Source organism: Cinclus cinclus, chromosome 7, assembly GCF_963662255.1.
Source record: "Cinclus cinclus chromosome 7, bCinCin1.1, whole genome shotgun sequence".
Classification (NCBI taxonomy): domain Eukaryota; kingdom Metazoa; phylum Chordata; class Aves; order Passeriformes; family Cinclidae; genus Cinclus; species Cinclus cinclus.
The window spans coordinates 10,030,015-10,154,016 of record NC_085052.1 but is presented as its reverse complement, the minus strand read 5'-3'; the positions used below and the strand labels follow the sequence as shown (position 1 = coordinate 10,154,016).

At 43.4% G+C, this 124,002-nt stretch overlaps 2 protein-coding genes across 11 annotated transcripts; both read right to left on the bottom strand.

The window, feature by feature from the left end:
• Positions 1-2,750: 2,750 nt before the first annotated feature.
• On the bottom strand, positions 2,751-59,276 carry MXI1 (MAX interactor 1, dimerization protein). 7 transcript variants are annotated; one of them, XR_009933361.1, is made up of 7 exons: positions 59,066-59,276; positions 48,360-48,492; positions 32,303-32,332; positions 7,978-8,092; positions 6,628-6,799; positions 6,317-6,494; positions 5,374-5,486 (listed from the first exon to the last, which is right to left on the bottom strand). XR_009933361.1 is itself a non-coding variant. In XM_062496798.1 (6 exons), the coding sequence occupies exons 1-6, from the start codon at positions 59,247-59,249 to the stop codon at positions 5,323-5,325; spliced, it is 798 nt and encodes a 265-aa protein (XP_062352782.1). In that variant the 5' UTR covers positions 59,250-59,276; the 3' UTR covers positions 2,751-5,322. The 7 variants fall into 7 exon arrangements, 5 of the variants coding, with proteins under 5 accessions (XP_062352782.1, XP_062352783.1, XP_062352786.1 ...); XR_009933362.1 differs by lacking the exon at positions 5,374-5,486 and adding an exon at positions 5,496-6,157; XM_062496798.1 differs by lacking the exon at positions 6,317-6,494 and having other exon boundaries at positions 2,751-5,486.
• Positions 59,277-77,475: 18,199 nt separating this feature from the next.
• Positions 77,476-102,032, bottom strand: ADD3 (adducin 3). Of its 4 annotated transcripts, none has more exons than XM_062496317.1 (14): positions 101,838-102,032; positions 90,789-90,927; positions 89,258-89,409; positions 89,061-89,141; positions 87,849-87,998; positions 86,830-86,973; positions 86,643-86,741; positions 85,426-85,608; positions 84,930-85,187; positions 83,753-83,872; positions 82,381-82,474; positions 81,538-81,654; positions 80,533-80,628; positions 77,476-79,848 (listed from the first exon to the last, which is right to left on the bottom strand). In XM_062496317.1, exons 1-14 carry the CDS (start codon positions 102,030-102,032, stop codon positions 79,550-79,552), a joined length of 2,127 nt encoding a protein of 708 aa, XP_062352301.1. In that variant the 3' UTR covers positions 77,476-79,549. The 4 variants fall into 4 exon arrangements, with proteins under 4 accessions (XP_062352301.1, XP_062352300.1, XP_062352304.1 ...); XM_062496316.1 differs by having other exon boundaries at positions 81,538-81,658; positions 82,385-82,474; XM_062496320.1 differs by lacking the exon at positions 80,533-80,628.
• Positions 102,033-124,002: the final 21,970 nt, after the last annotated feature.

The following is a 124,002-nucleotide window of genomic DNA, read 5'->3' as shown; positions in this document are numbered from 1 at the left end:
CCTGCATTGTTTCCTTCTGTGAAGCAATTCCCTTTCTAGCTGAACTCACCTCACAATGACTCCTTGGACTGTACAGAAGTGTATAGCCTTCCCACAGTGTGTGCTGACTGGAAAAGTACTGCTCTCACCTAGACCAAAAGGTACTCTGAGACATTATTAATGAGGAATAGGAGTAATGCTGCATTTTATACCTTACCTGTCTGAGTGACCTGCTGGAACTAGTCTTTCCTGGGGTGATGGATACTATTTTGTACAGTTATCCACCACTCTGGGATAGGAAAGAGTTTTTGTATTTCCCCATCAAGCCTCCTGGGAGGAGATCCAAAACAATTAATTGTTTTGAGAAATATTTTTGAAAGGGGATTAAATGGAAAGAATTTCCTAACCTTAGCTGAATGGAGCATTAGCAAGAGCAGTGGTAACCCAAGTCATGGCCTAGGCCTGTGTACATTTTGACTAGCAACCACAATATTGTAGCCACCATAAAATATTTTAAATTCCTTCATGGCTTATTCTGCTTTGCTGCAACATCCCTAAAGATCAAAATTAATCCTTGCTGAAGCAGTATCCTTGCTATATTAAAATAAAGCTTCATCACATGTCTGCAGTACAGGAGCCTGCAAGCCGAGATGTTGGATGACTTGCTAAAGGCCAAACTACCCAGCTCAGCCCACCACTTGCTCCAGACCTCCTTGGGCTACTACAAACCAAGGAGCTGTTTTTTTCCAGTGTGATAAAAACAAGTTGCTACCCACAGCTTTTACAGCATGGTTAATGCTGAAGATGTTTCCCAAAAGAAATTATATTTTACACCTTTGACCTGCATCATCCAGGCCAGCAGCACTGTGTGACTCAAGTGTTCAGCTGTATGAGCCCACACCTCAAAGGACACATCCACTCTTCTCAGCAGCTGCTCAGCAATCCCTGATCCTTGACAGTTTTGAAGGGATCTCAACAGATCCATGTTGTGATACAACTTTAGTTTTAGCAGCACTCCAAACAGAACCCCTCCATAAAAGGTATTTAATACCACAGCCACAGTACCAATACCCACAGACTCCCTGTTCCTGCCTCTGCCTAAGAACGAAATGGGTCAGTCCTCTTTGCAGGAGGAAATGAGCAGAGAAGCAGAGGCCAGTGCTGGTGTATCATTCCCAGTTAAACAACCTGCCTTTCAGTAAAAGGCACACCACTCTCCTGTATTCATCCTCCCAAAGGTCACTCAGACTTGTTGGCACATTTGAAGAAGATGACAGCACATCAATGTTTTCTAGATATTTTGTGTGGACTGGGAAACAGAGGGGCAGAAGGACACACTCCTCTGCCCCGAGGGTCCCACAGGACAATTCAGAGATCGCACTGCTGATGCAGAGGATTTTCAGTCACTATCAAGTCACGGAATTTCTCACTCCCTGGACAATCTGGCCATGGTAGAAAGCTCCAGAAAAAAACATGGGACTTCATTCTGCTTTTATATAGCTTTTCACTATTACCACCTCCCTGACCTCAGAATGAAGTCCTGTTTTTTACCATTCTCTTCCAGGAAGTGACCCTTATTTCTCTCTCCAATGCTGCATGTTTGATGTCAGAGAAAATGCCACAGGAAAAGCTTTTGATCCTGGGTGGGGAGGAAACTGAACGACTATCTCCAGTTAGAGCACTCAATAGATTCCACTTCCACTGAAGCATAATGTTTCATGCATGCCAAGAGGGCAATATAACAAACAGGGAACAGCAAGTAGAAGAGAACAAAGCAGAAAAGCAGGAGACTGGAGCTCACAAGCAGATGGTAGCAAACAAGCAAACAAACAGACAAAAGGAAATCACAAACCCCAGAAAATGATAAGGCTGTCTAGTTAACCCCCTTTCTGTTGACCTAGAGATTTCTTGATACAGACAGATGTGAGACCACCTTCGTCACTGACACGCTGCTAATGGAACGGACATTAAAATGACCTTCAAGTGACAACTCGGCACAGGATAACCGTGACAAATGCAGCCAGATAGACATCTCCACCTTGTCTGCAGACACGAGATGACATTCCATAGTACACTTGTGTCAAAAGAAGGAAAATGCTGGATGGTCTTTTTAATGGGTTTGTCTGTAGCAAAGAGACCCACCGGGGATCTAATTTACAGAGGGAGGATTTGACAGAATGAGCTTATGAGGGAGCTGTGCGTGCATGTGTACCTACTGCATGGGAAGGCTGCCTCAGGAAAGCACATCCAATTCTGCTTTTACAGGAAAATTCACCATATTCTTGCAAAATTATAGCAACTTCTCTAAAAATTGGACATCTTGAACACTGCAGCATGAGAGACCAGATGAGAGAAGGGAGATTTGAGGAGGATGGCAGCTGTGTGAGGTGAGAAAAAGCAGAGTCCACAAAGCAGAAATAAAGCAGGGCAGGACAACTTTGAAAGACCAGATAAATGCTTCCATCACATAAGAAATGATCAAAACTCTAGCTGAAATCTGCTAGGATCTGCTACAAAGAACCCACCAGCAGCATAGCAACCAACTCTAAGTCTTTGCAGATATTAGAAAGGCTCTCAGTTTTGTTTTCTTCCTGGACCTCCCCCTGGCTGGACCACTGCTGCTGGCTGAGCAGTCAGGCAGGTGGCTGGGGATGGCAGTTCATCCCCTGTGACATTTTCCCCATTTACCTGTACTTCAGATCAGGACCCGTTTGAGACCACAACACTAGAAAAGGTAGGACATACCGAAGTGCCCCAAAGCACCACAAACAAACATTTCAAATGCATTTATTCCAACCACAGACATGTCACTGTTTTATACCAACCAGGAGAACATGGCCATTCTCCATCCCCTGAACTTCAGTGCTTCTCACCTGGGGTATTGCTTTCCCAAGTGGGCATTTAACACAAACAAGAATAACAGGAAAGACGAGGTGCTGGGACAGCTACAGAAAAGGGCTCATAAATAAATAAATCCCACTGGTATCCAACTGGTCAGCACCAGAACTGCCAGTAGTCAACACTTCCAAGGAGAAAAATAATGAATAAATAAATAAGGCCATGCTAGAGATGAAGTTTCCTACTTTTCACCACTCTATAGACTGTCCCAAGCCTTCCGTCATCCAGAGATCATATGAACACCCAACACAAACCCAAGCAGAATTTCTTCTTTCAAAGCCCTTGGGCTCCATTTGTAACCTAGAGCTTAATTCATTCTGTGGCAGACTCTTGCTCCTGCCAGGTAACTTTCCAGCAAGAAGAACAGATGGACTGAGACACTGGATTACATGCGCACAAGTGAAAAAATATTTAACAATTGCAACCAGGTGCAAACCTAGTAAGCAAATTAATTAAAATAAAACAAAAACCCAGACTGAAGAGAAATCATTCATTACAGCCACGGAAAGATTATTTCTCAACTCAAGCACATGTGTTGTGTCTCTTACAGGGAATGACACATTTTGGAGAGTGGGGGAAATATCAGTATTTAAACACAGGCAACTTATCACAATGCAAAAGTCTACATGAGACTCACTCAGGATGTCACCCAAAGGGCACAAGAAGAACAGCAGTTGGCTGAAGTGACAGGAATGACCAAGATGGAAGAACACAACTAATTTCAGATACAGAAATGTTTAATGGCGTTAAAGTGCTACTTTAATGGGGACCATATGCTAACATTTAAACACAATTCCACTGCACTGCTAAATATGGTTGTTTTTAATTTTTCATTTTATTTTACTTCTTTTTACCCAACCCTATCTAAAACAATAAAATAAATCTAAAGGACTGAAATTAACAACCCATTCAAATCAGCAATAAGTTATGAATTTTATAAAGCATTTTTTCCTCTTTTTTTTTTCTTAGTAATGAAGGGTAATTAAATTACTTAAGGATATACAAGGTTTCAAACAATGCCATAGGTGAAGACTCTATTAAGGTTTTTAAAACTCGGAAAACAAAATAATCCTGGCCATTAAAAAGACAAAAATAAAAAAGCAAAGCCCTCAAAGTGCAGGTTAGAATGCTTGTCTTGGAGAAAATTAGAAAACATTCGCTACAACAGCTCTTAACAGCACCTGCACAGATAAGATGGCAAGGCCCTTGGGAACAGGACGTGCAGTCAAAATGTTACATTAACATGAAAGACGTGCTGAGCTTAACTAGGTTAACTACTGGACTGGAACTTCAAAAGTCCGCAAAGGGAATGATTCTAAAAAGAAAACTGAAGAAACCCCCCAACAAACCTGGCCTCTTCCAGCTTAGCACAGCCTTCATCCGTTGTGTGCATGGCAAAAAAAAGGATCTTTGCGTTTCATTGGGTCAAGTGCTTCATCAAAACAGAGATCTTTTCATGGCATAAATTCATATAAAAGACATCTAAGGTTTCGTACAGACAAGCTCTAAAAAGATGCATCAGACTTAGCATGTTTTCCCTCCCAACACATTTACAAATGTTTATCAAAAAATCGCTTCAAATAAAAAGGTCATAGTGGCTCAGTATCTGGGCATGACTGTCTGGTGTGTCACCTCTCGAGTGCTGGTTTCATTCTGCCCTCAGCTGGCCGTGTGCCTGTGAGGGGCACACACCTACTGGGGACCTGCTGGCACTGGCACCGCCCCGGGCACGACAGCCCACCCTGTGCTGGTAGATTACAGGTGTGTACCTCTCGCTTCAGCCACGCTTCAGAGGTACTCACTGTTTAAAGGATGTCCAACAGAAAGCTGAGTTGAATGGTGGTCTCCCCTGAACATCGCTGCCCCTCTTCCTCTGGGCACAGAATAAGACCTTAATCATTATTGTCACTGTTATTCCTAGGCTACGTAAGCCTTCTTAGATTTCCTAGTACAATATGACAGCATTAGATTGTGATAAACTGTAGAATACAGTCCTTTTAGGACCACAAAAGCTCTTCAGAAGGGCCTAAATTAGGTTGTTCAATCTGAATGCAGTGTAAGAAATTTTGACATTTCTCAGATTTCATGACAGAAAGAAAGGGATGAGTCTCTAGTATCCTCTTTCAAACAATTCCAAATAAATTCAAAACAAAGTGTTTCATCACTAAGGTCTAGATTCAGGTCCCACAGAAACAAACAGATTCCATTGACTGCAAAGGGACTAGTGTTTGGCTTAACTTTTTGCCAGCAGAAATTTGGATTGGTAACATGACCAAATGAACAAATATGGGTTTCTGGGGAGGCTTCCTTTACCCAAAAAGCTTTATATACAGGTCTCTCCAGGACTAGTTGTCAACGTGTCAATTCTGAAAGAGGATACTGGCATCTAGGACCCAGTTTGATCACCCCAGTGAAATCATTCACCCTGCACTGTCTCACTTGGTTCTAGGAAGCAAACGAAAGCTTGACACTGGCGCTGGAGTAACCCTCATCACTCCCAATACTCTGCAAGCTGCTGTGATCATCAATGTCACTGATGCTGGTTGTGCTGATATTGTCCACTTCTCCATGGGAGAACTCTGTGCTTTCAACATCCACTTCAATCTCTTCTAGAAAGGGAAATGAGAGAAAAGCACACAGGTTAGCACTACACACCCAACTGCCCCCTTCATGCCAGCAAGCTCCTGGGACTGCCCCAACACAGGGAATGGAGCGGTCATCTGGCAGGAACTTTCAGTGTTCGCTCTGGAATGGGGTGGGCTGTGGTCATGATTTATAAAAAGACTAATACTAACTTGGAGTTCTTTGTAGGGATTGGCAAAGGGGTTTCACTCCTCCACATGCCAGTAACACCATCAGCATAGCTGAGCTACCCCACACACTGAGCTTGTGCTACTACCTCTTTCTTTGGATCTTTAATACCCCAGTGTTAGAAAAAAAGAAGAAACAGATAAAACTGAGTGCAAGAGAGAAAATGGAGCATGAAGTTAACCTGAAACATGTTAGTTGTTTGACACTATATTGCCAAAGCCAGGACCACGCACAATTACAATGCATTACCATGGGAATCTGGGTTACCCTCACACATACTCAGTGGATTTTGGAACAGACATCTTGTTTTTAAGAAAGACTTAAAAAACAAGGCATCTTGGTACCCATATTGTTCAGGAATTTTCCAAATAATTTTTGTTTTAAACTACACACTCACACGCAAACTGTACAACACCTTTTTGGTCTGTCAGTAAACACCAAACCATCTGTTCTCTCCACAGGTGCAGGACTGTTTTTAAAAAGGAAGCTGTCTTAATTCAGTTAGCCATTCAGCTATCTCTAGCCAGTTTTGACTGGAGAGATGAACTCTATGGGAAGTTTGGTAGCAGGGGCAGGGGGGTAAGCGTGTGGAACATTGGTTCCAGTCTCATTAGTAATATCTTCTTACATTTTCCTCTGTGTTGCCAAGAGATTCTGCAGTCCAAAAATCACAATAAGCATCTCAACTTCACCATCGCTTTCAATGCCGCAGAAATCAGATCAAGTTGACATCAACAACAATTCTTCTAGACTTAGAACTCATGCAAAATACTAAACTCTTCAAATGTATATCTGTGTGTATGTACCTGTGTGTGAGGAGAATCAGCAACCTAAACATCAAAGGCCATGAGAAGGGGAAGCTGAGAGTTAAGAAATGGATGAATCTCATTCTCTCACTACAGAGTCCAGGCAATTCCATGCTGGTTCAGAAACACCCACCTCGCTCCGAGTCCGAGTGATCCGAGGAAATGGTAGATCCAATGCTGTCCATTCGTATTCGCTCTATCTCCTGAGGACCCTGTAGTTGTTCCAGTCTTCTCTTTAGGAATCTTTGTTCTCGTTCCAGGTTCTCAAGCTGGTGTTGGCTTCTCCTCTCAGCCTCTTCAAGTTTCTGACATGATCAAATACAACTCAGTAATTAGTTTTATCCTTTTCTCCTTCCCTCCCACCTATACTGCCCTGCCACCTGCCTTGCTTACACCTTCCCAGTCCCAGAAGGATTCAACCTGCAAGTGCCCTGAACCAAGCTGCCTCGCAGTCTTCAAGCACAATGCCTTCTTCCCACGTCTTTCCACCTCTCAGGTCCTGATAAATCATAGCCATTAGTACAAAGAGTCTCTGAGGACTGAGCCTCTCCAGGGAAAATGCTGTGAATTGCAGCAGTTTGTGGGTCATTCCACCCGGGCTCTGATACCTGCATTACCGCCTCTGCCCACGCAGGGGCCTCAAACCCCCGAGCCAAGACACTCCAGGGCTTGTTACAAGCAGTGCCAACATCAAAACGTGCCCTGGGAGCTCTGTGCTCCTTACTGCATGGTTTAGAAGGATTTCTCAGATTTTTCTATTCAGCGAGTAATTTACATAACCTACTACAGATTTCTTTGATCACAGCTGGGAAATCTACCAGGGCACTGTTCTTTGTTTCCTACAACAAGTACATTGCATAAGGAGGAGTCATTTCAGGCTAACTCTGTCCCTTTGGCAGCAGTTTTCCTACCTCATCGCTGATCTTCCCTCTCTATATCCTGACCTGCAACGAAGTAATTCAGCTCTCCCAGATACTGACAATGCTGCATTTTCTTTTCATGTCTCACTTTGCCAAAAGTGGAGCTAGAAGAGCACTGGGTTAGCTGGAAGGTTCATACACGAAGCTCCAGCAAGCCAAACCTGTCTCACACTCTTGTGGTTTGTGCTAACGCTTTGGCAGTGGAAACTCAGTAGCACACCAGAAAAAAGCTCCATTTCCATCAAAATGCAGTCACTCATCAGTAGGTTTGTTTTTCTTTAAAGAGATGCACCTGCCAACAAATGATCGCAATACAGAACAAGATCCTTGCTCTTCAAATCCATCATTTTTTTGTAGTTAAGAAGTTCATGATGGACTCATCCAAAAATGTGGCTTCTGACAATGATAAACAGCTAACCAAAGGGGCAAGGCTTGCTTGCTCTTTTTATTTATTTATTTATTAACAGTGTCACGTTTCCTTCAACAGAGGCATCAAGGATGAGCAATTGCATTGCACTTTCCAAGAGCCCAGGCTGAAAGCAGCAGGGAAAGGCAGCTCTTACCTTGATATGTGCTTTGGCTTTGTTGAGCAGCCCAAGCGTGGTGTGCCGGGTGCAGTCTGGTCCGAGTGGTATCAGAACTTTTAAGCGTTCTAGACACAGGCGGAGGTGAGCTCGGCTGCATGGGGAGAACAGGAGGATCAGAGCAATGCTTTCTGCAAGGGAATGTGATTTCTTTCACTTCTGCCCCCCACAAAGCAGTTTTCAGGTTTCCCTGTTTCCACGCATCACAAGATTCCCCTAGGTACCAGCACAGACTGCCACTAAACTATTTACACTTCAAACATCAGCTGCTCCCCAATACTTGCATTATTGCTAACCTTTGACAGACACTGTTTATTTTCTTGTTGTCTGAACAGATAATCTGACTCATCTGGATGAACTTTGTGCAGGGGCAAAGGCACACAGGATATGGTACAAATAACTTAGGGATTTCCACTCTCTCTGAGCTGTTTGCTGTCTGTTTTGCTGAGAACTTTCACGAAAGCAGTTTTGAATGACTGCTACCCCCTGCATGCTTGTTCATTGCTAGCTCAGGGACATTTGCTATGAACTGACCTGAACACCCTCTTTTTACATGAAGTTAAGATCATCAATGAAAAAAATTGCCCATTCAAAACACTGAAACAATCCCTGGTGGCAATTAAAGGAGTGAGAGGGATAATAGCTCCCAAGAACTGCACTCTTACTCCTTCCTGGGCCCAGGTCTGAAACGCTGCTAGGGGCGCAAGGTCTGTGGGAATGAGAGAACCCAAGACCTTCCCCCAGGCAGACTTCTGACCTTGGCTCACATCTACAAAGACAGGCTCCAGCACAACAGCACTGCTGGTGATATGATCCATTTTCTGCGGAATATGGCAACATGTTCTGGGATAAATGGTTCAGGCAGCAGTGGCAACACACATCGTCCTCAGGCTGCAGAGGAAGACTGTTCCCACTGTTCTCTCCTCTGGATCACGTATGCAGGGATGAACAGCAGATTTATGCAAAACTATCGAGTGTGGGTTGCCTTTTTCCCCTCCCTCTCTCTTTCCCAGACATTAATGATTTATGTCCAAAGTTGTCATCCCAATCAATAACACAATGACATCAGCTTTACCATTCACATGCAAGAAACACCAGTGCAAAAGACTCTTGAAAGCCTATACCAGCTTCTGCTCATGCACAAAGAAACTGAATCTTAGCCTGATCCATCTCAATGAAGGGGAAGAAAAAAAAAAAAGAAAGAAAAGAGCACGGACAGTTCATTTCCATTTGTTTTCCAAATGCACTATTGCACCCAGTTTGAAAGGGGTGGGGGAGAGGAGTCTGTAATCAGGCAATTATGTCAGTGACAAGCAAGGATGATTAAGGGTGGAAGGGTCAGGGGTTTTGCTGATGAACTGTCAGCACAGGGGAGTGTTCACTGGCCGTGTTGTAGCTGTGAGATCCTCACAGTTTCTACCATAAATCTCTTTATGAAGGGTTCATCATTCTGTCTCAATAGCAGTCACAGGGCTGCATATGACCAGCAAGAGCCTTGAAGAAAACGTGTTTTCCATTAAACATTAACAAATACAGGGGTGGGGAAAGGGAAATCATAGTCTAAAAATCAAACTAAAAGAACAGTAATCACAGAAATCTCATCTCTTACTTCTTAACTTGCTCTAGGGCAAACCCCACTGTCATTAAACCCATATGGTGGACATGGGGATTTTTTTCCTACCTGGAAGACAGTTTTCAACACAGAGCTTGGTCAGGAGTGTACACCCACTACAGGTGTTTGCCCTGTGTCCCATGATCACTGAAAGAGTAAGCAATAAAAAAAGTATTGCTGGTTCACACTGGCACTACAGTTCATGTCATCCCTCGGGAGACTGGACACTGACTTCTTGCACAGAAATGAAGAGGAGAAGGATCTTGTGGGGTTTGAACCCTATTTTTGGATATACCACAGACTTCCTGAATGACCACACAGTCAAGTCACTGAGTCAGCTGTCAGAGCACAGGCATCAAGCTGCAGCACAGAGCAGCATGTGTCTCCTCACAGCACAAGTACCAGCTCCAGCCACACAATTCACCTATGGATCAGCACAAGTTAAAAACACAGCTTGAGCAGAGCTCAGATCTGGGGGCTCTACCTAACAGAAGACTGCTACATAGCATCTGCTACAGGCAGGTACCACAGACCTGGAGGCAGCTCCCAGCCCATGGTGAAAATTTGTGAATTATTTGTGTAACAGGAAAAAAAAGTTTGGGGAATCAACATTTAACCAGTGGCAAAGATAACACAGTCCACTCCCAAATGCAGAGAGAAATGGACAACACATCTACTGCCTGAACTTTGGGCTTATTCTCAGCACTGTGTTTTACCAGGAACTGGGAAGGTGCTGCACCAGGAACTGCAATTCCTGGAAGCAGCAATCAGCTTTGGACAGGAGCAAGCACTGGCTGGATTGCTGAGACAGCAATCAAAAGGGTGGCACTGATCTGCCACGTCAGAAGCTGGGTTACGTGCAGACTGAACAAGATGAACCCTGTTAAGCACCAGAAAGCTACAGGCAAAGGGCAAACCATGTAATAAAACCCCAGACACCTGAAAACCTTCCTGTTGTGCACCAGGACCACAGTGGACTGAAGGAGGTTACTGCTTGTCCCAGGCTCGTGCAGATCATTTTCAGAGAAGCCTCTCCTGCCCGTGGCTCTGCTGGCTGCTGGCCAAAGGCTGTGGCCTGCAGCAGGGGTGGTGGCCTCTGCCAGCACACCAGGCATCAGGAGGGGCCACCTGCCTGCGACATGAGTGTGGTGTGAGCTGATAAGCTCACAATGGCACATAGCATGGCTCAGGCTGCAAGCACACTGCAGGGGCTGGTGGTATTGGCTGAGCTAAGGCAGGTTTGGAAGAGGTTTGACCAAAGCCATTACTTCTGTGCTGCTGCTGGATTTTCTCCGTATTTTGCACTCCAAGCTGAGCCACACTGGGATAGGAAGGAGCAATCAACTGTCCTGGCATGTGAGCACATTGCTTTCCTTCAGACAGATCAAACTGAACAACTTCCCCAGCTGTTACCCCTCTGCAGCATTCAATACCTTCCTTACCTTTTTATTTTTCAAATCTAACTTAGTCACAGTCCTTGACATCTCTTAACTTGCAACAGCCCCAGTGGACCATGATGGGTTCTTAAACCATACTACAGGTCTGGCACACTGATGGGTGCATCAGAAATAAAACTCCAGAGCCCTGGGAGGAGATGGAGTCACTGCTCACTGGACTGGATGTGGCACAGAGGGCTATGGTCTAGCTGACAAAGTGGTGATCAGTCAGAAGTTAAACTCCGTGGTCTTGAAAGTCTTTTCCAACATAAATGATTTTGTGATTCTTTGAAAACCATCACAGAAGACTTAGCTAAAAGACCATTTCAGAGAGAAAGCAATCACAGAGGCATTAATCTTTCTTAACAAGTCCTGGAGCTGCCCCTGGGCAGCTGTAATTCCACAGGCCAGGCCATGATGTGTCTTTTCCCCTTGTTTACCTGGACTCTGCTGCAACATGGCTTTGACAATGCTGCAGGCTCTTGTTTTCAAAGAAAATACCAACATTGTACAGCCTCCAGACAAAGCCAGACGGCTTTCCATGTAAACCGCTGGATTATGCCAATATTTGACGCATCTGCCAATATCTAGAAAAACAAGTCTAAAAGCCCATATTGTTATATAACAGAGAAACAAGGCAGGCTTGGTGCGAAGGGCTGCTGCCTCTCGCTCTCTTGATCCTAAGGAAGACAGAGGATGACAGAAGGAGAATTCCAGTTTCAGCATGCTAGCTGCTGGGGAGATGGGAGAAGCTGGAGCCCTTCCTCCTGCCAAAATGGGAAAAAAATCAGACTCTCGCAGCAGCATCCCAAGCACACTGTAGGTACTTGATATGTTGAGAGAGAAATCCGTGAAGGATTTGAAATAAGGGGGCTCTCTACTTTCCCAAAGGATCAGCCTCTATATAAGGCCTAGTCCCCTCTTCCTGCTCAGCCTGATGAGAGGGAAAACTCCTGTTTAAGATTCCCATGTTGGGGGACATCGGGATGGCCAAAAAAGGACCAAATCACCTTAGAAGTTTCAGAAACCCAGAGCCAAACACAAGCCCTGTCCTGAAGAGCTGAGGATCACCCTTTTTCTTGTTTCACCTCGCCACCCTGGCTAGGACAGAACCCTTCTGATGCTTGTGTTTCCTCCCCTGTGTGGGGCCAGAAGGAGACTAGAACTAAGTTCCTCTGGGATGCGGAGGGCAAGCAGGGCAAGGATGCCTTCTCTTCTCTGACAGGAGCTGCAGTGGGTCAGAAGACTAAAGCAGAGGAAGGATGAGAAAGCCCAGCAGCCCCATAGCCCTGCCAGCAGAGCCACAAGCTGTAGACAGCTGCATGTGGAGGAAGGGAGTACTGGCCCTTAAAATGGCACCCCAGTGCTGCTCACTGGGTACCTGCCCTTCTCCCTGCTTTCCCTTTGTGCCTGTGCAAGAGCTTCTGACTGTATTTGGATTATCTGACTGTATCTGGATTATCTATTTCTACTCCCAGCTCCCCTCCAAGGTCCTCTGTCCTGAGCCTGTATCAGAGGGGAGCCTGCCTCTTGCTCTGTGCAGCCCCCCCCCACCTTGCACTTGGCTCTGCCTGGCTGCAGAGGGCTGTAATTTCACAGCCTGCTCTCCTCTCCAGCTCCCAATGACATCACCCACTCTGATTATATAAAGCACAGGGAGGAAGCCTTTATTTATGTGTGCTTTTTGCTCACAGCTTCAGCTGTCTCAGTGTACAACACACATGCAAATCCCATTGCAGGAACTGGGCTCTCTATCGCCTGAATCAAAACTGCACTGCAGAAAAAGGTGTGGGTGCAAAAGAAAGTCTCTGTTTCATTTCCCCAAACCTCTGAATATATTCTTGTGGAGTTTAGGTAGGAATACACCTAGCACAACACTCTGCACCTTAGCAAGCTGGGCACAAAGCCACCAGCTTCCTCCCTGCCTGGAAGTCCCTGGAGAGCTGAGGGATCTGTGCTGGCAGCTCCAAGCCTGGTCACAAAGTGGCTACACAGGGGCTGGAAACCTACCCCCCTAACAATGCCAGATGAGGTCCCTGCAAGGGCCAGCCCAGGGCTGTAAGGCCACTGACAGTTTCCCTCCCTGGGCCCTGGTGGGCTCAGCCAAGCCCCTGTGCACCCCTTGACAAGCAGGTGACCCTCATCGCTTGCTCCATCCTCCTCTGGTCAATGCTGCAGACAAGAGCCATCCCTGAATGCTAACATTGCCAGAGAGACAGCAGCTTCTTTGCCAGAAGTGGTTTGGGATTTGTGCAAAGTTCTTGCCGACTTCCACCATGGGCAGAAGCCATGGAAACTGAGGAAAGAAACTTCCTCTGCTGAGAAATCAGGCAAATGTGCACACACTCAGCTCTGGAGCAGCAGCAGGTTTACCAGACTCAGCATTACCCCCCCATCAGACACTGCTGAGAGACTTTGCTGAATCAAGACCCGAACATCTGCAAAACACACACACACACAGACACACACACATAAACTCACTCCTCATCTTTAAAAGATCAAGCATCCCTCCCAGCAGGAAATGACCAACTTGCCTCCAGTGGCAGTTCAAAATGCTGAATTCTTAATTTTGTATGTTGAAAGAAGGGAGCATCTGAGGGAAAAGAAAAGAATTTCCCATATATTTTTGTACTTGTGCCTCCAGGTCTATAGGGCATGAATTCAACAGTGGATTTAAGCATGTGCTCCACATTAGGAATATGCTCAAGTTCCACTGAGGCTAAATCAGACACTTGATCTCTAAGATACGTTAAAAAAAAAAAAAAATAGAACCAAACCAAAAGAACCAGAAGAAGGAGGATCCTAACATGGAAAAGGACATTACGATATGTCTCCTCTTCCCTCTAAGCCTTTGCAAAGTCGAATCTAATTTAACCCTGAAATTAGAAACCACCAACTTTGTTTGGATTTCAGAGTCTAACAGATTGCCTAAAAAATTCAGGAGGGATCACTGGTTAAAGAAAGCAATTCCTGGAGAAACACATGTGACCCCACATCAGTAACTCACAGTACAAGAACGATTTTAAGATAAAAGTAACGAGAAGCACATGCAAAAACCGCAGGGCAGGGAAAATACTGTTTCCTTCTAAAAGCAATTCACAGGTCAAAGACTGCTAATCTCCAAGAGCCATCATATGACTTGATGTTTTTCCCTTACTCTTGTCCCTGACCCCCCCAGCCCAGCCCCTCAGTGAGGTATCTGCTCCCTGCTTTACTGGCACTTGTTTCCAGTGAGGAAAGAAGCTTTTCCAAGTACCTGGAGGAGGCAGGAGCCCCTGCTGTCGCTGCTGCAGTGTGTTATGCAACTGCTGTGAGCCCTCTGGCCAGGCAAGAACGCTGCAGTGGCACCCGGCCAGCCTGCAATAAACACTCTCACACCCGCTCACCCTGGTTCCACAGGGCACACACATGTTTCAGAAGGAAATCTACCTCAGAAATACACAGCTAAAAGTTAATATTCTCCACCTGAGCTGTGAAATCACTCACAACGAGCCTTGCTTTTGGATTTTAAATCAGGTCTCTCTCCTCTTGATTGTTGTCCTGTGTTTGCTCCCAGCTGGAAGAGGATGCTTGCTCACCTGAACCTGTTTCCAGTCAATTTCTATCAGTGGCTCCCCTGCATGTAGGAGTATTTGTATTCCAAATGCTAATAAAATGTGCTGTGAAAATTAATTGAAAAAAAAGCCTTCATATATTTAAATTTTTAGATGTAAAGATTTACCATTCAAAATAAACAAACGAAAATTTAAGACCGACAATAAAAAGACGTGACAACATACTATAAAGAGGAATTTAAAGGAACAAAAAAGTTCTACAAGCAACATTTTCAGCTTCATCTTAACCATGTCAGGTCTGTCTGCAAAAGATAGAGACGAACATGCACCAAACTGTATTCTCAAATCAAGGGCAAAGGAAAAACAAACTGCAAATGATGAGATCTATGACCTAACACTGGTAAGAACAATAATAGAAATAATAAAAAAAAAACAAGCCCAAGGCAGTGCAGTTTTTCAAAGTCACACAAATCAATGCACCTCTGCCTGGTGACAGGCCACATACCAGGCAGGTAAGGGCTGGCACAGTGCATAAGAAAGCAGAGTCGTGAGTCAAGCCCCTAAGTGGCTACAAAATACAAACAGCAATGTACTGATGTACTCCACAACTGCAGCATTTTGTCCAAAGGCCACCTCAGTGACAAAACCCAAAGTGGGAAAGGGAGCATCTTACCAACCAACTGAAACACTCAGGAAAAAATGGCCAGTTTTGGGGCACACAAACCCTCCTCCCATCTGCAACAGAAGCTACAAGCCTTAAGGTAAGCATAAAGCAAGGGTTTTACCTGAAAATGTACTGCCCACACTCTCCACTGTACAGTTTGAAAGCCTCCATGCTACAAACCCTGACTGCCCCTGAGCACTGTGTGGCCTTGCACTGCAGCATGAGCACATGGCCATGTGCACCTTACACAGAAATTACCCCCAATTCTTCTTGATGGGAAGACTCATCACTGATGTCAACTTTAGAAGAGCTTCAGGTTCTTGGAAAACAGAAGCTGCAAGACCAAAAAACCTTTTGCCAAGTGATGCGTTGCCACCACTGGTCCCTTCCAACATTCCAACTACTGCAGTCTGGAGAAAGACATGATCTCTCCACCTCTTGCTGCATCACACATCTGTCAAAATCTCTGTGTTTCCTGGGATCCTTCTGGGTATGAAACTGAATATTGTTGAGAGAGGTCTCCTAATTATATTATGATTTTGAAGTCAAATTAATTACTTCAAAGTTTTCAAAGAGGGATAGAGTGAGGGGAAATCAGGCAACCTCCAATCCTTTGGTGAAATATGGGGGATCTGGCTGAAAGATTTGGATTCCCTGCAGTACAGGTGTCTCCTGGGCTGCAGTATGCAGCCATAAGTGACAGTTTTAGTTGTATCTCCCAGTATCTCCAGCCTGATCAGTCTGTTCACATTCTGCAGATGTTAAGTGCAAATCAGTCTGTTCAGTGGGTGCAGGGGTTGGCCTATATATACTCTGAGTTACATGGACACGTGACAGAGTATCCACCTCCCAGGATTCAAAGCCACAGCACTGCAGACACAGCTGTGAACAGGACACTTCTGAAAACTTGGGAATCTCACCCTCATCTCAGAGAGCCCTTCAGGCAGTAGAATTGCTCCCATCTCAAACTGAGTCTCTATTACCTTCCTTTTCACTCTCTTCTCTTCTTTGTTTGCTCTGCTCTACCACTCTATCGCCAGCTGCTGTCCTTCAGCCTGTCCAGGCTTGGTTTCTGTCCTCTTCTCTGACTGCCTCCTGGATTGGAAACTCTTTGGAACAAGTATACAGTTGCCAAATGCACAGACATTGAAACAGGTTCCTGTGACTGCACTCAAAATTACTAAATTAGGTTGATCCCAAATAATTACACTAAAGCAACACTATGATTCTGAAGCTGAAGTGATATATCCAGGACTAATTTTATTAATGGCATAACTTCTCAGCCTTTGGGTCCTATTTGTTGCACATCTTGAGGTTTTCTTCTTTGAACTATTGGGGTAGAAAACAGAAGCTTTGTTTAAACGAATAAAACAATGTCTAAAAAAAGATACTACCTGGAACCTCATAACTTCCAAAACTAGAAAAGGTAATGTCAAAATCTTTTGAATACTGATGCTCACAGTAATAAAAATTATGCCATTTTGGAAGATGCCTCCTCCAGAATGAACTCTACTGAGTTGCTTGGTAACATGACTGCTCATCCTTCCATAACCCCTTTGATCTTCAGATGCACTGATGGGACAGGGCTGCTTCAACTCAGTGGAAAAAGATCAAATGCAATAACCTGGGCTTCACAATGAGAAGGTGATGAGAGCAGCATAGGTGGCCCTCTGCCCAGTAGAGGACTGGAATCAATCAATGCCTGGCATTTTCTCTCACCCCTTCATTTTCATACAGATTTAACACCAACCTCAGCACCCATCCACCACTTTCTCTTCCCTACTCCCAGCTCCTCTGCGCCATTCCTTGCAAGAAATTTGGACAGTTATTAAGAGATGTCAAATAGCAACAGATGCTCTGGAGCAGATTTCCCCCTGAATTTATATATTGAGGAACTCCTATTATCGATCTTGGACATTAGCCAGAAAGTATTTTAATCCCTGGTAAATATAATTAAACATATTTTACTGTAGCACAAAAGACAATGTCACCACCTAAACCCCTTTTAGGCTGAGCTGTGCTCATAATAACATGCTAAACCAAACAGCCACTACAGGTCACAAATGTTCTACATCACGTTCTCCTTCCAACTTAAAAACACAGCCCAGGTGCCACTGGTATGGCCACATGTAGGTACCTCCTGCACAGGATCACTTGCCAACAACTTTTCAATGTGCTGCCAAGCATGCAGGTATTGCAATTTCCTGCCCTGGCCATAAGATATGGTTACGATCCTGCATTTGACTATCAGGGAACGTGCAAAGTAAGCCATAAACATCAACATGCAAGCCAGGCTGGTTAATTATAAAGCCAAGTCTAAAAAAACTCCATCTTTGTTAAAAGGCGGATAAAAAAACCCCTGCTCTTTAAATAGTCAGCAGTGTCCTGTGCCCTGGTTTTCACTAATACCATTGTAATTATCCTTCTAGGGATGCACAGTGTGCCCACAGCCACCAAGTCAGTGTAGTGTCCTCCTGCATGCTGCCAACATGCCTGCAAAGCAGCTGTGCCATTCATCAGAAACCTGCCTCCTTGCAGAGGAGGCACTAACCTGCTTTACTGCAACCTACGGATTTTCAGCTTTACTGCTAGAATTAGGTCACCAGCAAAGATAGCGAAGATTTTCCAAACTCTCCAGCTATTCCTGATTATTCTGTTTGGAGGTTTCCTGGCTATGCACCGTGCCTTTGAAATAAAGAGGTATTTTGAGATCCTGCAAGGTTTCTGCAGTCAGACACTGAGAAGCAGGGATGCTCTCACTCTATAATTCTCAATGGCCTCTAAAACTGCCAGGCAATGGGAAAGTTGTCCAGCTCAGATCTACTGCCACCATGTCCTTCCAGCCTCTCCAGAAGAAATAAGAAGATGGTGCACACCAGAAAACATGAATTAGCAAGGTTCTGCAGAGATCCTTGAAGACCCGTGCCTGCACTTGAGCCTGGCAGAACCCGAGGTAGCAGCCAGCTCCCCAGCAGGCCGTTGGACAGTAGCCACAGACTGGTCTCCTGCCTACAGCAGAAAAGCCACCCCTGGTCCACAGGGTGTCACAGCAGTAAAAGCACACACAGTAGCTCAAAGCCTCTGCTTCTTTGCAATACTAATGAAAGACACCTTAGACTTTGGTGCCTTTCAAATACAGTCAGGTTTCAAACTTGTACTTTCATTAACCAGCTGAAAGAAGCATTTGCTTTGTAAGACAGACACTTGCACATAACTAAAAAAGTAAAGGATGCTATCTATTAACTTGTTATTTGGGAAAACATATTTCCTGTTCTTAAAATCATGAGTGGAAAATTTGTCAATATCAATAATAGATTCTGATCTGGTACTAGAAGTTATTTTTGTCATTAACATAACTTTTTTTAATTACATGAGTAAGTTATTGCTACTAAGAATTTTTCCACTACATACTCTATTTTCTGAAGCTTACCTCATGGAAGAAAATTCCTAATGAAAACATATCTAAGAATGTGACCATTTGACATACTTGTATACACAAAATCTTTTAAGCCAGAAGGAAAGCATGTGCTCTTCATCTAATATCTCTTCACACTGTCAGAAATATTTAAGGAGTCATCAAATATCTACTGTACCTTTCAGGTATAGAGGGCATACATCTGGAACAAGGGAAGCAGTGCATGTAATTTCACCTCATAAAATTATTTTAAATTTAAACTCAAACTTCTCAGGGAAAATGAATTACTAGCCAAGGTCATTCTTAGATGTATGTTGGGAAAAAAAAAGCAGTAGGGAGGAGAACTTAAGAGATCTTAGCAGTATTTTTCCTACTGGATATGGATTTTTGCACAGAAAAATCAGCAATACTGTATTTCAAGAGGCTAGGAGCTAGCTAACATTAAGTGACAAATGGTTTTAACTCAAGTTACTTATCCATGTTACTCAGGAGATGAGCCTGAACAGAGCATAGCTCCCAGCAGACTGACAGCAGGTGAGCCATGTCCTGAACTCACACATACAGAGGTACCAGGAAAAAAAAAGAGATTTTAAAAGGAGGCACCAGTGAGTGTGAAAATACACCTTGCCTCTGTTTAGCTGGTGTGATGTGCTAATACAAACTGTTTCTTAATAAAGTTCTTCCAAAGAGGAGCCGAGTTTATTGCCTAGAGAATTAAAACAACATAAACTTCAGGGGAAAGAACAACACAAACCACCTGCCTTGTCCTTTGCCTTTGACTTATGCCTTCCTTATATTTTATTTTTCTCCTGCAGGAGTGTGTGAAGGCCAAGAGGGGTAAGATGGCTCAAACCTCAAACCAAGAAAAAGCACAGAGCTGGCTACTTGGAAACAACTTCCCTGAGCTGGAAGCAAGACAAAATTTATCTCTAACACATGCAAATTGTTCCATTTGCTTCAGCTCAACTATAGAACTTCTAGTGCTTTCAATAGTGTTCAAAAATCATTGTATAAAGTACAGGATGCTCTACCTAGTGAATTTTTGATTGGCTGGAGAAGACCACTAGAACCACCCCTCCTTGGGTCTTCAATACCACAAATGGATACAAATTTGATTCCCCCAAACCAAGAACAGCTGTAGTTGAGTAAACTAACAATTGCAGGAGAATTAGCTGCCTTATGATTTCTGACCCTGTATTTTCCCAGCAGGAAAAGGGTTAGGACACCACTTGGAACAAACCAGACACTGAAAGGTTCATGGCTTGTTTTGGAAAGAAATATTATTTAAAAAGATAAAGAGAGAGGATCTGGAACACCTACTCCTCTGGTTTGGTGAAATTAATTTCCATTTGCTCTTGCTATTTGCTTTGCTAAAATAACCACATGACCTTACAGAAATACCTGCAGCAGCATCACTTTATAATCACAGTCATATCCACCTTCCTTTCTCTTTTGTAGTACTTATGTCACATTCAGAGCTTCATGAACGTAGGCAAGATTCACTACTGCTTCACTATCAGATATTTTATTTTCTATTACATCCCATCCTGGGACAACTCCTTATTGCTTTCAAAAAACACTACTGTTAAAAATCATAGCTAAACAACAACAAAAAAGATCATTTTCTCCAAACGCAATTCACCTAGAGAGAGCCTCTGACGGTTTCCCTCAGCATGAGAGGCAAACTGCAAACCAGAAGGATGAATTTTGACTTTCCTAGTGCTGTGCTAGCCAGGAATGGCAGAGCTTGCAGGCACTTTCAGGAAGGGCAAAGTAGCAAACTGGAGATGACATTTCCACAAGCAGGAAAGGGTTATGCAGCAGGCAAATTCTCATCATTCTTTAAATGAGAATCAGACCTGTCCACAGACAGCTTGCATGACCCCAGGTAAATCCTTCAGGAACTGAAGTATGCACCACTCATCCACAAAATGGAGTTAATCCTAATTCCCACATGGAATACTGCACAGCTATAGCTACTCTTGGTTTTCAGGTGCTCATGTAGCTCAGAAATGACAATGGTGTGGGAAGAGCCAAGAGACTAGGATTCTCTGGGAAGCCAAATCAACCAGCTTTCTCTGGTAGTTAATAAGGCTAAGAGTACAACATGGCAACATTTCCCAAAATGGATCAGTAACTCCTCACTACTCCATATACTTCACTCCATATATGCAGCAAAAATCTATCTGAGATCTTTTCTTACCTCTGTCCCAAGAAATTCTCAAGATGGAATTTCAAAGTTTAGTCATAATCAGGAAGACAAGATGAAGGGTGTATTGTTGACCCTGCAGCCAAGCAGTCCTAAAACTTAACTTCTTTAAAACCTTTAGTTTCTGATGTCCTACTGTTAATCCCATTATGGTTTACGCCCCATAAAAAAGATACACCACAGTAGGTCAGACATCACACTATTTTAAAAAACAAACACCTACATAGGATGCTTCCTCTTCTTTCTGTTTTTTAAATGCAAAGGTTATACTGGCTCAGTGGTTTTATGTGGGGGAAAGGAAACACAACTCTGGGTGCTGGGATGCCCCAAGTACCACCAGAATTGCAGGGAAGATTACAAGAGTTGGCAAGATTAATCACACTTTTCACACTAAATAACAGAACAATAATAATTTTAAAAATCTCCTTTGAAATAATAACATCCTTCAAGAACCTCATGCTATTTGCTTTCCCTGAAGGGCTGAGGGAAAGCACAAGCCAGTGCTGTCTGCACAGACCTGGGAGCCAGCCAGGAGGGCTTATGGGAGTCCCCTGCTTGTGTACCACAGCTTTTCACTCTGACTGCTGCTGAACACTTCCAGTGTGCCCAACACACAGTACAAACCCCTTCCCATTCTGCTCTTTCCCCACCACATATATTCTTTGCAGAGACCACCGCAACATACAAGTCAAAGAAATTCCAAAAAGATACTCATGACTCCAGAGAGTCTTCACATGTTTTCCTGAAGTATATGACACTAGATATAACATTTCGCTTCTCCTCTCCTTTTGTAATCCCTTCACTGAGATGTATCCCCATAGTGCTTTTTTCAGTGAACACCAAGCCTGTAAGATGTTTTTTCAAGCCAAGAAAAGTTTAAAAGAGGTCACACTATGGAGAACAGGTTCTGCACATTTCCTAAGAGGGTCATACTACATAGAACATCCATGGGAGATGAAGTGTTCCCATTCAGTTTCCCACTTTTTTTGGCATTGAAGTTGCTCTTTGGGTTAGGTGAAGTAGGAAATGCACGCATTGGTAAAAGAAAAGGTCAATTATTTTGTTACCCACATTTGTCTATCTCAGCCAGAACTCCTCAGCATACTTTGAAGGTATCACTCTAACAGAGTGATTCTTGCTATGGAAGTTGACTGCTATATTCAGCATTTGTGACTCTTCACACTCACAGAGGCACTCAGCTTTGGACAGCTTTTTCTCTTCCTTTGAACAATGCAGAAATAATTTTCTTCTTAGTTGGATGTTAGACAAAATTTGCTGGCAGTAACCACAGTTAATCAGGGCAATAGGCTGCACTGCTTTCCTATGTAATCCTGCTGTCAAATGCTTTTAAGGCCATGCTAGATTGGCACCTGCCAGAAAAGCTTTAGATGGAGCTTATCTTGCCATGAGATGAGGGGACCAAATAAGCACTGCAGGCTCCTCTCAGCCCCATCCCTGACAGAAAACTTCAGAAACCACAGAAATCTGAAGAACACAGCTTCTAGCTCTCCTTTAGGTACAGGGCCTGAGCCAGCTGCAGGGGCAGCATGCTAAGTCTCCAGAAACCTCTCTGAGGTTTGACTCGGGTGACAGAGCAGAAGATCTGCTCCAGAGTGGCAGCTGCAGCTGGCAAAGGGCATTAATGCCATGTGTGTGGGAGCAGGTGGGCAAAGTAAAAGGGAGGATCCTGAGGCATCTGCAAGGCACTGTTTCCATTAGCAGAGTGAGACAGCTCCCTGCCGTGCACATTGGCAAGGAAAGACCAGGAGCAAAGCAAATAGCAGGAGGGATTGAAGGGAAGAGGAACCCCCCACCCCAAGTGCTGAATCCAGCTGCACCCCAGCAAGCCTCGCAGTTACACAGGTGCAAACTTGGAAAAGGGCAGACAGCTCTGAGGAGCACCAGGATCCACTCTATGAGAAACGCTGGAAACAAACACAGATCAAAGGGAAACACCAAGCTGTATACACAGCTGGGGCTGTTTTCCCCTGTTAAAAAGAGAAGGGTTGAGTAGGTTTTAACTGCAAGCTCTTTGTGTGTGCTTGCACGTAACTGTGCATCTGGGTAAACGCGCGTACTCGCCCCACGCTTGGCCTCCTGACATTACCAGAGTGCAGCCAATGAATGGTATTTTCCAAGCTGTGTGGAAGATTCCCACATAGCTGGGCAAAACCTGACTGGGCAACCCACAACTCAACCCACCCCAGGGAACAAGACAAAATAGGTGGAAATAAATTACATGGGAGATACAAAGCAACCTCTGTTTTAGCCTCTGATTTCCACAATAAACCTGCTGCACTGCTCCTCCTTTTAGAATGACTCATTTGAACAATTTCATTGCGTTTCCAGAAGGAGCAGAACAATTCCCATCTAAGGGCTGGGCTTTTACCATGTAGAATTAGGACGAATTATCCAACTGTTCAGCAGGTTGTGTCTTTAAGTAGTACTGTAATTCTCTCCTGAGAGGAAAATGTGGATAGCACATTGCCCAGAACTTTCTGGGAGAGCCAAAGCAATCCTTCCTGGACAATCCAGCTCTGAGAGAAAGATGAGAGGAACACACTGCAGTAGCACATGGAAATGCTGGCAGCTTCTTGTTGTCAGATCTTGGAACACTCTTGGCTGACCAGACTCTTTTTCAAGGCTAGTGACAGCCACAGTGGGCTCCTCAGGGCTGATCTCACCTCTGGATCTTCCTGTTCTCCTCCTTTTCTTTTCTGGGATGTACACAAGGAGATCTTCCCATAGAGAAATAAGCAGCAAAATCAAGTCTGGCATGAACTACCTTTCCACATATCCCTCCTGATGGTTGTATGGCTTTGCCAGCCTTCACCCACATGGAAGGGTCTTTGCTCTTCTCTTGATTAAGTGGGTGTATTTGTAGTAAAGGGGCAGTGTCTATTAAATGCCCTGCTTTTCTTTTTGCATTATTCACTGTCCTGGACAGTAAGGAACCTTGGCACTGCTCCCCAAATGACTCTGCATAACTACGGCACTAGAGACAACTAGAGAAGAGCAACAACTGCCCAAGTGAAGGAGCAAGTATTCACCCAAGAGCCATTAAGAGCTGTGCTTCTAAATGATTCAGATGCTTTTAGATATTCCACCTTGGCTCAGCAACCAGACAACTCAGAGATAGCAGCCTGCACTTGACTCTGTAAGCATGACTAAATTTTGTGCAGCTGTTTACTATCTACCATGATAAAAACCACACCCTTAGCATAGGAACTATCAGTCTGGACCATGTGTGAATCCACTGATACCTTGCACAGAGTCTGCTTCTATAAAAGTAATGCTGCATTTCAAACTCATGTCCTGTTTTCACTGCTGGCTTCATGAATAAGCTTTTCTGTAACCAATCCCTCCTTCCCTCAGACCCTCCTGTGCAGAAACCCTTGTACAGACAGTTACAAGATCACTCCGTAACTGCTACATCCCCTTTCCTGCCTCACCTTTTGTGAGCTGAACATGCTCATTTGCAAAATCTCCCATTCACAGCAATCTGTTCTTCATCCTGAGCCTTATAAGTACTCAACTCCCAGGCAGAAAAAAAAAAAAAAGAGAAAAAAGCATCCATGCTTTCCAAAAGCTTTACATTTTTTCCTTAAATAACTTATGTTGCTTTATGAATGTACTTTCAAAGGTAAATAATTAACAGGCAAGAGGGACAGAAAATCTTATTACACAGCTAATGGGAAGTGATGCTCAGGCAGCAGTGTACCCATCAAGTATAGCTTCAGAAGACAGACCCTAGGCTTTCTTAATGGAACACTGGGCTGAAAACCTGACTGATGCAGGGCTTTCTCTGCATTCCTCCAGACTCAGACAAATCCAAAGTCTTTATCTGAGATTCAGCCTGCATCTAACAGACTCAAGTCTGCTTCACTTCTGAAAAACAGGATACTCCAATTTGGCACAGGCACTGTAAAGAACAACCACAAAGAGCACTATGATCTGAGATGATGATCAGTATTTCCACACAAATTCAAACTCCCAAATACAGAAGGGACACTGGTAGATTACACCATCTACTGCTATGTTCTGCCATGGCCCTGATGTAATCCTCTCCCTGATAAAGCCCTGTCCACGTTATCCACTTGTTTCATGTGAGAATTCCTGACCCTTGGTTGCACACTGCCTATTTTAATTGTTTTATGTTTTTCTCATGCACTGTTTGGGAGGAAGCCTGTGAGATCTGTTTGCCCACAGCTATGCAAACTACTCAGGGTGACCAGCACCATTTGCAGCCACAGAACCACAGCAACTGCAAGGTGGAGCCCTTCTCCCCTTCACCAGACAAGGTTGTGAACACCTGTCACACACTTGCATTTACCATTACAGCACTCAAAACGAGGAGTTAGACATTACTGCTGCCTCCCAAAGCAGCAAATGTGCCTACACTTTGTGTCCCTCTTTTCTTTCCTTATGGGAGAAGGTGTCATGCAGGACCTCCTGGCCCTGGCCAACACTGAGGGGACAGAAGGACACAGAGGGATACAAGAAGTGAGTATGAAGTTTTGAAAGAAGGTGGGATAAGGGAAACTTGTGTGAAGAAGAGAAAAGGCAAGCAACCAGCTGGAGATGTGGGTCAATGAAGCAAAGGACAGGGTCAATGCAAACTTGTCCCTGCTACTTTTCTTCATCTAGGCACTAGCTCTATGCATGCTTCTGCTTCTCACCTGGCAGAGGTCCCACCACAAGACACCTGAGGGCATCTCACACTTCCCATCTTCCTTTGGAATACAAGGTTAGAGATTATCAAAGCTGTCATACTTTGGTAAAAATGGGCCACATACAGAAAAGAGAACAAGAGCATGTTTCCTTCATTTCCTATCCTACTTCCTTTGGTTATTAGAAATCTGCACGGGCTACATTATTACATGTACCAGATGTAGATCCATACATACAATTCTAACTTCTGCCCCAAAAGTACAAGGTCCTGAAATTTGTCGTTAACAGGTGATTTGTCTCAAAATTATATTCCTATTACCTCATCTTCCCTACAGCAGAAATTCCCAGCTGGCTTTTAACTACCAATGCTCTCAGGCCCACAAGCAATATTAGTCACTTGAACATGAAAAGTTGTTGCAGGACTGCTGGCTCTCAGCACCTCAAAGCGCACCCTGGAAAAAAAAAAAAAAAAAAAAAACCAACAAAAAAAAAACAAGCATGCAAAGTCTCCATTTAGGAGAGAGCTGGTAAGTACAGGGCAATGACATGACTGAAAACTGAGCCAGAAAAGCTGAATGCCTGACTTCCTACCTGGGGCCAGAGGTCCAAGCTCACCAATTACAGAGGGCATTTGTCCTCTGTAAAACTTTTTGAGGTCAGCCATAAATATACAGAACTGGAGAGGGTTCAGAAAGAAACCTATGAAAGATTGAAAGAAAACTATGGCAGTGCACCCAAGCAGAAATCTGAGGATGCAAGCTTGGGAAGAGGCTCAGGAACCACAGCAGGCAATGATGCACTCCACTGGTGACCTCTGATTTGCTGCAGAGACCTGACTGCAGAGAACGTTTCTTTCGAAGATGGGGGTTTCCTCTCAAGTCTCTCTTCTGAGAGGCAGGATGATGAAAGGATTCTCAGCATCAGAGCTTTATGACAAGGCCAAGCAGATTGTGCTGACAGTTCTTTCTACACCATGGGAGAAAAACACAGCAGAAAGTGCCCCAAACATGTCTTAGTTAAAAAGGGCTTTGTGATAAGTATCTGTTTCTGAAAAATGGCTTATAACAGTGATTTTATTGTGCAACACTGTTGAAACAAAAACATTTTTCTTTGTGACAGTTTATCCAAAATAGTAGTATTGTTCTTTTCCTTCTTCTTTCTTCAACAGCTATCAGATTCCTAAGGGAGGTGCAGAGATCTGGGAGCAGAAACATGATAGGCATGCATACATTCTTCACCGCATCACTTTGAATAAAAAAAAATAAATCATACTGAAACTTGAAATTCCTATATGAGCAGTACTAAAGGACTTTCAATAAAATGTGGATCATTTTGTTTCCTTCAAATCTTGGCATGGAGACTAACTGTCCCTTTGCAGCAGCAGTACTCAGAGTCCAGAATGTTCAGCAACCTAGCCAATGTGAAACAAAGCCTTTGCAGACTTTCAGTTGTAACTGAATCAAAATGCTGCTTCTGCCCAAGGAGGCACTTTGCATGAGCAAAGGTGGTCAGCCTTCTCCTGTGTTCCATCAGTGACTGGCGAGTTCTCAGAGCAATGGAAAGAAACAGCAAAAGGCAGACTGACACTAAATAACACTGGCTGAGCCTGAACATATCCAGAAAGAACAGCTCTCTGACAGCCTTACTCCAAAAACCACCAGCTTCACCCTATCCAGGTTAGGCAAAAACAACAACAGCACTGTAATACGTAATCCTGATCTCCTAAAACAGAAACATGCTGCAGCTCTGTTGAAAATTGTTAGTCCCAGCTGAAAACAGCATCTGTCATCTGAGCAACAGTTGAAGACAGCTTACTACCTCCAGCTCTTGTTCCACACTGGCCTTGGAGACAGGAGAGTCTAGCTACAGTTCCCACAAGGAGCAAGTTGGATCAGTGCATGCTCTGACCTTTGGATGTGTCAAAGAAAGATGCATGCTCAGCTGTGTTGGACACAGTTTGACTGCTGCAAGGAACATCACAGATTCCAAGTTTTATTAATGAGGAAAACAATATGTACTGTCAACATTTGGTACATGAAGTTAGCATGAAAACAAAGGCCACTCCAGAGAACAAATGAAATTTACTGGATTAGTTTCTTGTTCCAGCTCTCTTGATAAATAGCATAGAACTCAACACCACATTGATTAGTTGTTTCAAGACAAACACTGATCAGATTGCCTTGGCAAGTATATATAGCACTACAAAAGCACAATCATCCTTGTCTATTCAGAGTAGCAAGGAATCACCATACTTTCATTTCCCTTCCCTCTATCTTTCCCAGCCTAGACAGCTTGTCTGCACTACTTAAAAGCTCTACCTTAAATGCTGTTCCTAAGACACACTCAAAGCCCTTGCTCTAAAGAAACAGAGCCAAACAGTGCAAATGCTGCAGAGCCTCAGAAGGCCCTCACGTTTCAGTGCAAGCTGACCCAGGTCATGGTTCTCTCCTCGACATTCAGTAGGGTTTTTTCTTTATGTTATCCACTGCCTCAGATAGGCACCCGAGCACAACAGTCAGCTCTGGGTGAGAAACCACCCTGGAGAACCACTTTGCAATAAACAGTCTCTCACGTCAAAGAAAGAATGGCTGAGGAACCACTGAAGATGGGGAATTCTGGTAAGAGTCAGGCTAAAAACCACAGTACTGGATCCTTGCTATGTGTTCGTCTTCTTTGCTTCTGATCCTCAAAAGATATCAGACAGAAAGGATGTTACACCACTTCACTATGTGCTTTTACACAAAACAAACTTGGTATAGAAGTTTGTCACCTTTAGACTTTTTTCTTTTTCTTTCTAAATGATGTACTTTTGCACTGAAAATTCTATTTTCAGTGATCCCTAGGTCTCTACTTCCTTGGATCTATCTTTTGTTTGAATTATTGTTACCATAAGAAAAATAATGCTCTCATAACTCATTCTCTACCCAATTACTCAGCTTTGTTTTCCTTCCTTCTGCTGTATTACAAAGCAATCATCATCAAAACCTAATAGAGCAACATATGATATACAGAAAAATGCTGGGGGTTTTTTTATTTGTTTGTTTGTTTTTAATTTTTATTTTTTAAAATCAGATCAATAGCATTACAAAACTCTTTATTGTTCTGCCAGGAGATGTAACTTTTCTGACAGACACCACCACTCTGTTGGTCTACCAGAACTGCCACTTCACAGAGCAGCAGAAAGTCACCTCAGAGCTGTGTGTCTTCCCTTAATACCACACTGACCACATCCTCCTAACAGTGGCATGTGTCTAAAATGTTCATAGACAACAGCTAACACCACTATCTGTGTAACACACAACATTCACCCTCAGCCTGAATTTCATTTGTTATCCTTTTTTCGAAAATGTTACACTTGCAAAGTTCATCTTTCAGTCACATGCTTTTTCCTGTTTTCTTTCAGCAAAGGATGAAGTGGTGCTTACACACCAGGTTCTTTGGTAGGCCTTTTAGAGGACTAAAAAGTATCATTTTAGTTACATATTGCAGCAAATGAAAAGAATGCTGGTTTCTTGTTTAAATGCAAGCTATGACTCATCCTGAGCAGAGATAAACTGAAACACATACCCATTAAATAAAACTTTTCAGTGTGAGAATTAATGACAGATAATAAGTATAAATTAACTTTAATATTTTGCAACAAACAAAGTCCCTTATATAAATGTCACTGCAATCTTTTCAAATTAAAGAAAAGAAATCAAAGCTAGAAGAGGAGTCATTTAAATATTACAGCAAACGTTTGGTACCAAATCAAACAGCTCAACCAGTGGAGTGCTCTGGAGTGCAATATTTTCAAGCAGTAGACCTTAAAAAACCGCTTCAATTTATAGGGCATTTTCTACATTAAAGGGGTACACATTAAAACATCATCAGCTCTGCAATACTGAGTCCAAGTTAAATCACATACTCAAAAAGGAGAAGAGCATTTTGTTTTACTAATATTCTCTTTCTACTGCTTGAAAGAAACTCTGTGTAATTGTTGAATGGGTTAAACCAATATGAAACTGAGCATAAAAAGACTGCTGTTCACAGACAAGAAGGGAAAAAAACAGAGTCAGAGACCTAATAGTGGACAATTTTGAAAATTATAGTGTATGTCAATAACAGAGATAACAGTGAGATTCAGAAGGAAAAATCTCAAATAATAGGGAAAATGAGCACCTGTCAGCCACAAAGCCATTAGTATCAGGGCTTTTATATTTGCAACAGTTAAGTCTGGAGACACTGACAAACTTGACAACACAGCAAATAAAACATGGAGCAGGGGAACACAGGAAGCAATCCCCCTCACTCAGAAAACACTGCTGTGGAGTCTGAAAAGAAATGTTTCCAGTATGAAACTAGCTGCCCAAATAACCAGTAATGAACACTGCAAACACAGCAAAGGCACCACAGTGTCTAGCTGGGTTTGCAGATGTGAGTAGCTGCTCAAGCCATAGCATCTGCATTAAGGGATAGACAGTCCCAAACCAGGAACATCAGACTGCTGACCAAAGTTCCCAGATATAGGAGTCTGCCTGTACAGAGCACCCAATGTGACCAAACGTGTGCCCTTCCCAGAAGGAGAAAAACCAAAGGCTTGTAAAACCATGTCTGAGACAGACCTGGAATACAGTGCCCCGGAATGGGAAGCCCTGGAGGAAAGACCTTGGTGAGAAAGCTGATGGTTAGGAATCTTCAGCCTGGAGCAGGTGGGGACTAAGGAGAATAACAGACAAAAGGAGAGGAAAAGATATTATACCAAGAATGGAAGGACAAATTCTGCAGCAATCAAACACCTTCCCAGTATTCAGGAAAAGACGGCATAAGGGGAAGCTCAAGTAATAGCACTCCTCTCACAAGTAACACTTCTCATGACACTTCAACAGTCAATCCTTATGGTATCCCCACCTCAGATAATATTACAATAATTATAATATTATGTCCTCAAAGACAGGGAATCAGGCAGAAACTTCCTCAACTCACAGAGAAGCTGGTACACAGCACATCCCAGCCCCATCAGTCCATGGGAGTCCTTAGCTGGAGTGGCTGCTAAGATCTCACCCACACAGAATTTGAAATTTTGCCACCTGCCCTCAGGCTAGAAGATGATTACATATCCATGCAAACTTGGCCAATGTGATAAGACCAGGCTGGTACAGGGAAAGATGGAGACACCTCTGCTCTAAAGCTGTACTGAGTAAAAGCAGCATTTGCAGTAACAATTAGATATGCAAATAAGCACATTGAAGATTAGTGACGGTTTACTGTTGTCATGGAGAAAAAAGCACCTCCAGTTCTGGGTCAGACCCAAGGACTGCATTTTCTTTCCCTCACTGGTAAATAGAACTGGAGAGAGCACTGGAAAACTCAGGACCCAACACTTCAACACAGCTCAACCTGGGACTGGAGAGGCTAAAGCTCAGGGAGCAACATAACAAAAAAAACCACAACAACAACAACAACAACAACAACACAAAACAAACAAAAAAAACCCACAAAAAACAAAACAAAACAAACCAAAAACAAAACCACAAAAAAGCCCCCACAACCCCTACCTGCATCAACCCAGATAGACAATACCATGGCAACTCTCTAGATACTCAAAAATACCAGGAGTTAAAGTACAGGCTGGAACTCACACTACACAAAGGCCATGCTGCTTCCCAGCACTGCTGCTGCTAGGGGGAGGCAGATGTGAGGGAAACTGAGGGCAATACAATTCATGAGGTACTCAGCTCCAATTCCCTTGAAGCCACACGGGAAGATCTCGTTTGAATGCAAACACACACTTGGCTCAAAGCCTCTGTGTGTCTTTGGCCATCCTCACAGTCGTCCCATCCCTTGTAAAATGATGGCTGCTAAGAGAGAAGAGGAGGCAATCAAGCTATTTAGACTCAGCTTTCCTTCCCACCCTGGGGGTTTCTTCATAGGAGCAGCTGGCCAGAGTACCATCTTTGTTACAGCAGCCAAAAAAACACAGACACCCACCCTCAGCCCCCTTAAAATCCCACAGAAGAGCCAAGATAAGTTTATAATGGAAACCCTGACACAACCTTAACTATAGCATCCTGAATGGAAGGCGATAATCTGATCTGTGTGTGAACTAGCACTCCTTGTCTCAATGGTATTTATCTTACTTTAACTCCTGTTACAAAAGGGTTGAGTCATATAGCAGAGCCAGCCAAGTAACAAAACTGCAGGCCTTGCTAAAACATCAGAATCGAGGATAAACAGGCACAATCCTAGAACAGGTTAGAAGAGTCCCCACAGGAGTGCTGGTAGCCAGACCTCGGAGCCTCTGGACAATGGTATTTTCTTCTGTGCTATAAAGACTACCACAGCCCAGTGCAGGGGTGGGGGGAGAGGGTGCAGAGCACAGGGCTCTGCTCTTGGGTTCATGGTAACACATAGTACCCAGCGCCCAAGAAACCTGATCCCGTAGCAACCTCATGTATGGAAAGTGCCCCAATCAGATTTCACTGTGTCAGGAGAAGAACAGTATTTACTCTGCATACAGATTAGTCACAAAACTGGGTCACTTCTTGCCTTTTCAGAGAAAGAGAAGAAAAAAAAACAACAAAAAACAAAGCTGCTTTTTCAGATCTTTTTGTGTCTTCCCCCCCAACTTCTAAAACTACGTGATGCAGTGTGGTCACTCACAGCTGTCTAAGCTGATCAAACAGCACCTGCATGGGTAAGGTCAAAGCACATTACACTCATCAGGCCCACATTTTTTAGAATTCAACTCATTAACTACTTACCGGTTCTTTTCTAGTTCGTTGTGCGTAGACCTGGAAGAAAAAAAATAAAATTTTGATTAGCCACCTCTGACCTCTGAGCACCAAAGTTCAACTGCTGCAAGCTGTACACATCCCCACTGACATATCACAGTGCAAAGCCAACCAGCTACATATATTAAAATCTAATAACCTCAACCTCCTTGCTGACAAGAAGTTCCTTCCCTCCTGTGCAAAAGCTGGTACCCTCTCTGCTAAAGAAAATGTTCCCTAGAGACCTAAATGCAAACAAAATCCCAAAGAGAGACAATGATTAAAACAAGGGACCAGAGTCTGTCACTTCCAGACTCCTGACACTGCCACCAACTCAGTACAGGACTGAAAGTTGTTTCTCTGTGCTTTAATTTTTTCATTCAACCTATCAAAATATCGGTATCATCTACTAACACATGAGCTCATGGAGCATTAATTTGTGCATCAAATCCATGGGAACCTTCCTTCCAGCAAAACTGCCTCTTTAGGGACAGCCCCTGGAGCCCTTCAGCCATCACATGCCAGATTTAGCCAATTTAGCAGAAGGAGACATGGCCAGCATTTGGGCACAAAATGAGATGGGCAGTACTGCCATGTTTGCAAACATCATTGGTACTATGTAATACATTTAGGATGCCAGGAAACCCCCTGGGGATGGGAACAGCACTGCCACAACACCAGCATACAGTGAAGTGACCCATGAAGTGACACTATGACACTCAACAAAGGAGGGGGCTTTTGTCTGTATACCTGCCCACCACACCAAGCACGCTGCCAGTATTCCTTAATTTAGAGCTTTGCAGATGGAAAATGAAACCAACTAGAAACTAAAGGAAAACAAGCAAGTTCATTCTCCTTGACTCTGTGATTATAGAATGAATGGCAAAAAAAAAGTTTAAATCCATTCAGGATTTCTAATCTAACCCAGGTAAGGTTGTTGAGGATTATTCATAAGGATAGCCATTTGTCCAACATTTCTCTTTAACAGAAGGTCACCTTAAAATAAGAGTAAAAAGAACCCAAGAGCTTAATAAAAAGGATCTATTTTCTCTAATTTGGCATCACATTTCTTCCGGAGCTCTGAGAAGATTATCCTCTATCCCCCATCTGGAGAATCCCACAGAGAATTCTACAATTAGGGAACTGAATGGAGGATGTGCTCCAAGGGAAACCCTGTCATAATTAAATGCTTCTCCAAAAAAAGGAAGGAGGAGTGCCTAACAGGTGTTAGAACCTCATTGGAAATGACGAATAAACTGTGGATGTCTGCAAAAACAAGGTAAATTAGTCTTAGCTGACTGTGGCTGTGAGCAGAGGAAAAACAAATTGTTACCATATACCTGTGCAAGCCACCCTGCTCAACAGGACATGGAAGGCATGTGCCTTAAAGGCAAGGCACACTATAGTCAAACTCCTCATGTTGAGAAAATTCCTGAATTCCCTCCCAAAAGTAGTGGTTACCTTAATTTTGCTTTATTAGGAATTAGAACATAATATTTAGTCTAGAAAATCTCTCAAATCAAACCCACATTCCCCTCCCCCCACCCCTCCCCAAGTCTAAACCAGTGAAATCCATTTGTCCAGGCAACTTGGACTCAAATGAACCCATTTGGACCGAGCTGAGGCCCTTTAGAACCACTGCCCATATGTAGTTTGAAACATGCTTATTATTCTTTTTTACTGTATGTTCCTGCAGGAGACCGTGCACTCTTCTTGGCCATGACATCAGCAGTTATAAGGCCAAAGATATGCAATGGCTTGAATTCCCATATTATATCGAGCCAATTACCAAGGCCAGCACTGAAAGAACAAAGTTTGGCCCACTGCTGTGAACAAAATTAAAACAGCAGGTTCTCCTTACTCCTCTCACACAGGAGACTCTTTATTACCTATCTGCCTTCTGATGAACAAGACTACTGAGAGAGGTCACAGGCTTTCCACCAAGTCAGGAAATATTCGCTGTGACTTTTAACCACGTCTGTGGCAAGGAAAAAAAAGCAACCCCCCCCAACACCTTTCCACTGAAGCTGAATGCAAACAAAATAATCTCAGCAGCATTGAATGAATCCTACAGGGAGGCTTCTTCTCTTATCTGCCTGTGTTTTGATTAGTCTCACTGGGGACCATCTGGAAAAGTTTTAATTTTTTATTTCACTCAAATTTAGGAAAAAATCCACCACTTTTCTCCACTATCACCATTCACCAACTCATATTTTCTGTGACAGCTTCCTTTTGTTTGGACAGCACATAAAGGGGAAAAAACCCTATCTCTTCTGTTCATTAATGATTTCATTTTCTATAGCTCCTAATCTAAAGATTAGTTTTTGTCCCTCATCTTTGGGCTGCATGTGTTAGTAAAACTTATTTGGAGTTAAACAAGGACAGTGCAGTCAGTAAAGTGGAAAAAAGTGGAGGAACTTCTACTGATACAACTCAGAAAAAAAGGTGTCTTAAACAGGTACAGAAACAAATGCAACTGGAGTAAGTGAGCTGGTCTTACCATGAACAGAACTCAGAGACTATCAGCAGACCGACATCAAAGCCTCATCCTTGTGCACCAGCACCAGCTTTTTGATGGGTACAGGATGAACAGCAGAGTTGAAAACTATGGCCAAAACCCAGGGAACATTCGCTGTACAGCAGCAAGTAACCAGTGTGTTCAGTGTGACACCGCTGTGCTGCTGCTGACAGTCAGCCACAGCCTGTGCCACCCAGCAAAACAAGGACACTGCTGCTCTGCATGGACCACAAACCAGGGGGATTCACATCCCTGCTGTCAGGTGGGCAGGGCAAGCAGAACCTGCAAAGCTGAAACAAGAGCCAGGCGGGTACTGACACACTGAGAAGGGAAACAAAAGACCATGCACATGTACCGGCACTGCTCAAAACATCAGCTGCGATTTAGCTCAAACACGAACTATCTGCAGGGTCCTCATTTAAAAGTCAGGTTTCTATAGCAGTTGATTTTTTAACAGTCAATTTAAAACACTCAAACTGATAACTACTTCTAAAAACTGAATAAATGTTATTAAGGAGGAGGATCCTGCTCACTACATTTTGAAAACAGCTTGGAAAAAGATCAAGAATGAGTTTCAGAAGCTTAAGATAAAGGAGCCAAGCAAACAACAACAAAAATAGAAGAGCAGTCCCTGTCAAGATTTTAAGCAACAAAAAGTTGAAAGAGGACAACTTCAAGTTATCCCAATTTACCCCAGAAAAATTTTACCCCTGAAACTGCATTAAAAATAGGAAGAAAGAGGGAAGCAGGAATCGTCAGTCAATCTAATTTAAGGTCAAATACAACAACCTTTTTTGTGCCATTACAGTGATACTGCCTGCAACCTTGCTATCCAACACAGTAACAAGGTGCTGCTGAAACATTAAGCTGCACTGAAGTCCCCCAGTAAATGAGAACCTGCATGTAATTTGCCACTTTACCCCATTTTCTTTATTTAAATTTAAACAAATTTTCTTCTATCATGGCAGAGGCAGCCAAACTTTGCCCAAGCACATAAGGCAACACAACTAACTGCATCAGAAAAGGAGCTCTAAAGAGCACTGAATTCATTTGTCATTTGAGTTTTTACCGTAATTAAAATCACAAAGGCTACCATATGACATTAAACACAGCTGACCTTTCTGGTCTACACATTTATTATTGATAAATGGGCCAATACATGCATTTGCAGAACATCTGCATTTTAGTTTGGGTTCTCAGTGAGGTAACTGTTTTCTCTTGAGGAAAACACAGCCCTCGAGAGCCCTTGTCCTATGCAATACACAGATGGCATTTAGACCCAACAATCCTTTCATCTCTCTTGAACCTGGTCATCTTCCTGCCTGTATTTGGCATCAGCTCCTGGCTCCAGAGGAGTCCAGGACTCCATGAGCTCCATCTGCACCACAGTAGGTATACTGTTGTCTCAGGAGGTGCTTCTGGCCTTAAGCAAGGGGCCTCTTCCAGTACCTCCTTAATGCCTACACAGACCCAGTGGTTCTCCTCCAAATTCACTCACCCCACTCAGCTTTATCAAGAGTTTAATAATGGAATAAATATCCTACCACCTTGTGAAAATTAGGGTACAGTTACCTGAATCATGTTTAGCAAAACAAGAACATCCATGGTTCTGCAGACCAGACCAACTGCTTTCTGTCTTACTTCACTCAGGTTCAGCTGCTTCTGCTTATGCATCATCACATCATATACAAGCTCATTCTTCATTTTACAGACCCTTCCCACCTTCCAGCTCTGCTGACATCCATTCACTGGGCCACTAAATCCCCCTGCAGGAAATGCCTTCTTCTGTTCCCCAAGCCAAGAATAACCAACCCTTCTGAAACCAGTGAACTACATTACTGCCCTCTTTCATGCAAGTTATTCCTCAAAAATGACAAAATCATGGAAAAGAAGGGTGATCAACAGCATTTTACATTTCAAATCCACCTGTGTCCACAAAACAGAACTTGCTGGCTGAAGAACCCCAGTGTTTCAACAGGGTTCCAAGTGGATCAACACCATAGCAGCCCATGAAGCCAGCCTGGGAAGCCCACAAAGAACCTTCACCAGTAGCAGCACATGAGACTTCCAGCCCAATGGCATGACAAATGAAGGCTGCACAAGAACTAACTCTTTCTGCCCAGACAGAGATGCTCAAGGGCTCTTTCTAAGGGAGTGGTAAAACCACCTCACCTCTGGGAGGTCCTCAGAGAACTGCAGGGGAGCCTTGGGAACATAGCAACTTATGGTATAAACACTGCCATGAGCTCCTACAGTGAGGAGGAGCGAGATGCAGCTGAACAGAAGATGGCACAGCCAGAGCAGGGCTCGTCTGCTGCCATCTTTATGCCCTTTGGAAGTAGCAGCATCAAGTCTAACAAGAGCATCACCTCAGCCTTGCATATCAACAAATCTTATAAAATGTTTCCTTCTAAGCAATACCAGAGACAAAAATAATCTTAAGCCATTACTACCTCATGATCCCCTACATTGTCTGGCCTTGAGGTCCAGAGTAAATTCTTCTCCACAAGGAGCTGAGGTGAGGGGTGGAACAGACTGTTTCACCTTCTCACTGACGTCAAATGGAGATGCACCAGATTAACCTGGCCCCAAACTCTGGCTAGCTTTTCCGTCGCTCTTAGACGGACACGGTATCAGATTCCTCCTAAGGCTCTGATCAAAGCTGTTTTCCCAGGATCAAGCCAGACCCTTTCCAAAGTTCACATTCTCCGTCTCCAACAGAGAAGGGAATGCAGCCGTACTGGCATCTGTTCATGTTTGTTCATCTTTGGAAAAGGAGAAATGGCCCCACAGTCTGTTTTCAGCTCAAAGAGCAGAAGAGAGCTCTTCCACATGGTTCACAACTGTAGGAAGTCACCTACCCCTAGGTTTCTACACAGTGTTGGGAAAGTCTCCTGCAAGACTCAGTCAAAACAACTTTTAAAAGTATACTGTATACGTCCCTTCATGAAGTAAATCTATTGAAAGTCACCTACAGTATTTACAAAGCCTCTCTCAATTTAGTATGTGCTCCCCATAACCATTATTTCTGTTAGCAACATTTCAAAATCAAGTCTTCCATAATACTTTTTATGCAGAGGGACAACACCAACACACAGAAATTATAAATAATTTTCCCAAGGTCACACAAGAAACCTGTGGTAGAGCAGAGGGTAATTTGGGTTCCCTGAACCCCAAGATAAGGTAGCTGTTCTCAGGCACACCAGAGACAGCTAACATGAACACTCATGCCATCTGACTCTTGGGTCAAATACCCCCCCAAAAATCACATAACCATTGTGAACTCTAAGTGGCAAAGAGGAAAAAAGTCCACAACCAACAACAACCCAGACCTAAACCAGCCTTGATGACTTGCCCACTGTCTGCCAAGTGGACTAACCTGACTCTCAAACACCACTGTACAAAGTGCCAGAGAACAATCTAAAATGGAAGCCAATAACAAAGCAGTGCTAATTTACTGATAAAACTCAACCAACAGGCATATCAGACACAACCCTCATCTGGGGAAGCAACCTTGTTCTGTTGGTGCATGTTCGGCTTTTTCAGCACAGGGGAGAAAAGAGCAGGAAGATAGCTCCTCCTTGCTAAGCACCTATGAGTTTATCCCAGTTCCAGAGCTGAGTTCCCCCAAACCAGACTAACATCCTAATGAGCAGCACAAGGTCGCACTCTGCAGGGAAAGGTTTTCCAAGCCAGGTGACATAACAGCAGGAATTTTGTTTGCATTCAGTGCTGCAGTTTGGGGCCAGCAAAGAAGTCCCCAGATGGCTTCCCTCCCCACTGTGCAGGCTGGGAGCAAGTGTGCTGGTGTGGGCTTTTTCCTGCACCACCTGAGACCCTACATACCCATCCTAGCTCCAGATGCTGGGGGAAAACTGTCCTCATGCAAGGGCCCTGCACAGCCAAGAGGAACTGGGTTTGCTGAACAAGCAGCTATTCAATATTTTGTTTTTTCTTCATTGTTCAATGTGTGGCTGCAAGCCAAGCCCTGCTCTGAATACAGAACTGGTGCTTTCCTTACAGGCTTTTCGACAGGCTCACCGAGAGCAGTGGCTGGGCATTTCACAAGCACATTTACTGTCATGCATCCTCACTTTCCAAACTGAAAGCTAAGAAACAGAGAAATCAGAATTACATCTTCATGTCCCTCTGAGCACTTCCATGAGGACCTCCAAGGATCTGGTTTTCTGGGCCACTTTACATGTTCTAAGCACAAGTCCTGCTGATGCCCCCTCTGGCTGTGCACCACCAGCACTTCCACAGTCCAGATCCCATGTTCAAATCTTGGAAAGAAACAGTGTGAGGAATAGACAGTTTGGGGTCTCCCACAACAAGCTAGCCTGAAAGTGGCAACTGACAGCAGCCAAGGGTGAAGCAATTTCTCTGAAGTGGTATTCATTGTTCCATTTGTCTGCCTTCTAACTTCTGCCACAAGTGAGCAAAAGTCCTACAGAAACCACTTCCTTCTCTTCCCAGCCCACAGTTAACCATGTCAGAAGGGGCTGGTACACACAGATCAGAGAAAAAGGTGAAATTTCACCTGGTGAAATACCTTAGCCATTTCAGTTGAGAAAGCCTAGTCCATCCCCCTTGGACATGCAGCAGGTGACATCTTCTATAACAATTTAGAACTTCAACAATTCAGGCAGATTCTCACATGTCAGGAAAAAGAAGATTTTTGCCTTCATCAAGGCAAGATTCCTGTCTGTGATCCATGATGCAATGGAGTTTGAGCTTCTTATAAACAGATTATTGCCCTTTTTTAAAATACATTGACAAAACTGTGTGTTTCATGACCTGCTGAAGAAAAATGTCACCATGGCACTTCCAAGCTCTCCCATGAACAAGGAAGAGCATGACAAAGAATGAGGACAGAAAAATACAAACACCTCTCTCTGTGGTCCCTGTCCTGCTGACTTCCAGCAGGATATGTGAGTCTCACAACATGGTCAGCAACTCGGCCCCTTCCAAGGCCACATCAGAACCAGTATCACAGTTTCTGGTACCTGCATTGCAGTGGTTAACAGAAAAACAATAAAGACACAGGAGGCAATTTTCAACTCTACCTACCAAACTTAGGAGCTTAAGTCTCATTTTCTTTCAAACAGTTACAAGCTCCAAAACAACTATACTGCTTCCAGAAAACAGGATTAGAAAAGTGTGTGCATTACCCCAACGTACAGATGGTGGGAATCATATAATGTGCAGATGGTAGGACCCATGTAGGTCATCTGACGTGCCCAGATCATGCAGCCTTTCGGCAGCAGACTCAGGAAATGATCCAAGGGCCCAGCATGCCAGGCCCTTGCCCTATACCGTGCTTCTTCCCACACATAACATTACCCTTTTGAGGAAGATGGTCATTTCCAGAAATAGCCTAGGCAGTGTCCTCTGCAGTGCAGCAGTCTGAGGAACATGTACTTCTCTGCAAACACGCATCTTCTGCCCTCAAGAAACTGCCTTCAGATGCATTGGGGTAAATGAGGCTTTTTGAGTAAACACCACCTGACTGAACTGCACTTTGTTTGAAAAGAAACTGATGGCATTTTTATGGCTGTGGGCCAGGCCAGACTTCTTTCACTGCTATTTAGGCTTGTTAGTTATCTCTCATGTTACAACTGTACTGCTGCAATACTGTGCCTGCAGATGAAGGCAGGGGGAAATATACTTTAAAACAGGAAAGTACATTAACACTACTGTTAGCTACATGTTGTACTAGGGAAACTGAGGCACAAAGACCCCGCAGGCTGTAAGAAAATCAGGAAGAGAACCCAGATGTCCTTACACCTGGCACTGTATTCTGTCAACAAGGACACACTCATCCAGCATTTGGGAGATCCATGAAAAAGAAAGGCTGAGAAAAATGGAAGAGCTTCGATTTCTTCTGTTCTTGCAGTTCTGGCTCACAGGCAGCACCAATTAACATGAAGGCTGCAAGGTGGCTACCTCCCACAGCTCCCAGATGGCCAGGCTGCTTGTGAAGCAGTTCATGAACTGCTGCACTATGTAGCCTCACTGTTAAAGGCAAACCAGAACTGCTGCCATGTTACCTTACCATGCTTATATGCTGCTTTTGTGCTGCCCAGGCACCTGGGCAATGACCACTGGAGCAGCAGTTCCAACAGCAATCCCAGTGTCATCTGTCCTTTCCCACAACTTCTCCCTTCTTGATGGTATAACAGATGGCAGGAGATAAATGAGAAGTTTCATAAAATAATCAACTATTTTATGAAGAGGAACTTTAATCAAAACTGAGGCAAAAGAACTGCTCTCAGTCCACATGCCTGTTTGTCACAGAGCAAGCAGCAAAGCATTAACAAGTAATTAAGATAATATTGGAAATCATCTAAGGCTACTTCAGACTGGATTCATAAAGCAACAGAACTGAAGTGAAATCACTTTCATATCAGAGAACTAAAGGACTGAAAGTACAGTACGGAACACAGAAAAGAGAGATGGGAATACATCCAGCAAGATGGAAAAAGCAGGCCTGTTCTCTCTGAGCTGATCAACAAGGCAGTGTCTCATAGAGAAGAGATCCAGGCAAAGGCCAGCCAAGTGCACAGCCCCAGAGACCCACAGCCTCTGATCAAGAAAGCCCAAAATAAGTCAACAAAAACAAATCCTATCTTTGTTGGTTCAAAGAAGGTAGGGAGGAAGAGCCAACACTCTCAGGAGGAGAACAAATAGCAGCCAGTCTTTGAATTTGGGCAGAAGTTTGTCAGGAGAGATCAGGAGATGATGAACAGCAGGAACTCAACAAGCAAGACAATTAACTCAGCAGCAGGATATTGACCAGTCTCTTTGGGTCAGAAATAGAAATGAATTTGGAAGCTCAATCAGGAGCAAGAAAGGAAAAAGTCAGCCTTACCTACAAACAGGGGAGCAGATGGAAACAACACTACAGGTGACAACCAATTCTGACTGCCGAGCACAGCATCAGGTCAGATTAAACAAAAACATGAAGGATAAATCCCTGCATGTATTGTGGATGAAGCATTACACAGAGAAGACATAAAAAGGGTACAAATGTGCTGAGATGGGAAAAAAAAAACAAAACAACTGACAAAGAAGGAATATGACTTAAACCAGAGACTTGTCTGTACTCTGAACAAATGGAAAGAGAAAATAAGAGAATTGTGGGAACAGTCTACCAGGTTTGGCCAAAATACCTCCCCACCATCCCAGGACACCAAATTTCTATAGGGGCTGGGTCTAACCAACTTTACATTTCAAAAGACCCTGAGAACATAAGAACCAAAATGTGAAGTTTCCTGTCATCACACCAGCACTGTGATCAGTGATGCAAATCAGCCCTCAGCAGCTGCAGCACAGCTCTAACTGGGCAGTGCTGCAACAGGAACAGCATGAGCCCTGACTAACTCCCATTACTACAAAACAGCACACTCCTGTAGAGGATTCCCCCAAATCTGGGAGGACAAAGGGATCATGAGCCTTCACAGCAGACAGGCGCTGCAGCAGAGAATTATAGCTCAGTTACAGATAACATCAACAACCAGGCTTACTTCTAGTTTACACAAAAGGCTTCTTTGCATAACTTGGACAGTCTAAAGAGAACAAAAATTACATTTTATGACTACTGAAAGTACAAAGTATAAATTTATCCTGGAATTGTGGGTTTCTGCATAGACTCCCTGCCACCCAGATATCCCTATACACAGCTATATTGCTAATACACAAAGTTAAATAGGAACTGCAGCTCTGCAGGATCTTCTTCCTTGGAGGGTTATAAAATAAACAGGGTGACAAAGAGGAACACAGTGGGTTCCCCATGGAAATTGCTACATCAGCTCTTGCACTTTTGGAGGCCTCATTCCTCACCAGGGAGTGGGGTTTTTGCTTCTCATGCTATTTGCTGGGTTCACCCCACTTTCTGTGTTTTTCCTGGTAACCTGCTAGTTGTACTGCAAAGCCAAGCACCCCTGAGAAGACTCTGTATATAAAACCTCACCTGCACGGGGTACTTTTTCATTTTCCAAATCATGGCAGGATGTCACAAGTGTGCTGACAGGTTCAGAAACTCCAGCATCACTAGGAGCTGCTTATCTACACTTGCAGATTGCACTGGGGTAAATTACATTGAATGGGCAGAGGGGATGTGCTGAGGCTGAACAGTTATGTGAGTACAGTCCTACCTGCCAGCCTTCTCTGAGCACCTGTATGCCAGTACAAAGCTACAAAAACAGTGGGATTTGAATATGGGGTGATCTGCCTCTTGTGCACGGACCACCAATCCAGTTTCCCAGCCCAACACTTACACTATCATTATGCTTTCTCAAAAAGAAGTCATGCACATACCTCACTATACTCACTACTGCTGGTCAGTCTCCCTCAACATCTCTAAGAGAAAAGAAATCCTTAACAGCTCAGCTTTGTTCAGCTTTCCTTTCTTGAAAAATTAACCAGCATATTCAGGTATACCCTCTACTGGGGAGCAAGATCCTGTCTCCAAGTACTTCCAGACAAAATTTCAACAGCAAGATGAAGATTCCAGATCCTAATCACAATCCATCCTGCTTATGCATTATCAAAATGAAGCATAACTCAAAACACAGCACAGCAGATCTCACACATTCTCTGTTTTTCACACATGTGGATTTGTACTCTATGAAGCAAAGCCAGGTCCTGAGCCATGAAGAGAGCTTCACTACAAAGCTTGAGGCAGAAAGCAGCCTCTATCCCCCCCATATTACACAAGGGCCAGATTCTAACCCACCTACACACAGCGAGTCAAAACTCAACTCCTGCTAGCTGTGGAGTGAGGTGTGATCCAGTGCAAGAGGATTTAAAAAAAAAACAAACCTCACAAGCAAATAAATGAAGTATCATCCAGAAACAAGTATCAACTGATAGAGCCTAAGAAGCAGGAAAGCTGTGGATAAAAAGTCTCAGAGACCAGGTCTCTGGGACATGAAAACAGGGATAGGGGCTTTCTGCAGAAACATAGATCAACAAGAGCTGACACAGTGATTTGCTCTGTCAGGAATTCCTTACACAAGACAGGCAAACCACTCAGTCACCTGCATACCCTTTCTCCCAGTAAAATCATAATTACAGCACTGTCCTAACTCCAGAGGCTCCAGGAAGTTGCCAGGTACTGAGTCAGTAGCACGATGTGGGGGGCTGAAGGTGAAAACCTCCTTTGATAGGAAAGATATAATATATTAAAACTGTGCAATGTTCACCAACCCCTTTACTCCTCCCCTGCACAGCGAGGTACAGCTGCACAGCACTGCTGCTGTGGTAAATCAACTTTCTTGTGCACCAGATATCCAAGGCTGACTTGCAGATTCATCTGCAGCCACATCCTTTGAGCTTCTGCACCCATGCTTGTGAACCTGTGCCACAGGAAGCCATCACCTAAGGCACATGGAGTACCTGATGCACACCTACACCCTCACCCCTCAGTCCTTGCTCTGGGACACTGTAAGCAAACCAAGCTTAAAGCCAATAATACCTGAGGGTTTCAGCAGTACAGTCCCTGTATCAACCCTCAAGAGAGAGTTTCAAAGGATATGAGAGCAAAGGTCTACAGAGAAGATTCAGCACAAAATCAAGTGATGGGATTTAGAATTGGAAAAATGTTTCATACAGATAGATGAGAATGCAACGACAGAGAAAATGAGGAGCTGCAGCAGTAGAACAGCCATAAAAGAAACCCAGACACCCAGACTTCCAAGGTAACATGTCCAAGATGCCTTACCATACTCACCACAGCTGCTGACTCCAAGCTCTGCAAGAAACCTCCTACCAGGCCGAAAGGCCCTTGGGAAGCATCCCCAGACACAAGAGAGGATAATGGGAAGAGAGGAAAATGAAAAGAAAAAGAAACTGGACAGAGATCAAACCTTCCCCCATGGAACTGAGCAATAGATTTTTTTGAGAGCCCTTAACAACATGGGTCTCCTGGGAGAGCTGAGGGCTCCCAGTGCTGCTGGGAGGATGCTTGGTATTTCCCCAGAATTAGACCAAAAAACAACAGGCTTTCTACATGCATGAGAGCCTAAATACAAACAAAACACAAATTACAACCTAATATTGTAACTTAATTTCAGATTTCGTGATAAATCTTAACTTCATTAAATTGATGGTATTATTGGGGGAAGAAATAATTTAGCAACCCTACTGTTTATTTTATTTCCTGCTGACACAATGATTTAAATTGATAAAAAGTCTTCTCAATTATTTTCCAAAATGTATAAACATCAAGCCAGGCTAATCCTAACTAACTATAATGAACCTTTCAAATAATTGGGTCTATTAGAGCTGCACACATAGGGTCCATGAGAGCAGTTTCCAGTGACACTAAGTGCAAGTTAATGTACTCACAGAACTGCACTCCCAGCACAGACTACTATACTTCTCTAGCAACTTTGTAGAACTCATGTTCTGCCCCACAAACACCTTCTGAAGAAAGTAACATTAAATAAGTGATACTACATGCCATAACAAGCCTCTGTTCATTTTTCATCCCATCCCAAAAAACAGAAGATACTTTTGTCAAGAGCAAATTTAAGGAGGCAATATTCAATTCACATGTAACACGTTGGCTAACTTGGGTTTTTAATTTGCTTGGGGTTTTGCTTTTATCTATGTGTTAAGTATGATTTGTTTAAAAAGTTTCCCTTGTCCATTATAAACACCAGGTAACAACGACTGTGATGCTCCACTTATTTTCTGAAGGTGGATCATTTTCCATACCAAAATATCCCTGACTAAAGCAAAACTGTATTTTTAAAGACATTTATGTTTTAACTCAAACTCACTAGGTCTTTCAAATACCTACACAAAACACTGCACATTCATGTAGGTAATGACTGCAGAGGGAAGCCCTCTGCAGCAATCTCCATGCTGTTGGTTGCACAATGGAGACAAGCAAAGGAAAAGAGAACCTGAGCCACAACATCCTTCTTTAAAATTGCATCACATGAATTAGAAATCATGAAGCAATGTTACCCCTGCTATCTGCATACCCTTATTTGGGGTAGAAAAAAATTATTTTGCTGAGACTGTGAGACCACCATAGTTCTGTAAGAATAAATCTTGCTCCATCACTGCCACCCAGAACTGGGCTGTCTGCCCCTCATAACTTTCTGGGTGTTTGTGCAATGACAGCACAGAGCTTGTTGGGAGGAAACAGCTGTCATGTCTGGGCTGCAAATGGTGAAGGAAAATACTTGGATTTAAACTATGAATCAAACTAGCAACTAGGCTTCATAAATATCCTGCACCACAAAATCATGGATTATTTGGTTCAATAAAGACCATCAACAATGTACACATGCCAATTTGTAAAAGTGTAAAAATAAAAAAAAACAAAAAAACAAACATCGTTGCTCTCCCAAGGTTGCTTGAGTGACATTTTTACAGGCTCTTAAATTATAAGATCTGCAAGAGATCTAAATGCATAATTTCTCTACACTAATGAAACATTTTGAGACAAAAGCATCTAAGAAAATCTCTTGTCCACATATGAAATGTAAGTTTTGTCCCTCATCAAGGACTTAATATTTAATTCAAAGTCCATTCCGTCTCCACCAGACAGAACTTACTGAATTGCCGCTTTGATTTTAACAGGAAGAGAAGATACAGAGCCTTCCTTAAACAAGGCTGATGCTATACTCAGCATCACACAAAAGACACTGCAGTGAATTTGGAGGCACCCTAAACTTCACAGTTGTCACTTCCCGGCACTTGAGCCATCTGGAAGGCCTGCCATCTCCTACAGCAAGTGCAAGCTGCTACGACTTGTGCTAAAAGAAACTTCCATTTCCAACTGTGTATGTAAGGGCTGAGCTCCCCAAAAGACCCAGTCTGGTCTCTGCCTGCAGCAGACCTGTCACTGGTCACTCCCTGAGGCTGAAACAACCACGGGAGGCAATGCACTGGGTAACAACACTCTCATGCAATTTGGCCTCAGTATTCCTTGTATAAAGAAGGTTTAAGTAAGACTAGAAAGTACCTTTTCTGCTTCTCTGTTGCCTTTCCCCCCACATGATCATATTCAGCCTGTCAGGCTCAAGGGCCCAGCAGGCTGGTGTCAGCACCAGAGCTGCCCCAGGAGAGCAGTGCCTGGGGCTCTGTGCTGGCAGAGCCTGCTGAGCACCCTGGCCCCAGGGACTGGGAGTGCTCCGCATCCCTCTCCAGCCTACAGGCTGCTGGATTCAGTGCTAAGGAGTTCCTAAGGGGGATGTGCTTCCAGCCCTCCTCTGGAGAAGGGCAGGTTGCCATGACAAAGGCCTTTGAGACAAAGAGGTGTGGGATGGAAAAATAGTATGTGGGAAACCTAGAGGGAAAAATACCGACCCAAATTCAGCATTTTCCATAATTTTCCAACACAGAGTCACAGGACTGGGGACTTTGGCTCATGATAAACAGTAAAGAGCTACAACTGCCCTCAAATTAGGAGAGGCTGGATGAAGTAGGGAAGCAAATACAAATATTCGGCATACAAAGAGCTCAAGATATGCTGATCTTGATGAAGAAAACTTTCCCACAGAAAGGTGTCCTAACATTGCTTCAAACAACCTTTATTATCAAATTCTGCCAAAGCAGAATCACTGCAAGCAAAGGCACCTTTCCCTTAGGCCTTTACAGGTCCTTCCCAATGGCCTTAAGAAAGCCTTAATCACCTGAGCCACCTGCCATCATTTTATGGATTGCCCAGGCCTTTTGCTGCAGTAAAAGCAAGCTTGCAAATGCCTTTTCAAAGGCATACTTTATGTTTCTAAAGTTTCTCTATCCCAGAAGGTCTCAACAAGGTCTGAACAAATCTATAGAAGGTAGCAAACTAAAATAAAAAGAACAGGAATGAGAGGGAAGAGGCAGATGCAACCACAGCACCAGGGAATAGGCTTAATCCTGTTGTCTCTTCTAGATTTAAGAAACCAAGAAACATGGTATTGTATAATAAGGTAAGTGTCAAAAACATGGAGTTCTACAATTACCAAGCTATCAAAAGCTGGGAAATCCCACTGCCCTGAAAGGCAGACTGAAACACAGCTTTGTTTTTCTGAACTGAATTTTTAAAATGTCATACATTACAGTCAGTCATCTCCCTCTCTCCCATTTGTTGTAGGGGATTCATTTCAAAACACTTCCTTGCTTCAAATCATGCCTGTCATTACAATCCCAAAGCACCTAGGCTGCACATGCACTATCCCTTAAAAGCAGTGATTTCTGGGGTGGAAAGACATCAGCTGTATATAATGGAAATAGCTATCTATTGCCTACCTCCTCCCTAAACCTTATGAACAGATCTCCCTATTCCCCTTTGCTCTGCAGCATCTGAGACTTGGCATGGTGTCAGCTGGCAGTGCCACTTCAGATCCAGCTCCCCTGTGTCCCCTCTACATCCAGTGCTATGGATTCAGAATGGATGTTGCGCTTGTGTGCCCCAGCTCTGAATTTTCCCAAGAGAACAAGTTTCTCTCCATGGCCTCCAACTTTCTTCTGCAGCTTTGACTCCCAGCCATGCCTGCCCCCTGTGCTGTCCTGCCCACATTGTACCTGGTGGCAATACTGGCAATGCTGCCACTGCCGCTGTATTTCCGTGCCCGGCTCAGTCTCCGCGTGGGCTTTGGGTCCTGTAGCCCAGGGCTTGGAACTGAGGGGAAGGTCGAGGCATAGCCGTGTTCACACTCTGCAAGAGAATCAACAGGCAAGGCATTAAAAACAAAAACAAAAACAAACAAACAAAAAATAAGAAAGAAAGAAAAACAAAAAGGAGAAAGAAGAAAAATAAAGATGAAATAAAATAAAATTAATAAAATAAAATAAAATAGTCAGCAGGCAGGCCTCACCACTAACCCACTGGCCTAGCTGGGGAGGCCCTTAACCACAACAGCTCAGGGAAATGACTGAGGATATATTCACAGGGAAGTGGACTGGGAGCTGGAGAAAAGGGAGGAAGGAAATTATAAAGTCTCTGCCAACCCTGGAGGAAGGACACCACCACTCAAGCATTGAAAATATAAAACAACCCCACAACAGTCCAGAGAGTGCCTCATCTGTCCCCTCCTGCCCAACCTATCTGAACCAGGCAAACCAGATGTATTTCACTGAGCCACTGACGTCTCTGCTGAGCCAGAGCCACCCACCACCATCCCTCCTGCCCAGTGGAAAACTTTCACACCGATCCCCCCTTTTTCTCCCAGAAACCACATCCACGTCAATCTCCCCCACTATGCAAAAACCTTCCACCTCAACCCACCACCTCCAGGAGGACTCATCAGCCCTGTGGTTCATCCAAACCCTCACTGTTGGGCATTTACCACCATTCCGCCGCAAACACTGGCTCTGATCTCTTCTCCGGGGTCACTGTCTCCCCTGGGGGGTCTGATCCCAGACCCGTTCCCCTCACGGAGGGCACCCATGCTCCCCCCATTACCTCTCTCCCTTCGCTCCAGATACTCGGCCGCCTCCAGCAGCCGCTGGATGTTGATCATCTGGACCTGCTCCATGGCCGGGGGGCTCCGCAGCCCCGGGCCGCCCTCCGCCCCCACGCTCCCGGCTTCCCCGCTGGACACGGGGGCGGCTGCGGTGGGATCGCCGTCTCTGCCCAGTGCCCGGGCCTCGTCACACCGTCCCGGGGCCGGCTCTCCTGGGAGGGCGAGGGGCGCCAGGGGAACACGCGAGGAAATGCCGGAGGAAGGAGCCGCTCCGGGATGCTCCCTCCGGGGAGCGGCAAGCGTTTATTGCTGCCCCAGCCCCGTCCCCGGCGCCAGGCCGGGCGCTGTCCCCGCGGCCGGCCCGGATGCGCTGTCCCCGCGCCGGGCCCTGCCGGGATCCCAGCCGCGGCCCCTCGGCCCGGCAGCCCCGCGGCGGGACCGGCCCCTCCGGCCGCCGCCCCGCCCGCCGCCTCGCAGCACTTTGTTTACCTCTGCCCGGCGCTCCCGGGCGGGCGGAGCGGAGCCGAGCGGAGCGGGGCGGGCTGGGAAATGCAGTTCCCGGGAGCACCGAGGCACCGCCGGAGAGCGTCGGGGGCAGCGACACACGCACGACCCTCCCGGGGCAATGGATGTGTGTCCCCACGCCTGAGGTGATGGCTCCGTGCCCACCCAGACCCCGAGGTGGTGGTGGCGGTCGGGTCACAGAATCACAGAGTGGGAGGGTCAACCTCCCCGCTCAAGCACAGAGCACAGTGTGCCGGACTGCATCCAGATGGCTCTGGAGTATCTCCAGAGAGACATTCCACAACCTCTCTGGGCGATCTGCACCAGGGCTCAGTTCCTCATATTCAGGTGGGACTTCTGCGTATCAGTTCCTGCCCGTTGCCACTTGTCCCATTGCCGGGCACCACCGAAAAGATCCTAGTCGAACCTCTGACATCTCCCTTCAAACAGACAGACATCTCTTCACGAGGCTGAACAGGCCCAGCTCCCTCAGCCTTTCCTCCTAAGAGACATGCTCCAGTCCCTGATCAACTTTGTAGCCGTCCAGCGCACCTGCTCCAGGAGCTCCGTGTCTCCCTTGAAGGGAGAAGCCCAGAACTGGACACAGCGCTCCAGGCGAGGGCTCCACGCCAACCCACATGGAACTGGCAGGGCTGTGGCAAGGATAGAGCAGAGGGGTTACGAAAGACAAAGCCACAGAGTGGAAACTTTCCACATCTCACCTTTGGAGATGTAACTAAAAAAAAAAATGTGCCAGGAATTCCCAGCTGGAGTGACTGATACATTGTTTTTCATGGGAGGCTGAGGAGCAAGACCCATTTTCCAAAGCGCACAGATGACTTCAGAGCACAGACAAAAGATACCACAGACAGCAAACTCACTGTACTTGAAGTAGCACGTTAAGAAGACACAACAGTGGCCATCTCAACATTTTAACAAATGCTGTCCACACCTTTCAGTATGATCATTCTTTTCAGAATTTTAATAATATATTTACATCTTGATTTTCACACAGGTACTAACCCTTGGATCACTTTTATCACCCTGAATTTTACCAACTTCAGCATTAGCTGGAACGGAGCTTAAAAACCTGATAACATAGAATTGTATTATACCAGTCTCTAAAATATTTGACTTACTCAAAAAGGATGCACTCAGAGAATATTCATAGTAAATATCTGAATCTCCAACTGACTCTGACTTAGAAACCCTCCAAAGACTGTTTTGTAGTTCTGACTGGGGTTATTTTCTGAACCTTTAGGCCATGACTGGTTACATTTGCAATCATTCTTCCATCACAATGGGAGACAGAAAAGCACCTTGAAGGAAAAAACATCCAAAAAAAGCAGAGATTCTCAGTCAATGGCTGATGTCTGGTAACAAGGGCTTTAGGCAGCACATGAAGTATCAGGAGACTCTAATGGAGTTGCAACAGTTGGCAGCACTCAACTAGAGAAGACCTGAAAAAAGTAGATTCAGGGTAGCTAACTTTTGTCTGCACACAATTTGCTGATTCACCATTTCTGAGGTTTCTTCACAAAACTGCAGGCTTGCAGCTGATGGAGGTAAAAATAATACCACTGTTCAGTTCTTAGAGCTTTGCACCTCTGAATCTCTATGGGTTGATTTGTTTTGTTTCTCTTAAGGTGAGACAACTGAAAAATAAAGGAAGCTGGGACACCTCCAGGGACATCCCTTCCTCATTCTGGGAAAGCCTGTCCCTTGCTCAGACAAGACAGTCTCCACTCACACGCCTACACCCAGCCAGACCACAGCACGTGTAAACACTGGCTTTTGTCTGGGGGAGAACTCAGGGAACAAAGTATTCTCTCTCCCCACCTCTTATTTTTACACTGGAAACTGCCCATAAAGGAGACTGTTAAAAGAATATGGAAAATTGCAAGTCCGAGCAGTCTCAAGGACTCATAAGATCTTGGATTAGAGAAAAGGACACAGGTGCACAGACTTCTCCACAACAGTGAGGTTAACACAAGAGCACTTCTGGGCTCAAACTGTGCTTCCTTAAACTTACTTCCAAAACCAGAGAACCATTTGCCTCTCAGGATTAGCAATACTAAACATTAAAAAACCCAAACCCCACAACTCCAACCCCCCCAACTCATGATGAAGCCCCAAAATCACTGCAAAACAGTGCCCTTGTGAGCATCCACTGCCACTAGCTCTTCTGATGGCACACTGGGAGATATGTAGTGCCACTCAAGGGATTAAATAGGGAAAGCCATGGCAGGAAAATGAAGGGGTAGGTTAGGAGCATATCAGAGTATCAGACTCATGAAGGTAAAGTTCAAGATACAAAACAAGAGAGGATGAAGGAGGGGGACCCTGATACACATTGTGAATTAAATCCCTGGAATGAAGTAACTGCAGGATCAGTTTTGAGTGAAATAATGTAGGATAAGCTCTTGCATTTACACTTCAGCTCAGCTTCCAAGTCTTTGTTTCTGAAGTAAACAATGTACAATTAGAAAAAAAAAGTCTGTGTGGAACAAAGACAAATTTGGGAATAAACTGTGGGACATTTCCCCAAAGAAGGAGCCCTAGAGAAGAGGTAAATCAACTATGGAGCCACAGCAGATCTGTAAAATCTTGCATTTGCCATCCCAAGTACTTGTGTGGGCAGGTCAGGCTGCAAAATGCCATAGTGTGACAGAAACAAAAGTGGGTGGAAAGTAAATAGCACGAAGATGCCCAATGCCATTCAACTGCTGATCAAATGGCCCCCAAAGTCAGATTTTGAATGTGGTTGAGCAATCCACAGGCAACATTGGGGAGGGGCTATGGGAAGAGTACTTTAGGGGAGAATGAGATCATTTAATTTAGTGGCTCCGAATGATCTGTAAGTACAGTTTTCTGATTATAAGTGCTTGCTGCTTGGCATCCCTTCTGGCAGCTGTGATTCACTTTCATTGTGTGTTCTGCTGCTTCACCCTTTAGAAAGGGGCTTTTTACATTTTATTAAATGGCACTTCGGCAACCCTCCATTTCCAGCCTTAATAATGGATTTGTTAATCTCCCTGATAGCCTTTCCCTCCTTCTTAGCAATAATTTAAATATCCAAGAAGAAATCTGCAGTGCAGAAATAAGTTAATATTTACATCTGAAATGCTGCTGTACTATTTTCATCAAGTACAACAGATGTGATCTGTTTTTTATCAACATCACCATCACTTGCACTAAACTAGCAACTTCCATCAGGGAAATTTTCTAAGAGCTTTCCGAAAGTAATGTTTTAAGCTTCTCAAACCGAAATTACTTTAGCTATTTTCTTTCCACTCGGCAGGAAGGGAAACTGAGGTGTAAGCAGCATAATTGCTCACATGAAGACACACCCTAAATCAGAGGTGGAACAGGAACACGTCTCACAAATCAAGATGCCCAGCCCTCTGCTTTGAACACAAACCTTAGAAATAACACAATGCTTTGCAACGTGGAAGTATTTTTCAATAAGGGCAATCCCTTTGGCTAAGCTGCCTTGTTTTTCATTCTGTGTTTGGCTTTTGCTAAAATCCTCCTTTCCCCAACCATTTGCATTTTCTGGGAGGAGCATCAAGATGGCAACAGTCATAAGCACTTTCTTTACCCACCTTCACACAAACCCTCCAAACTCTTAATATTGTCTTCAAATCCTTAAAATCTAACATTTGTGCAATTAAAGCATGAACAGAGATCCCTAGCAGGAACCATTTTCTGACACTTTCAAAAATGTGAAAAGATTTAGTGATTCCCCAGATTTCTGGGAACAGCAGATCCATACCACTCCTGTTTCTCTAGTGAGGGGAACAATATCTGAACAACATGTCAGCACACACTGTAACAAACAGGTCTCTATTTTTGTAGTCATGACTGTAATAGCTCAGTATTGCAGGACACACAGCAGCAGACTGGAGAACAACCCAAGTCCCACCTGCACAACTCCCTTCCAAGGCTTGTAATTCCTTCACTGAGGGACCTACAAGTGCCTGTAGGACATGGCCTCATTTCTCATCTGGGAGCTTCATTCTTTCACAAGGCATCAGATAATCCATTTCAGCACTCCCACTGGTATTTGGAACTCATCCATCACTGAGGACAGACATTTCTCAAAACCAAACGAACCTCTGGGATATCCAAGAGTTTGAACAGCAATAAAGTGCACACTCTGATTCAAAGACTGAGCTCTGCCAGACAATAAGGTAAAAGCCACAGATCTATTGGCTCTTTGGGCCACTTGCTCCTTCTCTCCAGGAGATGTGCTCTGTTTTCAGACCTGTGCTGTGCCCAAATTTATACTGAGTCAGTGACTTACTCTGTGACTTTGATTAAGTCACTTAACTGGTCCAGCTGCAAAATCAAGAGTAATTCCCATTAGAAAAAATATACAGTCCTTCAGCTAAATAACAAGAAGGTAGGGCTCTTCAGCCTGCAGCAGAAGGTGCTTCTATGCTGGCTCTCAGGATGCTCTGCTGACAAGGGATATGGTCGGTTGTCAGCAGCGCTTCTGGCACAGTCCATGTTTTTACCTCTGCCCTATCATTTCTCCTGCTGTGGCTTCCTTCTGAATTCTATGCTGAGATCCAAACAGCATGAGTCAAAATCCCCCAACCTGGAAGTGGCTAACACATGAATCACTGTGGCCAGGTCACGAACAAGGAGGAATGAAAGGGGTTTACTGTGAGTTGGATAAAAAAATATATAAATAAAGGGTCCCACACTGCTCTACAGATCACATCACCGTAAGATCCAAGACCATCTACACTGACCTTGAACCACATGTTCAGCCCTCATTGATAAAATGGGAGCTGCACACAGACCAAAGGCAGTCTCAGCTTCTTCTGCCCTCCACTAATTACAGGTTTCTGACACTTCTTTGGTTTGTCAGAAAAAGACCCTAAACAGCACATAAACAATGGAAGGAGCCACATGATGAAGATACTTTTAACTCATCCCCAAGGCTCAGTTGTCCTCTCCCTCAGAGAGAATTATTCAGGAGCAAAGGACAAATCTAAGATCACCCATTTGCTATTCCTGGTCAGAAGTTCAATAAACATAGCCAGCAACTGAAGAAGATCCAGCTGTCTCCTGTGAGGGGCCATGGTCCCCTGTCCTATGCATGCACACCTCTATTAGACTTGTGAACTTGTCACCCTTGTTACAAAGACTTGATTGCCTTCATGCTTTTGGAAGAGGATATGGCAACACAGGTCTGTATCTGTAGTGAGATCAGAATGTATTACACACCATGCCTATTACAGATAAGTCATCGTATCTGAAGGATTCATCACATGTTTGTGCAACTCCTACTGACAAAAACACAAGTCCACACACACACAGGGGATGCCTGACACGTACTAAACCTCAGCTGAGTTCACTCCTTTAAAAACATCTTCCAAATTCCAGCATTTCAGCTGCTACAGATTTTCATCCATACTTATTCATGAAGTGGCATTTGCAGAGGTTACAGATATATCAACAGAGCTGCCCTCAGCACAACTCTCATTTCTGAAAATAGCCACTGTAACTTTCTTCATGTGAGGTTTCTATTTCCTTGGATACCAAGCTTAAATTTCTAGAAACAGGTCATTTGGAAACCTGTACATGTCAGTTAGCAAGGTGTGTTGGGATTGGGTTTTGTGGTCTCACCATGAGAACTGCAGAAAGAAGGTAGGCAGCACAGCTATTCACTCCCAGAGGCTCAATTGGAAAAATAATTCATTTATATTTCAGTAGCTAAAATACTCCAGCTTACCCAAGGAGTCTGATAAGAAGATTCTAACCTTCCCTGTCACTGCACTGTAACACAGGCAATTTTTATTCTAATATTTTACAATATAAGTGAATACTATAAGGGGGGGGGGCTGAGAGGCCACTCCTGAACATTGTCTCCCCCTGCCATAGCCCTGACAGTACCTCCTACCCTGCTCCACGGCTCTCTGCCCTGTGGTTCTGTTTCCACACCACACAGCCAACCCATGGCCCCTCTGCTATTACTTATGACTACAACATTAGGATGTGGGAATCTATAAATGCAAATCATAATCAACTCCATATTTCTGCCTGAGCTTCAGGCAGGTAGGAAACTCCTGCCTTATCTGAAAGTCCCAGCCTAGACATGGACGGCTCTGCTGTCTGCCTCACACCACTGACCTGCAGACAAGGGTAGGTGTGTTTTGGATAAAACACTCCTTGCAGTTACTCCTCTATCACCAGAAGGTGTGACATGCACATGTGGGATATCCAAGCCTTTGGATCCAAAAGAAAAGAGGTTGTGTCCACCTCTCAGGGGGTCCCTCTACCAAACATCATCTGCTCCTGCTGAGGACAGTGTTTTGAGAAGGTGAATAACCTGGCACAGCCACCAAAGGCTTGGAAGAATGAATGAGGACACTGACTGTGGTTTATCAGAAACCATAAAACTACGAGGAAAACCACTTGAGCTCTCAGACCCATAATAGCCCTTCCTTAAATTCCTTCCCTTGGCTACTGAAACACTTCAGCTTCCATACCACTGTGATGCTGATCCCAACCAGCATCTTCGTGCTTTACCCAGCTCTGTCCCTCTCACCCATCCCGGCCAGGAAGAGACAAACATCTACCTGTCACCTCTATTTTTTAAGACTCTGTTTCCTTGGGGCAGGGCACTGTCACTCCCCTGCATATACAGCACCTGGCACAACAGGGCTGTGACTCAGCCACCTTCCTGATGGGAGTAACACCAAAATAGCTCATTACAGCCCTGTGTAACACCGTGGTCAAATGACCTGGGCATCCTGCAGGAAGCAGGCAAGCACCACGTCTGACTGCAACCAATCCTGACAGTCTCCATCACCAAACTTTTTTGAGCTGGGCTCCCCTATTATTGCTAATTGTGAGTTCAGAGGCTGTAATGAGGAGTGACCAGCCATTAGCAACATCTCTGCCAGGCTGCCAGCACTGAGGAATGACCCCTGTCCTGGCAGATGAAAGGGCACAGCCTTCTCTTGGTGCAATAACCTGAGCTCCGCATGCAAATCCCTTCCCAGAAACGAGATGTATATGCATTAGGATATAACCCTCCTGCTTCTGCAGCTGTTCCTTAGTTTAGATAGGGCCAGTAATGCTCAGAGATTGTTTTCCAATCCCAGCAGCATTTTTCTTTGTTTGGGAGCAACACGTAAAAGCTGCCTGGTTTATGACAGTCACGTTCTGAACAGCATGTTCACCAGCTGAACCTTTGGTTAAATAGGACTTTTCACCCTAAAATGTCCTGATTGCACATTGAAATATTGAAAGGTTTTCCAGAATTGCCTAATAAAAGTGATGATTTTCAACATTATGACCTCAACAATTACGAGTGAAAGCTTCAGTGAAAACAAGTGCACAGGAATAGAGTTGTTAAGATGCAAACGCCTCTTTTAAAAATCTAGCAATAAAAAATCCTGTATCCCACTGTCCTACTCATTTGCCAGTTCCAAACAAGAAACCACATAAAATGATGCATTTTTAAATGGAGCATATAAAAGATCAGATACTATTCATCTCAACGGCAAGGAAAATTCTATCTCCCCTTACCCCAAAAAAACCCACGATTTTGACAGTTCCTCTTCACAACATAAGCGCTTGTTGAGAAAAAAACAAACCTAAACCAGCGGTCTCACACTCAATTTCCAAAACAGGGGTGCTGCTGTTTTCAAATGCAAACCCAATTCTTGCTGGTATCTCCTGTCATTTTCCTGCTCGCAGCTGCTGCTCGCGGTGCAGCTCAGCTCCTCAGACGCTTGGCTTTGCAGATTCATTACGAAACAACAATTAGCACACGAGAAAAAAAAAATCCAACCCCAATATTAACTCAACTTTCAAAAACAGAAGCAGCCTGGATTAGTTCCGGGCGAGCAAAGAGCAAGGGCTTTTGGCTGCAGCTTTAGCGGCAGAGCAGCTCCTCCACAGTGGGATCCCTTTCCCTGGAAGCCTGCGTACACGCAGCTTTTCCCGCAGAACAAGGGCACCCTATATCGTCACCTGCACCTATAGCTGCTATAGGGGATGAACGGCGAGGAGAGGGTGATGGTGCGATGGAGACGCGGCGAGGGACTCGCTGATCCCTTTGTAAAGTTAAACGGAAAACAAACCGCAGCACATGCTCCGAGGATGAAAAAAAAGGGGGGGGGGGTGGGGGTGGAACGTCAAACATGAACCGAGGAGGGCAGAGAAAAGGGGGGGGAGGGTAAAAAAAAAGTAGAAAATTTTAAAAAATTAAAATAAAGGCTAAAACAAAGAGTAACAGAGAAACCCGAGAAAAACAAGGGCAAAGCGGCGGTGGCGGAGCGGAGCCCAGGGCTCCAGGCGAGGTTCGCATGTGACACCCCCGGGCTCGCAGGAGCCCCCGGCCCGAGCCCCCCCCCGGCCGAGCCCCCGGCCCCGCGCCCCCCCCCCCCCCCCGGCCCGCTCGGCAACGCGTGACGTCACACGGGGGACCCCGGCGCCGCGCATTGGCGGAGCGGTACGCGCGGCCCCGCCCCCGGCAGGCGGCGGCCAATGAGCGCGGCGCGCTGGCTCCATGTGCGAACCATGTGTCCGCCCGCGGGGCGGGGCGCGCCGGGCGCAGCGCCGCTGGAGTGCGCTCCGCCACTGCGCGGGGTCCGCGGCCGCGCTCCGCCGCGGGCCACGGCCGCCCCTTTGTTCCCAAAGCGCTTCTGCCTTGCGGAGCCGCCGTCCCTCGAAGCTCGCGTGCCCGCTCGGGAGACAGCTCCGCGGGGGAAAGCCGCGGGCTACGCGCACCCTCCGCGCCCGCGGAGCAGGAGGCTAGCGGCGCGGCTGGCCACCGCCCCGCACCGGACGCTCGCCCTGCCCTGCCCTGCTCTGCCCTGCCCTCTCCTCCCCGCCGGCTACCTGGCGAGCGCTGCCACTTGCCTACGTGACTCTGCCCATGCCCCGGCGGGGGGAGCGGGGACGTGTCATCGCCTCCTCCCCCGCCGCTCCGGCTCCGCCACCAGCTCTGGCTCCGCGCGAGGCCCGCTGCCCCCCCCTCCTCCCCCGGTCCCTCTCGGTGTCCCTCCGAGCCCGCTCTCCCGAGAACCGAAGACGCGCGAACCCCCCCTCCGCAACTCCCCGCGTCGTCCCGCTCCATTCTCCATCCCAAACTTTCCCCCCGGGCCCGGTCTCCCCAGAGGCGGCGGGGGTCGCACGCACGCCTCTGCCGCGGGGGGTGCAGGCCGGCCCCGGCGCCCTTTGTCACTGCGTCGCCGGCCCCTGCAGCCAGCCGAAAGTTTAGGTTATTTTTCTTACTCCCCTTGACCGCCCCGCGGTCACGCACACGCGCGGCCACGGCCGCCAGCCCGCACTTACTTTTATTCTCCTTCTCGATCCGCTCCAGGTAGCTGGCGGCCTCCAGGAGCACCTGCACGTTGTAGAGGAAGGTGTCCATGCCCGCCGCGGGGCTCGTGTTGCAGATGTCCCCGAGGGGGCACCGGGCCCCGCCGGCTGCCCCCTCGCTCCGCGTCTCTCTCCGCGGCCGGCCGCGCTTCCCCATGCCCCACCGCCTCCCCGTGCGACGCTGCGTCCGTCCGTCCGTCCGTCTGGCAGCGAGCCCCGCGGCCGCCGCGGTCCCAGCGCCGCCGCCGCCCGCCCCGCCGCCGTGTCGCCCCACGGGCCGCCGCCGTCCCGCCCCCCCCGCGCCCCGGCGGGGCGGCCCGGCCCGGCCGCGCCTGCGGAGTGCGAGCGCCGGCGGCTGCGCGGGGGGGGGGCGGCGGGGCAGGGCCGGGCTTGTCCCGGGGCTGGGGGTACCGCCGGGTCGGCGCTCGGCAGCCCCGGGATATGTTACAGCTCCGCAGCGGGGAACAACCCCTTGGAAAGGGGCGCCGGCGCTGGTGGCACCGCGACCCCGGAGATGGTGGCATTGGTGGTGCCAGTGTTAGCGGCGGGGGCTCAGCTGCACCCGCCCCCAGGACACAGAGGCACAGCCAGGCCTGTCCTGCCCCTTGTCGCCCCGTGTCACCTCCCGCCACCGCCCGAGGATCCGTCCCTGATCAGGGACCCAGCATGACAGACGGGCTGGGGAGCCCGTGCTGCTCCCAGCCCTGGGGGCGATGGGGCCAGCGCTGCAGGCACAGCCCCGCACTCCAAAGGGGCACCTCGGCATGAAGCACCAGGGCTTTAATGTCAAATGACTCCTCCTCTATTAAGTAGTGCCCCCCAGAAAGCTCTCTCCGGGTTCAGACTCTAAAAGCAATTATTTTTTTTTCCCCCCAAAGTAAATCGAAGGCGGAGAGAAGCACTGAATGCACCAGCCTCCCTCACCCCCTCCCATATCCATCCCTGCAGACCTGGGGTCAGGTCGGGCACACTACAGCTTGTTGTCCCCCAGTTTTCCAGTCGGGGAGGTAAGAAATAGCATTGGTGCCCAGAGGAGAGAGTGCAGGATCTGATCCGGACTGAGAAGGGCAGCGATTTGCACTTCCAGGAGTCATTTGCAATCTCGGGTCCGTGAATTTTGAGGGGTAGGCAGAGTGGACTCTACTAGCACCAGGCTGGCAGCAAGTGACCTCCAACACCCTCCTGGTTCCCCTTCCTCCCGTGACGGCAACACCTGAAACACGGTGCTACGTTTGCAATACAAAATCCCGCTCCTGCCCGGCCAGTCGGGTTGGTCTGGTTCCACTGAGGAGCCCTGTGGGAGCGGCTGGGGAGAAGCATCGCCCCGGAGATGTGCTGGGGCGTGGGGACCTGCTCACACCTGGCTGCCGTGGGGCTCCGTGGGTCTCGCCGGGCTCACCGGCCTCCCGGGGACCGGGACTGGCTGAAGAGCAGAGAAGAGGGGTCGTGGTGGCGTTTGGGAGCATTAGTAAGTGTTAATTGGTGCCTGGAACCTGCAGCATCACGGGGACCTGAATCACCTGAGAGGGGACGGCGTCCCAGACTGCAGGGCATGCAATGAAATCCCCGCGGTTCCCAAGTGCCGGGGGCCAGAAGCTATTTTTGGGAAGCGTGGCTGCAAGATTTCATCGGTCACATGCCCTTCCCACTGCACACGCCGGGGCTGGGCCAGCTCCCCGCGCCGTGTGGCTCAACACAGCTTCTCCCGTGGCCATATGGCACCTCCTCCGTGCCGGCACTACCACATGCTGCCACATCAACAATGCCACGACTTGTCCCATCACTGCATTTGGCAGCCCAGAACGCGCTGATGTAGGGGGGAGGGCACCAGGCATCATCTAGATTGAGCTGTGGCCTGAAGAAGAGTGGAGAAGAAGGCAGAGGCTGGTGTGCTGGGAGTGGAACGGGACAGAACGTCGCTGCCAGGTTCAGGTGTGCTCAGCACCCGCAGGCGGCTGGCCATCCCTGAGAGCAAGATTGCAGCTGGGAAAGCAAGGGCTGACCAGAGCGGAGGTGGAGGTGGGAGGCAGGCTGAGCCACAGGGTACAACCAGACAAGTGAAAGTCTCAGAATGTACTTGGCTTTTATTAACTCCTAGCTGAGATAAGGCATGATTCCTGCTTTACAAGCGTGCATGGGAGAATAGTCCCATTAAAACATCAGTCAGAAAGTCTCTGGCTTTCTAATTGTGCAGGGATTGACCTGGTGGTCTGACTACTCTAATCAGCAGCCACTGGAGACCTGGACACAAGCAGATGTCCAGTTTGGCTGGATACTGAGGGCACCTCTCTGCTGGCTCACCATCGGGCAGAAGGCTTTCCATGACCTCACCTTAAAGTACAAGAGGTCATTGCTGAAAGCACACCAAAGGCAGCCAGCATCGACTGCTTGAAAATCAGATAGTTTAAAAATCTCAGCCCCTCTCCCAGAAGATGAGGATATATTTGGCCCTCCAGAGTCCATACTGTAGATCTTGTGCCTAATGGCAGCATCCTCTGTTACCTACTGCATTTCTTGATCCTCTTTGTGCACCTGCACAACACTTCTCTAGCAATTTTTTGAATGCTTTGTATGAATTGGTAGTGATTCAGCCATCAATAGCAGGTACCACTTTTCCCAGTGTGACATCCCATGTTTGAAGCCAGAATAATCATAATTTTGATCCCTTTCCCTTCTAGCTAAGTTCCAGGATCATTTCCCTTTAAAGGCACTTCCACAGAGAAAAGTATTCCTGAGGGAATGGTCTAAGGGCAGTCATTCCAAGGGAATATTGGCTCAAGAGGAATGGAGGCTTTATGGCATGTGGGGTGTGGGGCACAAAAAAAAAAAAAGGGTAGGCAGTGGAAAGCACACAGAATCATAGAGGCAACGCAGAAGGAGTGATAAGGGAAGAAGTTCTGCAGTTTGCCATCTCTGTACATCCGGCAGCCATGGTCCAGCACCCTCATCCACTGCAGCCTTCTAAATAGAGACAGTTAAGGGCATGCTCTCTTTTATTTTCCTTCTCTTGTACTGTGTTCAACCTTTGAGCTCATCCTGGAGTCTCACTGTCACTTTTTTCTCTGTAAGGCAATGGGGAAGCTGCTTCTTGGACAGAAGTGGAAGATCTGAGTGCAGCCCCCATGGGCCCATAGAAATGGGAGTTGGGGTGAGATGGGGTGAGCCACTGGCTCAGCCCTGCCACCCACACCGTTGGCACAGACCCTGCTTCCAGGCATGTGGCCAAGGCAGTGCTCACAGCGTAGGAGATCCCTGGACCTTTTATCAGCAGCCTGTGGCTGCAGGCTGCCCTCAGTACAGCGTGGCACAGTGCAGGGAGCATGGCCCAGGGGTGCAGAGGTTGGGTGCCCACAGAGATGTTGTCAAATTCACACCTGTAGAAAGTGGGGAAAATATCCACCCCATCATTTGAGGATTGGGTTAGATAAGAGGTAAGATTGCTGGAGTGCTTTATTTTGTGCTGCTGCATAACATAGCAAGGTGTGGGTTTAGGTGCAAAGCTGCCAGGTGATGTGAGATGCTAGGAGAAACCCCTGGGGTAGACAGTGAGCATCCCTTCCCCTGTGCCATGGGAATCATCTCATGTATGTGTGGGGTGAACAGAGGAAAACAGAGCTAGTGCTCTGAGCATGAATTGTAAGTCCCCTTTGGTGGGTGTATTTTGACCTTGTTCTGGTGGTATCACACAGAGCAGCTGTTTCCCAAATTGCAGGTGTTATCCATTCAGTTTGTTCCAGTGGCAGCACCAGTGTAAATCACCCCCCTGGACAGACTTGGCAGGGTTCTGAGGGGGTTTTAAGGAGGGGGGGGGGGGGCTAAGACAACCCTGGATTTTGGTCTGCAAAACTCCTGTGAGCACGTGCTGTCTCTCCTTTCAGGCTAATCCCAGTGTAATCCTTTTATAAAATTTCACCTGCCTTTAAAAGTCTGCTGCAGTCCTTTTTGAAGGACTAACTCATTTCCCCAGTGATAGCTGTGCTGCCTGTCTGCCATAGGCAGGCATTTCTTGCTGCACAAGAGTGATACTAAGATATTGAAAAATTGTTTGGAGGTTTGTTTTTTTTTAATTGACACAGTTGTAGAGGTGGTGATGGGCTAGAGCTGGTCTGGAGCAGCTGTACCCTGGAAGGGGAGAAGATCTCTCATGGAAACCTGGTTGACCTCTAAAACCTTGATTTTGCTGTTGGACCAGGAAGTTTTCAGTGTAACTGGCATCACTCATTATGGTCAGCCAAGTGCCCCAGCCCAATGGCGAGTACAGGAACTGCCCCTGTCCCTGCCCAAGCATGATTTAATTGGGGTGCAGAAATCTGCCTGCACAGAGAGACACACAGAGACCAGTGAAATCTCATATCTCTTCTTTCACTAGTCAATAATTAATACATGTAGCTCTCCCCTGGAGCACCGGCTCCAGGCTGTCCTGCCAGGCTCCCGACTGCCACCTGCTATTGCTGCCTCTTGTCCCTTGTCCCAAGGCGTGATTTACAGCAGGGCCACACATCCTTCTGTGGGGCTGGTAGATGTTTGCAGCCAAGGGCTCAATGTCCTCAGGGATGCTGTCAGGGCCTGACTCTCACTTGGTCAGACCCAGAGTGAGTGGATGTATTCAGCCCTGTTATGAAGTCATTACAGTGGCCTTTCACTTCCCCAGTTGCTCCCTAAATTGAACAAGAGGTCAGGATAACTTAGAGGTGCCCCAGGAGAAAGGCCCTTGTCAGGGTTCTGAGTGCCTGCTCCAGCAGTTGTCATACATAAGGTGGGTCCTCAGGCTCCTGAGCAATCCCCATCCTTTGCTGGGGCTCAGGAAGTTCTGTGTTTTTACCGCATGTCTCTGGCTGCCCACGCTGCCACATCGCCTCTGCTATCTGTCCTTGATGCTCTCTTGGTGTGTGCTAGAAATAACTGAGCTACAAGTAGTGGTGATGGTCCCTCTCGCCTGCTCTTGCCTTGCCCAGCCATACTGTATCTCTCAGGTCCATTTATGATGCTGTTATTCAGTTTCATCCTGCTAGTACCTCTAAAGCTTCCACTTAATTTCCTTTGAAATCCCTCCTTACAATCCTGTAAGGATTGACCCTCCCTGAAATTCTGTGTGGTGCCCCCTGATCTCAGCATTCATCAGGCAAACCTGAGCTTTGATCTCTTTTACAATAAGTTTTTTTGTTTGTTTTTTTGTTTGTTTTTTTGTTGTTTTTTTTTTTTTTACTCCCAGCCTTCTAATTGCCCTCCCCACTGTCCATCTTTGTAATAGTAGGTTTTCTGTCTCAGAGACTGGGAGATGGCACGAGCTTTTCTCGGCTCCTACTTGTTCTCTGCTGTTCACACTTGGCCTTTCACAGTAGGTGCCATGAAGTTCTGATATGAAAATAATGAGGAGTTTTTCTTGCCCACCCTTAAGGGAAAGAACACATATGGTCTGAAACTGCCTTGTGCCAGCAGAAAAAAGGCAAATCTCTTGGGGGTGGATTAAATGCTGAATATTCCTGGTGGGTCTGGGTGGTTCTGTGAGGAGTGGATGGGACCTGCTAAGGCAGGTGGAGCATGGAAGAGTGTCTCCCCTGGTGCAAAGAACCAAGTGAAGGATCTAGTTTTCTGTCTGTTCAAATGAAAGCTTTACCTCACTCCTAGGAATACATTGATTGATCCTTGAGTCTGGGCTGGGCTGGCAGATCAAGAGAATGTCATTTGACATTGCTCTAGCCAGGAGGATCTTGTAGTATTCTCAGTGTGCAATTTTGCATGCTTCAGCTTTGAGTTTTTATGTTAGACTCAGTAATGTGACATCCAAGACATCAACATCCAGCACATTTCTGGGATTTGTGCTTTCTGGGCTTAGGGCTGAAGAGCCATTAGGATAAACCTAGTAGGATGCACTGTGGAAAGAGCAGAGGAAGAGGATCCCACACCTCCCAATGGAAGTTTGAGCCTCTTCTCACTTTTGAATGCCTTGTGTCTCTCTACTCAGCTGGCCTTTTAACTGATGTCACAGCACACAACCTCCTGGTCCCCCTGTGTTTTGGTGCATTAGCTCAGGCTGGCCTTCCTGAGGTGGTGATTTCTATGAAACCAGGCATCTCTGGGGCTGTGCACAAACTGCACCTGCTTTTTTCCCTTTCATCCCCTCAGGTCTTGTGTCTTGGCAAACTGCAGAAGATAAAGCCTAGAGGAAAAGAAAGGCAGAGGCTTTACAAGAGGAAGTGTCCTGGGAGGTTTCCAGCCATCCCCCTGCCCCGAAGATGGAGCATGCAGAAATTATGCTCAGGGTTTTGGAGGGACAGGAGCTCAGTTTTGGCCTCCCCAGACTGTCTCTTCAGCAATACCTTATTTCTGCTTTGTCAAAGCTTTTGCAACTTGGACTCATAAGACAGTTTCTAAAAAGAGAACCTCAAATTTGTGCAGTAAAATTAGTTTCCATGGATTTCATGGGTAACTTGGGCTTTGTGGTACCTGGGTCTGGTGTTAAGGTGGGGAAGTCCATCAGGGCACTTGACTCCAGCAACAGCAGCAACTAAATAATAGTGAAAAATTACATTCTTCCCTTCCTTTGAAGGGAAGAATGCTGGTTATTCCAAATAAAAGGCTGGATAAAGGTTTAACTTTAAAAATTTGTTAAACTTCAGAAAAAGTATCATGGGCTAAAGACGTCGTGCTCGGACCCGGAGTCACCTATAGGCAGAAGAAAGGGTCAGTGTCCAGGGAAAGACTGCAGGAACCTGATGGGGAAAAGCTACCGGGGTGGGTTTGGAGGCTGGGGGCACAAGGATGCTGCTCCTGCCCCTAATTCCACACCACAGTGGGCAGAGGAAAGCAGCCTCTGGCTGTGGAGCCACAGTGATGGACACCAGCTGGACAAGGGAGCATACAGCTTGGAGGGGACAGTGCTTCCCAGGAGGAGCTCTGCTTTGGGAGGAACCTCGGGAGCATCCAGTGCCACCAGCCAGCAGCACTGCTGGTTCAGTGTGGGAGCAATCCATTGAGAGACAACTCGTGACTCTTGCAGTATAATTGCTGTTGCCTAAAAATTTGCTTCACTTCTTACAAGCACCTTCCTCCAATACCACTGGCAGGTTTTGAACCCAGAAGCTGATGCAGGAGGGTTTTCTGGTGCATCCCAAGAACAGAAAAAGCACATCAGTGTTTGGACGCAGTTTTTATCATTTTTACTTACTTGACATCCTAATATTTAAATACAAATGTACCAGCCCTGCTGCTACTCCAAGCACCTGATGCCATAAGGGGAGGGCAAAACCAGAGGGGATAGGCTGGGTCATTTAGTCCAACTATTCTGAGCAGCCACGTCACATAATCCCCTTCACAAATTTCCCAGTCTCCCAGCAGCCCCCACCAGTTAATACCCATTTGTTCATGTGCCAACATTATCTGCGGTTTAAAACCTATTTTCTCCCCCCAGTATTTCCCTAAAGCTTCCTTCTCATCTTCCTCTGCCCCCTCTCATTGTAACTAAGGAGAAGGATTTTGCATCCTCCCAGGCTGATCCTGCCTGGCATCCTCTGTCTTCACCCTGGCTGTGGTTGATCATTGCACCAGCACCAGGGGCGAGTCTCAGCATCCCGGCCCCTGGTTTGTGTCCACAGCAATCCCACATGGATGGCTTCCAATGGACTGAGATCCCCACATCTTACGGCAATCATGTCACAGCAAAACCCACTGCTGCTGGGCCTGACTCTTCTTTTGTGCAGGTCCCAGTTCTGCTGAGTGGGGGTGACATCTCCAGCCCTTCCACTCCCCTCAGCCAGTGCATTATTCACTTTGCAATTCATTTGCTAATCCTCACCTGCTCTGATTCCGCTGATGACTGCTCTCCCAGTGCTGTCAGATACCTGTCTGAAGAAGAGGTTTGATCTGTTGCACTGCCTGGCCTAGAAAATTCTCTGGTTGTAAAGACAATAATCAGTGTGAGCCGTTCATTGCACTTCTAACCTGGTGCCCTTCCCTGTGACTGTTGTTTCCTCCAGGACCCAGATTCTGTAGGATCCCCCAAAGTGCAAACCACTTGCAGAGTAAAACCCCATAAAATGCCCCAAACCAATGTGCAGGGCAGGAAAGCATGACTGTGGGTTCCTGATAGGGCCAACCTGGCAGAATGCCCTTGCTTGAATCAGCAATCAGCTGATTGTGGGCAATGGCTTTGGCAGGAACATGATTGTTATGTGTTACTGATGTGCTGCCCTGCCATGGGTATTCCCCTTCCTGGGAACCCCCTGTGCACCCTTTGTTTAGGGCTCACAAAACCCTCTATAAACCTGGAACTGTTGGCTCTCAGACAGCTGGTGACAGTGTGCAGGACAAATTATCTGGTCTACATTTCAGATGGCTGAACTTGGTGGCAGATGACTTGGTCCACACAGCCAGCTTAAGTCCTTGGCTCTGATGAGACTCCAATGATGATTTTCTCATTGCCTGCTCCAGGTGCCAGAGCACTTCACCATGATCATCACTTCAGTGATTCTTAAAGGTGCTGTTGGCAAAGGCAGTCCTCTAAATCTACCCAGAAACTCTCTCAGCGCCTGCAGGAAATTGATTCCACAGATCCTGGTTCAAACCTACCCCCGTTTTTTTTTGTGTAACACTGATAAAACACTCCAGGCCGCAGCAAAATGACTCCCTCCCCTAGAGTACTCACAGCATCTGGGGAGAAAAAATGATTCATTGGGGTGTCCAGGATTAGCAACAGGATCTGTGGTCTAAAAAACACTTGGGGTGATTCAGCACTGGAGTCTGAGGGATAGAGATGCGAATGCACTGTTGATCATGGCAGGTGAAGCAGGATGGGGACAGAAAATCTCACCTGGGGACTGCACAGGAGGCTGCTAGTGAGGTGGCATTGACACAAGCTCACTGTCAGGAGCTTGGGCACAAGGACACTGAAGAAGATGCCATAGAAAACAGGGTTGTTTTTATGGGAAACTGAGCTGAAGCACTAAATCCTAGAGGGAAGCACAGGATGTGCCCGCAAGAACAGCCCACAGGGCTGCAAAGCAGCTGGAGGAATGCTCTGCAGGGCAAAAGCAAAGCCCCGTGACCTCTGGTGACCTGACCCAGCACCACACAGGATGGGCACTGCCAGCCACTTGGGCTGAAGTCAAACCAGTGAAAACTCACTGGATCCAGACATAATCCCTGCCCGCTTCCTGCCAAACCCTGCCCCGCGCAGGTTTCACCCAGCAGGGCAGCCAGACACGGCAGAGGGTAGAGCAAAGACATAAATAAAGAGGTTCATGTTTTCCACCAGTCTCTCCCAGCTGCCATGCAGATTGCAGCTGTTTCTCCCCAGTCACGCTGGCCGCAATACTCGCCGGGCTGGTATTTAATTGCCTCTCCCTAACGACGCATTAGGCAGGGTGTAATTTGCTGGCGCTGGTCAAACAATACAGATAAACCCGGTTTGCACACAAATGCAGCGGAGCGGGGAAACTCCGCCGTCTCATTCTGCTCCCCTTTGGAGCTGGTGGCTCCAGACACGGGCGGGATGTGGAGACACAGACGTCTCGGCCTTCGGGAGGAGGAAGGGAAATGTCAAATAACTGGAGACACCTGATTGCACTGCTGGGGTGATACCGTGAGCACCCACAATGTCACCAGGGTTGGGCTGCCCACGTGTTCTTACAGTGCAGCACATACCTTTTCCTGGCTTTTCTGTTTCTTCTTCCTGGATTACAGGTATCAAGGTATTTTAAGACCTCTCTCTGCTATTTTTTAACCCTAGTGGTTAAGACAGGGGAGAGGAAAACTTCACTCCTGCTTGGGAATGACCCGGCTGGATATTAAAAAACCAACAGGTTTTTTTACCTTAGGGGCAGAAGGGCTATTGTAACATCTATGATAGCCCTCAATGTTTCTCAGGAGATTAAATTCAGCAGAAGTAGTCAAAAGGGAACAAAAATAGGAAGCTTCATTCATACCCACATCTCACACTACAGCACCATGACGCTCAGCCTGCTTGTACCCCAGGCACCAGTCAGTCGACAGAGATTTCACCCAGACACTGTGAATATTAGAAAGAGAGTTAAAAATTAGCCTGCCCTTGCAATGCAAGTGCTGAAAAAGCAAAACACGCCCTTCCTGATGGTGGCCCAGGGCACAGACCTGCATTTATGACCACATCTAATACAGCCATGTATTACATGAGCAATCCCCAGTATTGATAGAGAGAGAAGGGCAGTTATATAGATCATGGGTGGATTTTAGTGCTCCTTAAATATTTACCCAAAAGATGCTGGTAACCAGAATCGCTGCTAAAGAGCTGCAAATTGCCAGCAAGAAGTGAGCTTTAAAATGCTTAGAAATTAAGTATTACCTTTAAAATTAATGGGAGAATTACCTTGTTTTAAACACTCCAGTATTTTTAGGATAGTGGAGGCGTGCTCCTGTCTGGGCAGTGGTGAATCCTGTGGATCACCCACTTCATGCCTGTATTTGAAGGAGCCTGACTGTTGTGCCTCACCCTGTAGAGGGAAGACTTGTTTGGGACAGCACCAGGCTCTCACATCCCATCCCCGGACTTCTCAGCATCCTCCTCCCATTGCTAACATGCTGCACATGCAATAAAACCAGCTGTTTTGTCATCAAGTTGCACATTAACACCCACACCTACAACACGGGGTAATTTATGGGAAACTGTCAGATAACCCTGTCCCGGCGCTCGGCATCCTGGCACCTGGCGCCTGACGTGCACCCAGGCACAGGCACTGCCACTGGCGCCTGCTCCAACAGGGGCTGGGAGGAAGCAAACCAACAACAAAAAAAGGAGCTGTTTGTTTGAAGGCCTCTGGAACGGGAGGAAATCAAGGGTGCGTCAAAATGGAAAAGCACAAAGACAGCAGGGAAATGGGGTTTATTTATAAACTTTGAGAGGATGGCTGTAACAATAGGGTGGGTGGTTTTTATCCCACCAAGTGATGGAAGAGGTGTCTGTGTCTGTCAGCCCCCAGCACAGCAGGATGGGCTGGCTGGAGGGCCCTGGCCAAGTGCTCAGCCTGGGAGTCAGGGGGTCCCCAGAACGTGGCGCCACTGCCTGTGCAGAGCTGAATCTTTGGCAGGCAGGCATGGGATGTTTCCTGGCTTCCTCCAAATCTCCACCACACCAAAGTCTCTACATAGGCAAAGGGCTACACAACACCCACAGTGCATGTTTTTCCCGGGGGGGGGGGGGTTGGGAGCACCCATCAGTGGGTAGGTTTGGGGGTAGGTCCTGTTCCTGTGCAGCAGTGGTCCTGAGCATGTTTTGGAGCAGGTGATGCAACAGCAAACTTAGCTTCTGCTCATCAGCTCTCTGGGAGCCACCGGTAACTTACTGCATATCCTCACTTCTAATGACTTCTGTCTTGTCTGCCAGGACAGTGGAGGTAAGCCATGGCCAGTGGCAAATCACACCCTGGTGTTGTTTCCCAAGTGTTGGGCTGGAGGCAGGAATGGCCAGAGGTTTGGCAGTGCTGTTGGAGCAGCTCCTGTCCACTACATTACCACCCAAGGGGCCTTCCACCTCTCTGCCTGGGTGATGTTCTAGACAAACTCAGCTACACTCCCTTTCTCTCTTGCCACGTTAAATGCACTCTCTGACAACCACAGCTGGATGAACTGGAGTGGCACATGGCATTAATGAGACTGGCAAGGTAACTCACAGAGACAGGAAAGACACTGCACCATCAGGAGAGTAACAGGATGAAGGGAGCCATCAGTAACTTGACATTATCCCTGCTGCCCAAAGTGCAGTATGGGGCATTCAACAGCCACTGGCTGGCAGGGAGGAGCATCCTTCTAGCCACTGGAGCTGGACCATGGAAATAGTCATCCCAGTCCCAGGCCACAGCATTTTGGTTAACACAGAAGCTAAAGCTTCATTCTTTTAGGACTGAAGGAACTGCATTGTATAAATGCCAAAATCCTAAAATCAATTAGTAACTGCATCTATCAAATTAAAGGCAGTTGACTAAGTGGCACTTGCACACATGCACTTGTGTTGCTCAAAGAGCCTGCCTGGCTTCATGCAGCAAAAGTTATTTAATCCATATATGCTGGGCATGGGCTGACCTGGGGAATGCTTCCTGCTTGCCAGACCTTCTCTTCTTATGGGAATATGCCCCTTTTAATCTGAATTTTCCGAATAGTGAAACATTTGTGTGCTAGGAAGTCTTAGTCATTAGGGCAGGCAGAGCTCCCTTTGTGGCTCCTCTGGCAGGAGAAAAGCTTGTTGCTGACCCAGGGATCTGAAGAATTTGTCCTTTTAAGGCCTGCCTAAAACCAGGTTGGTTCTGGCTTCTTCTGCCTGCCTGTGCCCCAGAGCAGCTCAGAAGTGGTCTGGTCAGTGTGCCCAGCACTGCTCTTGCTGTATCAGCCAAGGGGCGACAATGATGGGAGGTGGGCTGAGCAGCTGCTGCTCTGACCCTCCTCCAGCCACCCCACTGCAGCTGGGGGTGTCCAGGGCTGCACCACACAGGCTGGAGGATCAGTGTGGATGGTGCCCAGGCAGGAACTGCAGGGTGGAACAAGTCCCCGGCATCCTCAACAGCTCTATTGCACACCTCAGACTTCTGTTCAAAGTTATTTATTTATGGCAAGAACCACCTTTCCTCTCTCAAAAACTGCCACAGCTGGGATTATCCCACAGGGGTAATTTGCAGCTTCACCTTCAAGCCCATGTTTGGGCACAGAGAGCTCTCAGTGAAGAGCATCAGTTGCCTGCCCAGGTAGGAAAAGTGCTTGGAGCTGCCTCTGACAGAATCTCCTTATTTCATTAGGAACAAATCAAAGCACTAAATGTGCTCCGGATCACAACTTCCTGTTAAAACATCACGGCATTTTGTGACCTTGCTGGTGCAAAGAGCCACTGAATGCAATGACCCATGGAGATGACACTCTGTAAACCTGTGTCTGCTGCAGGCTCGGCACCCTTGGCACTGCACAGGGATCCTGCATTGCTTTTGTGCCCTCTGTGGGATGTCCAGGGCTCTGGAGAGGCAGGTGCTGTGTCGTGTGCGGAGCAGAAGGCACTTGTACAGACGCTGATGGGGCCCAGCACCGTGTTCCCACTCACCCAGACACCACTTTGGTTTTCTCATCGTACTGATTTCTCCAAGTATATGTGCTTTTTCCAAGTGCCCAGTAAATCAGTGGTATTGATAGCCTTGATTAAGGTCTAAATGAGAGCAGGACTAAGTGGGGGCAGCAGCCCTCCTCAGCTTCAGGGGCAGCACTGGATATGCACTGGGGGCAAAGGCTGAATCCTGATTTACAGGTTGATTAAATGTGTGTGGCTTCACAAAACCCATGTGAAGAGGCATTAGCTGTGCACACAATGAGTGTCAATGAGAAGTGCCATGCTGAAGTGGGGTTCAGGGAGGCTGGAGATGCTGTCAGGAAGCCCCCAGGAGAGCCTTTGACCAGCTCACATGAATCCTCCACAGAGAGAAAAGAACCTCTCAGTTGACATCACTTTCACAGAGGGAGAGGTTTCTCCAGCCAAATTGCTCCCTGTGCAGCATTGTCACCATGTTCACACCAGCACTCATGAGGGTTGAATTGGAGGAAGAGACTGAAAGCAAAAGCAAAAGCAAAGCGTACTTTGCTTTTGAACTTAAAATGCCCAATGTAGGAAAATCATCAGAGTTATAGAATAGCCTGAGTTGGAAGGGACCCACAAGGATCATCGAGCCTATCTCCCTTGCCACCCCTCATTTGCACAAGTCTCATTTTCACTGAAGGCTCTGGGCACTGTTATTACTTGAAATATCCATAAGAGGCCCATCAGCCGCAGTGAGCAGCTGGTATCCCAGACATCCTGGTGCAGGCAGGATGGAACAGGTAACACTGACACAGCACCTTCATCCTCACCCTGAGAAGGCATTTAGGGCATAAAGCAGCTGGAATGGCAGAAATCAAGCCAAGGGGAGTAAGACAGCTCAGAAAAATATGTGCTTATAAGAAAACTACACCAATGCCCAAATATTCTCCCATTAGACAGACATTGGCAGAGCAAATTCTGCCCAATGTGCCTTTTCCAGGTCATTTATGAAGTTGGCCCCATTAAATAAATCCAGGAAGAACCAGCTGCTCCAGCTGAAGGTGAATGATCACATGTAGGTGACATGCCAGCCAGGAGATCAGGACTTAAATAGATGTGGTTACTTATTAGTTGTAAACACTGTTGAATAAATCTAAATAAACTCTACTTATTTATACAGCATATTATGAATGTTGGTTGGATGTTGCCAACTTTAAAATAAAACTGAAGTCAAGCAGGGTAAGTGTTTTAATGCCTCTGTAGATATAATTAGCATGTGTAATATGTATATATACAAATATACATAATATATGTAATTATAGGTATTGGTAAGAGAGCTGTCTAGCCAGATGGAAGGAGTAAGTGTTGAAAACACTGTACCTCTGCCTGCTAGAAAGGGGAGGATGCTTATACTCACTGGAATAAGAAATTGGTAGTTCCTGTTTGGGAAAGGGAGTTATTGTCCCACATTCACATTCTGCTGAGTGGATTTAATAGCCAACTTCTGTTTTGTCCATCCACTTAAAGAAGGATTTGGTCTGAAAGTGTCAAACATCCAAGGGCAAAGCACTGTGTATAAACTGCAGCTGCTGCAGAATGTTCGCAGTTTCCTGTAGGTCCTTTCTGGCACCCAGCAAAGGTACAGCTCAGGAGATGAGACAGCTTTGGTCCTCTGGAGCAACTCTGAGGCTCCAGCTCAGCACCTGTCTGGGTACACATCTGCACCACACGGCCATCTGCAGGGACATAAGTGTCCCCAGGCTCTAGAGCCATTGTGCCAAACAGCAGCTTATGAGATGAGCTCAGGCAGGACCCCACACTGCCATTAACACTTAGAGACTCCCAACATGGCATGTTTATTAGGGGTCAGCTCTAAACACACTGGACATAGAAATTCAGCTATCTGCAGCAACCTTTCCTTGTCCATCCCCGTGGGGGTGTGGAGGAGAGGAAAGGGCCTGGGCTGACAGGATATTCACTGAGAAATTCAGTCCCTACAACGTCCTCAAGTACAGCTGGTCAAAATGCTGATGGTGGGGGATACATTTTCCCTGCAATTCAGGGATTATTTGGCTCCCAATCCATCAAGCTGAGGGCTGAACAACTTTCTCTTCTGCAGCTCTCCCTGGCATGGCTAAGTGCTCAGCCCTTCACAAAAAGCCAGGCCATTAAGCTAAGCACCTCACCTTAGTTGATGTTTGAACTTTCTGTACCTTTGGGAGGAGAGGGATGAGCACTGTTCCCGGGAGGTCAGAGAGCAGCCAGCAGCTGACATGCCGAAGGTCAAATCCAGCACGAGCTGGTAATGTCATCCAGGGATGGGAGCGGTCAGGACCATGCCCAGGACCACGTCACCACCCCAGAGAATTTCAGTTGTTCCTGACGGAGTTCAACTACTCACCATCCTGATAACCCAGTTTTGTTTTTACAAATAACATTTGCAAATTAAAAATTTGCAAAAGCTCCAGCAGTGTCCAGAGACACGCAGTCATACTGAGCTACTGCTGCAAATGTGTAAAGGAAATGCAGCTGGAATTCATGTAATGGGAGCAGGTGAGGCAGAAAAATATGGGAACCTTTGGCATCGGTAGTCTTCCACTGGGGTCTCCTGTGACTTCTGCCCCACCATCTAGAAGCACAGACAAGTTTCTGGCTGTGGAGAGAAAATACTGAACAAATGGATATTATTCTGCTCAGTGGAATGAGTTAAAAAGTCCAAAAAACTCCATCAACATTCTTAGATTGTTGCAAGAGGATGGAGGGGAGAGGAGGAGGCTTGCCTCCCTGACAAAGCCTGCTCCATTGCTGGATTTTGAAACGAAGCAATACAGAAAATGAGTCCGGCAGCCAGATGTCTGCTTTCATCTCTCTGCACTGCAACTGGAATAAAGCCCACAAAAATACCTTCTTTGAAAGCGCTTTGTTCGTGGCTTTGGGACTGCGGGGAACAAAGGGAGCAAATACAAGGGTCTGATGCCACCTAAAGGCCGCTTGAATTTTCACCTCCTAGAGGCTCTCTGACTGTGGGACCCTAAACCACAAATTTCAGAGCGTGAACTCTTGTTCATCCTCCAGTTCCCAGCATTAGACTTTGTTTTGTTTGCGTTTAAGTTGATCAAACTTGACTCAAACTGTCCACACTGTGTGCAGCTCCACGTGAAAACCGCTTGGGTGCGTTTGCAGGTACTGCTGGCACATGTAAAAAGTAGATACTGTACCCCAACACTTCCAAAGGACAAGGTTATACAAAAATACATTTCTTTTCATATTGTTCATATTATTCGTATTCTGTCAATCATTTCTCTTAGAAACATAAATTACTGCTGGCTTTGAAATTGAGATTAGAAAGTGTGGTGAAGTGCTGAGCGATGTTTATATTGAGGATGGGCTTTCCACTATTCCCCAAAGGGTCTGTGCAAGTTTCGCCAAGCTGCAGGTCTCTGACAGAGCAGTTCCTGCAGGCTGTGTGACAGCCAACAGACCAGAAGTGCCCATCAGCACTGAGTACCTTCCTGGTGCTCCCAGCGTGGCACGGCCAGGCTGGCCACGCTCCAGCTGCCCACACACGGCCAGGCAGCTTCTAATCATTGCCTTTCAGAGCCCTGCACCTCTTTTAACACCCTGGGTCTTTGAAAGAGCAGACACCAACACATGCAGCAGCCCCATGGGTAAGGGATGTGTTTCCCTGCCAGTCTGCAGAAAGGAAGAGAGACAACATCAGCGCTCACGTCAGAAGTTTCCATGACATTCATGTGCACAGCATGGGACACCGTGGCCCTTTCTCTCTGTCCTTGGCTACTTCACATTATATCCTGTTTGAGAAGTTTCCATGGGCTGAAATAGTGAAAACTCAACAGTTTTTCAAACTGGATATGTAGAAAATAGAAAATTCTCAACTACTTGTTGCAGAGGTGACATTGTGTAATGGACTCAACTGGCAAGGCAGGAAAATATGAGTCAAAATGGCCTGTTGCAGCCCTAACCATGGCATTATTCTCTTTTCTTGAGACATATGATACACCTCATTCTGCAGATTCTGCAAAACCTGGTTTGCTATGTAACACTTATCTCCAGAACAGCTGAAGTCTGTAAAAGACAACAACGGGCAATCACCTGGATGCACAGCTTTATGAATCATTTTCCTTTTTAATGTTCTTGGGTGGTAGTTTGCATGCAATTCCTCATAGCAAACACTGCTTCTCTGTATTGCTCTCTCTTGAGTTAAGCAGCCTAATGACAAGAATTATTTCCTATCATGTTAATGATCCATTTTGAAGCTCATCTTTCCAAGGGCTCCTACTTCCCAAAACTAAAGTTTTAGTATTTATTATGCCTGTTACAAACATCTACTTTATCTCCATGCTTTGGCTTGCAGAATCTCAGATCCTTTAAGTAACACTGTGAAAGAGTAAGCTTTAAGTGAAAATGAAGGGTCTGATGTGGTTTGTAGATGCTTGGGAATAAAAAGCCTAAAGAATTGGCCTTACAGTGGGTGCTTCTCCGTGTAGGTACAGTGTCTACTTTCACATTAGTGCAGCACTAAGCAGATTGTAGATACTTCTGGAGACAAATTACAGTCAGAAAAATACTAAAATCTTGGTCATGATTTATTTAAAATGCTAAACCAGAATTATCCTACCACATGGGGACTGAGTTCATCAAACTGTCAGCAGACTCAGAGGGCTGAATTTTGACTTTCTTGTAAACAGAAACAAAAGGCTGATTTGTGGAAGGACAAGGAAAATAAACATTTGTGCAGGCAGTCTTTAAAGACATTTCACAGATTTGATAGAGCTACAAAAAGACGAAAACACTGCAATTTCTGCAGCCTCAGAGGCTCTGATATAAACTATATGTTGGCAGGGCATGACACAGATATCTTCAGATTACTTTGCATTAATATGTTCTATAAGAAGACCTTTGTTTAATTAATAATAGCTTTTTTTTTCAAAAGGTAATTTCTGCAATCTATTTCCTTGCTCTGTACTTACTCAGCACTAAAGCCACCCCAGTCCCTCATGCTGTCATCTGTGATGCCATGGAGCTGCAGAGCAGGAGGCAGCCCAGGATGGGGAAGCACAGACCCCCATTGGGCTCACAACAACTGCCTGGTAGTGCCCTGCCTTTTACCATGGGTCTCTTTCCTCTCCAGCAGCTGTGACAAAGACAAAAGCTGTTCAACAGCAAGATCACCTTATTTTCTTGCAGGGTTCTCAGGATAAATACAAGCAAGAAGTCCTCTCCAGAATAAGTTCTTGAAAAGCAATGTGCATAATCAAAGCATCTTCTCTACAAGCAAGAGATTTAAATGCTTAAACAAAAGGCTGCTATATGAAATCCATCTATTTAAAATACTGTTTATTTGTGATTTAACATTAATTAGCATTACATCTATGAGCAATTTCAGATAACATTTATATATTTTCCACAGGACACAAGAGTTGGCTGGCTCATTCTTTATGCCAAAGCAAGTAAATAGAGGCATTAGCAAAAGGTGCAAATAGTTCACGGTTGCATTTTAAAAAATATTTATGCACATTGCATTCATTTAGATATATTTTTAAAAAAGTTATGAAAAGCGTAGTTCACAGGTTACTGTTTCTACATATGTTGTAATACAACACAAATAATGTAGAACATAAAAAACAAAGTAAGCAACTGAAAGTTTCCACTATGATTAAAAACACTGATTCCAGTATTTAGTGACAGCTAGAAAATTGTTTCCAGGATCCATTCCAACATTGCATTATCACACTTACACGGTCAAAGCTAACCAGCCCCCAAACATGCTATAATCAACATTTTTGCATGCCAAACCACTCTCCAGCCATATTTAACAATTATATATTGTATAATAGTTCAACCGGTACTTTGGGAATCACATGGATCTTAAGAGATGAACTTCCTATTGCGATGGCTGATTTACAGACATTTGACACAGCGAAGAAACCCCTACGTTAATTTCTATGTTTAGTTTGTATTTACAATACAGTAAAAGTACTAAAATGACAATACAAGTAAAAATGAGTAAGTGGCAGTACCACGCTTACCCATGGCACTAGGCTCTGATTTGCTCTGGGTTCATCCAAAGGACAACACAGATTCACGAGACCCTTTTACAATTTGAATGAAACTGAAGGAAAAAAACCAAAGTGTTGCACTCTGCATGAATCCACACAAATTATTTAAAACATCTAATATGGAAATGTCACTCTGCTGATTTAATAAAAATATCCCGCAATCCATATCATATATTTAAAAAAAATAATCACCAAACTTTTACTTTCTTTGTCTCCTCCTACTTCCCTACTATTTCACTTTCCCTTTTTAACATTTTTGTTTCCTTCATTTGGTTATGTTAAGAGATCATTTTTCTTCATTCATTAGCAATACCATGAGAGAGAAAAAGAACAACCCACAAATAATTTTTAAACATGAATCCAGTTCAATTTTATATGCTTTTATCCTTTGATTTTGAAGTCCCTGGATTCCTGAATTATAGTTAAGTATACTCTAAACCAAGCATTCTGAAATACACTCTAACTATTAAATGCTTGGTTCACATGCTTATAATACCTTTATACTGAATGGTATACAAACATTTGAACATATAAAATCTTCTTTTTGTTTTGTCAGTTAAACTAAATTATCAATGTTAAGTGTATAAAATCCCCCCTCTTGAAAAATAAGGGTTTCCCCCACCCCAACTGATAGAATAAAAAAGAAGTCTTCAAAAATTATATTTCACTAAAATGAAATATTTGGCAAAAAAGTTATTGAATAATGGAATTCTTTAGACATTTTGTATAATTCCAAATAAACTTTCTCTTACACAGTTTTCCCCCTAGTATTATGTGCCAGTGTATATTATTTCTATACGAGCTAATCTTAAAAAAGATGTAAAGGTGTGCTGTTAATATGTACCCACTCAAATAGGGGTACAGAAACATAAAATATATGCTCAAAAACCACAATACAAAAATGTATGATCTGGTTTCCAAATGAGACAGCAGTTTTAAAAAGTCATATGATCATTCAACAGCAACTTTAATAAAGATTTTAACGGTACTGAAAATTTTCAGGTCTGCAAAATACTCCAAGCAGAACTTGCTGCTGCATACTGCGATGGTGTTTGACCTTGCTATGATGGTAATTGAGCACCTGCCAGTGTAGTTCTACATGAAACTAATCAATGTTTCCAACCCTCATAGCAATTTTGGACACAGCTAAGTGAGAGATGAATTAATTTGCAATTAACATGAAAGATTTTTTGTTTGTTTGTCTGTCTCTTTGTTTGGTTTCTTTAAAGCAAAACCTCTTCCAGTTTCTATTTGTTTAGGTTAAAAGTCCAGTTACTGCACACCTCTAACACTATGCTGTTAATGGTCAACTTAAACATTTAAAATGTGCAATGTCTCCTCACACCAGAACTGCACTTACGCTTCTACCTTCTCCTTCTTTTTACTCTTTTTCAGGAAGGATGGGGTGCGGAATTTCTTCTTTTTCTTTGAGGGGGATTTGGAAGGCGACCCTTCAGGGGACAGGGCCTCTTCTATCTTTTCAGAGCCTTTAATGGTAATCTCTACACTCTCCACAGTACTCATGGTTAACTGACTGACCCTCCTGGTGAGATCTTCTTCCACGTCGTGTGCATCTTCCTTCCCGTTCACCACCACAACTGGCATCTCCACAGATATTAGGTTGGCATTCTGGGTGTAGAAATCCTCATGATTTTCTGAAAGAGCAAATGATTTTGCAATTATTTATGTACACTTCCGTGCAAAAAACCCCAGTACTGGGACAAAGGCTGTAAGTCTGGACTGTGATCCAAAGAATGAAACCTGAAGTGCTTAGATGTGTTTTTTTCCCCTTTATCCACAATCTTAGTTGCTGTTACCAGACAACACAGTCAAAATTAAGGGAAAACAGGCTGAAAAATCTAACCTTATGTTTGCCAGGTGCATGCACAGCTCAAGCTGTATAGAGCATGTACAAATATAGTCTACACAGCACACACACAGCCTCAAGCACAGTCAGAATTACATTTTAGTGCAAGAGACTGATTTATGAAAATGCAGCCATTCCATACAAAAGGCATTGGAGAACTTGCCTTTTAAAATGCCTACTTCGACTTCTGGAAAAGTCTTAGGCAAAAGAACTATTCTTAACATTTTCAGTAAAATGAAGTATAATATCTATTTGCTCTACCTGGTTAACATCTAAGTTCCAGTTTTCAGTTTGTGAGAATTATGTATTAGAAAAAATTTGGGAAAAACAGTTTTCTGGACAGAGTACCACCCGAACTTTGCAAAAGAGGGCTCCTTATGACTCAGTTGACATCATGCAAGTGTAAAAGTGCAGCAGAAGTTGAGCTGGATTATTGGAGCCCTCGGCATCGTACAGAAACTGCATGGAATACCTTCTAATGTTTCTGGGACATTTTGCGGGGATTGAGTTTGTGACTGAATTTGTGACACAGATGAACCGTCATCTGAGAATAATTCCTGTTCAGCATCTGCAGGACAAGATGTGAGTTAGTAGCCAAGCAAAAGTGAGAATCAAACAAGAGTGTCAGTGCTGATGCTACAAGATTTACAGGTCTGCTTCAGCTCTGTGTTGCTCATGCTGACAACAGCACTAAGTTACAATACACAGTTGAAACTCTAAAGAATTATGGATTTGCTTTATCTGCTAAAAATTGGTATATATTAGTTCTTTATTAGAAAGCATTAAAAAAGGTGGCAGGGTTGCATTCCAAGTAGCCTTTTATCTTGTCACAGTCTCCTGGTACAGTAAACTATTAGACTATGTCCTGAGTGTGACATATAGCAAAGTTGTTTTATACTGTTTGTTACAGAGTATTAGTGAAGAAGAGTTGACAGCAAGTGTTATTGTTAAAAATTAAAATCAACCCTGAATTAGTAATTCTCTATGGAATAGTAGTATTGGAAGAAGATGTGAAAAGTGAAAGTAGATGAGACTTGCACACTGAGAGAGCAGAAGTAAAATTAGAGAAGCCAGAGCCAAACATTTCAGTAAACACTTGTTCAGCTGGGCACAGACTTGAGCTATTTGATCTAACTTTATATCAGCTCTGAGGAGGAGTTAGATTAAGATAACTTTTGTGGACTCTTCTACCTTAAGTTATTATATAATTCTGACACAAAAAAATCATTATGGTTAATTGTGTTTTTGTCAACCCCATTTCTCTGCAAACCTTTCATTGCTTTAATTTCAGCACTAACTGAAGTAAAAGAACAAACCACATTTAACAAAAGAATTCTACCACCTCAAGGGATGATTAGCTCTAAGCTAGCTGCCAGCAGTATATGCTAATAATTAACATGTACACAACTTTTACAGTAGATATTTTCAAGCTTATTATTAAAATGTACACCCCAGCAATTCAAACCACACTGCTGACCTTCCAACCCCTGCTGCTTGCGCTCAATGGTTTTCTTGTATTCTTCCAGTTCCTTCTCAGTGAGGTGGCTGAATGGGTTGGGTGGTGCCGGCGGCGCGTGCTCATCATCAAACTGCACTGGCTGAGAAAGCGAAAGCCACAGAATTTAACAGTTAGAAAATAAGAAGCAATAAGAAAAATGAATGTGCAGGTCTTTTTTTTTTTTTTTTTTGGCCAAAGTTTGGTGATGAAGTTTTGGCAGGGAATACAGAATTAAAACACAGATGTGCTAACTATTTGATAGCTGGAAACTCTTAGAAGTACTCCAGAATTCCAATTCACCACAGTATGTTGGATAACCTTAATAGGAATATCTATAGTGTTTGGAAGTATATTCTATTCAAGAAAATATAAATATGGGCAGCTAAGAAACTGGAAACCCTCTCTCCCAGTAAGAAGCCTGTTTCTAATGAAAGATGTCTTCCACACGGTCACATCCTGCCTTTGAAAATCAGCTGCTTCTGGGACTCAGTTGTTATCTTAATCATCACTTCCACAAACTAATGAAGGCTATTTTTGGCTCTATGCATTCCAAAGTTCTTCCTCTCTCACTTAAATGATCTTAGACAAGGATCCTACTTCATTAATATTAATGGTAGCAAACTTAACACGCACATTTTAATTTGAAACTAACTTTTAAAACCTTTAAAATGGAACATTAATAAGATGTATCACACCTCTAAAACTGGCATTAAAACAATCAGTTGTAACGAAACATTTAGAACATAAATGGCCCAAGCTGACATTTGAAAGACAGGCAGCCAAATAACCTGAACAGCTGTAAATTAGTTAATTATGTTGTACTCACTGAACTTGGCTTTTTATCCACAACAATCCCTGCAAGCAGCTGAGACTGAGGTCCTGCTGTCTTTAGGTCATATCGGTTTTGCTCCCTTATCTACAGAGAGAAAATAAACCAGGTTAGAAACAAATATTTCTCCTTAATAAATCCTATGCCCATCAGCTTTGCAAAGCCACTAACACAAGCAGCAGTGAATGTTTGGAGAATCAAGTATGCACTGCTGCACCTAAAAATGGAGAACTCTTTTTCCACCTCTGAATACATAGCATATGTTGTTTGGCTCTTTCAGTACTCACAAATATTTATCCCAGTCTCAGCTCCTGAACTTCATGTAGACCAATATTTAGAAATAAGCTCCCAGGAATAGCCCCTGAACCTGTCCTCTCCACTTCCTAAAGAACACATGTTCAGCTATTGGAGAAAACTCTGTGGTCACAAAGGTTGGGAAAGTTTTTCCTTCTGTGAATAGTTTATTGTTTTCCCTAAAGTCACAGCCCTAGCTTCTAATTGTCAGAGTTTAAGAGATTGACAGATCAGATATAAATACCAATACAGATCTTATTAAAAAATCCTACAGCAGAGAATTAGGAATAAACTCTCTATGAGCCAGTGACATGCATGACTTTAAAAATCATTGCCTGGGACATGTATTATTAATCTCTGGATGATTAGAGGGTGTCTTTCCAGTTCTGAGGAAGGGAGTTGCTCCTTCTAACTCCACTTCAGTCCCCAAGGACACTGATATAGTGCTTTCCAAGAAAGAAAAAATATGCAATCCAATGAAAACTGTCCTGAATATCTGTTAATATAGTTATGCTGAGGGTGGAGTATTTGGTCAGTTTGATAATCAGTGTCTTTTGTCCTGGAAGGGAAAAGCAGAGAGATATTTCTGTTTACAGAGAGGTCCAACAATAATCTCTCATTTTCTTTTTTTTACTGCCATTAGAAATTCCAGCTTAACAAGCACTAGGCAAATTAAAACAGAACAGATCAAGATTAGAGTCTGAAATTCAATCATGCTGCAGATGACGTACAGCAATTCTGTTGGTGTTGACACCTAATTATCTACTAAATAAAATGCTAAATAACAGGGACTACCATTCCCAATCTATCATTTCTAGAGTTAACACTCATCCTTCATCAGACTATTACACTCAAAATTTAAATATATAAATATTGCATATTGTATCCACAGATTTTATGTATATCACACATTCAAATACATGTTTTTGGTGCCAAAAATCACATATAGTGTAACAACCTTCTTAATAAAATCAAAACATTTGAAAATGTTGCTTTACTGCTCTGCTGAATCATTACTTGAACACATAATTTTATTTGGAAATGTTACAATTTTCATTACACTTCTTTTACCTTATTTCTCTTTTCCAACACTTCACTTGGGTTTGTGTTTAGAGGAACAAATTGGTTTGGATCTTCAATTTTAATTGGCGTTCCTCCACTAGTCTTGGAGGAGTCATCAGCTTTCATCCACTTAAAGAGGGGAAAGAAAGAGATAGAAGCTAAAATACCCAGTATGATGGAAAGGAACAATTCCCTGTGTTGTCATACTGTTAAAGAAGAGATATCAAGAAAGGACTTTCTGACTTCATTCTCTATTCCACATGACACCTAAAAATAACCCCAACTCCTTTACAGGTTTGCGTGTTTGCCCAAGAGGATTTAAGCTGCCTTGAACATAACTACTTTTTGTAAATATTGACATATATTCCTGGAAAATGCAGTGTTAGCTGTGTACTAATGATGCTGTATTTAGAAAGGATCACACTTTCTAGTTACTGGTACATATATCCAGAGCCCTTGTTCATGCAACCAACTTCCACCTCTGCTAACCACACATTGACTACAGTCTTTTTCTCTTCTCAAGCAGGGTTCTGACAGCGTTTTTCCCAAACTCAAGCTTAGAAACATGCCAGCCTGCCAGCAGGAGGAGCTGATGCTTTTACATTTGTACTGGGAGTAGTTGAAGAGCAACATGCTCTGTAATCCCACGAGGGCCACCTCTCTGCAGGCTGGAAACTAAGTGTAAGCATCTTGCTGAGCTGCAGGAGGAGGAGGAAAATCTTTATCGTCATGAAAAGCCTGTAGCACGAGCAGACCTTTCAAAAACTGTTTTCAGTAGGCTCACAAACAGAAAGGGGGCAGCAAGAGATGAATTAGAGTTCCTGTCTCCCTCATGTAAAAAAAGAACAACCCATGGGTGACTTAAAACCTTACTATATTTGGTGGATAACTAATAGCACAAGAAGTGCTAGAAAAAACATTTTCTACTTCAGGAATAAGAAGAGATGGTTAGAACTGCAAAACCATTGTTAAATTTTATCATAAAGCGTTACACTCAACACTGTCAGTCAACCCCTCTCTCCTCAAACAGAGGAGACACTTAGTACATTAAGGCTCTGAAAAGCCTATTTTAATTTGATCAATAAACTTATTTGCTAATCCTATTCAAGATTTCCTCATATAAACTGTGCATAACTGACTTTCAAGTAGGGCAAAACCAAAGTGACTTTCCAACATATCAACCTACCGTGATCTTAGTCCTGGGACTGGTTTCCCCATTCCAGGACTCCTCAGGCACATTAACTTTCAAGTATGTGTTTGGAGAGTTCAGCCATCTTGTCTTCTCTCGCTGTTGCCTCTGTGCAAGGAATTTCAGGGGGGAAAGTGGGACTGTATCATCTTCAAAGGAAAAGGCAGTCACAGTGGCTGGGATCTCCACATCACTCTTATGTCTGGGTTTTTCCCTGACTAACGGTTGCCTATAGGCATAGCCAGTTCTGTATCCCTGTGGAGGAGGAAAACAGGGAAAGAATGTTTAAAAAAATTAAAATAAAGATTTTTACTATTAAGTTACTCTACATTTGTAAGATGGTGGGATAAAATCCTTGCTCAATAAATTCTTATTAAGACAGAATACTGCTGTCAGAAACAGTATGACTAAAAAATTATTTGATTTACAGAACCTAATCCTACACTCAAAACCTTACAGGACTACATAGATACCACCAGTAATCTGCTCTCACCAGGTTGTCCAGCATCCTCATGAGCGCTTCAAATTCTTGCTCCCCAACTTTCCATTTTTGTTGTGAAGCCATGTTAACTCCACCTCCTCCCATTGCTGCCACGGCATGTGTGGAAGGCTTGAACTTCTGCAGATCCAGTAGTAGGAGATTGTCTACCCCACCTGCTCCAGCTAATGCATGAACCTGGAGACATCAAGGAGTGCATTTAATTTGTGAAAAAACTTTTGTGTTCTCTGCTTTTCTGAATTTGCAGCAGGAGGTTGCTTAAATACATGCTGCAGTCACTTCTCAGGTTAGATTTCTACTGTCCAAAAAATGTATTAAAATGTATAGCAAGTGACTACTAGAGAAAGCATTGTATCATCTGCTAATAATTGCATTTCTAAAGGAAGAGATTCAAACACTTGTTTTCAGAGTACTTTTAAAACAGCCTTCTGTATCACAAGATTAAAAATATTTCATTTTTCCAGCTGTTTCAAAATGAAAGAGTGTCTAAATTCAAAATGAATGGTAGGGCAACGAAGGAAAGGAGTGGAAGCCTGCCATTTGCACATCCAAATGCTTCTTTGGAAGGACAAGATCACTGGGGAACAAGAACAAAGTGATGAAATTTCTGGGGATGGGCTTAACACTTATGAAAGGTGAGAACACTTTCAGTGGTCTTTCTTCACAGGTAACATTTGAATACCTAACCAGGTAGCTGAAATTAGACAGAATGGAAACAACTGAATTTGTGATTTAAGTTATTTTAAAATATGTCACCCATTACCATTGCTTTACAGACCCTCTTTTAATTTGGTTTCACAAATCTGTATCACAGAGAGAAACGTCTTTACTTGTCACAACATTCAGCTTCAATAAAGGAGCTGGCACTCGAGGGATCTCAAGTCACATTTCCCCATGCAGTGAGTACCAGCAAATCTATTATCTGACAGATTCCCTGCATGAGGCTCACTCTGCACAGCATGGAACAAAACCTTCTGTACCCTTTGGAGTATAATACCCCTGAGACTGTGTCAGTGTTCCTAGAATGAGTACTTGTGCCATTCCCTCGGTGATTCCCTGGTTATTCCAGTCTCTCTTTGACTGGGAATACAGGATTACTGGATTCCACAACTTCAGAACTGTGCAATGTAAGAGCTCTTCCCATTTGGGACATAATCTGTAACTCTGCAGCATAAGTGTTTGAAGTTAAACACAGACAAATTCTCTCTCACCTGCGTTTCACAGGCCAGTTGAACATTGAAAATATAGTGGAATGCTTCTTCCAGTGTCTCTCCTAGTGCTACCACACCATGGTTTCTCAAGACTAATACCTAGTAAATGAAGACACTAATGTTAAATGGTAGAAACTGGAGCAGAACATGAAAATTGTTTATGAAGAGCATAAATGAGGTCGAATACCTTGCAACTGGGTCCAAGAACTTTTTGAAGCTGAATTCTCTCTTCCTGTTCATCAAGACATCCCTGGTAGCTGTAATAAGCTACATCTCCCAGAATCAGAGCCTCTTGTGATATGGGAAGGATGCCACACTTCATAGAAGAAACCTGTTTCATGAAAATGAAATGCTGATAACTAGGGAAAAATGAACACTTAAAATCCACATCTCAACCACCCAAGACACAGCAGGGTGTACTTTGGTAGAAAAGAGACAAACTCCATAGGGAGAGCTTAGAAACAACCCCCCCCACCAGTCTAATTTGCAACACCGTGACAGACATGCTGTTACTCTGTCTAGAGACATATTTATTGGAGGAAATTTTTGTGAATTTTATTCATGTTTAATTCTCAGCTTACTTAATGGTTTGTTCTTCTTTCCCACACTTATGACTTCTAAAAGCTAATATAAAAGAAATTGTTCATTCCTTTTTATTTTGTCTCTAGGCAAGGAATGTATATATATATATATATATATATATATATATATATATAATGTGCATTTCTAGATAAAATAACAATAATTTAGTTATTTCAAACCAATTCTTTCAGACCTCCATACATTTTTAACATTATTATACAGACTATTTTAAAGTTTATGTTAACTATAACATTTAAATACTGAGGTAAATCCAAACTAAGTGTAACTACTAACCAAACCACTTAAAGATGGAGCTGCATAATGCAAATCAAGATGATTTCTACAGCACATTATATTATCTAGGATGTTATAAACAAAGCCTGTGTAAATTATTTGCTTTACAACCTCCTCAACCTGAGTATAATAATCTCTGAGTATCAGTTTATTCCAGTGCTATTCCACGGTGGGGGCCCAGCCCTCTCTCTCTATTTGATAACCCCACATTTTTATTTACCAGTGCAGAGTTGATGTTAAACCAAAAACGAAGCTGCTGTGAGGAGAAATACGCCCTAAGTTCATAAGGCAAAGCTATTTCCTTTCAGTCTGTGCCAAAGGAAGACTTACAGCAGCTGTGGCAGGGGTGTGTATGTGTATGACACATCTGACATCGGGGCGGGTGGAGTAGATGGCCACGTGTGGACTGAAGCCTACACTGTCAATGCTGAGAGCTGTGCTTCCCTGGTCCACCACATCTCCTAGGATGTTCACTTTAACCTGAAAAAGGCAAACAGACAAGTGATATTCAGAAAGTTTGTGACAACTTCAGTTATCTAGAAAATACCCTTCCTTTCTTATTTTGCACCAAATTTCCCCACACACATTCAAGGCTCAGGGTACCAAAAAAAAGTACAGCAGCTATGAATCTGTGTGTCAATAAACCACCCTGCTGTCCTAGCCCTTGACAGCTGTTGGAAGTTCAGCCATGGAAGAAGTAAGGATAAGACCCTGATACAACATGTATTCTAGTTCAGTCTAGCTGACCTTTCCTTGTTTCTCACTTTCAAAAATGCATTTCATTAATATTTCCTACATTTTAAATAAGAAGATAATTCAGAGCCTGAGAAATTCCCAGTGAGAATATTCAACGCACAAGGAATTTTGAGATTCATGGAAACATTAAAACAGTAATTCCTGGATCAACAGAAAACTACAGCAGGGTCATATATCATGGAATTTTGGTTCTGTGTTTGCTATGTAATAGTATCAATCTCATTTTTGTACCCCTTTCACCTTGAGGCAGTTTCTTTACAGATATGTACTGACATGAAGAGCATATGGCAGGTTCTACACCAAAATATGTATGATTTAGCAGCTACCACTGCCTGAATACCAGCCTGTAACTTCATCCAGCTCATTTGGTGGGCCTGGGGAAGATTATTTGACTCTACATATCACTTATAAAGGTAAGAGGTGATTCTGATAACACCGTTCCTACAGAGTAATTTCACATGTATTGCCACACTCTCAGGTTATAAAAGGCTACTGCTACACTGAGGCTAGTGGTGAGCTTCATCAGACAGGAAAACAAAACTTTGCTGCTCCATTGAAGCAGGAGACAAAGAAACAGAAAATAAAGCTAAACCCAAGAAGAAATACTGGCAACAAAGGGTGCTACTATCTAAGCAGTTAATCAGCTTTTCATCTGGTGGGTAAATACTAAAAACACCCAAACAACAGCATAATTACATAATTACAGAAGTCCATTTAAGCAGCCACAAAAGTATTCTAGAAAACAGGATGAGCCCTGTTGGTTATTACAGCAGGTGAATCACATACCAAATTAGAAGCTGAAGCTTCAGAAAAGGACAGCCCTCTTGGAATGATTAGAATGTGGTCATGTTCTTTGCTTACTCTTACCTGCAAAGGAGACAGGAAATGGATTACTGACCTAATTGACATTAACCAGGGGGGGAAATAATTTGAATGAATAGGTGAGATTCTAAATAAGTTTATTTTTTCTCTGAAATACTTACTGTGATATAGGTATTTGGCAAATGTGCCCACCCAAACAAGTCAGCCAATCTATATAAACTGGCTAACTTGCAACGAGTAAGTTTTTCTCCCTTAACAAATGAGGAGGTATCTACCCCAGGTAGGTCATTGATGGGTGTAATTATTCCATGGCCTGAAAAACAGACAAAAATAGATGATGGCCAGTCAGACAAATAAATACATTTCCATCTATGTCATAATCTTCCAGATGCAGTGTATTTAAGTGGTTAGCAAAGCAGTACCAGCATTTATGAGAGTGAATAAAGGTTTTCCTGAGCTGTCTCCCGAATCAATATCTTACATAGGACTGGAACTGTGCTTTAAGACATTTGTCAGTAATGAAGTATTTTTACATGTTACTTTTGAGGTTTTTTTGTTACAGGAGAAGACATTCTTTGTGGACCTCTGATACCAGCAAAACTAATTTGAAGAGATATCTCAGTCTTGGCACTTCAATTCAGTCCTAATGAAGAATTTATGATTAGTACAAGAGTTCTTAAAACCTTAGACAGAAGGTATCACCTCTTAACAGAGAAATCATAAAGATCAATTTCTCTCTCTGACTTGTGACTACACAAACATACCCTTATCCCCTTCATGAATGCATGATAGCCTTTTGGCAGCCCACACACTTTGTTTAGAGGGAAAGTTTAGACCAAAAGAGGTAAAAGTAATTTTGGTTTTCAACAAAAGAAGTGTGCACTTTGAGATCTGTCCCCACTGTGTCTGGCAAATGCAGCAGACACACAGTGGGACACAGTCTCAATAACCAACCAGAGACGTGAACATGAGGTTATTTGGGCTCTCTGTTCTCTTCCACTCGTTTTGTTAAATAAACCCTGAAGTACCATTTTGGGACCAAATCTCCAAAGATGATGAATGCTGACAGCTGCCACTGTACTTCAGGCTTGTAAGCTCCCATATGATGTCCACCCACAGAACTTAAATTGACTTGAACATCTCAGTGCTTCATGACTTGGAAATAAGAACTTGGGTGTTAACTGCGAGATGCCGGTGACATCTTTGCAAGCAGAGTGCAGACTAGAAGCTGTTCTTAACTGTGGGAGCTGTTTATCTGATAATTCAGTTTGCCAGGGTATTCTCCCCACCTCAGAGTTGGGGGTTTTTTTAGCAACAATTTATATGCAAGAGTAGAAAAATAAAGAAATGGAATGGTAATGTATTTCACATCTCAGTTTATATTCATGTTAAATTCCTAATAGTAACAGGCCACAACATTTTGTTCCTTATGCCAGTTCAACTTTTATTAACAAATTATAGAATCACTGAGTTTGAGGATTCCAACGATTTTGGATATCATACAAGTCAAAGAATTTGAGAGAAAGAAGCCTAAAAAGGCAAGTTAAGGCCACCATCTGCACTACACAGCTAAAGAAAGCTCTGACAGAATTTTTATACAAGAAAAGAGGAGATCCCAGTGATCCTAAGCTCTGGTAACAATTAAGAAAGAAAAAAAAAAGAAAAAGACCAGTTTATGTATAATTCACTTACTGAGTGAAGATGAGGAAAAACCTGTAAAAGTGCTTCCTGTAATGTATTCAGCAATCTGCTGTAATGCAAGCAGTCCAGTGGGGTTATTGCCCTTCTTCATCTGTTCTTGAATAAGGCATTCCAGATCTTCTCTAAAAGCCTGTAGAAACATTTGAGAATCATCAAGGAAACCTGGCCTTGATAATCTTATTTCAATTCTAGGTGAGGCAGGTAGTTTTGTCTCTTATTAATGGTATATGAAACTTCCCCATAGACTTGGTTTTAAGCCGTTTTAACTTTTCCAGAATTAATCATCTGACCTAAACTTTGTACACTAGGTATCAGCAATTTGGGGGGCAGAAAGCAGGAGTTTGGTCACAGAGGATTTACTATTTCCCAGTACACAACAAGATAAAATGCATTTTTAAAAAATTAATAATCCCATTTTTATCAGTAATAAAGTGTTGTCCATATTTTGGAAGAGATACTTGAAATTTAATCAGGATGTGTTGCTTTCTGTGCTAGACTTTTTTTACAATGTAATTCCTCTGAAAACCCATTCAAATTTGATAAAGTTATAAACAACTGGAAAACTGGAGCTCATCAGTGCTCAAGTAATATCAGACATGCCAAAACTAGATGGAATGCTATCTCCTCTCTATTTCTTTCCTTCCCCAAAGGGAAAACCTCTTCCTTCTTTTTCTGAATAAAGCAACTGCAAGCCCAAGGGATAAACTCTTGCAGAATATATAATGAAAAAGTTTTCATAGTATCAAATTTAGTATACTATGCACTGTGGACAAAGCCTGTCCCTTTGAGATGATAAAGAGAGCATTCCCTATCTACAACAAACCCCTGTCCTAGGACCACTGCAGTCCTGACGTTCCTACACTAAGTAAATTCTGTTCCTTCAAACTTACAGGTTACATTTTCTAGCCCTCTCATTACTTCTTGGCAGCATCTTGCAGCTTTTCCCCAAACTCACAGTACCCAAAGCTGCTCACAATATGAGATGAGGTAGATTATGAACACCCCTCCTGGTTGCTTCCAAAAACATATTTGGTGTCTTTACCACGCAGCTGGCTCCTATTATATTATATTATAACTCCAGACTATTCCCTGTAAGTAATTGCTCCTTTCAGTTTGCCTTCCTTGGCAGAGCACTTGCTCTCAATTAAAGAAAGAAAACAGTTTTGTATGACAAATGTAATTTCTTCACTGAATTTTAATTCAGTCCTTCAAAACACCCACTCTGTTGGAAAATCCACCAGTCTCTTGGGTCTGTTCACCAACAGGTTTTGATTAGTAAGAGAGAGTGCTACTGAACCCGACAAAGACATCCTCAGGACTCTACTTGATACAGCCTCCTCAGCTGGACAGTTGAGCCTCCATGACTACTAATTATCAACTTTTCAGACATCCTTGCTCTCCTTAGAAAAATTTTGTCAGGATCACGCCTGTACTTGAGACTTGCCAGATTTCCATAAACAAACTCTCTAAAAATTCCCACTGACTGACTCTGAATGGATCTATTGCACAGATCTCTCACTGCAGACCAGAATATTCACATGGCATCCCCCAAACAGCTAGCTGAACAATCTCTCACCAACCTGAAGATGCATAGGTAAAGTCAGATTTTTCTCTTTTGTGGCTGCTGTTGGTAAGGTCTACGCAGCAGGAGAAAGGAGCAGATGAGGAAAAGGTAATAAAAACCATGGAACTGAGGAGGAAAGGAACCTAACTGGGGGAAAAGAAGTGGAAGGCAGGGAGTAATGGCCATGAACTGAAACAGAGTTTCAAAAAATACAAAGTTCCAGCTCAACACCAGGAAGAACTTTAGATCAAGGGTAGCAGAGCACTGGACCAGGCTGCCCAGTTCTCTGCATTATATTAAATTATTCCTCCTTCAATTCAACAAGGACTATAGAAAAGATCTGCAAAAACATTAATAATAAAGTCTTACTTTACTGAAACATATTCAAATTTCCAGAGTTTTTTTTTAAACCTGTACAACTAATATTACTTCTAAGGCAGAAAAAAAGGGTAATATATTTTGGGAAATTTTTGCAAGAAAGATTTTTTAGTTTATTGCATATTATATCTTTAATTCTTCTGCTTTTTGATCATGTTATTGTCATTCTTCTGAGCTTAATTTTGCACCTTAATGCTAACAATAGTATGTTACACATTTGCTGAGGCTACTAGAAATCAGGATTTAGTCTTGTATCAACAGCTTTGTTAAACCAAACAAGCAGCTTGCCTTAAAAAAAGTTTTAGAAATAAGAGAACATAGGTAAGAACCAGAAAAGTGGCAAATGTGGAGGTTTGGAATGAGCCGTAAAGCAGGTGAGAATATGGATGAAGTGCATAAAATTAAGTATGCAATTTATCCACATGCCAGTGCATAATGATGTTTTCTAGCAGCCTTCAGCCCATCACATGGATATCTGTGAATATTTCAATACATTTTATTCACTGCTACAGAGCTTTGAAACTTTGAACTGTATGTCCTTAGGTAATCACCCCACATGTGCTAACACAACCTTCTTCCATTTTTAGTAATCTCAGTAGGCTCCTATGAAGGGCACCACCTTCTTGTAGTCAGAAACTTACCTTTAATAGAAGCTATTAAATGAATGATATTTATTGGATATTTATTTCACTGTACAAGACTGATTTCTGTAAAAGCACTAGCTTGCAGGGCTCTGATTCTGGGATCTGACCAGAACAGCAGAAGCCTGCTTCTGAAAACCTAACTAAAGCCTGGAGACCAAGGGATTTGGTTTTGCTTTAATTCATGAGATGGTAATATATATAAATAAGTGGCATTACACTGCCCACAAGTGATCAAGCAATAGTCATACAAGTAAGTCATACTGGAGAGAGATGCTTTCAAAGAGATGACAAGCATGCTGCTCTGGCACAAAGCAGATATTTTTCAAGCTGAAAGGTCACTGTAATTTTAGATGTAGTATTTGACAAGAAAATGCTGACAAAGGAAAAACTCTACTGTCAGATGAGTGAAAAATTATGTTATTCAGCTGTCTGCTCAGCATTGCTCAATCAAGGGAAAGTTTCAACCCTCAGATTTAGTAGGCTCTTTTGGTACATGTGCATTGGTTTGTTCGTTTGTTTGAAACCACAACAACTTTAGACATGACACACTAAGAGCAGTGACTTTTTACAGAGGGGTACAAGTCCCAAAGTGAGCAGCACAGCACCTCACAGCTGCCCATGATCCTGCCAACACAGCTGGACTCAAGACATCTGCCTGTGCCTGCACACAGCAAGGATGTAGCCTGGATAACGCATCCCTCCACAGCTGGGAATCATTTCCTGTTTGCACAAGCATCCTTCTGCCTTCAGGGACCTCACCTGCCCAGCCAAGCATCTGTGTCCCCCCTTGTCTGTGCTGAAACAGCACATCAAGCATCAGACTGAAGTTTGCATAGGAAATATCCCATGGTATGAAAACTGGGCCCATGACAGCACTGGAAAGGAGGTATAGTGACATTTCAGACAAGATGCATAACCAGGAGGATGCTGAGTAGGGTTTTATTTTAGACACCCAAGGGAGGAGCGTGACCTTGGTAGAATGCAGGCTGCTGCTCTGTTTCCACCTCACCCACCTTCTGAGTGCCATACCACCACCTTGCTCTGAGACATGAATTTCTCCACAACTCACTAGTAAAAATGAACAGGGCAGCAACCTGTTCCTAAAGCTGCTTCCAGAATTCCACACTTTCCAAAAGTGTAGTCAGCTTTTTTACACCAGCTTAGACAGACTTACATGGTATTGCACAGCCTGTAGAACAGACACAGCTTTTCTTGATGGAGTCATTTGTAGAATGATTAGGTCAAGGTCTTTCTAATATTATAAAATTACTTCTCCAGAACTATTTGCAATCATCTTCCAAATACACATTATAGACTCAGGCAGTTTAAATCTGCAACAGTTCTCTGAAACTCGAGAGTGAAGTTAACAAGCTCAGTTATGACTCATTTACTTCCATTTTCTTTCAGAAGTACAGTCTAAGTGTGAGCTGACAGTGTGAATTTGAGCTTTTAAGAATCAAAACAACATTTGCATGTGCCAGTTGACAACTAGTATTTTTCAGTCAACATATACAGGGAGAACTAGAGTAATCAACTTGCTAGAATAACCTTTTTTACATGGGTACACACATACATAGTGCAGAATAATGATGTTGCTAAAAAACTTGGTATTAATCTCTTCATCTTGCTGAGCAGCTCGCTAAGTTGTTAAGAAGTACACAGGATTATAAGTATTTTGACTGTCTATGCTGTTTCTTTTTTGTTGACCACCAATTTTTACATGTATACCACCCAAAAGAAGTAGAAATAAAATAATAAGCAAATAATAATAATGCTATAGAAATAATCTACAAATACTCCACACCGCTGCAAGCCTTTAAGATGAGAAAGCATGCACTCACATTAGGACTACAGTAATGACAGAACAGTTTCACATCATTCTACAGGAAAGTAGCTAAAAAGGATATGTGAGTTCCCTACCTTTCACAGCAGCCCTGCTGTTAGATTAAAAGCTGCCAGATAATACAAGAAATACATCATTTTAATTTTGCCCGTTTCGATCAGAGTTTCTAATATCTTAAATCCATTCTTAAAAAGGGCATAACTCAACTAATCTAAACATGCCCACACAGCCAAATCTCCACCACCGAAGGAAAGTTTCGAAACTTAACTGGTATTGTGTCGTCAAGAGTGAAGAGATGTTAATTTTGGTTCCTGTGCTGTAAACACAGCTGCCCGTGAGAGGAAGACCTTCACAGAAACAGCCGACACAGCTCTTAACAAGCTCTGTCAAGACTGAAGTTTAGATACAAACAGCCAGTGCCCTAAGTGGGAAAGGGTGGAGCTGGCCACAAAAAAACCGCCAGTGAGTGAAGGCTGGTGGGGAGAAGATAAGAGTCACAAAAAGTGTTTGTCAATGCCATGAAAGAGAACAAGGGGGATGGGGCTTCTGTGTTAAGACAAAAAGAAGTAGCCTCGGTAATAATATGGGGAATTAGCTGAAGTTACAATAATCTCTTTACTTGCACTGAAGGGTGAGGGTACCTGGGCTGGGTTTAGTGACTGGGCAGTCCCCACACTGAGCTCATCCTGTGCCAGTTTTTCCAGCTCCTCTAACCTGGTGCACACTGGCTTTCCTTCATGAGCTGCAGCAGAATGTTCACTCCTGTGATAAGCAGCCTAGAGATAGTCCATGATTACAGCCAAACCTGAAGCACTGAGCTCCTTTGCCAAGCCCATTTCCAGCACACCCAACTCCCAGACCAGCTACTCACACCACTGCTGCTCTGCATGGGGGTCTGAATTCCACCCTTGTGTTCTCTTGTGGAGTAAAGCCATACCATAGAACTTGCTAAATGGAATGTAAATGAAATGTAATGAATGTAAATGAATGTACAATGAAATGTAAAATGCTAGAAGAAATCAAATTTCAGCTCATCAGGGGTCTCACACATTTCCAAGCATAAATAACTGGGTTTTTCAGTAAGTGCAGAGCATGGAAGGGTGGGAGCACACATGGTGAGGGTGCACTAGGAGGGATGGCAAAGCTCTTGCAGGGTGTTTTGAATGGCACATGCTCCTGCAGCCAAGGTGGCTTTCCAAGGTTTTCCAAGTATTCTTCAACATGTATCTGTTGACATTCACATCTAATGAAAAAAACTCGCAGTTCAAACTAAGTGGAAAGGAGCAATATGGAAATAGAGGGAAGGGTAACCCAGTTTTATAGTAAGAAAGCAGGGAAATTCTCATGACGTGCACTTGTGGTACAGGACATTGGTGTGAATTTACAGTGCACCATTGCAGCTACAGAAATGATAGCTAGGCAGTGGTATTTCTTGGGTCCACACAGAGATCCAGCAGATGGCCTTGATTTGAGATCAATTTACCCTGACCACAGATTCCCTCTCACTTAAAATGCTGTCACAGTGCACAGGGGATCTTTAAGGGACATTTTGTAGTACATCTTCAATGATGTGTCAAGTTGAGTTGTTGCCTCTGGGTGAACAAAATGCTGCACAGGTTTTATGATGAAAGCATGCAATTAAATAAGCAATTGCAGTGGGAGGAGAGTCATGACTTCCCAGCAGGATATTGGGAAAATGTCAGAGAAGAAAAAAGCCAGAGCAGGGAGCTGGAAGGCGAGAGGACTGCCCAGTGAGGAGGTCCTCAGGTGATGTAAAAGGTTAGGAGTCCTTTGTGGCCAAGGGGTGAGGCTTCTGAAGGATGTGAAAGGCTTTTGAACTTCTGAGAAAAGAGCAGTAGAAGCCAAAAGATATGAGGAACTGAAAGGCTTTGATACTTTTAAGAAAATAAACTGCCCCAAAAGGGAGTGGTATTGCAAAAATCCTGGATGTTCACTCAATACAAAATAAAGCTAAACAACTGCAAAAGCTGTGGAAAAAAAATAAATTAAATCATCCTTCATCTCTGTCCTGATGGTTTGAAAATAACATATCCTGGAAAAAAAATCAAGTGTGGGTGGGATTGCTTGTTTTTGAGGAGAAAAATCTGCCTGCATGCTGCATGCTAACGCAGACCTCTGAATAGAAGAGTTGCTAAGCTGTATAGTTATTTCCCCACTTTTTTTTTGGGCAAGACAGCTAGTGTGGGAAGCAGGGGGTGTGTGCATGTGCGAGGCAGGAAGGGAGGCACAGTAGAGAAATACATTTTTAACCTCAGTATAAGCCCCTACCAAAATTTTGCAGGCTGGATAGTTTTAACTGAGCCTTCTTGAAATGGCAGTGTCAAGCCAGAGTGGCCCTGAACACCCTGCAGAGTCATGATGGGTTGGTAGATACTCTCTAGATCCAGCATGAAATTAAAGTAAAGCCTGATGGAATCCTGCCAACACAGAGCTCAACTTAAGAAAAACAAAAAACCCCAAGCTCCAAATTGCTGTGTTTCATATGTAAAAATGGCAAGCACACATCCAGCGGGTCTCAAGAAACCACACAAAACTTCACTGGTAAACTAAAAACATAAACTGGACATTTAAATTCCAATAACTGGGCATTTTTATGTTTACATAAAACAGCTGTTCAACTTACTGCTTCAGACACAACTTCTTACATTAGTAAAAATTAAGAAGAGTATCTCGTACATAAGCACATCTTTTGTACAGGAATGCATCCTCTCCCCTTTTTACCTTCACCTGTAGCTTTCCTTCCAATGCACCAATATAAAGGGATGGAAGATACTCCTCAGAGCAGTCTAAGCCATGACCCTAATTTCTTGTTAGGTTACACACATTGTCCTGCTGGCTGAAGCCAGTAGGTTTTCTGCTTTGTGGATGATTGTTCCTCATGGTCTCAGTGCACTGGAAGCAGTGTGGCACTGCTGCCTGCCTGCAGAATCATCCAACACCTTCCCTGCTTCATGATGGCTGTGGGAATCTTCTCCCAGTCTCTATGTTCATTCAGCTCCTCAAGGCTGAACTGGCTGTTCAGTTTTCATAAACACCATAACTGTACAACCAGTGCCATTTTTTTAAAAAGTGTTATAAGAGTTTCTGGTTGCTATGGTGACAGCATCAGAGAAATGCTAGAAGGAAATAAAGGCCAGAAAGACTTGTATACCATAAGTGAAAGTTTGATGGTACAGTAAATATATTTTTGCTCTGTGAAAGACATAGTTACTCTGTGTAGCAAGCAACATATGACTGTTTAGCATACAGACAGAACTGTTTTTAATTGCAGAGTTAAGTTGGAAAACCCCAGAACAACCAACCAACCCATCTTTTCAGATTTTGGATATATCTGGATATATTGGATATATTTGGATACATTATAGGGCAAGTACCTTGGGCCCAATAAGCAATAAAACAAATTAATTACATTAATGTAGTACCTGCCTTTAAAAGTAACAACATGCTACCTGAATCCTCTGAACCTGAAGACATTGCTAATATAAATAATACATTTTATATATATAATATTATATAGTACACATATAATATATACTAATACACAATATAAACCTAAATGGCTTTATGCTAAGATTGGCCAGCAGTACTTCTGGATGCTATCAGGCTGCTCAGGCCCAGCTGATTTTAGTTTCTTTCCACCTTCCTAACAGACACATAACAGCAAACATGTTCAGTTTATCAGATTCTCCAGGCTCTCAGATGCTCAGAGTCTATATGCAGTATTAGGCAAACACATCTGAGAGCTCACTGATAATGTCAGGACATTCTCCATGGGCAATGGTCAGAAAACAACTATGATTTGTTTAAGTTTTATTATGAACAGACTCCAAGACATTAGCAAACATCAGAGGTAATGGAAATAGCTTTTCAGTAGCTTTTAAGTCATTCAATTTAGGAAAGGGAAATTGCACATCAGAGAGGAATAGTCAGATTGCACACTAGTATGGGCACCAAGCAGCACATCAGAGAGATGCAGCTGCTTGATGTCTGAAGATGTCTGGTCAGGCCTGTAGCCCATACAATAACATGCACTGAATAAAATATACTGTGGTTCCTGAAATATATTCTCTAATCTGGCTTTTTTTTTTTTTTTTGCTAAAGGATTTAGTTTTCCTACTTGAAAGAAAAAAGGCTTGTTAATAAAACCAGATTAAACTAGTATATAAGCTTCCTGCTATGTGACAGTGATTAACCCTTTAGTTTTGCACCTCTGCTCACAGAAAATGCATGTTCAAAGATCACCTCAAGTCCGTAACATACTCATGGACTTTTAAGACAATTACTGTCCTTGCTAGATACACTTCACATTTTCTAATACTTGTCAGAAGAAGAGTCATTGACTCTTTCTTTGATCTGAATGCATTTATCAAGACTTGGTGAAGACATGCATTTATATATCTAAGACTGGGTGAAGATTTATCAGCAAAGCAAGCTCTTCCTTAAACTGTGTCTCATAATTCCTCTTCTTCTTCAAACTATATTCTCTCTGTCAAGTGGAATAATCCAGAAAAGCATCTAAATTCTATGAAAATATCTAGCACAGCTATAAAACAAAAACACAATGGACAATACTCATCAATTCAATCCTGAACATGTGTTACACAGACTAGTAACAGGGGCAACACTTTCTGGCCATTGTGTGATGAATTCTAAATTCAAGAGAACAAGGTAAATGTTTTCAGTCCTGAGTCCCAGGAACAGTATGGCACATAGTAGCTGGAGCCTGTTAAAAATACTGCACCTTTCACCCTTGGGGGTGAAGGAGCCTGGAAAAAATACTGCACCTTTCACCCTTGGGGTGAATATAAATTATGAAATTTGTTTGATGGACATTTGGTCACGGATCCTTTATAAAAATGCTTTCATTTCCTTGCGTGAGAAATCACAGCAGAGTTCCTCTAAATTTTCTGTATCAGGAAAAGGGAGGATAAAAGGAGATACTTGAGGGGAAGTGGGAGCTCAGACAACTCCTCTTCATGCCTGATCCCACACTCAGCTCCCACTCTAAGCCAAGCAGGCAGCAAGCCCTTGGCTTATTTGGACAACTGTTCCCTTTACACAACAAAAACTCGCAACTTATTGGCAGATCTGAACAGTCACTTTCCAAAAAGTGCTGTGCTCAGCTTCTCTTGCAGCAGAACATTGACAGCAGCCCAGCAGCTCTCTGTCCCACAATCTTCAGTTAAAACAGCAGCCTAAACTCAGGGGTTCATACCATCTTCACACCCCTTCCTAAAATCTGCATGCTGACACTGCATCTACTAAAAAAAAAAAACACCACAAAGCCTGCAGCAAAGGGACATTAATTACATCTGGCAGACTTGACAAAAGATGCCCCAAAATGTTAATGAAATTGTTACACTCATCAGATTCAATACTGTCATCAAAAGGACCAAAAAATCGCCCTCACATACAAAAGCAAATGATCTCTCAAATTTATTTTTATTAGGCTAAAGACTTAGTCTTTCTGTGAGTCCTGGCTACTCATAATGTGAGTATTTTAACAGGAATGAGTAGACTCCAATCACATTTCACAGCTGAGTATTTAACATAAAATTATGATTAAAACATTATACAGTACCTCCTTAGAATATTTTCCTTATAAAAGAGCCTGGCTGCAAACTCAAGCTTGCACAAATTCACTTGAAAAATAATAAATTCCTTAGTCAACAGGTTCACATTAGAGCAACACAGAGATCCCAGAGACACTCCACGACAACACTTTAGCAAACAATCCTGTTATTCATGGGGGACTATGATAGGGTGATTATTAACAGCTGTTTGCAATCTCTTTACATACGGAAAAGCTTTAAAAAAATTACAGAAGCACCCCAATTTACAGAGGAACTGAAGACAGAAGGATCTGTGAAGCTGCTTAGCCCCTTCCCAGTCACACATATCCCTAAAGGATCATTCCACAGGCCTTATTCACTCCCTATGGCTTCAAAGTACTCAAAGAAACAGTATTACTTTCCAATGTATTCATCAGGTTAAACTCAAAGAACCCAGGCATTAAAATATAAATTAAAACTACTACAAATGTGGTTCAATAGACTGAATAGTTTTATATGTAGTCTACACGAGTACAGAATTTACACAAGCAGAAGATGAGCACTAATATGGCCAAGTAGGGGTATGATCACCCTCAAGGACATAAAAAGAACATAGTCTAGCTTTTAAATAAACTTAACCCAATTATAAATGCTAATTAAAGCATTCCTGATGCAAATGATAGGTTAATATTCAAACCCAGAAAGCAGAACACCACATAATGCCCTAATTTGTTCTTATTTGACCAGTGACTCCTTCACTCTCTTCCCTGCCCCTGAGTTTTAATTAGGAACCCTGCAGCCAACCACATCTTTCTGTAACAATGCAATGAACCATAAGAATATAAAAGTATCAGGAGAAAAAAAACAACAAAATAAAGGCTGCTTGTCCACAGACAAAACACTGCACCAACAAAACGCTGGATTATCTGTTCAGTGACTTTTCTTACAAGACAGTCCAGAGATACTCTATTTAGCTGCGACATAGATTTCTTTTTTTATAACACCCTTTCCTTTTTACTCCCCATGAGTGGCACTCACAGGGCTCTGTAGTATCTGGGTGACCCTCTTCCTCTGCTCCATCATATTGAAGTCCTGTCTCAGGTCAGGGGACATGTTTCTCTCCCGGATATACTCCGGGTCATTCTCATTGATGCGATCGAAGTACCGCTCTTTGTGAGGCATCGTGGCTGGGGGAGGCGTAGTGATCACCACCTGGCTGGCATCAGCACTCATGCTTCAACACTGTGGAGGCAAGGCTTCCCCTGGAACAAAAGGAAAACAGGGAAAAATGTTAGTTCAAAGGACGGCAGTGCAGGTAACTTCCAAGTCTGGGCACAACTTATGTCCCTTCACATCTCTGCAGGTCATCTAAAATGAAAGGAGAACAAGTGAATAACTATCACAATCAGGAAATTTAGGAAAGATTCTAGAAAAAATGCTTAAAAAACATTAGTAAGTTATCTGATAGTGCATAACCATCCCTATCTGAGGTAAAATTAAAAAACCCAAAAGGTATACAATTAGGACTGACATTTGAAATTACCATTGTGCATTTTATGACAAACTTTCCTCTGTAATTTTACACTACACTTACCACCTCCCAAGGTTTTTATACAGCTCTTTTTCCTGAGCTGTTCAAGCAAACACCCAGAAGAGAAGGCCTGTTTAATATCTGCTCAGAGCTCATCTCTCAACTTGAATAAAGAAATTCCTCAATTACAGCATTTTCAAAGCATCTCATAACCACAGCTTAAAGACAAGGCTTCAGGACACTCAAAGACCACCAGGGAATTTCCACAGAGCTCCAGCTGGTGCCTGCTCTTTCATGAAACACTTGGAGACATTGAGGAAACTGCAGAGAAGGTTGTATGTTGGCTCATACAGTATTGAGGCCACATCTACGGCAAACAGCTGAGCTTCAGCTTTTCCCCTTTTGTGTGCAATTGCATGCAAAGATTCTCACTGAAACTCATTACATTAAGAAAAGGAAAAAAAACCAACAAAAATACTTTCATGTCTTGGTAGAAAGCTTAAAAATCTCATTAAAAAACCTGATAAGCATTTGTAAACACAAACAGACCTGGATCAAAAGGAAAGAAGCAGACACCTGAATTTTCATACAAAGAATCAGGCTCAAAAGCACATTCAGGAACACCATTCCTCAAAAGCTAAAGAAGAGGGACACTTTCTCAGGTTTGAGGAACAAAGAGAAGCATGATTTGAAGGAAGAGATAAGTGTATTATGAAAATACATTTTAACATGCAAATATCTACAGTCAATAATACATTTAATATAAAATATTTGCATGCAAAAATATTTGGTATGTAAATTCACATCTTCAGAGGAAAAAAAAGCCCAAGTCAAGTGTGGTTTGACATTCTGTTATCAGTGGATCAAAGTGTCCTTGTTCTGTGGCACAGTTCACCCATCCCTTGTTTGTGTCACTGCAATTACCATTTGGGATATTCTGTGAACAATGAGCCAACATGGAGCATCCAAATTGCCTCCACTATAATCTCACATATTTCCCAGGTGAAACACTGAGAAATGTCAAAACCAGCTTCAGCAGCTCAAGCCCTCCTCCTGCCTGCAGCAAGTCCTTTCAGTCCTCATAACACCCTCTGCTGCTTAGCCACACCATGACCCAGGCTGGCAAGAGGATGCAAATTGGTTTTCAGCCAGTTTCCCACACTGACTCCCAAATGGCTTTGCTGACAGTGCAAGGGAGGATGAAATCCTGGGCCACTGCAGCCCTGTAACCAAGTATGAAACTCCAGACAGAAACCACCGACATAGCTGGGAAAGTATTAGTAGATAAGAGCCAAGAACACTATGTCTATGACTTTCTTGTATATTACAGATTAAGATAATATTTGGGATTGAGATGAAACACAACAGTTTACTATAGGTTTGATTGGTCTTGTTCTTTCTGTCATTTTTTTTTCTAGAGAGAAAAAAAGAAAACATAATCTGGGATGCAACATTATCCAGCTGCACACACAGAGCTCCCAGGAGATACCTGGCATGCTGGATAACATACCATGTTCTGGGATGTATAATTCACATCCTGGAGACAAGCTCTATGAACTCTGATGGCTTCACTCCAGAGGCTGTGGAAACACATTGGTGAGTTTTGTATTTGCTGCTCGGGTGCAGTAGGAGTTCATTCAGCATTTGCTGATTGACTGCTGGAAAGCCTGGGATGTGTGATCAGTTTGGGGATGCTGGGGAGAAAACAAGGGCTTTCCCTCAAGGAAGTGAGAGTTTGGGAAAAATCTGGTAGAAGTATGAAAGAAGCTTAAGTTTTTCTAAAGAATAAACTCTTGGGATGGTGTCTGGGGATCTGACCACCACTCAGCATAGCAAAAACACTCTTATAAATTTAACTGTATTATGTCTCCCCTCCTCCACCTTGTATGTACCTTCCCTTACCCTCTGCCCAAAATGGTGAGGTTTAAGAAGAAAAAGAAAAAAAAGCATCAGGAGAAAACATAAGACCATGAGATCATTGGCTAAATGCCACAAGGTACAAAAAACTCAAGACCAGACCTGTCAGCTTTCACTGCTCTCCATCTGTGTTGGGGTAAGAACCTCCATCTAAGCCAGAACAGACACCTTCCAGCACCTGCAGGTAACTAAAAGCAGTCTAGAAATCCAGATAGTAAGAACCTTGCTTGAACTGGTGACCAGCTGTGACTCCTACTCTTTTCCTCCTTCCCTGGAGTGGTCTTATCTGACCATTTATTTCCTTGAAACCTGAACTGTTAACCCCAAGTAGGAGACTTGCCCAGCTGCTGATCGACTCAGTTGGCTGGATCAACTACATGCATGTCTGAACTTCAAAACACAGTTATTATTATTATTATTATTATTATTATTATTATTATTATTATTATTGGTTTATAAGACATAATTAGTTCAAGTCCATTACTTTACAATTCATACTTACAGTGACAGAAAAGCCCATTCATCTGTAAAAATGGCACAAATGTGACTGGCAATACCCAAAATCCACAAAAGAGATTTTTCTAATTGCCTTGGACTTTAGTTTTTCCTCTTTCCTTTCAGCCTGGTTTGTTACCTCTAGCCATTGAGATTACAACATTGAAGTCCTTGTAGTACAAAACCCCTTCATTACTGAACATAATATGGGTGTTGGGTCCAGTTGTTCTTATTAGGTCTGGTTCAATGCCTGCTCTGTTGGGCCTAGGCTGACTCTCATATAACCCCTACCGTTTCCTGGAATTTTTTCAAACAAATCAACCATTCTTTTATTATTTATTTGCATCTTCTACTGATTTTTTTTTTTTTTAAGAAACAGAACATTTATTAAAAATGTCATCAGCTTTAGGGAACCAAAAAAACAGAACATCCTTCTCAGCACAGAATCATCAGTAAGACAAAAGTGTTTACAGAAAATCCAGATCTCAACATCTATGAATTGTGATAAAGGATTCTCTCCCCAATTTTTTTTTTTTTTTTTTTTTTTTTTTTGTGTGTGTGTGTGAGATACTTGTATCTAGAGAAGAAATCAGCTTTGCTGTGAGGCTACTTTCAGCTTCCACCCCCTCCAATGATGTTTATGAATTAAAGAAAGTGAGGTACCACCTTCCTGAACAGTACTAGCTAACATTTCTCTTGCATGCCCCAGAGTGGTTGCAGAGACTGAGGTACAGACTGAGGTACAGGTAGAAATGAGAGCCCCTATAGTGACAAGATACTGTATCTCAAGTGGTCAGAATGGGCAAACATACACAGAGAAATCAAATATAAACTCAGATCTGATTCTGTCCTGGTGAGAGCCATCACTCTTGGTCTGCTGAGGCACACATTTTAGCTCACATTTTGGCCTCACATGCACATACTGACATGCTAAAAAGAGATTCAAAGTTAAAGAAGAGCAGTTTCCCACACTTGGTTCAACTGCTCCAGTGTGGGGTCAAACTAAGAACGGAAAATTAGAATGGATAAATTTTACTTACACAGAATCCTTATCTCTGCTGAAAATACTTTTAAGGACCTGAGAAACAAAAAGGCTCACAAGGTCTTGCTACAACGAAACTTGTTAATCTAACGCCACTTCCCCCTCCTAGCTCTGCCCTCCTGGTTCATGCTGAACTGAATTCTGACACAAAAGAAAACAGGTCGTGTCCTCCCGTGCTTTGATGCCTTACATAGCTCATGGGTTTGGCTTCCATATCCTGTTCTGTATTTTATACTGTAACTGGGCTACACAGAGAAAGTAGAACATACCCCCCCTGTCAGGAAGCTGTGTATCTCTCTACTTAGGAGTAAGGTTTATTTAATGAAAGCTTCAATTTTTTTCCAAGAACTTGGAACTGTTGATTTTAGGTTGCAATGTTACATCCTGAGCATCCCCATCTGACACTTTGTAAAGTCTAAGTAACCTGCTGTGCTGCATTTGTTGCAATAACTATTTTCAATGTCAAATCACAAAAAACAGCTCAAAAAAGAATAATGAGGTCAGAGAAACAAGAAGTACTAAAGTAAAAAATAAAAAGTGCAGGAGACCAAATGCGAGGAAAATTTATATTGAGAAAGAACCCCCCAGAAAGCACAGACTCAATATATTTATATATTTCATAATGTACTGAATGTATACAAAAATAAATACCACCAGACAGAGTAACAGAAAAGGGACCAAATTATTAGATCACCTAGCAACAGAACATTAACCTACCTTTTATGCTGATCTTTTCTGGCTGGTTTCAGACATCTCCATTTTCTCTATGCAGTGCAATCCATCTTACTGAGAGTTCCCAGTGCTGCAAACCAGCAGCGTGTGCACAGCATCGTTAACTGGTGGGACTGATTTGGGGTCTGAGCACTTGAGCTGGGCTACCCCGCACCAGAGCGGCTCCCCTCGCTGGAACACGTTGAGCTCTTCTGCTCCTGCGATTTCTCGCCTGCTTGTTTTTAAGGAACAGTCTGCTCTTTCTCCCCACCGCCCCCCCTCCAATATCTTGTCTGCCAGGAGACTTGTTGGAAGCAAACTGGGCGTCTCTTGATCTCAGTTCCAGCCTCCCTATGAAACAGGTTCCAGTCTGAATCAAAGACTTGGCTTTAGCAAACACCGTCAGCTATGTACGTCAGCTGGCAGCAACACACACACTTCAGGAATATGGGGGAACAGTTGAGAGGGACGGGGAAATGTGTAGGAGAATATGGACTGAGAAGAGGGTCACCAATGCTATTTTCTGGCACTAGAAAGTCAACTGCTCATCCTCCCTCCTATGTATTAAAGTAATGACACAGAAATTAATAACTGCAACTCTTTTAAGGCAAAAAAAAAAAGAAATTTATAAATACCCCAAAATTAATTCTGAAATTCACCTGATAGGGACCTCAAATACCATAAATATCTGAGTTGAAAGATTTTAATTTTTTTTTAAGATCTTACAATGGATTTGGGATTTGCTTACTTTACACATTGTTCCAGTGAGTAAGATGTGTGTTCAGATGCTAGAATTTTCTAAACTCAATTTGCAAAACTGAAAATACCTAGATAGGTAGCATTTGTTCAAAATTTTATTAAATGATTTTACATATATACAGGAATTCCTTACACTAGCACTCAATCCAAGATACACCCTTAAATTGACACAAATTAATTTGCATTTAAAAATAGTCATACTTCCTCTCAACCTGTCCAGTCATTCAATCTTTCTCCCTTTACCACATCTTCAGATTTATACCAGTAAATGCTTGCAAGGGTTTTAAAAAAATTTTGGTTTGTTTAATTTCTATTTAATGGATTAGATTTTAGCTGTATCAATTACCCTACCAGTTAGCTGCATATCTACACAAATGTTTGTTCTGAAATAAAGATAATGATGATACAAGAATGTCTAATACCATTTCTTCCAGTAGCAATGCAGCCATAAACAATTTGTCAGACTACAGCCCAAACTGGTTAGTAATCAAATAGTCTAATCCAGCACTGCATATTTAAGTCCCTCTGCTTTTAAACAGAGCAAGCTAATAAAATTATCGGCTCTGTTTAGACACCACATTAAAGAGACTGTATGGAAGCAAGATATATTTTTTCCTAAGAAATAAGCACTCAGGTGCATTTGAACCTTGTTTGTGTGTTGTTGTGTTAAACATAAAGCATTATTTTTTCTCAATTATATCATGCAATGTTAGAGTCAACACAAATAGTCACGCTGTGCAACTCACACTTTACTCGGTGTAAACTGGAATTGAGCCAGACCACTTTATTGTCAAGAAGTGAGAACTAAGTGGGTCGCTGACAATCACACAGAACATGAGAATTTGAGGCCTGTAGCTTTACCTTTAATGGCAGGGGTGATGTTTTTTCTCTGTTAAGGAAGGCTCCTTATAATGCACTCAGCCTGTAGCAGGTGCAGTCTGCACCTCCACATTTGCCAACATTTTTCAGCATAAGCAGTCGGGAAAAAACTTCCGGAGCCTAGAATGCTGGTTTGATGTATCCAATATGCTCTACCACATGGCCATAAATGCTATTTGCATGCACTGAGTCTCATAAATGAACTTGCATGCTTAACCCTGTAGATCCAAACTACTTCAATCATTCATATTTTGCTATTCCTTCGCTGCTGTGTGAGCTTTTCATGTACGAAAAGGGAGGGAACCCTGATAAGCAAGTTATCCAGTCACCCTCTCTGAGAGTCAGTATGATAAAACTGGTCTCAAAAGCACAATCCTGTGAGTCCAAGTCCAAGGTCCACCCTGTCCACTAGGGAACCTTTTGTGCCAAGGGAAGGCAGCACATAACCAGGATGTTGCCAGCACTGCATTGCATGATGCCTGAGCAGTCAGCAGTGTTATGATTGCCTTGCTCCACTCCATGAAATGTTTTTCTTGTTTGATGTGAAAACTGTTAAGATTGTGCAGACAATATGAACATTTTGACATTATGATGTTCTGCACACAAAACATCCAAGTCAGAACAAACCCAGTCACACAAGCAAACTGGTTACAGAAAAGTAGCAGAGGAGGAATCCAGAGTTTGTTGGTGAAACAATTCACAGAGGTGACAATAAAAAAGACCTTTTTTATTTTTGAAGACTTGTCTCTGCTTATCTACATAATCACTTGTACTTAAGTCACCTAAAAATATTTCACGAGTCAGTAGACAACAGAGAGCTAAATTAAAAGATTATGTTCTGGTAGCACTTATCCGTATTAAGCTGTGAAAGTAGGCACAAACATAACCCACACACAGAGACAAGAGCAGAACAATGTCCCTGTGTCATTTGAAAAACATGAAATCTGGGTTCCTCCACAGTATAAACTAAGAACTTCTTGGTGAAAAGGAACTTAACTTGAAAAGCTGATTGCAGTCACAACCTTCCATACTTTGCAACAATCTTCCTCTCCCTCTCCTGCAAAGTCGCCAGCTTCCTCTGGTGACCTTTTTCTTGGGCTGTCTCTGACCTGCACAGATGCAGGGGGATACAATTCCTCTTTATATGCAGACCTACATAAGGTTATGGAGTAGAAGAAACAAGCTAACTTGCTAACCGCTAGATAAATTAACTAACTTGCTTATTGTCTGCTATGTAAACACTTTGAAAAAAATCCATTGATTGCATCAACCTGGACAGAGCCATTTGGACTAACAAGGACTACTCCCAGCAACCTGCAGGAGCCCTCCTGGGTCACTGGCACAACGTGTGACATTGGAGAGTGAGGAACCTCTCATCAGTCCCAGGGCACATGAAAAGTATTTGTGATTTATGACAGTTTGATTATCCAGAGAAATGTCATGGCCAAAGCAGCTGCCTCCTGGGTTTTGCTGGAGGGTCAGAGGCTGTGACGGTGGGCAATCCAGATGATCGACACAAGGCAACTGATGGATTTTGCAAATATTTACACGAACAACCAATCTTGTGCATGGCAGCATGCAGCCAAATCTTTTTATATCCCAAACCCCTGGGGTTCATATCTCTTCACATCAAATCCTGACCTTTAGCACCACCGACAGCTCAGGATACACCCCATTTAAGACCACCACCATGCACTGACCATAGAGAATTGCAGCTCAACGCCGCCATAATTCACAAGTGAGCATTGGGAAACCTGGCCAACAGCTAATCTCAGTAGGACAATTGTAACTGGAAACTTGAAGAAAAGATGAAATCGTGCCAGGTCTTCGATCATACAGTCTGCAGGACAAATTATATCTTTATTAATATTGTGCACCACACCCTGCGCAACTCTCCCCAGTTCATCTTGGGATCTCTGAATCACTCTGCCATAAATTTTATATGAACAGCAATAACATAAGTCACATTAATATATCAATATCAGCTTGACTGTGTCAAAATAAATTGGTTAGCCTCTCAAAAAAGGAATTTTAACATTTTACTGACTTATACGTCATTCTTACATTAAATAGAAAACATGAGCATTTCAAAAAAGCTGATTTATGATAGCTGTAGTTAAAAACTCAAAATATTTTGGATAAAACAACACAACTACATATACTTATTTCACATATGAAGATGAGGCTGAGTGGGAATGTTATGGTTGTTTTAGGATTTTAAACTATAATTTACAAATAGTAATTTTAGGGACTGATGAACATGTGAGACAAATGATGCCAGCCAAGACCAGGCCTGAATGTGCAGCAAGCACATTGCCACTGACTGGCCACCAACAAGGGAAAAAAACATTAGGCATTGTGAGAAAAGAGCTTAAAATGCTTTAAAAAGGCAAGCTCGAATTGAGGTGTAGAGGGAAGGCTCTGTTAATAGGACTAACAGCTTATATCAGCCATGAGATGGCATAAGGGACAAAAAATTGCAAATAACTATTCACAGATTATTCTGAGTCTTTTTTTACCCCATTCAAGACTCCAAGACTTTCTCTTTTCCTCACTACCAAAATTATCTTTGCCTTTGCATATTGGACAGTTTTTCCCCTCCTTGGTCCATTTACAAACAAATGTTTGTGACTGTCAAAACATAACAAGGGAAAAGTTAACAAACACACAGAATTTGATGGAGGTTATAGATGCATCCCTAACACTTACAAAATTATCATCTGTAGAGGACTTTAGCTACACATACCTCATGCTATAATTTTTCATGTTTTCCTGACTGCCTTGAGGCAATCCTGCCTCTTACAGTGCATGTGTTTCAGTCCCCCATCTCTGAAAATACCATTCCCTAATTGTGCTAAGCACATCTCTCCATGAAGCTTGAGTATACAGCGGTTACACAAAAGCATCAGGGATAAAAATAATCTGGGGGAGGAGAGCAGGGAAAAGTCTGGAGCAGAGCAAGGCTACAAGGGCCTGGCTCACCTACTCAAAAGTTCAAAAGGCAATTACTTCATTAGCTGTGGTCGCATCATCAATTATCCTTCCCAGGAAAAGCCCTAGGATTTACAGTAGCAAGAAACATGTTTTTGGTTAATATTGTCTTCAGCTTGCTTGAAAATTGTTAACCCCCCACCAACAAACTACTCCACTAGCATATGCAAAATTTTCATTTGCATTCAGTTTAACCTATGTAAATATGCACATCAATCTCAATTGACTTGGCCTGAATTTGACCTCCTTCTTGTCTCTGCCACCTTTTGCTCATGGTATTAGAAAAGCAAATTGAATTGAGAGAGCCAAAGGTCTTCTACGCCTTCAGGAATGGAAAACTATTCAACTAAATTTCAAGCCCAGCTGATGGCAGAGGGTCACTTTGGACTCACCACAGAACTGGACAAAGAAGATGTGCCCAGAGCAGCAGCCAGCACATCTCTGAACAAGTGCTGAAGATTTACTAACAAAAGCTTTGGTAAAACACACAGTGAGGGGTAGGGTGAGTCAGCATCAAGCCTGGTAGTAAGATAAGTATTTTAAAAGTCAAAAGCAGAATATATAAATATTTCATAATTAGGTTACTATTATTTTCCAGTGCAAGCAAGCAATTATCTACTGTTATCCCATAATTCTCCTCCTCCATCATTACTTGTAACTTCGATACAATAAAAGACACTCCACAACAAGCTACTCTGGTATTACAAAACATGGATGCATCCTGGCATGCTACACAAAAACATGGAGACTTGCACACATCTGTGATTGTTCCTAGAATGGAAAACCAGCTGACATTGAACACTTGTCCTAGAGATTTAAACCACCCTCTCTTGATCTCAATTGCACGAAGCATGAGTACTTCATGTCTAAAGAGGAGATGGTCCAATGTACTCTGAACAGAACTTCCCAGCAGCCAAGCAACCATCCACCCCAGACTGCTTCAGAAGACACTCACTTCATACTACAGCATTTCCATGCAAGTGAAGAAAAGCTTCCTGGTTTCTCCTTCAATCAGGGACTTGAAGGAGCTGAAGCACCACTAACTCAGAATTCCAGTTGCAAAGATTCTCAGTATAATGTTGAAGGCACATGTGGCCTTTGATCAGTCACATGCAGCACTAAAGACTCTCTCTCAAATCTTTCACCCAAATAATTCTTCCCATTTTGACTTCTACTGGGGTTTTTTTTGTTTGTAATTTCAAGAATATTCTGAAGTCAACAAACATATTTGATGGATCTGTCTCCTAAATAAATAAAAAAATAGTATAAATAGATAAAATGTTTTTTAGATAATACCATATACTTAAGAATAATTTTATTTGAATTTCCAAAGCTCGTTTGTAAACTTGGCCTGAAAATGCTATTTGCTTGTGTTCAATTAAACCTGGGTATGTTTATACTGAGTGGAAATATCTGACGTTATCCATGGGCTGAAGTTAAGAGTCTGAAATGTAGAGGCAAATTCTTCTCTCAACTCTAATATTAAGAATTTAAAGTAACAAATTTAAAAGTCAATTAACGATTTTCAGAAAAGCGACATTATGTTCTGAGCTTTGGTGAAGATTTTTTTTCCTGAATATTTGAATAACTGATGGAAATCATTCTAGGTGAATAACATTTCCCTTTATACCATTAGAAAATTATTGATGATGCAGAAAAATGTCTGAGGCTATGGAGATTACATCTGCTTGATGAATAAAGGTAAGTAACATCTTTTCTCAGTCATTCAGGTTTGGGTTTTTTTACTTTTGTGTTGGGTGCTTTGTGGGTTTTTTTATAAACATCTGTAAAAACCTAACACTGCTCAAAGAATTAAAGATCTCCATGCAAGAACATGCCCAAAATAGACCACAAAACTTGATTAATACAGTGCTGAATAACAGGTGATTAGATGCTTGCCAAAGGCTCCTTCATGACAGCTCTCCCAGACCTGCTGGAATGCTGCGGAGGCCAATGCTGACCCAGGGCTGGAGCTCTGCCTTAACCACAGTGGGGATGACGAGGAACCACATCTTTTTTTTTAAAATCATTTCTTAATCCAAAGAGGAAAAGAGGAACCTGCAGGACTAATCTGGTCTCAGGGGTTTGATCTCAAAGGTTTCTGGAAGAGTAGTACTAGGTGCTGCTTTTAGAGTGGGACAGTACTTAGATTTACTTTTTTCCTGTAAGATGCATTCCTCTAACTTGCTAATTTATTGCACTGTTTTGGGCAGGGAGATAGCTGGACTTCTATTTTAATTTTAATTACTGAGTGATGCTTCCAGTGTGCATTGAAACAAGCATGTAGGATGCCATTTGTGGGTTGCTGTAGGTTTATAATTTTGTTCTTTTTAATTCTCTGGCAAATTGCTAAGGAATTTTGATTTTGGCCTGCCTCATCAGTACATGTTCTCTCTCTGTGATAAATTATCAAAACTAATCAAAGCTTGTACTGCAAAGCAGTTGGTATAACATGATGAAAGTATGCAAAGTTTTGTGTTATATGAACAGACTTTTTTCTTGAAACTCCTGGCTTCAAACTCAGAAAAGTGGAATTCATAATGAGAAACACTCCTACCTGGCACAAAAGCCCTGTCCCTCAGAGAATGCAATTATACAATTATGCTGGATGAAATGTGAAGAAAGGTTTTCATTACATCTATCCTACGTTCATTTTCATGTCATATTCAACACGATGTTTGTAACTATGTGATACTGGACTGGAAGACCAGTGGTTTCTAGAAGACTACAATGGATGGTTTATTTTTTTGAAGTTATTTTTAACTGTCACATTCACGAGGTACTGGATATGAAGCCTTTAATAATTATACATCTGACATATAAATAGCAAAACATGAGAAAGAAGTAAGCAAACAAAGCTATCCCTTCCTGGCTGCTTCTGGCATGGTGCAGCAGGTCATGGGCATGCCTGGCTGTCCAAATTAAATCAGCAGCCATCCTGAGCTAACTGCACATTTCACCTCTTCATTCTCTGTTAGAAACTATCCCCCACAACAATAAGTTTTTCCAACTGGCTGTTTCATTCTTGTATCCACAAAAAGTAATTACTAAGTCCTGCCTTGTGTAATTATGACAGCACTTCCACAAGTTCAGAAACACAATGCTGTAATGTTACTTGTCTATTTAAGATCATAATATTTTATATACCTAAAAGGTTTTTGTCCTTTTTGCAGCAAAGTATGTTTTAGTCTTTTAAAGCAAGAATTTAAATTGTTTCTTGATTCTGCAAACTTTTGACTGAGTTCAATTAATTATCTACACTTAACCTGGACTTTCTTTTAGTCAGTGTCCTACAGTCAGATGGATTAAGCAACTTGTACTTTAAGGATGCTGCTGAGAATGCTGCTCAGCATCAAAATCCTACATCTCTAACCATATATCAATTTCTATAAAGCACAAGCAATTTCTGTTTTGACCTTTTTACCAAGTTTGGCTTAAAGAAACCAATAGGTTCAAAAGTTAAGTGGCAGGAATGAATACAGGCACAGCGTGATCAGGTAAGATCACATTTTCACAGAGCAGAAGGTGAACAAGCAGTACCTGGACCTGTCTCTGACCTGCAGCATGAGCCCAGACACAGGTTCAGTCATTTAAATAACCTCCCATGATAATTAAGCTGAAGCCATGAACAAGCATAATTTTGCTAACATGGACAATCAAAGGGGAACTTGAACAATCCTAGAGAAGAGCCAATAATTTTCTTTCTTCTTAGTAAAGAGTGTTTGTGCCCATGGTGGGAGTACTTCCTGAAAAAGCAATAGGTACAAAGCAATAGGTATGTTTGGAAATTTAAATTTGTAGGATAAATTAAAGAAAAAGCATGAACCCTCAAAGCATATTAAAGGCTAGCCAGTGTTAAAATGGGTATCTAAAAACTACGTAAGTTCACAGTTCTGAGAGGAAACCAGCATTCAAAATTCACCAAGTGCCAGTGAGCAATGACCCGAGTTAGTTCTACCTGAGCAATAAAAGCTTTCAATAAAAATGAGAAATGCACTAGTAGGAGCAGAAGAGGTTGATATTTTTTTGGCCTCTTCTTCCGTTTCCAATTGCATCATTACCACTAAGAGAAAGATAAGTCAATTCAATAAATGACACTCAAGTGATCCCATGTTAAAAAAAAAAAAGAGAATCACATTTTCATTGTTATTCCTGCATCTCATGTGACCTCTTCAGTGTAACCACAAAAAAGACAAAGAGGGAAAAAAAAGGAGGAAAAACAAAAGAACAAACCAAAAGTCTCAACAAATATCTGCACAGGCACAGGGTATCAGTTAAGAATATAGCTGCTCTGAAACATTTAAAGAGAATACAAAAGGGCCTCTACAATAATATAACCTTTTCCTCTGTCTGCCAGCATCACAGTTTACACGGTTTCCATGGAAACCCTCTGCTAACATACGAATGTGTTTGTTGCATTAGATGTCCAACAGAAAATCCTTTGTGGCAACTCTGGAGGGCCATGGCCAGTGCCAACCTCCCAGTGGAATAATGCCCTTCACTATGCCTTGCCCAGCAGGCTCATGACACACTCACTCACATGGCACAGCTGCTGCCACTGCTTGTTTTTCCCCAGCTGATAAAAAAGTAGAAAAAAAAAATTATGTGCACATCATAACTATTAAATATTTCTTCCTTCATGGAGAGCCCATTTTGCTTTCACCAAACTGACAGCAAAGTCTTTGGTTCTGGACTCTCAGAGGCAATGCAGGAACTGTTCAGTGAGGACTGACTGGGAGGCTTCCAGCAGGCTTCTACTCAGGGCATTGGGAATACATTTGCATACTGAGTAGATAACTACCCAGGAAGGGGATGCCACAATTCTTCATTATTATGTGCTTTGAGGAAAACACATTAAAAAATACACATAAAATCTCAGCATGCAATAGGTACACCAGTCCAGAAGATAAAACTAGTTTCATCACCTTATTATTTATCATCATGGAAAGAACAACTGACCTACAAATAACTCACTGGATGGGCTCCTCTTTCAGCCCTGGAGGCAGAAAAATTCTACCCAAGACAGTGAAGTGTCATCAGGAGGGGTGGTTTCTTTTTGTTATTGTTAGGGTTATGTATGCAAGTAAAAGCTGAGGAACTAAACTTTATTTCTGCTTTACGGAAGAGGAGTATTGTTATTGGCAAACATCTAAATGTTCTAGATTTTCTCAAAATTAATTTCCACTCTGTAGCTCTACATATTTTACCAGCATTGAAATATGAGCACTTCTAATAAAAGTGCACCTTTAAGACCAGCAGCATACATACCTGGAACACACCTTGTTTGTAGGCTAAAACATTGCCCTACATCCTTATTTCCCCGAAAAAACATATTTTGTTACAGGAAGTTAGACATTAGAAAAAGCTTCTTCACCCAGAGGGTGGCTGGGCACTGAACAGCTCCCCAGGGCAGTGATCACAGCTCCACATCTGGCAGAGCTCCAGAAGTGCTTGGACAACGCTCTTGGGCACATTGTGTGATTCTGGGGGATGTTTCTTTACAGGGCTAAGAATCTGACTTGATTTTTTTTGTGTCCCTTCCAACTCTGTTCTGTGATTCTGGGACTCTAATTTCTGAGATATCAACTGCATAATCTACTTAATTGCTTATAGATGTGCATAGCCTTAGGTAGATGAACCCTCAGGGAGGATGACACCTCCAAAGGCTACATTTAAGATCAAACACTTTGGACCCTGCGTGAGATGTGAAAGCCAGCCTGTGCCATTCCACATAGAACTGGGGAGGTCAGCACCCTTCTGCTGGTGACCGCACACTTCACCTGCCACTCGGCCATTTCCAGCCACTCTTACTGCCAGTGACAAAAAACCAGCAACGCAACAGCTTTGTCTGAAAAGAATGAAGGAAAGCAGATTTTGTACCAGAAAGAGAAAACAAGCGGAACACTTTTAACTCTGCCAGCTGCCTGTTTTTGTGTTTACTTCTCTCCCTTTCCCAGAGACGGCCCTGAGGGGAAGCCCTCCCTGCTCCCTCATGGCTGCCCTCACCTCACACCCACCACCGGCCCAGGCCCCCAAGCAGCAGCTGCCAAATTAACTCTGAGGGCAGCCAGGCTCTCCTTTTAGCCTCGCCTGCACAGCACAGTAACGCGGGGTCACTCAAAGCCCGTGTTGTTCCAAGGCTCTAATAACCCATTGTTCCCCTGCGGTTGCCTCAGCGAGATAAAACGAAAGGCCGCGTTTTCCGAGGGTAAGCGAATTCCCACTGCCAGCCAAGGGCTCGGCCTCACGTCGGGGCCAGCCCATCCCGCGGCTCGGCAGGGACACGGGAGTTTGTTTTTGTTCGTGGGGCTTTGCAGGAACATCTGCTCAGGGAAGGGATGGCATGGGGCTCACCGTCATCTTCCCCGCGGGGCCGTGCAAAGCCATGTTTGGCCCCTCTGCACTCGGCTCTTGCTGTAAAGATCCTGCATTGACAGTCCCACAGCTAAAATCTGGCTCCTACCTGCTGGATGTTTATCATCTGCTTCCTGCCTGAGGTTGTAGAAGGATTGAAAATCTAATGGTTTCTACTGTAAGGTTCCCAGGAGAGGGGAGCACAGGCAGAGTGCCCCGACAGCATCACGTTCTCCAGGTACCAATGTGTAAGCACTGGGATGGGAGAAAGGACACAACAGGCAGAAATTAATCCAACAATACAGGAAATTATAAGATTGAAAAGTCACCCGTTTTATATTTTCACCACATCCTCTTGTCCAATAATGAAGTTCAGTGAACGTCATTAACATTCCACTAATGAGACATCCAACTGCCCAGAACAGCAATAACGAACGTGAGCTCTGTTTCCACCAAATCTACCAGAAAGATTTTTAAGGGTCTGCTTTCCCACTGACATGAACACATGACTCCCATTAGCCTTAATAAAGGAACAGTGCATTCAGTGGGAGAGAAACTTCCCAGGGTTGCATAACTGAACTGTGGCATGCCCAAGACACAGTATAGACTGCTAAAAGAAGTTAGCAGTACCAAAACTACAGGGACAGGCCAAATTCTTCCATTACTTTCCCATTAACTTTTGTCATAGTTCAGACTGTCTTGCTTTAGGCCAGTGAGAGTACTCAAAGCTTTTTTTATGATAGAAAAATAGAAAAGTAAATTTTTAATGGAAAAGCAAATCAGACAGTGGGATGTTTAGATTCTATTTTTAGGCTGAAAAAATATAACTTCAGATATGCACTTTCTTTATCTTAATGCATTGTCCCTACATACTATTCTTGACTCCACGGTATATAAATTCTTACTTTTTTAACAATGCAAATTTGTTGACAGGATGACAGGTTAAAGTTTATCTTTCAGACTGCTTCCCTTGCCCCAGTCACAAAAATCTAGTTATGTCAATTTATGTCCCTTTCAGTGCTCAGTGAGGCGAGGAAATGGAGTGGAGTGCCAGAATGTGAAAACAGTGCAAAAAAACTAATGCCAGAACTCAGTATCTGCCTCCTAGGCTAAGTTCTGCTCACCCTCACAAAGCTTTGGGATTATTACTGCGCATCTCAAAACTGTGTTTAAGAAAAATCTTCATTCCAGATGTTGAAAGCATGTTTACTCTACTGAAAGTTAGAAGCTTTTTGTACATCTCTTTCCCCCAGCTTACATATTTTAAAATACTTGGGTACTTAGCTCTTTTTTTTTTCCTTTGACCAGAGTGCATGTATGCTTTTGGATACTAGGAAATTGAATTTAATAGACAATTTAAAATTGTCTGGTCATGCCTTTACCATAAGAATCCCTCTGATATAATCAAAGAAATTCAATACAATTGCAGTACACATTAATGAAGGCTGCCTCATGCACTCTGCTACAGCTTTAATGGGAATAGACTTCTCTATTATCTGTCACATTGCAAGGACTAATATGGGAGAGTATCTAGTCTGCTACTACTCACAGACATGATAAAAACCCATTAGCACACATACTCACAGAAGTTGAAGTACTTTGGTACAGTAAAGAGAGATGAGGAACTACAGCACAATAATTGCTGTAACTGTGTGACCAGTAATGAGCTGTTTTAGAGCTATATGTTAAAACGTGTCAAGATTACCTACCTATAAAAAACCCCCAAACCAACAACAATTAAAAAAAAAAGCCAAAAACCAAGTTCAACCACAAACCAAAATATAATTGAATCATTTTATTTCACAGACTTAAAACCTCAAAGGTACAGGGACCCATGGTACTGCAGGACAGCAGAATCAGCCCTGTGCCCCATGTGGCTGTGCTCACTTTAGCTGCCAACAAACACTCAAAACTCTGAGCCCAGTCCTACTGAGTCTGGTGTTCTCCTTGGCTTAGCAGAAGCAAAATCAGATCTCATTTCCTTAAAAATAACAAACAAAAAACACCAAACCAAAACAACAAACAAACAAACAAAAACAAACAAACCAACCAACCAACCAACCAAACAAAAAAAAACAAAACCAAAACCAACAAACCCCAACCCATCCCATAATATGCAGAACGACCAATGCCAACAGACTGATTTATGGGTATATGATACCAACTACAGTGGGAAACTCCATTCAAACACAGAAACTGTAACTCACCAGTCATGTCACAACACCGAAGATAAAAATCATGCTGGTGTCAGATAGAAGATACTCAAATTACAAGACAACTATCTGCAGCATCCATTCCCAACCATTCTGTCAAACACACAACTCCAATAGCACAAAGCATCTTTATGGCAGGAATAAAAGGCTCTTTAAATGCTCCTTTTATTTTTTATTGAATGAACCCACTCTTACACAAAGTTCACTCAACGATGTCTCGAGCTTTAGTACTGCCAAATCCTGTATTTCATTAGTCAACTATGGCTTGTCAGTCACACAGAGAATAATCTGAAGTATTTATTAACAGCATACAATTTCTTCATGTAGCAGGTCAGGTTGTTTAAGACACTGAACTTATTACTATATTGATAAATGTAGTTGTCAGGAAGACAAGAACCTTTTCAGTGTTACACCACAGCTGACCAAACACTCCTCTGCTCCAACTCACGGGCAAAACCCAAAGGGAGTTACAAACCAAAGCCACAGACTCCTCCCAGCCACAGTGTTAGCTTCAGCATTTTCTGTAGTTGACTCTTCTCACAGATCAGTAATCCTTGCTAACAGCGTTCCTCCCTCCAAGGAAGCACACTGCACCACACCTCCCAATTGTTTAAAAGTAAATATATACAAAGACCACAGTTGAGAAAGATACCATCAGACGTGGCGAGTCCAGAGAAATCTTGTCCTAAATATTTTTCAAGTTTATTCATGAGAAAAGGGTGGAGAAAGAAACCGCAGCTAAAAGATTCACAAACATGAACTCATTTACAGGTTTGCAAAGCAAATCATGCCACCAGCCTGTGATGTAACCCACAGGAAAACGCAGTGCAGACAGTCTGGATGGAGATACTCACTGTTGGATGAAATTAAATTGCCCAGCTACTATATGAGTTCCTTAAAACTGGTTGGATTTTTTTGCCACTCTTAATCTTGCAGTCAGACAGGCACTAGATTACAGTGAAGGCAGAGCAGAGAGCAACCAGTTTCTAAACTTTAACAACTTCTTACACACTGGGGCAATTAAGAACACTGTTCTCATACACTGTTTATTGCCTTGAAAGGATCGCCGGTTGGTTACTGGCCATAAAAACAACTGTAACTCTATAATTCCTTAAATATTTAGTAACAAGATAGACCAGACTGCAAACCCCAGAACTCTGTTCTCAGACCTTTCTGTCCAAAAACACAAATTGACAAAAAGACCTTCTGGCAAAACCCCTCCAGAATACTTTTACTCTGGTTTTGAAGTAGAGATCTGCCTTCTTCCCCCTCCCTATAACAACACCCACTCTTCCAAACAAATAAGTAGTCCAGTGTTTCACAGGAATTTTAATTGTTTCCATAACTTCTGCTACCTGCCAAAAAAGTACTTAGTATGACAGATATGGGAAGGAGTGCCTATGATAGATATTTATAATAAGAGATGAGCATATATATATATTACATATGTATATATATATCCATATGTATAACACAAAACTTATGTAATAGTTAACTTTTGTATAGCTATTAAAACTAGAAGCCTTTCAAGGACGCAACCTTCGTTCTTTGAAGTAACAGCCATGATTTGAGTTACTGACTCTGACTCAGATTTACAATCAAATTACTACAGCTGAACATCCTGCATATCATATGAGCCAGACTTGGGGTGGTGTTCCCTTGCATGGTGTTAGCTATGACAGACACAAGGTTGCAGTGGAAATCCCTTGCATGGAAGGCTGAAAAACTAGGATTATAAGGATGCACTCCTTTGAATTTGCTGGAAGTACAATCCCACAGCTCTCTGCAGCAGTCTCGGCAAGGGTTTGGCTGATGGGGGTGCTGAGACTGAAAGTTGGGCTTCTTGCAAGAGTTGTGCAATTTTTATTTATTTACTTATTTATTTATTTAGATCTTGGTCTGTCAACCCTTCCTCACTCTTCACAGTATTTACCACAGATAATGGCCCTGGTTTCAGTGGGACCTTTGAAATACTCATCTTACGGTACAAGGAGTTACACAACCCAAGCTGGTGGGGACATTTTCAGCATATTTGTACAACTTAATTTATTTAGTTATTAAGACCAGGTCTTAAAACAACAAAACCTTTTTCGAGTATTTGTTTAAACAATCCATTCCAGGATTAGAGCATTTATAAATATCCGTTATGCAAATACTTCATATTAGCAAAATACCTAGGAGAGTTGTAATTATTTTGGCGTAATAGCTTAGAGATCTTCCCCTGAGTAAACTGCATGGCAGCATAAGCCTACGAGTAGGGGAGGTGTAACAATTCCATGAAACAAAAGTACACTTTAAACAAGTTTATTAGACAAGGGGAAAATTATCTGTTGCACTTTCATATTGGAAGCTCACAAAATATTATCTTCAGCAATAGGTCCCACACATTTTTCCACTGATTTTACAACTAAGCCCAGCATGCTGCAGCTTCTGAGAACATTAGGGCTTAGAATGTACTTTTGACAGCATTTTTTGATTTGTGATGGGTGGTTTGTTTTTGGATTGTTATGGGCTGGGTGAATCCTCAAGGCAGACATGCAGCCCTGTTGATAACATATGTATTTTCCAACCCCGTGATAAATTTCCCATAACTGCTATCCTGGAACTTGATTTTCAGCAACTTGACTGTTTCACATTTGGCTAAAGCACCATCAATCCATTTTATAAATTAGCTCCAAGAGTATACATGGAAGACAATCATTTTCATAACAGATTGCTTTCAACACTCAACTTCAGACTCCTATGTTCAGAAAACAATGATTATTGCTTTCAGAAATCCTAATCTCCTAAACCAGATATTTTTCTCAAGCTGGAAATCCAAAGTCAGAAATTAATTTTGCAAGATGCACCTGGAATTTGAATATTGACGTCAACAGTGCTGGTTGTTAGATTTTAGGAGAGGTTTTACTTTGCATGCAAATCCTAATCTACAGATATATTTCAGTACTCTTACATTACTCCCACTGAGAAGGTCTGCATTGTTTTCAAAGCCTTAAAACCTTGCCTTTGACAGCTGCAAAGGAAATGACAAGGGAAGAAAAACACAGCCCAGTGCATATCAGCAATTAATTCCATCCACAACTGCCCAGCTGTTTGTGCATGGAGGAACTGGGCCGTTTCCCCTCCAAGCTTCGGCCACTGAAAGCTGATACGACACTTTTGGAGATGTGGGCTGCTGGTAACGCATCAGGAATGCACGCGAGATCACACAGAGCTGAAGGGGAAGAAATGAAATCCAGACTGGAGTGCTGAGCATCTGTGTTATGAGGATAAAGTTATCTGGGGGAGAGGGAGGCCGAGGGGGGACGGGGAGCTGCCAGCGATGCCAGGCACGGCACGCAGGACACAACCGTCACTGGCAGAGACAAGGTGGGATGAGCTCAGAAACCTGCACGTCTGTGTCAGTTCTGCCAAAATGTTTTTATGTTGGCTGATGTCAGATAGGTGGATCTGGGGGCACTTTACAAAAACTGTTGCTTTCACTTAGGATCACGCTTTCTCAGCAAAGTTTCTATAGAGACTTGGCTCCATCCATTCTAGAGTAAGACTTTCTGGTGAGAAATTACTAGTAATTGGTAAGTAATCTCACCAATGCTTGCAGCCCCAGAAGCCTGAAGCCCCAGAATTTAAGGCAGAATTTAGTCCTTCAGAGTCTTTTTTATGAATGAAATCCCCTCATGCCACCCTTGGGATTTCCGGAAAGGCATAGAGTATATAAGAGAGAATTGCTATTTGTAGCATCAACAAACCCCACCCTGTCGAGACCTGGAAATTTCATCCCCCTCAAACCCACCAGTTTACATGATTAGCTCATTTTTTCCTCTAATACATTTAAAAACTCAAAACAACATGTATTTTTTTTCCTCTGTTAATCCAACCCAGTCCCCATCTAAAAATTCCAGATTGGTTTGTTCTTGCTGGGTAAAGCCACACACAGCAAAACATTTTTAATATATTTTTAATATATATTATTGGCATTTTTTTCTTCAGCTCCAACACCATCTGTAAAAAATAGCTCCTTTGATTTTTAGTAGTAGCTTTGATTTTTAGTAGCAGTAGCAGATGGAGCACTCAATCCTCTCAAAACTGCACAGGTATTCAAAAGAATGACACTAATAAGAAAGTATTTTCACTTGACCATCTTCAAGACCAGTAAGAAGTAACTATCACTAAGTAACTATTTCCCTCTACAACAAAAGAAATGAAGTACCAGCTTGTGTATTTTGCTGAATAAACTGAGTCTGCTAAAACTACATGCTTGTGCCTCATGCATGGAAAGAAAAACATTCTGCAGAAATATGACTGTGATAT

Excerpts from the sequence above, each read along its gene's own strand:
- MXI1 (XM_062496798.1), bottom strand. The coding sequence starts at position 59,249 with ATGGGGAAGCGCGGCCGGCCGCGGAGAGAGACGCGGAGCGAGGGGGCA. Across the intron at positions 48,493-59,065 it reads GATCGAGAAGGAGAATAAAA|AGTGTGAACACGGCTATGCC; the intron begins GTAAGTGCGGGC and ends ATTCTCTTGCAG. Across the intron at positions 32,333-48,359 it reads ATTGCCAGTATTGCCACCAG|GTCTACGCACAACGAACTAG; the intron begins GTACAATGTGGG and ends TTTTTCTTCCAG.
- ADD3 (XM_062496317.1), bottom strand. The coding sequence starts at position 102,032 with ATGAGTGCTGATGCCAGCCAGGTGGTGATCACTACGCCTCCCCCAGCC. Across the intron at positions 90,928-101,837 it reads CCCAGATACTACAGAGCCCT|GCTTTTAGAGAAGATCTGGA; the intron begins GTGAGTGCCACT and ends ATGTTTCTACAG. Across the intron at positions 86,974-87,848 it reads ACACCCCTGCCACAGCTGCT|GTTTCTTCTATGAAGTGTGG; the intron begins GTAAGTCTTCCT and ends TTCATGAAACAG.